The sequence below is a fragment of the Cricetulus griseus genome, chromosome 6, assembly GCF_003668045.3.
Source record: "Cricetulus griseus strain 17A/GY chromosome 6, alternate assembly CriGri-PICRH-1.0, whole genome shotgun sequence".
NCBI classification, from domain to species: Eukaryota; Metazoa; Chordata; class Mammalia; order Rodentia; family Cricetidae; genus Cricetulus; species Cricetulus griseus.
The window spans coordinates 56,908,127-57,027,741 of record NC_048599.1 but is presented as its reverse complement, the minus strand read 5'-3'; the positions used below and the strand labels follow the sequence as shown (position 1 = coordinate 57,027,741).

Below are 119,615 nucleotides of genomic sequence, written 5' to 3'. Positions count from 1 at the left end.
CCTAACTACCCATAGAGCTCACCTCAACCTGGGCTATATAATAAGTTCTAGTCCAGCATGGACTATGGAGTGAAACTCTTTCAAAGAAAAATAAGTTTTCAATTAAAAACACTAAAATGGGAGGTTACCTTACATATCTGGTTATTTTATGGCATACACACATATATTCCAAATATAGAGTACATTGTGTTTCATATATATATATATATATATATATATATATATATATATATATCAAGCACTCAGCAGGTAACAGAATTCTTTTAAATGTTTATTGATTTTGATGAGCATCTAAGTCTGTGCATCACATGCATGCAGTGCCTGGGAAGAGCAGAAGAGGGTGTCAGATCCCTGGACCTGGAGTTACAGGCAGCTGTGAGCCACAATGGAGGTGCTGGGAACTGAACCCACCCGGGTCCTCTGTAAGAGCAGCAAGAACTCTTTATCACTGAGCCATCTCCTCAGCCAAGGCTAATAAAATTTTTAATAATAAGCATTTCCAAAGAAATAAATCACATGCTGAGCATGTAAAGCTATGACCCAGGAGGCTGAAGCAGGAGCTCAAGGACAGCCTGTATTGCACAGTAAGTTTGAGGTCAGCTTAGGGTGGAACCAGAGACCCTATCTCCAAAATCCATCCAACCAAAAAGACTTGAGTCCTTCAATAATGGAATGGGATACTTTCAGATAGTAGTACATCACCAGCCATCAGCTTAACAGCCACTCTTTCAGTGATGTTATAAAGTCTTCCTGCTGGGGTTTACAGAACAATAGTAGGATGCATGAGAATATGGGGTTGATCTCTGATACCATGCACAAACAAACAAAAAAAAAAAGACGTCTCTGCCTTGATGGAAACGAGATCAATTCTGAGGTCCTACAAACTGTGCAACATAAACTGACATGAAAACTTCCCTGATCTATGAAAAGTGAGATGAAGAAATGTACTATCTTTTAGTCTAGAAATGGGTATGAATGATGTGTGATTGAAATTAATAGAGCATGGGCCCATTCTGAACCACTTGGTCTGGATTGCTGTCTGATTCTGGAACTGAAAAAAAGTCAACTATGATCAGAAAAAGGGAGGCAGAGGGGCCAGGCGTTGGTGGTGCACACCTTTAATCCCAGCACTCGGGAGGCAGGGGCAGGTGGATCTCTGTGAGTTCGAGACCAGCCTGGTCTACAAGAGCTGGTTCCAGGACAGCCTCCAAAGCCACAGGGAAACCCTGTCTGGAGGCAGAGATGTAAGTGATTGGTAAATCATAGGCTTAACATGTATGAAACCCTGGGACTATTCCTAGCACTGGAAAAGAAAGCTGGTGATGCACAAGAGGAGCATATTGGCAGAGCAGGCAACGGAAACAGTTGTGCCAGAGTCTCAAAGATCCCCAGAGACCACCAGGGAGACAGACCCACTGAACTGTAAAAGCAAGGTTTTAATTGTTCATCCAACCATGACAGGGACCCCATCTGGCTAGCCAAAGCAGCAGGCTCCAGAGGGGATGAAGTTCCCTGTCTACTGCTAGGTTTTAAAGACAAAAGTTACAGGACTACATCAGTATGTACGGGTTGGTTGACATTTGGGAACAAATAGGAGAATTTCTCAAAGTCATATTTTGGCATAAAATACCTGTGTACCAATTCTTTTCATTGGTCAGTGCTGACAGGGAACATTCTGTGGTTTCTATGGCTTTGTCTTGTTACTTGCAGTAGCCTGTTGTACATAGATACCAATAGTTTTCAGAACTGTATCCTGGAGACTACAGGGAAGGTTTTGGTCTCCCCTGGAGTTTCTTTTGCAGCCAAACAGGTCCCAAGTATCTTGGAGGCTTAGGGAGGTCGGGGGTCTGGAGTTTCTTTGTGTTCAGTTTTGGCCCTAGGCTCTGGGAGGCCAGGGGATCCGGAGTTTCCTTGTATCAGAGGCCTTTATGTCTTTTCTGTAGCCTGTTATGGCTACTAAAGCAGGGGCTGAGTGAGAGTCTGGTCCCTTCAGAAACATTACTTCTCAAGTAGTTACACTAATGTCTCTGAGGATTTAATTATTCCACATAGAAGCCTACACAGACTGTAGCCAAAATAAAGTAAGACTAGGCTCCTACTAGGAAGTAGAAGGTACAAAAAGAATAGGAGGCAGAATGGTGCAGTCACAAAGAGTCACTTTAGAGACTGGGGACAGGCTGGTAAGCCAGGAAGACATACAGGTTCCAACAGCCTCTGAAGTAACTTTTTGCCTATTTGTATTATTTACATCTCATAAAAATATCTAATTAACTTACTTACCAGAAATATTCATTAGCAGTATTTATTAGATATTTATATTTTAAATTCTCTATTTCCAAGTATTTCCTTCATTAGCTTTTGCTGGGTTGAAAGACATGGCCATCCATTGTACCTTTACTTGTCTTCAAAACTCATCAGGGCCTGGACTGTAAAGAGACAGACTGTGAAGCCAGCAGCTAAGGATAAGTGAATACACGTACGTTTGCTAAAGGCCTTGTTACCTGGGTTCTAGATTCCCATACAAATCTCGACTGACATTTGCTCTATGATACTTAAACCTACCTTCTCTTTACCATAAATAAGTTCATCAAGGTATACGCTCTGCAGTCTTAGAAAAACATATACCATTTATTTTCTCCATCTGCAGTTGCTAGATTTCATCTAGATACATAAGATCATGCATGTATATGACATGAAAGGAAGTTGAGGTACAACTGCCTAAGGGAAAAGAGAACTAACAGAGACAGCAGGGTAGCTCAGCAGAGAAAGACGCTTGCTGCCCAGCCTGACTGTCCAAGTTCAGTTCTCAGAACCCATGGAACAGAAGGGTAGAACTGACTCTCAGAAGTTGTCCTCTAACCTCTGCATACACACACTCCTCCATGATAACTAAGTAAATGTTAAAGGGGGCATGGGGTAGCAGGAGGAATGAGAAAGGAAAGGTTAGAAACGCATGGGGGAAGCTGTGTGGTGGTGGTGCACGCCTTTAATTCCAGCACTTGGAGGCAGGGGCAGGTGAACCTCTGTGAGTTCAAGGTTAGCCTGGTCTACAGAGCAAGTTCCAGGACAACCAGGGCTACACAGAGAATCCCTGTCTCAAAAAAAAAAAAAAAAAAAAAAAAGAAGAAAGAAAGAAAGAAAAAGAAAAAAAAATAGAGAGAGAGAGAGAAGGAAAGAAAGGAAGGAAGGAAGGAAGAAAGAAAGAAAGAAAGGTATATGGGATATACTGAACATCTAATGTACACTTGTACAAAAGTTTCAAACATAATTTTTTGAAGACCTGGACTCTGAGCTGAATGTAGTAAAGAACATCTTCAATCACAGTACTAGGAAAGAGGTGGCAGGGAGATCTCTATGAATTCCTGGTCGGCCCAGTCTACAGAGTGAGTTTCAGGCCAGTCACAGCTACATAGTGAGATTCTCCTGTCTCGGAAAAAAAAAAGAAAAGAAAAGAAAAGAAAGAAAGGAGGGAGGGAAGGAAGGAAGAAAGAAAGGGAAGGAAGGAAGGAAGAAAGGGAAGGAAGGAAGGAAGGAAAGAAGGAAGGAAGGAAGGGAGAAGGAAAAAAGAAAGGAAGGAGGAAAGGGAAGGGAAGGAACAAAGGAAGACTGGTTGATTAAGGCTCTGCTTTGGACAGATGTAGCAGTGGAATCCTGGGATTTGAGGCCAACCTGGATTATATAGCAATTATATAGAAGACTAAGAATGAGACCCTGACTCACAAAACAAAATCTAAAAAGTTCCTTTCTATTTCTTCCTTCCTCCATTTTGTTTCTCTCTACCAGGATAGGTTAAGAATGACTGAAAAGAACTAACCTCAGATAACATTCTGATAGACAGAAACCATCTTTGATATCCTGCCCTGAATTCAACGGCACAACATGGAAATCAAATGACAACTTTCAGAAACTGATTCTTTCCATCCAGTTATCAGGCTTGGTAACAAATGCCTGCACCCACTGAGTCATCTTGCTGGCCCCTAAATGTTATACATTCCTATGGCCGTTCTGTGTCACAATGCACACATGTATATTCACACACAAATCTTGCTGCCTAATTAAATTCTTAGTTTCAGTTAGATCCATTTTAAAAGGATATGAGGCAAAAAACAAAACCTCAGACGACTAAACAATATTTAAAATGTTAAAAAAAAAATGAGGGGCTGGAGAGATGGCTCAGAGGTTAAGAGCACTGACTGCTCTTCCAGAGGTGCTGAGTTCAATTTTCAGCAACCACGTGGTGGATCACAACCATCTGTAATGAGATCTGGTGCCCTCTGCTGATGTGCAGGCAATGGAGGCAGAATGTTGTATTCACAATAAATAAATATTTTTTTTAAAAAAAATGAGGATGGAAACCGGGCATTGGTGGCACACACTTTTAATCCCAGAATTCAGGAGGCAGAGGCAGGCAGATCTCTGTGAGTTCAAGGCCAGCCTGGTCTACAGAGCCAGTTCCAGGCTCCAAAACAATACAGAGAAACTGTGTCTCGATAAAACAAAAATAAACAAATTTAAAAAAAAATAAAAAAAAAAGAGGATGGAGAGGCTCAGTGGTTAAGAACACTGTCTGATCTTCCAGAGGACATGGTTTTGATTTTCAGAACCCAAATGGCAACTCACATAGACTGTAACTCCAGATCTTTGGCCTCTGTGGGCACCAAGCACATATGTAGTGTAGAGGCATACATGAAGGCAGAACACTCACACACATAAAGCTAAAAAAGAAAAACTAACTTTTAAATGTTACTTGAAAAGAAGAAGAGCTGCTCTTAACTCACAGTTTAAGTTTTTGTGTCTCTGTGTGTACATCTTCCTTACTTTCATCTCCTCCTTTTTTTTAAAAGAATTTTATTAATTCAAATTAATGACCAAACGATGAAATGAAGGAAAAATGATTTAGAGCAGTTAAGTTTTCAGCTTCTATCCAATTCCACTGTTTAGTTCACATGCTTCTCTCTCGGGAGGCTGATACTAGGAAGAGCAGCCTGTTCCTTGACATCTTCTGAGGATGGAGTAGTGGTTACTTGGGAGTTTTTCTAATTTAGTTCTCCAGTGTGGCCCTGAGCCCTACTGCTCAGGCTGAAATGTGACCTTCCAAGAGAAGGGAATCTGCTGCACAGCTCAGCAAGAACCCACCTTGGCCTGATTCTCAACAATATACCAACTTCGAAATTTCCTCCTGGGAATCAAGCTTTCAGACCTTGTAAGACTTGAGCACCCCCTAGTGGAGATGTCAATTTTCTAGCTCTTTTCTAAGCTTCAGAGTAGCAGGAATAATTGAGACTAAGGAGCTACTTCCATACTTGTAAAACTCCTGGATACCAGGACTGCCTTAAGTCCTCACCTGCAAATTCTTGCAAATTCTTGCGCTCCTCTAAATTATATTGAAGCTTTTCCAGTAACTCAAAATATCGGAAAAGTGAATCTCTGGGCCAAACAACACGGTCATCCTGATCCATATGCATTAACCCAGGCAGGTTCTCATGCACAAGAGTCTCCCAGTCCATCTTACCTGTAAGGAAGAATGGTTCTTAAAAACATGTTTGCCAGGCATTGGTAGCACACACCTTTAATCCCAGCACTTGGGAGGCAGAGGCAGGTGGATCTCTGTGAGTTCGAGGCCAGCCTGGTCTACAGAATGAGTTCCAAGACAGCCTCCAAAGCTACAGAGAAAACCAGTCTCAAAAAAACAAAACAAAACATGTCTAGGCCAGATGTGGTGATATACACCTGCAATCCCAGAGCTTGGAAGACTGAGACACTAGGCTTGCTAGGGCTACAAAGTGAATTCTAAGATAATTTAAGCTACAGTGTAAGTGTAAAAGGAAAGGGGGAAAAATGAGAAAGATGAGGAGCAGTGACAATATGGATGTGTTACGAAAGCCTACCCTCCCATCATTTGGAGCATAAGGCATGAGCATTGAGGGTTTGACGTCATCCTAGGTCACAAAACAATGACTGTGGTTCTCTTAAGCAAGATGAACAAATCTGAATTCAAACGGAAGGACCCATTCTGCTTACCATCATAATCAAAATCAACTAAAAAGGTACTGTAAGAGGATGAAGAAGCGGTGGAAGATGAAGATGAGTAGACTTTTGATTTTGATGATTTTTTTTGTCCTTCTCCATCTTCATCCTGCTCGGCATCACTTCCCTTGGCTTCCCCTTCCTCGGTGTCACTTTCCTCGGAATCACTTCTCTGGGTATCACTTTTCTCCGCATCACCTGTCTCCACATCACTTTTCTCCGTATCACTTGTCTCCGCATCATTTGTCTCCGCATCACTTGTCTCTGCATCACTTTTCTCCGAATCACTGAGTTCAGGCTCTTTAGGTTTTAATACATCTTTGGAGGCCTTTCTGTGACTTGTTGCTCTATATATAAAGAAATAAATTTATTGTTTGCTTCAAATATACTTGCAAGATGTGATAGTCCGCTTATTATGCTAGTCTTGAGCCTAATCATCCCTAAAGCTTTGATTTACAGCTTTAAGAGCCAAACTATTCTCAGACTCTAGGCTTACGTATTTCCCAGCTCAGCCACCCCCAATGTATCTTTCTGTCTTCCTTCCCATACCGGTGCAACAGAAAATCCTGTTTTTAAATGTAAATCCCTTCATGCCATTCCTCTGCTCTGCTTCCATTTGCTATAAGTAAAATTCTAAGAGCCTATAATAACCTCCTATGACCCTACAGAGTCATGTTCCCCTGCTGGGCTGGTTTGAATGAGCAAAGTCTCCTGCTGAGGAATAACCCTTTTGTTCTCTGGTGAAGAGGGGTTGCTCTCATAGCCAGGCAGGAAAAGGTTAGGTGGGAGAGCCAAACTAAGGGAATGATGGGAAGGAGAGTATAGTTGCCAGCCAGACACAGGAAGCAGATGAACATGCTGTGCAAAAAAAAACAAAAAACAAAAAACACTACATGGTAGTATAGGTAAGAAATATGGGTTAATTTAAGTAGAAAGAGCTAGTTAGTAACAAGCCTAAGCTATTGGCTGAGCATTTATAATTAATAATAGGTCTTTGTGTGGTCATTCAGGGAGCTGATGGTACTGTCAAAAACTCCACCTACAGTTTCCCACAGGTTCATGTATTTGAACACCTGGCTCCTGGTTGGTGGTGCTATTTGGGAAGGGTGTGGGTAAGTTTAGAAAGTGGAGCTTTGCTGGAGGAAGTATGTCACTAGGGACAGATTCTAAGAGTTCACAGCCTTGGTTAAAGATGTGATCTCTCAGCTTCCTGCTCTGGCTACCTGCTGCCATGCCTCCTCTGCCATTTTCCCACTTCCTCTGGAAACATAAGCCAAAATAAGTGTCCTTCAGCAAGGGACCTTGGCCAAGGCATTTTATCAGAGCTGCAGAAAAGGAGCTGACCTCTGACCTCCTCTCCTGTCACTCTTCGTCTGCTCCTGTTACAATGGCCATTATTGTTTCTCAATCACATCAGGTATGCTTCCAACTCAGGTCTTTGTAACAGCTTTTGTCTCTGCTACTAACACTCTCACATAGATATACCCATGGGAATCTCATCACCTTCAAGTCTTTGCTCACATTATTTCTTTCAGTGAGGATGTCCTAGTTACCCTGTTTTAAACTACAAACATAGTCAGTCATGATTGGTAAAGGCATGGACTACTATGTTCAACTCAAAATTTAAAAAAAAAAAAAATTTAAGGGCTGGAGAGATGGCTCAGAGGTTAAGAGCCCCGGCTGTTCTTCCAGAGGTCCTGAGTTCAATTCCCAGCAACCATATGGTGGCTCACAACCATCCATTATGAGATCAGGTGCCCTCTTCTGGTGTGTAGATATACATGGAAGCAGAATGTTGTATACATAATAAATAAAATCTTAAAAAAATTTTTTTAAAAATTTAAGAAGAAAAAAAACTCCACAAAAACAAAATAATCAGCCAGCCTGATCTATAGAGTGAGTTCCAGGACAGGCTCCAAAGCTACACAGAGAAACCGTCTTGAAAAACAAAAACAAACAAGCAAACAAACAAAATCAGCCAGGTATGGTGGCACATGTATTTAATTCTAGTACTTGGAGGCAGAAGCAGAAAGATCTCCGTGAGCTTGAGGCCATTTCGTTTAGATTTTCCAATTTTGTGGACTATAGGTTTTAAATGATATTCTGCTATACTCATAGACTAGAGCCTAGCCCAGTCATCATTAGAGATGACACATCTAGCAACTGACAGGAGTGGATGCAGAGACCCACAGCCTAACATTATGCATACAGTCCCAGGACAGCCAGCACTACACAGAGAGACCCTGTCTCAACAAAACAAACGAAAGCCCCACCTTCACCTTTCTCTGCTACCATGTTGGCCCTTGGTCTCCTAGAGGATCTTTGTCAATAATTTAGAACCTACTCAGATAACCCAGGATGACCCATTTCAAGATCTTTAGATTAACCCCACCTGCAAAGACTCCTTTTCAAATACAGTCACACTGACAGGTTTTAGAGAGTTAGGACATGGAGAGACAATTTGGGGGTGCCATGAATTCCCTATCAAAGCAAATCTTCATCTTTGTTGATTTCTACCATCTGCTTCTCTTATCTCCATCCCAATCCACATACTTACTCCTAACCTACCATCCACATTGCTATTACTTTACCTTACTGCTTCAGGGGATAGGTTTTGTCTCCTATAAAACAAAACAAAAAAATTAAAATTAGAAAAAAAGCTACAACTCAGAAGAAATATAATAAAGAAAACAATTCAGATCTAAAAGGGAAAAAAAAGCTAAGCAATGAAGGGGAGTAGAGAAACCCCCATAGCATATAAATGAAAACTAGAATGGGGACTTTTTTTTTCCAGACAGACTTTCTCTGTGTAGCTTTGGAACCTGTCCTGGAAGTTGTTCTGTAGACCAGCTGGTCTCAAACTCACAGAGATCTGCCTGCCTCTGCCTCCAGAGTGCTGCAACTAAAAGCATATGGCACCACCACCACCCAGATGAATGGGGACCTCTTAACTCTAGGCAAAAATGTGTCATAGAGTCAAGGAAAAGAAACAGGAAATGAGTTAAGAAATAATATTGGGTTTGAACACACAGAAGCTGACCTCTGGATAATCTGTCGCTTGAATATGTCAGCTTTATACTGAACCTCCAGGTGGGTCATCTCCTCACTCAGCTCATTTCTGATATTCTGAAAGTTAGTAACTGCCCCAAAGGGCCATTAGGATTTGGAAAGTGGCAGTGACTAGACCAAGAACATGCTTAAGTGGGGAGAAACAATATCAGAATTTCCCTGCTACATGGGGTTCTCTCCAAATAGTCTACCAACCCCAAATGGCCAGTTTCTTCCCACCATCCCTCTTGCCAAGTTGCACCTTCTCTGGGCTTACCCATCATGGCTACTATGATATTTCGAAAGATAATGGAGCCAAGCAACAACCAAAGGATCACATAGATGCTGCTAAATACTCGACTAGCTTCTGGCACCTTCCAGACATCCTGAAGTAATGCATACCAATGATCCAAGGTGAAGAGGATGAACACTGTCACCAGGGAATTTAGTAGGTCCCTAAAAAAGCAGAGCAAATATACAGAAGCATAGATCTAAAGCTTTCAGAAACTGGTTTTTGTTTTGAGTCTCACTATATAGCCCAGGCTAGACTGGAACACTATGTAGACTGGCATTGAATTCACAGAGTTGAACTCCTGCCTATGCTCCTGGCCTCATTCTTAAGCAACATAAGGGCATTTCTTTATAATATGCTCTGATTTTGGCTCCTTTTTCTATCATATTCTATATTTTCTAGCCAACCATTCTCCAGTCTGAAATCGCTTTTATTATGCTCCTCTTACTCATGAATAGCCTATAAATATCTCTCAATATTCCATTAGTCCTAGGGCTGCTACTTTACCAACAAATACTAAATTCTTTTGTGTGAGTCTCTTTTTAATTATCTATTTATTTATTTCATATGCATCAGTATTTTGCCTGCAGGTATGTCTTTGTGAGAGTGTCAGACCCCTTGGAACTGGAGTTACAGACATCTGTGAGCTGCCATGTGGGTGCTGGGAATTGAACCTGGGTCTTCTGGAAGAGCAACCAGTGCTCTTAACCACTGAATCATCTCTCCAGCCCCACCCCTTTTTTTGAGACAGGGTTTTTCAGTGTAACAGTTCAGGCTGTCCTAGAACTTGCTATGTAGACCAGGCTGGCCTCCAATTCACAGATATCTGCCTGACTCTGTCTCCCAAGTGCTGGGATTAAAGGAGTGTGCCACTCTGGCTCCTGACCAAATTCTTTATTTAAATTTTTTGCATTATCTTATGTTATGTGTTCGAGCATGTACATGCCACTGCCCAGATATAAGGGTTAGCTAGTAACAAGCCTGAGCTACCAGCTGAGCATTTATAAATAATATTAAGTCTCTGTGTGGTAATTTGGAAGTAGTTGCTGAGTTGGAGAGCAGCTGGTCAGGACTGGAAAAATATGCTTTACAGGGACAAATAACCCTAATGATATTTGATAAAGCCTCAAGGAAGCATGTTATTTTATACTTACCTAAAATTATATAATATGCCTAAGTGTATATGTATACATAGCTTAAATAAAGTTATGGCTTTGGCTGACAGTGTTCCCCACAAGAGCCATGGACTATATAAAAACAAAAACCCAGTACCAGGCATGAGAAATTTTCATTTGAGTTGTTGGTCAGGGTAGTCCAAGTGACTCCCAAAATAGTATAAACTATTGCTGCTGCCCTTGGTTGCCTCTCAAAAGTGGAGGGTAAGTCCTTATTGCTGAAGACATGATACACTTCAGTCACAGGACTCAGAAGATTTGAGCTGGATCTAATCTGAAAACTGTCTTCCTGCAGTCTAACTTCCATAATACCAGAAGGTGCTATGCAAGCTTTCAAGGAAGGAAGGAAGGCAATTAGTAGTCCTATCCAGCTGTGATGCCCATGATGTCCCTAAAGGTGTAATAATGGCACTCATATCTTGGAAGTAAACAATAGCTGTCTAATTGGACTTAAGGCCTGGTCAATGGGAGGTAAATCATGTCTGGTACTAGAAACCTAGCCAATGACACTGGGCTGGTGAAGTCATGGATCTTAGGAGGAAAACCTATAACCACTACTTTACTAGACCAGCATAATTCCTAACTGCATTTTAAAACCTATCCTTGTGCTCACAGATAAGTGTATCTCTTACCCTGCATCAAAGAAGCTTCTCTTTGCAGCAGACAGACACCATCACAGAAAACCAATAAAGCAGAGATCAACTGATCATGGGGGCCCAGCCCTAATGGATATCTCTACAACACAGCTCCTGCACTTAAGGTTCAGGGAACATTGCACAAGAGGGGGCAGAAAGATTTTAAGAGCCAGAGGACCACAAAGCCTGCTTTGAGAGTGTATCTCCTAGAAATGACAGGGATGCTACAACAGAATACCTCAGCAATATGGCTGCCTAGATAAGCCCTGATCCAATAGACATGCTAATGTATAAGGTGGAAATCTCAGAGGTGCCTCCCCAGACAAGTAACCAAGGGCAACTGATTGACGACTGTTGAGAGAGTGAGAATTAGTCTCCCATGGATGATCACCCAACCAGTTTAATCCAGTACATATACACACAAGCAACACTAAACAGATGCAGCAAGTTGTATTTACATATTTGCACCATATATGTAGCAATAATAATAAAAAAGGGACTGTCAATTTGAGAGTGGAGGGGCAAGAGAGGGATTGGGGAGAGGGGACATAGGAGAGTTTAGAGAGGGGAAGGGAAAAGGGAAAGTGACACATTATACTTCAATTAAAAATTTCAAAAAAACTTAAAAAACAAACAAACCGGAACCAGTTGTCCTAGGCCCAACATCAGAGCTAGCTCTACTTACTATGCCTGTTTCTCCTTTCTTCTCTTTGTATTCTATCCCACTGTCTTACAATAGACTCTAGTTTTCTGTATTTCTGTGCTTTGGCTGAGCATCCGAGTGTGACACAAACCTCTCCCCTCATGAAGGTTGCCCTCAGCCATGCTTACGAGAAGAACATGTTGTACTCCAGGTTCTCAATAGTTGAACGGGAATAGTCTTCAAAGAAGTAGACACCAGTTACAGCAAAAATGTAGAAGAAGATAAGCAGCAACATCAAGAGGAACGTCATGCTCTGGAGACCAGGATCCACGTCAGAGGTAGGCAAGGCAAGGCTGGCCCCACCAGCAGCCCGGCCAAACCCACCCAGTCATCTCCTACCAAATCCAGAACAAGCATACCTCTAAACCACAGCAGTTTACTTTAAGTTCTGTATATCAACTTGTTTAAATATAAGAAAAAATGGGATAAAGTTAGTGCTTACCTCTTGAGTTGTTACAGAACATAAAGAAGATAATCCACATAAAATATTTAAAACAGTGGCTGGCCCTTTGGGATCAGTAACTGGCAGATATTATTTAGAGACTGATGCTCCTAATAACATACAAGTGTTCTCATACAAGAACATTCATAGAATCTCTCATGAACTTCTTTGACCATATTAAATATTAAACCCATGTTTTTCTACCTTGTCCCCCATCCCACTTTAGGTTAATCAATTTAAATCACCTTCAGGGCCCTGGCAAGAGCCAATATAATAACTTTAATTTGACGAAATCGTGCAAACAGTTTGAGAGATCTCAGCACCCGGGAGATCCTCAGCAGCTGAAGCCACACAGAGTTCCCCGAGACACCCATCAACACCACAAACTCAGGAAGCAGAGACTGTGGAAGACACAGGCAATAAGTAAGGACACCTGAAGAACCCAGGCACAGTTGCTCCTTTTCATCCCATCTTCTCCATAGTTTTCTGGGTGTTATCTTTGAAAAGCATTCTCTGGGGACTGTTTGCTGTTTAGTCTTTTCATATTAACCTACATAAGCTCTGCACTTCAACTTGTTAGATATTTAAGAAAATGGGATAAAGTTAGTGCTTATCTCTTGAGTTGTTACAAAACACAAAAAAAGATAATTCACATAAATTATTAAAATAGTGGTTGGCACTTAGTGTTCAGTAATTGGCAGATGTCATTTTAGGGGTTGATGATCACGACAATTTTTGCAAAGCAGCAAATTGGATAAATTTCTATATATTCCTTCCTGTAAGTTTTACATAACCTAATTTGCCAAGGCATACTGCTGGTCCCATTAACTACTCCTAAGGATATTTATCCTTACCGACATGGTAACAACAAAGTCAAAGACATTCCAGGCATTATTCCAGAAGAGAGAAAAGCTGAACATCCACATTAGAATGATTTCTAAAATGAAACTAAGCAAGATAAACCAATCTGCCACCTCCAAAGTCAGCTTCAATGGCCACAGCTTAGTATTTGTGGATTCCATCAATTCTGTAAGGTAGAGCAAGGAAAAAATAAAAATTAAATGAGAAACTGAATAATGAAGGGTGATCACTCATAACCAGAGTTGTGACCACTACTATTCCATTTCTCTTGGATGTCTCTGTCTTTTTTAGATTTTTAAAAATGTATATGAGTATTTTGCCTACATTTACGTATGCATGCATGTATGTATGTATGTATGTATGTATGTATGTATGTGTACCATGTGTGACTACTTCCTGAAGTCAGAAGAAGGTGTCAGATCCCCTAGAACTGGAGGTTAGACTGCTGTAAGTTACTATGTGGATGTAAGAATCGAACCTGGGGCTGGAGAGATGGCTCAGAGGTTAAGAGCACTGGCTGCTCCTCTTCCAGAGGTCCTGAGTTCAATTCCCAGCAACCACATGATGGCTCACAACCATCTGTAATGAGGTCTGGTGCCCTCTTCTAGCCTGCAAGTGTATATGCAAACAGAACACTATATGTAATAAAAATAAATTAATTAATTAAAAAAAAGAATCGAACTTGGAGCTGGGTGGTGGTGGCGGTGGCACACGCCTTTAGTCCCAGCACTGGGAGGCAGAGGCAGGTGGATCTCTGTGAGTTCGAGACCAGCCTGGTCTACAAGAGCTAGTTCCAGGACAGCCTCCAAAGCCACAGAGAAACCCTGTCTGGAAAAAAAAAAAAAAAAGAAGAAGAAGAAGAATCAAACCGTGCTGGGGAGATGGCTCAGTGGCTAAGATTACTGCCTGTGCTTCCAAAGGTCCTGAGTTCAATTCCCAGCAACCACATGGTGGCTCACAACCATCTGTAATGAAATCTGGTGCCCTCTTCTGGCCTGCAGACATACATGCAGGAAGAACACTGTGTACATAATAAATAAATCTTTAGAAAAAGAAAAAGAAAAAAAAAATCAAACCTGGATCCTCTACAAGAGTAACAAATGTTGTTGCTTCAACCTATGTGATTATATGGTAGAATTACCCATAAAACAACAGCTATAATTTACCTCTTGTTAAGGTATAAGTAACAGTTGCAAGTCACTTACAACCCATTCTACAGTTATAAAGCCCCTACAGAATTTCTCTCTTTACTACATACACCCAACCATATGCTACACAATTAAGTTTGTCCCAAAGTTTACAGGAAAGCAATAGAGTGAAAACATAGAAATATGATATAAAATCTTTTAAAAATTAAGCTTCTACCTGGGCAGTGGTGGTGCATACCTTTAATCCCAGCACTCAGAAGGTAGAGGCAGGTGGATCTCTGTGAGTTGGAAGCCAGCCTGGTCTACAGAGTGAGTTCCAGGCCAGGCTCCATAGCTACAGAGAAACCCTGACAACCTGATTCTGATCCCCAGGAAGACAACTGACTTCTGCAAGTTGTCCTCTGACCTCCACACTTGAGCCATGACACATGAACCTACACACACACAAGTAATTAAACAAATAAACACACACTAAATTCTGGCTCCCAGAAGCAGGGGGGGTCACAGTATTAGAAGGCACTAAGGACCACATTTAAGTCTGGAAAATAGAATTCAATAATGTTTATTCAGTTTTGCTTTCACAGACAGAATTTTCATAAAGAACAATGAAATATTTGGGGACTGGAGAGACAGCTTACTGGTTAAAAACACACAACTGTCTAAAACTCCAGCTCCAAGGAATCCTACATCTTCTTCTGGCCTTTTGGCACCTGAGCATGCACGCATGCGCACACACATAGAAACTTTTTAAAAATATTTATTTATTACGTATAAGTGTTCTGCCTGTATATATGCCTGCAGGCCAGAAAAGGGCACCAGATCTCCTTACAGATGGCCATAAGCCACCTTGTGGTTGCTAGGAATTAAACTGAGGACCTCTGAGCCATCTCTCCAGCCAGAGAAAGGCCCTTCCAAAAAAATAAAAATAAAAGGAAGGGGGTTTCAAGATAGCCTTAGCTGTCCTGGAATTCGCTCTGTAGACCAAGCTGGCCTCTGACTCACAGAGATCCACCTGCCTTTGCCTCTTGTGTGCTGGGATTAAAGGTGTGTGCCACCACCAGCCAGCTAAAAACTTTTTTAAAAGAACAATAAAATGGTTTGTGGTTTCAAGAGTCTTGGAAAGAGGAATCTGATGGTTTGGGTAGTCCTGATTAAAGAGCAGCAAATCTTTTACGTGCTGGAAAAAAGGGATGATTTGTAGAAGCTAAAAGAACTGAAGAAACATCAGAAGAACAAACAGCAGAGATTGCTTATGTGAGATAGAGCGTGCAGGGTGACCACTGCCAACGCTGTGTCAGCTAATGAGAAGCTGCACTGTCTGGAGATGCGACCATTCTTTCATTCTACTGCTTAGGAGACTGAGGCAGGAGGATGAAAGGTTCAAAGGCACCTCAGATTACACAGAGAACCAAAGCCAGCCTACACTCTTGAGTGAGACAAATAAGCCAAGTATTTGTGGTGCACTCCTTTAAAGGCTGCCCTCTCGGGGGCAACCTGGTTTACATTAAAAATCAAAAACAAAAGCAACAACCAAACAAAAAACAAAACAACAACAACAAAAAAATTAAGCTGAGTGTTGAACACCTGTAATCCAGCTAGCACTTGGGAGGCTGAAGCAGAAGGACTGAAACTAGCGACAACTGTTGCTACATAGGAAGTTCCAGGCTAGCCTAGGCTACATAGTGAGACCCTGGTTTTTGTTTTGTTTTATTTTTTTGAGACAGGATTTCTCTGTGTAGCTTTGGAGGTTGTCCTGGAACTCATTCTGTAGACCAGGCTGGCCTCAAACTCACAGAGATCCATCCACCTGCCTCTACCTCCCAAGTGCTGGGACTAAAAGCGTGTGCCACCAACGCCTGGCTGTGAGACCCATTTCTAAACACTAACAAGTCTCAGCAGTTAAGAGTGCTTACTGCTCATGCAGAGGATCTGGGTTTGGATTCCAGCACCAACAAACTAACCAATCAAAAATTCTGCCTGCTTTAGCAAGGCAAAAGAACCTAAATGTAGGGCTGGAGAGATGGCACATAGGTTAAGAGCACCAACTGCTCTTCCAGAGGTCCTGAGTTCAATTCCCAGCAACCACATGATGGCTCACAACCATCAGTAATGTGATCTAGGCCCTCTTCTGACCTGCAGGGATACATACAGACAGAACACTGTATACATAATAAATTGATAAATCTTAAAAAAAAAAAAGTGTGTATCACTACACCTGGCTAAGATTTATTAAAAAAAAAAAAAAGAAGAAGAAGAAGAAGAAGAACCTAAATGTAAATGTAACCAGACCTAAGAGCCCCAGCACAGTCAACCCAGCAGACTTAGCCACTGCAGTTAATTCTTGCTGGGACATTCTTCCTCCAGAGTAGAGAGCAGAAGGCAAGAGTTTAATCAGATAGGCAAGGTCAAGTATACAATTCCATTAGACAAGGCGGTTTTGATATAGGCAGTCATCTGTTGCTAATCCCTATTACAGCACAACAGCAACATCAATCAGTCACTTCATAGAATACTAGGTAAGCTCACAGTGATTGTAAGGAAAATCCAACATTATGGAGCAGAATAGCACACTGTCATTTGTATATATGTTTCGCCAAAGTCAATTGCTGGTGTTGGAAAAAAAATCACAACTTGTGATCCATGAATTCAAATAGTGCTTATAATTGAAATAAGCATGTTTTGTTTTTATTTTGTTCTGTTTGAAGTGCTGGGGACTAATCTCAGGGATGTTCAAATACTAGGCAAGCACTCTACCCTTGGGCTAAACTACAAGTCCTAAGCATTTGGTTTTAAACAAGTAAGATTACAAGGGCCTGGAGAGATGGCTCAGTAATAAGAACACCCAGAGGACCCCAGATTCTATTCCCAGCAACCATTCAGGGGGCCATAACTATCTGTAACTTCAGGTCTAGGGACCCATGGGCACTGCATGCACACATATACATGCAGGCAAAATCACCTATACATACAAAATAAAATAAAAATAAATATATAAAGCAGATTGTCACAAAATAATTGATTTGGCCAAGTTATATAATATGAAAATAAGACTGGTGAAATCCTCAAAAATTAAGAAATACCATATGAAATCAGAATAATAAATACTTATCAGGACTCGTTTTTTGTTTTTGTTTTTGTTTTTGTTTGGGGGGGGGACAGGGTCTCTATATGTAGCCCTGGCTATCCTGGAATTCACTCTGTAGACCAGGCTAGCCTTGAGCTCACAGAGATCTGCCTGCCTCTGCCTCCCAAGTGCTGGGAGTAAAAGCAAGTGCCACCACCACCATTGAGAATTTGTATTGTTCTTTCATTCTAAGCAGTTTTTACAAACTTTTTGGTTTTTTGAGATAGTTTTACTGCACACTGCAGGCTGGCCTTAACTTATAACCCTGTCTCAACTTCTAGAGTGCTAGATTAAAGGTATCCATCACCACTCCTGACCTGAGCAATCTGCCTGAGTTAACAATTAAATGAGATGTCCTTCTGTTTTTAATATATTTCATATAACATGTAGATGGGTTTTTGGAGTCCATTTTCTCTTTGCTAGGCATAGTGGTGCACACCTATAATCTTCAGATGGAAAGTACAAGTAGGAGTTCAGGTTCATCCTACTACATTTGGAGTTTGAGGCTAGTGTGGATTGCAGGAGACTCTGTCCCAAAAAATAAGTGGGTAAATAAATCTGTCCCCAAATCACAATGAGATGATACCTGAAAATATGAAATGACCAGGCTGGAAGAAAACCATCTTCCACACACTACCTTTTTCATTCGGCACCAGTTCTCACCTATTTCAACCATCAGTACAATTGTATTCAGAAAGATGAGGAAGATGATGAATTTTGAGAAGATAGGATCTGTTTTCTTTTAAGGAAACACACAGATGAGTATTTTGTCATTTATGCAGCTGAAATAACAAGGACAACAATATCAATATGAGAGTCTGAAGAAAATAGTTTGAAAGAGGAGAAATAAGTCATTAACAGACAAGGGAAAGCCATGAATAGAAACAAATGACACTAAAGGATACTTTCAAGAACCCATCCAGCCCACAGGGAAAGAGGTGGTCTCCGACTGCACCGCACTTGAAGCCTGCTCAGCATTCGCTGGGAATGCGTGATGTGCCCCATATGCCGGGGCTTTATGGAGAAGCGCACTAGCTGGTTCTGGTCTCCTGACATGAGTTTCTTCTGACGAGAGGGATCTACAACAACAATGGAGAGGTAATGGGGCATGCCTCTCGTTCAACTTGAATCTACCAGTACTGGGCAACACATGGGACTTCCTTCTCTCCCCAAAAAACTGAGAGGAGAGCTGATAGATCCACAGATGGGGGCGGGGACTGTGGACAGCAGGTAGAGTTGGGGATAGGGATACTGTTGAAATACTAGATCCTCTATGCAGCAGCAGCTCTGCCTTGTAAGCTGTTCTTTTTCAAAGCAACTAAGAATTCTTTTTTTCTTTGGTTTTTGGAGACGGGGTTTCTCTATTGCTTTGGAGCCTGTCCTGAAACTCACTCTGTAGATCAGGCTGGCCACCATCATACAGAGATCCATCCACCTGCCTCTGCCTTCCTAGTGCTGGGATTAAAGACATGCACTACCACTACCTGGCCAGACAAAAATTTTTAAACAAAACAAAACAGGTATGGGTGATGCTTGCGTACAATTCCAGCACTCTGGAAGAGGCACCAGGAGTTCAAGGTCATTCCTGGTTACATAGTTTGAGGACAAAATGGGTTGTATGAAACTCTATCTCAGATAATGGGGCTCAGGGAGTAAAATGTCTGAAAACAAGTAGACAAAACACAGTACAAATAAAAGGAAAATTTAGGGATGAGAAGCTACACTAAGGTTGATAAATTCAGGGCTTTAGACCTCCAATTCTTCTTCCAAGTCCTAGTGAAGTAACCTACACACACACACACACACACACACACACACACACACACACACACACACGCACACGCACACGCACACGCACACGCACACGCACACAGATGAGCTTTCTCTCAAACATGGGTGTGTATGCCAGAGAGCAACCTTTGGAAACCAGTTCTCTCCTTCCAGGTAGGTCCTGAGAATCAAATTCAGGTTGTCAATATTGGTAGCAGGTATCTTTATTCAATAAGTCATCTTTTGTTTTTTTGGGGGGGAGGGGTTTGAGACAGGGTTTCTCTGTGGCTTTGGAGGCTGTCCTGGAACTAGTCTTGTAGACCAGGCTGTTCTCGAACTCATAGAGATCCACCTGCCTCTGCCTCCCAAGTACTGGAACTCACAGAGCCACCACTGCCCGGCTCACTAAGTCATCTTGCCAGCCCTACTTTTTGTTGTTGTTTATTTGAACCAGGATCTTGCTATGTAGTCCAGGCTAGTATCAAACTTGTTATTCCCGACTCAGTCCTGTACCACCATTCCTGGCTCTACCCTTATAAAGGTCTCTCTGCTTCCTATCTTTGGAGAATATGGGCAGGAATATTACATTTAGTGTGAATGAACAGACTGCTAACCAAGTATCTCCCGGAGAGTATGCCTTGGTACAGCTTGGCTCAAGCCTTGCAAATGTTCTATGAGGGAGAAAGTGTCCACGAGCCGGGAACGAATGGCATCAGCTCTGGGCAGCGGTACATGTCCTTGTTCCTGTGCCATGTCTGTTAAGAAAATAGAACCAAGGGTCATTTCATTCTCAAGAGTTTCATTAGGATTAAGGTTTTTTCTGTTTCCCCACCACTCCTCCCCACCTTCTTTGCCTTTCAGAGACTTAAGGAGCCCATACAAAGAAACCAAGAACAGTTAAGACCAAACAAACGCACTGAAGGGCTCAAATTTTCTCTTTTGATTTTTTTGTTTATGCAAAAGGTAGATATTTCCACAGTCAACTAAATATCCAGGTATTTTCATTTCCTGGCAGCATATTTCCACAGTCAACTAAATATCCAGGTATTTTCATTTCCTGGCAGCATTTGTAATTTATATTTCTTTTTGAAAATTCAGCTTAAGGTGGGGCGTTGGCGGCACACACTTTTAATCTCAGCACTAGGGAGGCAGAGGCAGGTGGATCTCTGAGTTCGAGGCCAGCATGGTCAACAGAGCCAGTGCCAGGATAGGCTCCAAAGCTACACAGAGAAACCCTGTCTCGAAAAACCAAAAAGAAAAAAAAAAAAAATCAGTTTAAAAGGCTGGCAATAGGGACACATACTTGTAATCTCAAGAGGCTGGAGATCTCTGTTGAGTTCGAGGCCAGACTGGTCCGCATAGCTAGTCCCAGGCCAACCAGGGCCACACAGTGATACCTTGTCTTAAAAAATAAAAAATAATAATAATAAAAAGAGCGCTGAGCCTGAGCTTGGTGGTGCAGACCATCAGTATCTGATACTCAGAAGGCTAAGGCCAGAAGATGGGAAAGGTCTAGGCCGGCCAGAATTATAGAACAGTATTATAGGGTGAACTCAAAGCCAATCGGGGAAACGAATCGCTTGCCCAGCACTGTGCAAGGCTCCGGGTTCAATCCTCAATTACCCACCCTCTTGAACAAACGAACAAACAGCAGCAATCCGTGAAAAGGGGGCAGGCAGGAGGGCAGAAGAAGGCCTAAGGCTGGACAAAGAATACAGACCTCACGTGGACCTGACAGAGCAGGATACGAGGTAGGGCAGCGGCAGGATGTAGGGTTACTACGCCCTATAATTGGACAAATCAACAGCTTGGCCTTTGGGAAACGTGTCGTATTGTGTCCAAGTGTGTGAGCGCCCCAACGCCGTGAGGGGGGGAGCGGGGCAGCTCAAGCTCCCCTCCCGGCGGCTTCCGGGCCTCACTTCAGCCCCAGCGCACTTCCGCCCACTCAGCCCCGGCTTCACCCCTCCGCCTCCCGCGCCGGCGCCCTGAGATCCACTCCCCCTCAGCCGGCCCAGCTCAGGGCCGCGCCGGCGACGCACAGCCCCACTTCCCGCCGACCCCCGCCGACCCCCGCCACGGCCTCCGCTACAGCCGGGCCCGCGGGCGTTCGCTACAGCGTCCGCTCCGCCCCGCCCCGCCCCGCGCGCCCGCCAATCGGCAGTTACCAGCTGGTTCATCCCGCCCGACGCAGCGGGATGCAGCCAATCGGCGACTGCCACACTGCGGCCCGAGCCGGCCTAGGGGGTTGGGACCTCGGCAGCAGGTCTGCCCGGGCCAGACGTGCGAGCGCAGGCAGCGGCTGCAGATTGCGGGCGCTCCTTTCTCAATCCCCCGGCCCCGACCCTCCGACCGCCCCCGCCGTGTCTCGCCGCCATGCGCTTCAGCCGCCTAGCGCTGCTCCCGGGCGTGGCGCTGCTGCTCGCCTCGGCCCGCCTCGCCGCCGCCTCTGACGTGCTGGAACTCACGGACGAAAACTTCGAGAGTCGCGTCTCCGACACGGGCTCTGCGGGCCTCATGCTAGTCGAGTTCTTCGCCCCTTGGTGAGGCCACTGTGCGGGATCAGGGCCGGAGGACCGGCTGGGCGCGGGAGCGGTTGGGCCTAGGCAACTCGGGCGCCCTCCACTATCCATCGGGCCTGGCTGCGGCTGGCTGCCTCCTTGTCAGTCGGTGGCTGCCCGGAGGCGCTCCGTCCCGGGATGGGGGTGGCGACAGGGGCAGATCCGGAAAGGAAGAAGCCTAGGTTCCCGCTTAGGGCCACGTCCCCAACCTCCGTGTTGTTGCTGCATTTCCTATGGAGGATTTACCCATCCCCTCCCCCTCCGATCTATATCTTTCAGTATCTAGGTGAGTCAGTGTAGACGTCCTCCGGTCTGCAGACTAGGCAGGCATCTCAGAGCCGTAGGGAGGAGCACAGGTACAGGTCCTGGATCCCAAGGTATTTCCTTTCTCTTGTCCCCTCCCCAGAACCATTGGTTTCTAACCAAGGTCACTCGGTGGCTGCAGAACCATCTTAAGTGCTTCCTTGAGACTGGCCATTATTTTGTCCATGGTATGGCATACAATATCTTACATTAAGCTGCAGAGGCACCCATCAAAAAGAGAGTAAACGAACATGAATGATTTCCCTAGAATCTATCATCATTGTCAGCTTTAGGTAACTGTAGAAAATGATAGGACTCACAAGGAGAAAGTAACCACTGTTGGAGGAGTATACCACTTCAGGGACCGCTTAACCTAACAAAAGGGTAGTTTCTTTAGAGTAAGTGTGACCTCCACATAAGAACTCTTTTGGGAAGGGAGAGCAAATAGGATATCTGGTTTTGTCACTTAAGTGGTGTGTTGGGTAATTTAAAAATTATTACCACAGCGAACTTAATTAATTTAACGCGGAAATAGTTCAATAGATGTGTATTTTTTTTTTGCTCTCCTTGTACAATAGCCCTTGATTCAAAACTATTCAAAAGTACCAGTAAAACAGTGTCTAACAGTTACACTATAACTTGTCTTTGCTTCTGACCCAGTGGCATTGCTACATTTCAAGTTTATCTGACTGACTTAGATGGGACACATTCAAAAGTCCTCGAGTGAACATTGCCTGAATCAGAAGGATATACTAGAGGCAGGAAGCAAATTGTTCTTCAGCTTGGGATATTTTGTGCTCAGGGCATTCTGTGGCTAACAGTCAGTACTGATTGTACTTTATAGATAACATTTATACATCCCCTAAAATTCATGTTCTCTGTTAGAAACAATTTATCATGGTTACATAGTAATGCTGTTAACTTTGAGTGGGTGTCCAGCTTCTTTGACTGAAGGGGTCATATATTTGGAGAATTGTAGGCTGTTTCACAATTAGTATAATGCAATTTTTAGTTAAGGCTTTGGGATATGGCTCAGTGCTTGCCTAGCATGTTCAAATTGCCATTGTTAAAGCTCTTTTTTTTCCCCCTCCGAGACAGGGTTCCTCTGTTTAGTCTTGACTTCTGGAACTCACTCTGTAGAGACTGACCTCTAACTCAAGATCTTCTTGCTTTGGCCTCCTTTTTTTCTTTTGAGACAGGATCTTGTGTAGTCTTGATGGGCCTCAGTCTGATCCTTTTGCCTCTATCCTGAATTCGACACCACACCTGACTTCAGGTTTGTCTTTCTCCTGAAAATTGTTGCACCTGCTTTCCTCAAGACTACATATCCCATCATTCATTGAGTCATCAAGAGTGGGGTGGATTTCTGCTGTGGTGTCTGCTTTTAGTAGGCTTAGAAGATAAAATCATCTCCCCCATTGCTGGCAAGAGAGAGTGGTTTTCTGAACGAGCAGTTTGTAGTGGAAAAGTCTCCTGTTAGTAATTTCTTTACTCCTACATACTCATCAATTTTAACATTTGGATTTTCTTTCTTTCTTTCTTTCTCTATTTATTTTTTGTTTGTTTCCTTGCTTGTTTTTATGATAGAGTCCTAAGTAGCTCAGGCTGGGCTTGAATTCCTTATCCTTGTGCCTCTGTCTCCCAAATGCTGGGATTATAAACTGCCCCACCAAGCTCTGGAGATTTAGTTTTATTTATTTACTTTTTCCTCTTGCACATAATAGGAGTGCTCTCCCCTGTTAGAGTGATCTGTTAATGAATTTTAAGATAGGGTCTCACTGTAGAGCTGTGGCTGTCTTGGACCTGATCCACATGCCTCTGAGTCCTGAGACATCACCTTTAACAGTAAGATGGAGACTGGAAAGATGGCTCAGCAGTTAAGAGCACTGGTTCTTCCAGAGGACCTGTGTTCAAACCTGCCAACCTACATGGTGGCTCACAACTGTAACTTCAGTTCCCTCTTTGGCTTCTGCAGTAATTGTATATACATGGTGCACAGACACATAATGCAGGCAAAACACCTATACACATAAAAATAAAGAAAAAATACACCTTAGGGAGAGATGGCTCAACAGCTACACATGGGTGTGTGTGGCTACTTTAGGGGACTGGAGGATCTGGCATATCTGGTCTCCCTGGATGCTTGCATTCATGTGAACATACCCATAATTTGAAATAAGTGGTGTGGTTTGGGGGGGGGGGACAAAATGGAGTCAGGGGCTGCAGTTCAGTGAGATAAAATTGTTTGCCTGTCTGATGCAAAACCCTAGCTTCCATCCTCTTTTAGGTCTGCCCTTCTCTCTGCTCCTTTAATTTTGTAAGTGAAAGTGAAAGATTTCTTTGCAGGCCACTGTTTCCATTATTAGATATGTTTTATTTGAAACAATATTTCATGTGGTGGAGGCTGTCCTTGGGCTGTCCTCCTATCCCCATCTCCTAGATACTTGGATTACAGGTGGGAGTTACTTGTTTGGCTAACCTGTGTATTTGTAGGAATATGCCTATCTGAATTTCTTTGTGAGAAATCACAGTGTTTCGGTGTTTTAAGTCTTAAACATCTTGTTGTAGATTTCTATGGTATTCTCCGAACATTTACCCACTGGTGCTAAGGATCAAACCCATGACTTTTCACCTGTGCTTGACACTATGTTACCCTCTACAACAAGAGCAATAAATAATATTATACAGTGTTTCTAAGTGTTTAGAGAAATACAAGCAGATATAAAATGGAAATTTGTGTGTTTGCAGATATATTTGTGTTCACATACAAGTATGTGTACATGCTGTTGGGGGTTGAGGCTGATTTCTCAGCCTCAACACTGGTTTCTCCCCAGATTTGTTATGTCTTAGTAATTCCTCCTCCTCTTCCTCCTCCTCCTCCTCCTCCTCCTCCTTCTCCTCCTCCTCTTTTCTTTTTCTTTTTCGTGAGTGGGTTTCTCTGTGTACCTTTGGAGCCTATCCTGGCACTCGCTCTGGAGACCAGGCTGGCCTTGAACTCACAGAGGTCCTCCTGCCTCTGCCTCCCGAGTTCTGGGATTAAAGGTGTGCGCCATCAACGCCCAGCTAGTACACCATGATGAAGGCAATTTGTTAAAGAAAGGTTTTATTTAGGGGTTTACAGTTTCAGAGGATTAGAGTCCATGACCATCATAGCAGGAGCTCTAGCTGAGAGCTTTGCTCACTGGTTGAGACAACAACCTTGAGGCAATGAGCATTAAATGGGAATGGTGTGGGTTTTTGAAACTTCAAAGCTAGACCCCCACCTCGTGTGACACACCTCCCAGTCCTTCCCAAATACTTCTGCCAAAGCAAAGAGGGACCAAGAATTCAGATAATTGCCTGTGAGAGGTTTATGTGTATGAATGGAGGATATCGAGTACACTAGAACTGAGGTTGCACATGGTTGTGAGCCACCATGTGGGTGCTGGGAACTGAACTCAGATCCTCTGCAAGACTAGCAAGTGCTATTAACTGGTGAGCCATCACTCCAGCCTGTTATTATAGGGTCAAGGACAGATTGATGTTTGTTCTCTCCTTGCACCTTTACATGGATTCTGGGGCTCTCTAGTTGTCAGGCATGTGGGGCAGGTTAGTAGATGCTGTTACCCGCTGACCTGTGTCATTGCCTCTGTGCCTCCCCCACCCCAATACTGGAATTTGAGGCCCAGGCCTTCCACGTTAAGGAAGCATTCTTCAGCTGAACTTTGTCCCCAGCATGAATTCATCTTCTTCCTTCACCCTTCTTTCTCTCCCTCTACCTCCATCTGCTCTCGCTCTTTCTCCCTTTCCCTCCTCCAGGTCGGGAGATAGAGTTTATAAGCTTAGTTTGGTTTCGAACTGGCTGTATATCTGATGGCCTTGAGCTCAACTCGAAAAGTGCTGGAATTACAGGCATGTGCCGTTGTGCAGGGCTTCTTGGGGGTTCTTAGCATTGAACCATGCATTTTTTTTTTATTTTATTGCTGTCTCTTTTTGGAGACAGGATCTCATGATGTAGATAAGGCTGGCTTCAAATTCAGATCCACCTGCTATTACGCCTGACCTTCTTTGGATTTTTTTTATATATTTGTAAAGTTGGTTTCTTTTTTGATAGCTGAGGTAAAGATGTTAACTTTTGTTTTAATTTTGACAGTTACTACTATAGAAAGTCAACAGCAAGAGGCAGGCGTGATATTATGTGTCTATTAGCTCAGTTTTTCAGAAGCTAAGGCATGAGCATTGTAAGTTTGGAACTGCCTGGGCTACATTAAAAAGATCTGCCCCCAAAGAGAAGAGGAAATGAACTCTTGTGCTGCTGTTCTGCGAATCTTTAGTAGATGACTGTTGCCTGTTTCCCGTGTTATAGATTTACTGATTGTAGTCACAATGCACAAATTTCTTGTACATTAGCTCTGCTATTCAACTTACTCTTGCCTCTCTGAAGCCTAAATACTTAAAAGGCCCAAACCCAGATTGTATCCTTTCATATTCATTCTTTTAAACCCTTAGAAATTGGAGTAGTACTACATGCATGTAATCCCAACACTTGAGAGAGAGGCAGAAAGATTGCTGTAAGTTCTATGGAAGCCAGGTCTGCATATACAGGCCAGCCAGGGCTACCTAGTGAGATCATGTCTTGAGACAGACAGACACCATGAATCAGCATCAAGTATCTTTCCCCTCTTCTTTCAGTGTAACTCTGAGCAGAACCAGCTGGAGCGCTGCATAGAACAAAGTGCTAAGTTTAGTATTTAGGCACACTAAGCTGAAGGAGGAGTAACATAGCTACATGAAGAAACCTTGTCTTTGAAGACTAAAAGGGGGGGGCTGGAAAACAAAAACAATCCCATTCCAAGCTTCAGCACATTAGAAAACACTTTTAAGATGGTAGCATGAGAGCTGGTCGAAACATAAGCTGGTATACTTTTTCCCAGAGGGCTACCTGCTGAAGCACCTGCTCTTGTATCCAGCAAGTCCTAACAGTCCCACAGGTGTTCAGTGTGCTTCCCGGGCATTTAGGTGTGGTGCATTTCTGTCAGTGTACAGCTAGCACCAGCTGTACATTATCTCTTCAGAAGCCCAATGGGTTGCAGAGGGATCACTTTGAGAAAGTTGAAGAGTTCTGTAACCTCCCTACAGGCAGCAGAAATACAAAACAGAAGGAAAGAAGCCAGGCAAGGTGGTACATGTCTATAATCCCAGAACTTGGGAAATGGTGATGGATCAGAAGTTCAAGATCATTTTTGGCTACAAGATACTTTGCCTCTGAAAAGTGTGTTTGGAGAAAGAATGTTAACAGACTGTCTCAAAAACAGGCTGAAGAGATGGCTCAGTGTTTAAGAGTGAATACTGCTTTTGCAAAGAATCTAGATTCCACATCTAGCATCTGTTTCTGGGGCCTTACAGTTGCCTGTGACTCCAATTCCAAAGGATCTGATGCCCTTTTCTGGCTTCCATGGGCACCTTCACACCTGTGGCATACTCATAAACATGCACACAAAAATAAAAATAAAAAAATCTGGCTGTTTGTTTGTTAAGGCAGCCTGGGCTGTTCTGTTGACCTGGAACTCACTCTGTAGACCAGGCTGGCCTTGAACTCACAGAGATCTGCCTTTGTCTCCCATGTGCTGGGGTTAAAGGTGTGTACCACCGCCACCCAGCTAACACGTTTTTTCTTAGATATAAAGTAATGGTTTGTCACATAATAGTGACATAGATGCATTTAAAATATGCTGTTTTTTTTTTAATATTTTGTTGCAGTTTTCTTTATTTGTGTGCATGGCAGATGTGGATTTGTTTATGCCACAGTGCATGGGTGGAGGCCAGAGGAGTCAATCTTTCCTCTGCCATATAAGTCCCAGAGACAGAACTCAGTTCATGAGGATCAGTGGCCAGTAACTTTAACTGCTAATTAACTCACTGGTCTCACTCTGTGCATTCGTTAAATGTTGCATAGTAAATGAATATATCTGAGTTGTTAGCAAAACACAGGTTCCAATTATTTTAACATAGTAAAATATTGTCATGTGCACATCTTTTTTGTTGTTTTTGGCTTGTTTGTTTGTTTGTTATAATATCCCAGCACTTGGGAGTCAGGCAGACAGATCTCTGAGTCTGAGGCCAGACTGGTCTGTATAGATAGAGAAACCTTGTTTCAAACAAAGCAAAAATGAAAAGAAACATGGAGCTGTACTTTGGCCACAATAAATATCACTCAGCCTGCTGCTGGCATTGTTGTAAACAAGCAAGTTAAGAGCAATTCTTGTGAAGAGAATTAACATGTGATTGAGCATAGTAAGCACTCTCAAGACTAAGGCAAAAGGAAGCCAAAGAGAAAGGTACTTTTGGCCACCTGAAACACCACCCTATTCTACCTGGAGAAACACACTTGTGAGAGAACTCAGGGGAAGAAGCATAATAGTCATTATTCAATATATCAGAGGTCTGGGATATAGCTTGGTGTTTAATATTGGTATAGCATACCTACAATCAGTAGAAGAGGGGCTGAAGGAAGGTCACAGCCTGGGAATTATGTAACAAGACCCTGTCTTCAAAAAAAACACAGTAGTATGATTTCAGATTTTTCCTAGGTAGAAACATCAGTAAGTTTGTGTTAAACTAAGAATCTGACTTTTTTTTTTTTTAAATAGGTGTGGACATTGCAAGAGGCTTGCCCCTGAGTATGAAGCTGCAGCAACTAGATTGAAAGGAATAGTCCCATTAGCAAAGGTGAGCAGAAGTGGATTCACCAAAAAGGAAAATGAAATATTTTATTTTTCATTGCATGTATGTGTGGACATGTGTGCATATTCCTTTGTGAGTCCTTGGGCTTGAGAACAAGCCCCTTTACATTCTGAGCCATTTTTTTCACTGGCCCAAGTGTATAAAGCTAGTATTTTGGGTGGCTGGAGATATGGCTGACTGGTTAAGAGCACTGGCCTCTCTTACAGAGGACATGGGTTCATTTATTTCTCAGTACTCAGACAGTGGCTGACAGTCCCCAGGGATGATGATGCCTTCTTCTGGCCTTCGAACCTGGTACATGAGAGTGCAGACAAAACACTCATACACAAAACAAAACATTTAAGGGGGTGGGGTGGGGAATCTTGTCATGGAAGCTGTAGTGTGGCCCATTGAGTCCACGGTTTACCCTTTAGTTCATTCATCTTCAAAGTATTCATTACCATGCATTATTGGAGTCTGGCTCAAGACTTCTGACTTCTGCAGTACCACTGATAATGGACTCTCACAGGCTTCCTCTTGGCTATCCTGTTTTTCTGTGTTGTGGAGATGTTGCTGTTTTGGATCTGTGGGTTTGTCCCCTTCACATGTTCCAGCAGTTCATAGATATGGTGGGTGTTGGGGTGGGCCAACTCACAGCCTTGGATCTGGACCTGGTCAATAGCTGGGTTTGGTCAGCCCACCAGCTTTCTTTTGTCACTACTTGGGCGAGCTCTGCAGTCTGCCTAAGCTAGATCACGCAATGCAGCAATGCAGCCTGCAGCAAAGGATCTGCTTTTGCGTCCTCAGATCCAACTCGCTAACACTCACACCACCAGATTCTTTTTTGTTTGGTTGGTTTGGTTTTTTGTTTTTCTTCTAAATTTTGTTTTGGGTGGGGTGGGGTAGGGTGGGTGGGGGGGTGGTTGCAAGGGCAGAGGGTGGGTAAGAGGGAACAAGGAGATGAGTGGGATCGGAATACACAATGTGAAATCCACAAAGAATCAATAAAAGTTAAAAGATTTTTAAAAAGAACATGGTAAATAAGAACTAAGGGCAGACAAAGACACTGTAAGGATGAGAGGGAATATTGAGTTCCCTAATCTACCTTGATGATAGTGATGGGATCAGGGAAAAAAAGACATGGGATATTGCTGAGTATGTAGCCAAGTGGTTGGTTAATTTAGGGCTGGTATTTTTATAGAATTTTAAGAGCTAGCTGTGGTGGTAACCCATGATTCCAGCATTTGAGACGTAAAAACAGGATTAGAAATTCAAGACTAGCCTGAGCTACCTGAGACCTTGTCTCAAACAGGCAAAAAATAGTAATGATTAATAAATGTTGTCATTCTGAAATATCTGAAATAATAAGCTAACAGTTGTTCCAGTTTAAAGGTCTATTTACTAACCAGATTAGTAGTTTGTTTTTGTTTTTTGAGGCAGGGTTTCTCTGTGGTGCTCCGGCTGTCCTGGAACTTGCTCTGTAGACCAGGCTGACTTTGAACTCACAAATATCTGTCTGCCTCTGCTTCCTGAGTGCTAGAATTAAAGGTGTGTGCCACTACAGCCTGGCAAAATAATTTAAGTCATTAGTGTTACATTTTTATATGAAGCCAAGTAATCTGAATTCTAAAGCATCTCTTAGGCAGTTCTGATCTAGTTAGATAGCACTAATTCACCTGTAAGGTCTAATGACCTCTGTGGTAAGTATGACAAGAAGTGTTGATCCTCTATGGGTTTAGCCAGTCATTGTATTTTGCAGGTACTTAAATAATAAAGTAACTCTTATTCTATCTACTCTTAGGTTGATTGCACTGCCAACACAAACACCTGTAATAAGTATGGAGTCAGTGGCTACCCAACCCTTAAAATATTTAGAGATGGTGAAGAAGCAGGTGCTTATGATGGGCCTAGGACTGCCGGTAAGGATCTGAATTGCATGGAACCTAGGCGAGGCTTACATTTCTTTCTTTCTTTGTGTATTTTCAAGACAGGATTACACTGTACCTCTGGCTGTCCTGGAACTCACTGTATAGACCAGGATAGCCTTGAATTTGCCTGCCAAATACTGGAATTAAAGATATGTACCACTTACACATGGTTTAGGTTTAAATGTCTAACCCTTCTGCCTCAGCTTTACAAGTAATGGCATTATAGGCTTGTGCCATCTTCCTGCCTTGGATTGTCTTGAGGTAGTAGGTGTTGGTATTCATAAACAAACACTGGTCCTTTCCTGGAGTTTGTGTTCTAGTTGATGGAAGGTGGAAGGCGGTCGTTACATATGTGTGGGCTATCGATAGTGGTCGAGTATTTGACTAATAATGTGCAGAGTGCTGGGTTCAGTCCCCGGCATAGCAAAGAAATCTTGTGCTCATTGCATTACAATGCCTACTACTATCTTTTTAAAAGGTAACCATACAACATGAAAATCCACATATGGGTGAGGTTGGTTTTGTTTAGGCCTTCATGAGCACTGCACCACTGAGCTACTATATGAATGGGAAATTTATTTACAGAATAGATGTTACTGAATTTATGAGATAGACATTATAAAGTCCTTGTCTATTTGAAATTTAAGAAAGTGGTTTAAAAAAAAAAATAGATAAACCAGGTGTTTGTGTCTCATGCCTTTAATCCCAGGGCTTGGGAGTCAGAGGCAGGTGGATCTCGTAGCTCAAGGTCTACAGAGGGAGTTGAGTGCACAGAGAAACCCTGTCTGGAAAAAGCGGGGGGGGGGGGGGGGGGGAGCAAATAAATTGCTGTGCTCTTTGAGGCTTTCTAGATATGTACCCTACAGATTATTGTTTGAATTCACCTGCAGACAAGTTGTTTATCATAGAATCTTTTGAAAAAGCAAAAAATTGGAAATAAATGTTGCCAGTTGCCTGGAAAGATGGCTCAGCGATTAAGAACACCCAGCTGCTCTTCCAAAGATCTCTGAGTTTAAGTCCCAGCAACCATATGGTGGCTCACAACCATCTGTAATGAAATCTCATTCCCTCTTCTGGCATTCAGGCAGACATGTAGACAGAAGAATTTATACATTTTTTAAAAAGTCTGCCAGTTATCATGGGTTAAATAAATCATTGTATATAAATAAAAAAACCACTCTGCGCTTATAACAACGATTGAAGGCTGTTAGGATGGCTCAATGTGCACCTCTTGCCAACCATAACAATCCTCAGAGCCCAGGTGGTAGAAGGAAAGAACCAGATACTGCCTTTAATCCCAGCATTTGGGAGGCAGAGGCAAGTGGATCTCTGTGAGTTCGAAGCCAGCCTGTTCTACAGAGAGAGTTCCAGGACGACCTCCAAAGCAATACAGAGAACCCTGCCTCAAAAAAACAAACAAAAAAAGCCATGTATTGTTTTATTCTTTTGAATTTTGTATCATTCCAATCCTTACCTTCTCAAAAATTATGTGTCAATGTAATTTTTGTCTTCTAAGATGGAATTGTCAGCCACTTGAAGAAACAAGCAGGACCAGCTTCGGTTCCTCTCAGGTCTGAGGAAGAATTTAAGAAGTTCATTAGTGATAAAGATGCTTCGGTGGTGGGTAAGTAGCAGATGTCTGGTTATACCACAAAGTTGATTGGATTTTTTTAAAACTTCCATGTTTGGGGAAACCAAAGTTAAAGCAGCTTAATGTAAGCTTGAAGCAGTTAAAAGATAACTGATAGAACTGGGTCAGAAACTGTAAAGGGCAAAAGAATGGTGTCTTGTGTGGGTTTGTATTCTTAGAGGTGTAAAGTTTAAATTCAGTGAAGAGACCAGAAGAGGAGTGTCACTGGCTTACCTCCACCCCTACCCCACAGTGCTGGGAATTTAACCAACCTCCTCACTCATGCCAGGCAAATGCTCCATGTGCACCTCTTGCCAACCATAACAATCCTGTGACTGACCTATATATCCTAGGTTTGTCCCTCCTTTAACCCTGAGAGTTAAGTCTTTAGCAGGGTAGTTAAACTGCAAACAAGGTTTAAGGCAAGGGAATACAAGTAAATAGTCAATTTCAGTGTCTATTTTCAAATATTATAGGTACTTTTGGTTAAGTTTCTGTTGCTATAAATACTTGAGGCTGAGTCATAGAAAGGAAAGGATTTGCCTTATTGTTGCAGATGTTCAAAAAAGACAATGGCAAACACATTTTTAAATTCTGGTGCAGGTCTCCTTGGTGCATGTCATGGAAGCAATGCATGCAACAAGGAGAGGTGCAAAGCTTACTAGCACACCTAATTGAAAGAAATTTTGTGGGTGTGTATGTGTAACACACTGAGATTAAAACCTTGGCCCCAGCCGGGCATTGGTGGTGCGCGCCTTTAATCCCAGCACTCGGGAGGCAGAGGCAAGCGGACCTCTGTGAGTTCGAGGCCAGCCTGGTCTCAGGAGCGAGTGCAGGCTCCAAAGCTACACAGAGAAACCCTGTCTCAAAACACAAAAACAAAAACAAAAAAAAAAAACAAAAAACCTTGGCCCCAGATGACACTGGGGAGCACTCAGGAGGCAGAGGCAAGTGGCTCTTAAGAAGTGAGGAAGTTTGCCCAGATCTGTTCTGGAGAAGTCAAAGGAAGACTTCAGTTCTTCAAAATCCTCTCTCTTTCTCTATTGGGTAGAGAAAGGAGTCTTTTTTTTTTTTTAATAAATACATTTTACTTATTTATTTATTATGTATACAGTCTTCTGCCTGCATGCCAGCAGAGGGCACCAGATCTCATTCAAGGTGGTTGTGAGCCACCATGTGGTTGCTGGGAATTGAACTCAGGACCTCTGGAAGGGCAGTCAGTGCTCTTAACCTCTGAGCCATCTCTCCAGCCCTGGAGAAAAAAGTCTTTAGTGTAGTGTTATGTCAGATGTCCAAAGCAGCCTGGTCTTAAACTGAAATGTTTATCCATACCAGACAGAGCACTTTGAATATTAGAAGTATAATGTAAGTCTTAACACTTATTTATTCCTTATGTTTGACATTTCCTATGCAGGCTTTTTCAGGGATTTATTCAGTGACGGTCACTCTGAATTCCTAAAAGCAGCCAGCAACTTGAGAGATAACTACAGATTTGCACACACCAACGTTGAGTCTCTGGTGAAGGAGTATGATGATAATGGAGAGTAAGTGATTGCATTCCCTCATCTCTTACTGTGAGCTTTGAGATGTATGACCCTTTTTGTTATTACTTAGTTTGTGTAAGCTCAGTCTAGAAAACTTTCCTGTGAAGGGCATCTATAGAAGGAGAAGGTATATAAGCAAATATACATAGAAATGAAAGTATTATATTGTAATTTGTTATTGAAATATATAAAACGGGGGAGTTTTTTCCCCTTTTTGTGGACTGGGGTGTATTAGAAAAAGCTATAGGACCAGCTGATGACCTCTCATGCCTTTAGTCAGCACTCGACAGACAGAGGCAGGCAGATCTCTGAGTCCGAGGCCAGCCTAGTGTAGAACAAATTCTAATTGATCTTAATAATAAAAAGTCAAAGTCAGCTATTGGGGTAAAAGCTGAAGGATCAGAGAAGCAGTGCAGCCAACCACTAGAGAAACCTTTTAATTCTACTGAATCTTCAGACTGCATCTCTCTCTTGTCCCTTCCTGCTTCTTATTCCTCTCTCTGCCCAGCCATATCACTCCTGTCTCCACCTCCCTAGTGCTGGGATTAAAAGTGTGTGATCCCAAGTGCTGGGATCACCTTTGTGTGAGCTCTGGTTCTCTTTTAGACAGATTCAATTTCGTGTAGCCCTGGGTGGCCTTGAGCTCACAGAGATCTGTCTACCTCTGTCTCCCAAGTGCTGGGATTAAAGGTGTGTGCCACAACTGCATGGCCTCTGTGGCTAACTAGTGTGGATAACTCAGTGCTTTGATCCTCAGGTAAGCTTTATTTGTTAGATCATAAACAAAATATCACCACAGCCTGGTCTACAGATTGAGTTACAGGACAGCCAAGGCTACACATAGAAACCTGTCTTGAAAATCCAAAGAAAGAAAAGACTGTATGGGTTGGAGAGATGGTTCAGTGGTTAAGAGCTAGTACTGTTCTTGCAGAGTACCAGAGTTTAGTTCCAAAGCACCACATCAGGCAGCTTATAACTAGCTGTAATTATTTCAGGGGTTCTAACAGATGTTCTTTTGGCTTCTGTGGGAACCCACATGGACATGTGTAGATCAAGCTGGACTTGCTGCAGGCTGTCTCTGGACCATGCCCAGGGAAGAGGTGATTCTTGGTAGATGAAATTTTCCTGGTAGAGTATGGCAGTTAGGTTGAGAATTATTCTAGATAAGAGTTCGAGGGAGAGCTCATTAGTAAAGTGCACCCACACAAAAAAGCCCAAGCAAATTGGTGTACACCTGTTGTTTTTTTGTTTTGTTTTCTGAGACAGGGTTTCTCTGTAGCTTTGGAGTCTGTCCTGGAACTTGCTCTGTAGATCAGGTTGGCCTCAAACTCAAGAGATCTGCCTGCCTCTGCTGCTTGGGTGCTGGGTTTAAAAGCATGCACCATAAAACAACAGCAAAATAGAAAAGGCTCTAACGACTTTTATTGTCAAGTTCACTGCCAGCTGTCTAAGCACATAGGATGTTCCTGGTATCATAGATTTGGCAATGTAACATTCTCTTCATCACTAAAGCTGGTTTACCACCTCACTTTTGAGAGTAATCATTGGGTATTAAGGACTTAATAAACCTTGTGCTATAATTTATTCTAATAAATGACTAGAATAATTTTAGTTTGATTCTGTTTTAGTTCCGTGATTCTAATTTTAGTTTCGCTATTGATTTTTAAAGATGTTGGACCAAGTATCAGTCTAATCCTTATAAGCTTTGGGTTGTTTTGTTGTTGTTTGTTTTTATCAGTTCAAAGGGGAGTTAAGAGTAAGGAATGAATTTCTTCTATTTTGGTGTATGCATATCTTTGTGTCACGTGTATGACTAATGTCTAAGGTGGTGATGAGCCTCCATGTGGGTTCTGAGAATTGAACCTGGGTCCTTTGCAAGACCAATAAGTGCTTTTAACCATCGAGCCAAATCTCCAGCCCCTATATGTCTAATTTTTATTTTAAGATAGTTATGCTACGTGGCCACCCTGGGATTTAACTCAGAACCACTGCTGATCTTGAACTAATGCTCTTGACCTCCCAGATACTGGGATTGCAGGGGTCCAGAACCATACATGGCTCTAACTTCCAAATCTTAAAACCAGGAACAAACCAGTTCCAGATTAGTTCTAGGTCATAACGTCTGATGATCTCTTTCAGCCTCTGTATGCACTAGGCATGCAAGTAGTGCATAGATAACACTTAAAAATTTTTTTAATTGCCCTGTGGTGGTTGCACAAGCCTTTAGGGAGGCAGAGGCAGGTGATCTGAGTTCGAAGCCAGCCTGGTCTACATAGTGAGTTCCAGGACAGGAAGTGCTACAGAGAGAAACCCTGTCTCAAAAAGACAAAAACAAAAAGATGTAATTATACTCGGGAGGCTGGCATAGGCAACTGGTCTACATAGTGAGTACAGGCCAGCAAATGCTACAGGGAGAGCCTGTCTGCATAAAGAGAAAAATTTTGGTTTGTTTTTCAAGATAGGAAAGTTTCTCTGTGTAGTCCTGGTTGTCCTGGAATTCACTCTGTAGACCAGGCTGGCCTTGAACTCAACAGAAATCCAAATCCTGGGATTAAAGGTGTGTGCAACCACTGTCCTGCATTTTTTAATTTTTATTTATTTGTTTATGTGTAGTGTTTTGTCTGCACATATGTCTGTGCATCATGTGCATGTATGGCCCTCAGAACTCAAGAGTCCCCTGGAACCGGGGTTAGACTGTTGTTAGGTGCTATTTGGGTGGAATCCAGGTCTTCTAGAATTGCAACCAGTGCTCTTAACTGCTGAGCCATCTCTCCTGTAACAATAACTCTTTCTGCCAGCTGCCTGGGTTCCGCCGCCACGTTAAGACCCCCAATTAACACAGAGAGTCTTATATTATTTACAGTGCTGCTGGCCAATGACTAGGATTTTTTATTTGCTAGCTCAGTCAACCATACTACTAATCTATATATTTTATATTTTTGGTTGTGAGCCTAGCCTTTAATGGCTGAGCCATCTCTCCAGCCCTACTAATCTATATATTTTATAAGGACTTATCCTACCGAAGATGCCGGCCTTATCTTCCTATCTTCCTGGGATCACATGGCGACTCTCCTCTCTCCTACATTTCCCAGAATCCTCCTTCTTTCCTAGCCCCACTTATCTTGCTTCCTTATTGTCCAGCAGTGCTTTATTTATCAACCAATAAGACAAACATATACACGGAAGGACCCCCAACCACCCCACCCCCGTTACTCTCCAGCCCATACATTTGTTTACTTATTAAAAAGGTAGTTGTTTTATTTCTGTTATGGTACCGAGAATTGAACCCAAGGTGGTAGGCAAGCACTCTACCAATGAACTTTGTCAGAATGCTTTAAACAGGATCTCTTTATAGTGACCCTGCTGCCTCTACCTTCCAAGTGCAAAGGTTACAGGTATGTCACACAGTGTCCATCTTGTCTCAGTTTTTTCTTTTTTGATACACAGTCTCTGTGTAATCCTGGCTGATTTGTAGACCAGGCTGGCCCCAAACTCATGGAGATCCAACTGCCTCTGCTTTCTGATAGCTGGAATTAAATCATCTTGAGTTTTAAATGAAATCTGATGCTTAAAACATTTTTTTTTTTAAAAGGGGGATCACTTTATTTCGTCCTTCACATCTTGCTAACAAGTTTGAAGACAAAACTGTGGTATATACTGAACAGAAAATGACCAGTGGCAAGATAAAAAGGTTTATCCAGGAAAGCATGTAAGTACCTCTTTCCTTGTTCCTATCACTTTGATACTTCCATAGTACAGCTAGAAAATGACAAAACTAATGTATTGTTTCATTTCAGTTTTGGTATCTGTCCTCATATGACAGAAGACAATAAAGATTTGATACAGAGCAAGGACTTACTTACAGCCTACTATGATGTTGACTATGAAAAGAATGCTAAAGGTTCCAACTATTGGAGAAACAGGTAATAAAAACCATGCTTTTCCTTTGTGTAGACATGCTTACCTATTATGTGAACAGTTCTAACTGTCTTGTTGTTCTGGGATATAAGATTGGAGGAAAATGGGAATGTGGCGTGCCTTAGTTGGTGCGGTGGTTGCGTAGCGTGCACAAAGCCCTTGGTTTGGTTCTCAGCACATGTGCATGCATGTGTACATGCCCATCTAAAACTGGTGGGTGACACAGGGTTGTAGTCTAAGCATTTAGGACAATCAAAATTTAAAGTTACCAGGCTGGAGAGATGGCTCAGCGGTTAAGAGCATTGACTGTTCTGACTGTTCTTCCAGAGGTCCTGAGTTCAATTCCCAGCAACCACCTTGAATGGGATCTGGTGCCCTCTGCTGGCATGCAGGCAGAAGATTGTATAGACTGTATACATAATAAATAAATAAAATCTTTAAAAAAAAAAAAAAACCTTATTTAAAAAAAATTTAAAGTTACCATGCTACGTACTGAATTTTGGCTAGTCTGGACAGCCTACAACTCTGTCTTAAAAGCTGCATTTAAAGCCATAAGGACCACTAACACTATTTACAGAATCTTTTGGACATGAATTCTATGTTCTTTGCTGTACTACATTGACTCCAGGCTGTATGGTGAAAGGTGTAAGTCTGATGTACAGTACACTTACAACATTGTACCCACTTCTTTATGAATTCTCTGGTTGTGTTTTAACCCTATAAATGTTCTTTTCAGGTCACTTTTATGCATGCAATAAATTTTATAGTTAATAGTATAGGAAAATTTCTATCAAATGCAATAGGTACCACCACCGCTTAAGAGCTAAGGTCACTAAGCCACAAAATTTTAACATAATCAGTGCCTGGTTTTATAAATTCATGCTAATTCCAGAAGGCTGAATGGATCATAGAATTTTTTGCCTTTTAGCTTCCTGCTTCTTGGTTTCAAAGACTTAGCCTGACAAGGTGATGCATGCCTTTAATACTAACACTGTGTGAGTTTTAGGCCAACCTGCTCTACATGCTCCAGGACACACAGGACTACATAGAGACCCTGTCTGTTAGTTCTTAAAAAAAAAAGAAAAGAGATGGAGCCAGGCGTTAGTGACACACACCTTTAATCCCAGTACTTGAGAGGCCGTGGCAGGCGGATCTCTGTGAATTTGAGGCCAGCCTGGTCTACAGAGCAAGTTCCAGGACAACCTCCAAAGCAATACAGAGAAACCCTGTCTCAAAAAAAAACAAACAAACAAACAAAAAAATGGTTTGTTTGACTATTACATTTCTTTTATTTATTCCTCACAGAGTGATGATGGTGGCAAAAAAATTCCTGGATGCTGGACACAAACTCAACTTTGCTGTAGCTAGCCGTAAAACCTTTAGCCATGAGCTGTCCGACTTTGGCTTAGAAAGCACTACTGGAGAGGTTCCTGTTGTAGCAATCAGAACTGCTAAAGGAGAGAAGTTTGTCATGCAGGAAGAGTTCTCGTAAGTTATTACTTGGCATTGATTCAGGATTTGGCTCAAAAATCATTAAAGCCTAAACACTACAAAGCTAGAGTGACATTGGGGTAGGGAGACATCTCCAAGCAAGACCTGTGATTATCATTTTTTCTCAGCTTAGAATCTTAAAGAATGTGATTTCTGTAGACTAACAAGGGTAGCAGCTTGCAATTCTTGCATAATTCCATTCATTAGCAGTCCTAGATGGAGGCTGGGCATGGAGGTATGCTCTTGTAATTCCAACATGCACTTGGAAGGTGGAAGCGGGAGAAAAAAGGATCATGAGTTCCAGTGAGAGTCTCTCTTTGCATTTGCAGGAGGGACGGGAAGGCTCTGGAGCGGTTCCTGCAGGATTACTTTGATGGCAACCTGAAGAGATACCTCAAGTCTGAACCTATCCCAGAGACCAACGATGGGCCTGTCAAGGTTTGTGTTGCCTGAGGTCTCACCTATCTGCAGTGGTCTCTTCCTGAATCTTAAACGTTGATAGGCCTGAACAAAAAACCTATTGACGTTTCTTTGTTTTTAATGCTGGGGCTCAAACCCACATTAAACAAGTATCCTACCACAGAGCCATATCCCCAGCCAAGAAAACCACTATGGGTCCAAGAGGTGGTTTCGTGGGGAAAGCAGTTGATGCAAAAGCCTAAAGACCTGTTTGATCTCTTTATCCCACATAACAGTGGAAGGAGAGAAGAAAGTCCATATTTATGTATATATACACACAGTGAGTAAAATTGTTTGTGGGTTTTGGTTTTTTTTTTATGTGCATTGGTCTTTTGCCTGCGTGTAGATCTGTGTGAGGGTATCAGATCTTACACAGATCTCACAACTTGTAAACAGTTGTGAGCTGCCATGTGGGTGCTGGGAATTGTTGGAAGAGCAGTCAATGCTCTCTCAACCACTGAGCCATCTCTCTAGCCCCATGAGTAAAAGATTTTTAAAAGAAAGAAAACCACTACTAGGTAGTATTTATAATTCTTTTTTTAATTTGCTATGGCTTCCTAAACATAGTTTGATAGGGATAGATGTGAGGGTAAGTTGATTAATGGGGAATAACACCATGTTTACAGGTGTGTAAATGTTGTAATAAAAATTAGGGAGAGTTAGCTTGTGGGTTTATTTTCGGCTTTCTTATGACAAGAGAATCTTATGTGTTTTCTAGGTTGTGGTAGCAGAAAATTTTGATGACATAGTGAATAATGAAGATAAGGATGTGCTGATTGAATTTTATGCCCCTTGGTGTGGTCACTGTAAGAATCTGGAGCCCAAATATAAAGAACTGGGAGAGAAAGTAAGTCTGAACCTCTTCTGAATATAAAATGGAACTGGAAGTTTATATATGTTTTAACCATGGATTTAATTAGTTCCTATTTTTTCCCAACTATTGTTTACATGTTTGCTTTTGACTGCCCCTAGCCTATAGAGAACTTAAAGATATCCACTAAACATAAATCAGGCTCATTCTACATCATGGTTAGAAATGTCTGGAATCTTCTGAATTATGGTGATGGCGTCTGAATTCGTATAGTCCTTCATTTTAAAAAAAACTTCGTGTTTTTCCTTTGTAATGTAATATGAGCCAGGTAAATTTAAAGGTGGCCATGTGTAATCTTGGTGTTTTGTTTTGAAACAGGGTCTTATAGTCCAAGAGCAGCCTAAGCATGTGCTCAGCCTCCCACATGGAAAGACTAGGCCTGGCCTTATATAAGTCTTGTATAGGAACCAATAAAGCCGGGCCATGTTGGTGCACACATGTTTCTCACTTAAGCAAAACCTTTAATAAAACACAGGTAATAGGCTAGAATTGTCTTTAAGTCGTAAACCAGTAAGTACCTGTTACTGAAAGCTTTACCAGGCTTGCATCCCAAGTGCTAGGATTAAAGGCATGGGCCAGTAGGCCTGGACTGATAGCAGGTATTTTGAATGATGTTCAGACTGTGTGACTTCGACTGGCCTGGAACTGGCAACAGTTCTGTTTCTGTCTCCAAGGGAGTGTGTAGGAGTGTGCATGTGCATTTGAGGTGTGCTTCACACTTTGGCTCAGGCCAGTCTGGAATTTGTGGCATTGCCCCTACCTCAGCTTTTTCAGGGCTGGGATGAAGTTCTTCATTGTTGGCTTTTTTTAATGTGTGACTTTTTTATTAACAGCTCAGCAAAGACCCAAATATTGTTATAGCCAAGATGGATGCCACAGCTAATGATGTGCCTTCTCCATATGAAGTCAAAGGGTAAGTTGATGGAAGGTGCTTTTGTTTAGAAATGGAATTTACTTTGTTGCCTAGGCTGGCCTCACCTGAATTCAAACTAACCTAGCTTTCACCCACCTGAATAGCAACCATAAACCATTTCCTTGCTGATAGTTTGAGGGAGATGCATTTCTGCAATGGGTGACCCCAGTATGATTCCCAAAAAAAACTGTGATTTCTTGTAAGTTAGAGAAAAACTGAGGGTATAATTTAGGCACTCGTGGAGAGTAACCTCTAATCAGATTAGAAACCACAAAGAAAAGGGGTCCTTGGAACACTCAGACAGGTATATGTTAAGGTTGCTCTGAGACCTGAAATTGGTAAACTTTTTCCTTCTTTTTTCTAGTTTTCCTACCATCTACTTTTCACCAGCCAACAAGAAGCTAAATCCAAAGAAGTATGAAGTAAGTGCATTGTCCCATTTCCCCCAGAACAATATATATATATATATATATATATATATATATATATATATATCATTCCTATATATTTCTTTTTTATGTGCATTGGTGTTTTGCCTCTGAGGGTGTCAAATATCCTGGAACTGGCATTACAGACAGTTGTGAGCTGCCATGTCTCCAGCTCCATACCTAGTTCTTTCATTGGTCCATTTATTTACGTTTTATTTGTGACGGTAGGAATATGTGTGATAGAGGACAGCTTTGGGGAGTTAGTTCTTTCCTCCTGTCATTTGGTATCTTGGGATCAAATTCCCATAAGCCTTTCGACTGGCCCTTAACTAGAATTCTTTTTAAAAGTTAAAATAACCTTTTTTTTTTTTTCAGGGTGGCCGTGAATTAAATGATTTTATTAACTATCTACAACGAGAAGCTACAACCCCCCCTATAATTCAAGAAGAAAAACCCAAGAAGAAGAAGAAGGCACAAGAGGACCTCTAAAGCAACAGCCAAATGCGCCACTTTGTAAAAGGACTCTTACACCAGAGATGGCAAAACCATCAGAGGACAGAATGGATATACTCTGAATCCTGTTAAATTTTCTCTAAACTGTTTCTTAGCTGCACTGTTTATGAAAATACCAGGACCAGTTTATGTTTGTGGTTTGGGGAAAAAATTATTTGTGTTGGGAAGAATGTTGTGGGGGTGGGGGGAATTGAGTTGGGGGTTATTTTCTAATTTTTTTTGTACATTTGGAACAGTGACAATAAATGTGCCCCCTTTATACTGTCGTGTTTTTTCCCCTCGTGGAATGGAGAGTCAGGGTCTTTAAACTTTACTATAGAGCTTTCTTCAGTGAGAGAAGTGTTTGATATGTTGATCCGTGCTGTTCAATACTTATAGCTGAGACAGGCCTATTGACACACACACCTGTAGTCCCAACAATTGTTAGGTAGAAGCAAGAAAACAAAAAGTTCAAGGTCATCCTTGGCTATGTAACAAGTTTGAGGCTAGCTTCTTGAGCCATGTGAAATTAAAAACAATTTTAAGGCTTCATAGTACCTGCTACGCTGATCCCTGTAGCCTCAGACTGACTTGGTCCAGTTACCATCTCTTTTAATTTCTCAGACTCCTGAATCCCAGGTTGTCCTTGAACTTGTGACAGTCCTTCCTAGTCAGCCCCCAGGTACTGTGATTACAGTTGTTTTGGCCTTGTTTATGTCCTAAAAATGGATACTGCTTATCTTTGCCATGAAGCCAAGCTTTCTGCATGTTCATACCTCCTGAGGATTGTCCTGCCCAGAAATGTCTTGTACAAATGTGACATCAGTTTGGGGTTCCATATTGATAATGCTAGGTGCAGGTCTCCCCAGATCTTTGGGTGTAGCCATTAACTTCCTTCCAGTGAAACAGAAACATCATCCCTGGCAAGAGGAACAATAGCCTATAGAAATCTGTTATTTTGTTTTTGTTTTTTGAATGAATTAAAATATGGCCCTCTTTTTATAGCTAAATCAGACTCTTGTCCATAATTGTAACTTTCAGCCCTGGATCATTCTAGGTATATAGCCTTAATTCTATGATACTCTAAACACACAAAATGAAACATCTTAATATAATCCCTGCTGTTTTCTTAATTTTTTTTATTTTTTTTAGATTTATTTATTTATTATACATACTGTGTTCTGTCTGCATGTATTCCTGTTCATCAGAAGAGGGCACCAGATCTCATTATAGATGGTTATGAGCAACAATGTGGTTGCTGGGAATTAACTCAGAACCTCTGGAAGAGCAGTAAATGTTCTTAACCTCTGAGCCATCTCTCCAGCTCCCATCCATAATGTTTTAAAAACATGTGAGTAGGGGAAGGTAGTATTGCTTAGTGGTAGAGCATGTGTCTAGCCAATAAGAGCACAGTAAGATCACCATAATAATGGAGGCTTCAGTTCACAACTCTTGGGCTGGAACATGGGGATTCAGTCTTTTAGAGAGCCTCAAGGAAAGTCAGATATAAAGCACTGCCTTGGATGATTAAGATTAATGATCACACAAGACACAGAAGCAATTGGTTTTCATTTTTCAGCCATGTTAACTACAGTAGCAGTAACTCCAAGCAAGCCCTTTCCCTTACATCTAGGTATGCTGTAACACAAGTTCTCATTTCACTCCTTCAAGGTCACTCAGCTAAACTCATTTAATATTCTCAAAGTGTGTGTTGACCTGGAAATGTCATTTTTCAGGGTCTGAAAATGACTTTGCTGAGGTAAAGTTGAAGAAGCCAAGCATCTGCTACTTTCCTAGTCTCCTGGGCACAATTGAGGAGACTTGACTCCATGCCCACACCCTCAAACATTTACGGCAACAACAAAAATCAAACTTCAAGAACCTAGCATGACTCTACTTGCCACCATGGACGGAAGGGCCAAACTCAGAAAATCAAATGTGTTCCATCTGGTAGCTGTTTTGTTCATCACTGGGGACAGGCTCAAGAGTCCTCTGGAGTTTCAGCTGCCCCTGTTCTTTTCCTCAAATTCCAGGATGAGACCTTTAATGTGGGACAGTTTCTGATGCAGGTACTCACAGCGCTGCTTCTCTTCCCTGTAACTCGGATACCGCTGCAGAGAAAAAACACTCATGTCAAAAAGTAAAACGACTTATACCTTACTGCTTCTGACTCACAGCCTGTCTTACCTTTCTGAACTTTCTATACTCCTGGACTATTTTATCTTCTAGCACCTGAAACACAAAGAACTATGATTCAAAATTGCTGGGAAGGGACAAGAGGAAAAAGTTAAGAAATGGAAGTAATTTCTGATTTCATTCTACACAACAAACAGGTTTGCTTGTTGTCTCTATGCTTACTCACTAAACAAACATGTTTGTGGGTAATGAGCAGGAAGATAATGGCCAGTAAACTGGAATCCTGCCTTTACCTTGTGTTCTGGAGTTCCTCGCTGAAGTCTCTTGATCTCCGCCCCCAGCTCTGTGAACCTCTGGCTGGCAGCCCCAACACGGGCATGCAGGATTCGGTATTCAGCATAGTCTGTCTCAAAGTCCTGTTCATAGGCCTGCTGCTGCTCTGCGCTGTGGATGGCTCTGTATTGCCTAAAGGAGAGGTGACACCTTCAATTTCATTGCCCCTAAAAAGTCCTTGGCTGCTTACCTATACAAACTTTATGAAACTAGAAGTGTGGGGAACTTACAGGAGATAATCTGGCACCTCCTCAGGGCTTGGGGATTCAGAGGCTAGGAAGGAAGCAAGAAAACAAGCAATTATGGGTCTTTTTTCCCACCGGTATTCACTCTTCTTTCGTTAACTCACCTGTTTGAACTGAGAGACTCTGCTCCAGCCTGGAATCTCCATCTTCATCTTCATCAGGCACCCAGTTTTCTCCCTCTTGTGATTCCTGATTTGATAGCCCTTGGAGCGGACTTGGCACTAGAGGCAGAGCTCTGAGCCTCTTTTCTTCTGGTTCTTCAGTGGTTATATGTGCTGAACGCTTCTGTTGAAAAAAAAATCTGTGTGACATAAACAGCAGGCTAGGAGGTTTTTGGGGTTTGTTTTTTGTTTTTTTGAGACAGGGTTTCTCTGTGGCTTATGGAGGCTGTCCTGGAACTAACTCTTGTAGACCAGCCTGGTCTCGAACTCACAGAGATCCACCTGCCTCTGCCTCGAAAGTGCTGGGGTTAAAGGCATGTGCCACCACCACCCAGCAGCTAGGAGGTTCTTACTCGTTTGTTAAAAAGTTCTATTTCAGACTGGAGAGATGGCTCAGAGGTTAAGAGCACCAGCTGCTCTTCCAGAGGTCCTGAGTTCAATTCCCAGCAACCACATGGTGGCTCACACCCATCCATTATGAGATCTGGTGCCCTCTTCTGGTGTGCAGATATACATGGAAGCAGAATGCTGTATACATAATAAATAAAATCTTAAAAAAAAAAAAGTGCTATTTCATAAGGTCCTAAGTTTAAGTTTTACCTAATTAAAAAAATATTCTTGTGTTCTTGTGTATGTGCTGGCATGCACCCCATGGAGGACATGAGGTGTCCTCTGTCACTGTCTGCCTTATTGTCTCACTAAGCCTAAGCTCTATTTTTTCTAGTTCCTAAGATCTGCCTGTCTCCATCCCCCCAGTGCTGGAGGTACAGGCACAGGACATATTGTCCAGCTTTTACATAGGTGCTGGGGATTCAGACTCAGTCCTGTCCTTATGCTTCTTGCACAGTAAAACAGTAAAGGCACTTGATAAATCGTCTCCCAAGCCTTTTTTTTTTATTTTTTTGAGACCAGACCTTAGGTTGGTAGTCCAAGCTGTCCTCAAACTCACTATGCTGTGTAGCAGAGCATGGCTTTGAAATGCTCCCTCCTTCCTCTGGAGACCTCTCTTATACCCATGTGCCAGAGTTATGCTGCACCAGTACTGCATCAACCAAGCTACAACCCCAGCCCTTTAGACTACTCTTTGAAAAGCTCTTGCTTCTCTGGACATGTTGGTTCGTGCCTTTAATCTCAGCACTCAGGAAGCAGGGACAGGTGGATTTCTGAATTTGAGGCCATCCTGTTCTTCATAAGGAGTTCCAGGCCTGCCAGGGCTACACAGTGAGATCCCGTCTCCAAAAAGGGAATAAAGTCCTTGTTTACCTTGTCCAGGCGTTTCTGGCTGGCAGGGGAAGGCAGTGGCTGGTCCGGCTCTCTGTTTGGTTGGTAGGTGTGGTTCCTAGGATTTTTGGAAGGAATGGGAGAGACCAGGGTAAGACATGGGCCTCTGTTTTACTTACAGCATGCAAGGGTGGAGAGCAGACCCAGCCTGTCCCAGTACCTCACTTCCCATTGTGCCATGGGCTCACTGGAGGATCCTGGGAGTGATTGTTCATGGTTGCTTGCCAGTGGATCAGACACCTGTCAGTGGAAGTTAGGAAGAACACTTGGCTCCCTGGACCTGGGTACTCCACCTTATGCTGAGTTCCTGCTGTTTCTGGCCTCACCTCTTCTAGTGCCATCTGGGGATGGCCTTCAGGATCATCTCCTGCATCCTGCCAACTCTTGGACTCTCTAGTATCTTCAGTCAGGTGTTCCTGAGCTAACAGTGGAGCTGGGATAGTATCCATGGCTGCCCAAATAGTGAGTCGCTCTCTGAGTGAGCCCAGGCAGTGGAGACAGTTAGGCCCAGATCTGGCAAGAAGTGGTGGGGAAAAAAAAAAAAAAAAAACAGAAAAAATGGGTTGAAGATCTTTTTTCTTTTTGTTTTTTTTGAGACAGGAACTCACAGGGATCCGCCTCTCTGCCATGCACATGTACCACCACCGCCCGCCCGTTCTTCCCACTTTCTGCAAACTTCTACCTGTTGTCTGTTTTCTCTTACCTGCCTAAGCGTTGGTACACAAGGTCCAAGCCACCACTAGTGCCCTCTTGGCCACACTGTGATACTATGAAGGAGAAGAGGCAGGACCATCCAGGGCCTGGGAGCCTTAGATACTGGGGTAGAAGGAGATGGTAAGCCCCGCTAAATTGGCCCCTCCTCCTCCTGCCCATGCCATTCCTCTCCAAACAAGTCTAAGACTGAAGACAGATCCCAAGGGGCTCGTTAGCACACCAGGTGCAGCTGGGTCAGAGTTCCCCAAGAGACTGAGAATGCTCAGCCTCCTGGGGCCATAGCCCCGTCAACCCCTCACCCTCTTTGGGTTCAGTTCTCAACTTTCTCAGACCGTGACCACTGGCAAGCTCCGGCCCAGAGCGCACCTTCCCGGAGCCCACGTCTATGCTCCCTCACCCTCAACCTCCCTCACACATCCGGTCCGCGCTTACCCCTCGGTGGCCTTGGAAAGCAATCACTGGCCGTACCTGCGGGGAGAGCCCAAGCACTAGCTGAGGACAAAGGAAGCAAAGTTCCCAGGAAGAGGGGGTTGGGGTGGGGACACCTGCCTGGCGGGCTTCACTTGGAGAGGTCGGGGAGGCTGAAACCTGCATAAGCCGCTCCTCCCCTTTCCCTTCTCCAATAGAGCCGGCTGAGGCCGAATCTGGTTGCTCCGGATGGGAAGAAGAGGTTGGGGGCCAGCCGCACCTGTTGCTGCTGACACTCTTGCAGTGCCCGTAGTGCCGCCTCGTTGAGCCTGAGCATCAGGAGGCTGGTCCGAGCAGCAGGGGTGAAAAGGAGCCGCATTTTCCCACTCAGAGCTTCTTGGGTCCCCTCCATGGTGCCAAAGTCGCGCACAAGCAGAACTGAGACCACAGGCGAGGGCCACCTCTGCCACCTCTGCTGTGCAAGCCTAGGCTGGCACTCCCGCGGTCCTGGTCTGCCCCGCCCTCCACTAGGACCCCGCCCCCGGCACGGCCCCAAAGTTTCCCCAGTCGCGTGGGCGGTGCCTTGCTCTCTCCGTCTTCCTGCCAGGACCCAAGGGGTTTCTTCTTGGTTTGGCTTGAGCAGTCTGGGGCTTTTCGAAAGGTACCTCCAGGGTCTGACCCGTCACGCAGAACCCCTTTTTCTGTCTCAGTTTTCCCACTCTGGATTCAGAATCGCGGTCTCTAAGTAAAAAATTAACCTGAAACTACTTGGGGGTTTAAGTCCCACAGGGGAGGGAGATCGAGGCTGGTCGGTAGATGGATTGAGTCATTTATGCCCCCAAGGCCCTGAGCCCGAGGGACCCAGGAGTCCCGAGGATGGCAGACCCCAAGAGGGACCAGGTGCAGCGCTTTTTCTTTCTCCGCTGCGATGCTGCGTCTGTCGAGGCGGATCCTAATCCAGTTTCGAAGTGGGGTTTAGAGAGGTTGTAGCCAGGTGGGATGGGTGCCTCAGCAGTCCTGGAAGCCCGGCTGTCTGGGGGCTGCCTCCCCTGTCCGTGGGTGGGGATGTGGGGCGTAGTTGGTGAAAAAGAATTGCAGGGCAGAAAGCCACAAGTCAATCCCAGTTGTCGCTTCGTGACCTAATAAACGTAAGTGAAAGTGGCTAAACCGGCAGCTGGCTCTTTCAAAAGGTACTTTCCCCTCCCCTTTGTTTTGTGTTTGTTTTAGGGAGGGTTTCAGTCACAAAGTAGATCACTATTGCTGAGCTCACTAGTGAGTCTCCTGCCTATTCTTGCGAATGCTGGGACTAAAAGATGCGCCTGACTAGAAGATGCCTTGAAGTTACCAGGCATCTCAGAGCTACAGATGCTATTATTGCTTTGAGACCCCAGGACAAATCTCAGACCTGTCTCCACCTGTACACATTTGGTTATTTCTCAGAATTCCTTATTTCCATTTTCATAACCGGGATCTCTGTTAAATGTTTCGACCTATATAATTCCAAGTGATCTTAATACTGTTCATCAAAGCAAATATTTTTTCAAAACTCATCAAACATTTCACTCAAAACATGTGCTATATATGGAGAAAAAATCTCAGTTATGCTGATTTTTAAAATCTTTGCAACAAGTTGCTAACAGCAACAACAGATACATTTACATATCCATTGGGCCATTCTGTTTCTATGGAAGACAATTTACTAATTTGATAAGCAATTGTAACTCGTTTTCTTTTTTTTTAAGTTTTTTTTTTGTTTTGTTTTGTTTTGTTTTTGTTTTTGTTTTTGTTTTTCGAGACAGTTTCTCTGTGGCTTTGGAGGCTGTCCTGGGACTAGCTCTTGTAGACCAGGCTGATCTCGAACTCGCAGAGATCCTCCTGCCTCTGCCTCCCGAGTGCTGGGATTAGAGGTGAGCGCCACCACCACCAACCCCCCCTCCAACACCCCACCCCCGCCTCCACCCCCCCCTACCCCCGCCCCACCCCGGCTGTAAGATTTGTATAAGTAAAAAATAAAGTTCTGTCTGCATGTATCCCTGCAGGTCAGAAGAGGGCACCAGATCTCATTACAGATGGTTGTGAGCCATCCTGTGGTTGCTGGGAATTGAATTCAGGACCTCTGGAAGACCAGTTAGTGTTCTTTTTTTTTTTTTAAGATTTATTTATTTGTTATGTACACAGTTTTCTGTCTGCATGTATCACTGCAAGCCAGAAGAGGGCACCAGATCTCATTACAGATGGTTGTGAGCCACCATGTGGTTGCTGGGAATTGAACTCAGGACCTCTGGAAAAGCAACCAGTGCTCTTAACCTCTGAGCCATCTCTCCGGCCCCCCATTTAGTGTTCTTTTTTTGTTTGTTTGTTTGTTTGTTTTTTTGTTGTTTTTTGTTTTTTGAGACAGGGTTTCTCTGTGTAGCTTTGGAGCCTATCCTGGCACTTGCTCTGGAGACCAGGCTGGCCTCGAACTCACAGAGATCTGCCTGCCTCTGCCTCCCGAGTGCTGGGATTAAAGGCGTATGCCACCAATGCCCGGCCCCATTTAGTGTTCTTAACCATCTCTCCAGCCCCTCGTTTCCTTCCTTCCTTCCTTCCTTCCTTCCTTCCTTCCTTCCTTCCTTCCTTCTCTCTCTTCCCTCCCTTCCCTTCCCTTCCCTCTTCTTCCTCCTTCACCTCCTTCTGCTTCATCTTCTTTTTAGAGACAGGGTTTCTCTGTAGCGCACTGGCTGCCCTGGAACTCACTTTGAAGATCAGGCTGACCTCAAATTAAGGGATCAGCCTGTTTCTGCCTGAAAATGCTGGGATTAAAGGCCCAGGCCACCACATCTGGTTTAGAGTTATGATAGGTAAAGCTGATCACCTGGGCTTTCTTTTCTTAGATAGCTTGGACCTTTTGTAGGATTTTCCTAAGGAGAAACTAAGCCCTGGGACTCCAACTCAGGGGTAGAGTGCTTGCCTAGAATGCCTGAAGCCCTTGGTTTGGTTTCCCAGAACACACACACACACATACACACATACACACACACACACACACACACACACACACACACACACACCTAGAATGCAGGAAAAGCCATATGGTAATGCATATTAGTAGGATAACTTGTACCCAGGAGTTCAAGATCAATCTGGGCAACAGAGATATCATTTCAAAAACAACTAAACCAATAAATAATTCAAGAGAGACTAGAACATCAGGTAGGTAAGGAAGATATTCGAAGAATGGAGATAGAGACCTGACATTTGTAAGGTGATCATTGTGAACTTTGCCTGTTATTAGGCTTCCACAATAGGTATTATCTATATTTTTATTCATTCATTCATTCATTCAACAATTATTTCCTGAGTACCAAGCACTTACTGAATCCCAGGGATAGATCAAGTAACAGATTCTTGCTTTTGAAAAAGCTTACATTCTAGAAGGGAAGGAAACAGTAAAAATTAATATGAGAAATAAAGAAAATAAAAAACAATATCTATTAGAAAGGTGATAAATGCTACAGAAAATTAGGAAAAGAGAGCTTGGGAGTGAGGAAGAGATAGCTGTGTATTAAGTAAAGTGCTCTGTAGAATAGGTATTTAGAGTGCACAGACTATGTATTCAATTGCAATCATACCCCTCAAAAAAAAGAAAAAGAGCCGGGTGGTGGTGCCACACGCCTTTAATCCCAGAATTCAGGAGGCAAAGGCAGGCAGATCTCTGTGAGTTCAAGACCATCCTGGTCTATAAGAGCGTGTTCCAGGACAGCCTCCAAAGCCACAGAGAAACCCTGTCTCGAAAAACCAAAAAAAAAAAAAAAGAAAGAAAGAAAGAAAGAAGGAAATGGGAAGGTCAAAAGTTCAAGATCATTCTTTACTCCATAATAGTTCCAGGTCACTCTGTACTGTATTTGACCTTGTTGCAAATGTAAAGAAATAAAATTACTTAAGATTTGTGAAGATTCCATGATTAAACCCATTGATCGAGCTGGCATGGTGGTACACGCCTTTGATCCCAGGACTACCCTCTGAAGGCTGAGGTAGGTAGATCTCTGAATTCAAGGCCAGCCCTGTCTAAAAATTGATTTCTAATACAGCCAGGGCTACACAGAGGGTGGGGGAAGAAAAGGAAAAGAAAACCATTAATGTATACAGTATCCTAAATTAATTTAAAGTTTTAAAATAAATTTTTTAGACTTAATTTTGCATGTGGGGTGTGTGCTTGTGGATGCCTCCGGAGACTAGAAGAGGGAGCCGGAGTTGTGAGCTGCCTGTCTGATGTGGGTGCTGGCATTGAACTCTGCTCCTCTGAAAGAGCAGCAAATGCTCTTACCAGCTAAGTCATCTCCCTAGCCCCAATAAAATTAGTTAAACACTGTTCAACTTTTTGACTAAGAGCAAGTGCAAAAGTAATATCAATTTTAAATTTTTAGTGAGAAGTTGTGTTAATATCAACCTGTAATTTCAACACTCCAGAAGTAGAGGCAGAAGGATCAGAAGTTCAAGGCTAGCCTGGGCCACATGCGACTGCCACAGGAAACCTAAAAAATCCTGACTTACTTTTTTTTTTTCCAAAATAGGGTCTCTCTGTGTAGCCCTGGCTGTCCTGGAACCCTCTCTGTAGACCAAGACCTACTGGCCTTGAACTCACAGAGATCTGCCTGCCTCTGCCTCCCCAGTGCTAGGATTAAAGGCATGTGCCACCACCCGACTTATTTTATTTCTTGTGTGTATGAATGTTTTGCCTGCACATCTGTATGTGTGTACCATGTGTGTACCTGGTACCTTTGGAGGTCAGAAGAGGACACTGGGTCCCCTGGAACTGAAGTTACAGATGGCTGTGAGTCACCATGTAGGTTCTGGGAACTGACTCTGGGTCCTTTGCAAAAGCAACAAGTGCTCTGAACAGCTAAACCACTCCGCCAGCCTCCATAGTTCACTCATATTTGAAAAATAAAATAATAGCTAGATGGTGGTGGTGCACAACTTGAATCCCAGCACTCAAAGTCAGAGACAGGCAGATCTCTATGAGTTCAAGGCCAGTCTGGTCTACGGAGTGAGCTCCAGGACAGGCTCCAAAGTTACAGAGAAACCCCGTCTCAAAAAAACAAAAACAAAAACAAAAACAAAAACAAACAACAAAAAACCTGTTAGGAAAGACCACGACACCCAACACCTGTTCACAACTCATAAAAACTGGGCCTATGAAGCTTTCCCAAATCTGGCTTCCATGGGAAAAGCCACTTTGGGTACCCTTTGTTAAAGAGAAAGAGAGATGACAGAATCTGCCCTATGTACAGAACTGATCGGTGAGTAAAATACAATGGGACAAGGCAACAAATTCTTTTTTGGCACATGATTGCTTATTACTTCCAGCAATTCAGATGAGTAAAGGAACAGAAACACGAAGCAAACAGTCCCCTCCTACCAACCACACAATCTATGTACTTTGCCCAAGACTATTATCAATCCTGGTAAAACCTCGCCCCAAAACCTTATCTTCAGTCCAGCTTCATCAGAGAATGCCATACTAGATTCACTTATTTTGTTCAATAAATATTCATTGTCCACTAGCTATGTATTAACTACTTTATGAGGTGTTACATATACAGTGATGAGCAAAATATATCACTTGGGGCTGATGAGACAGCTAAGCAGGTTAAGGCACTTGCTGCCAAACATGATGGCCTGAGTTCAATTCCCAGGACCCACATGACAGAAGGAGAGAACCAACGCCTGAAAATTGACCTTGGACCTTTACACAAACGCCATGGTACACACAACAAATAAATGTAATTTTAAATATGCTATAGAGAGAAAAAGGAAAAGTCCCTCTCTTCTTCACACTATGTGTGTTCCTGTAGATCTATGCAAATTGATTGTGACAATTGCTATAAAGAAAAACCAGATTCTATGCAAGGGTGATATTCAAAATATTTCTCAGGGTGCACATCGTAAGCACTGACCCATCAAAATAGATGTCAGTATAATTTGAATGAAGACTGTGGATAATTTTACTTGTCTCAGTATAAAGTAACTGAATAGAACGGCTGCTTTTATGCAGGGAGCAAACTTGTAGGCTCCATAGGCAATTGATCTGGGCCAATGAGGTCTCTCATGTTACACTTGAGGCAAGAAGATGGAGAATTCACACAGCCAAGGAGAGAGCAAGAGAACACACTTCAGGAGAGGGAACAGCACGTGAGGGCCATAAGGCCCTGCTCCCTCGGGCTGTCCCATCTCGAGTCATGGTTAGTGAGTAGGTAATAAGTTGCCTATGAAGCTAGGTCAAGGAGATAGTAAGGGCAGTGACACAATGACAGCAAGGCATACCAGGGCAAGAAGTGAGCAGAGTCACAAGAGAAACAGGGTTTTATTGATAAAAGCAAAGCAAGGGAGTTTGTTCCCATAAAAGGATGCCATTTAAAATCAAAATGACATTACAGCAGGGAAGACAAGATAGCAACCTAACAGGTATGGTAGGAGCACAGGGGAAAAATAGCAGCTTCACGGTGTATTCAAGGAGCCAGGTACGATGATAGTTCACACTTGTATCCTTAGCACTCTGGAGGCTGAGCCAGGAAAATCGAGTTCAAGGGCAGCCTGGTCTATATGGCTGTTCCTGGTCAGACAGGGCTATACAGTGAAACCCTGTCTCGAAAACAACAAAACAGAAAGAAAAAAATGAAAGGAAGGAAGGAAGACTATAAGGAAAGAAACAAAAAGGAAGAAAAGGAATGAAATGAATCAAAGAGAGAGAGAAAAAAGACAGGAAGGAAGGAAAAGGAAGGAAGGAAGGAAAAGGAAGGAAGGAAGGAATGAAGGAAGGAAGGAAGGAATTGGTGGGGTGGGAAATGTGCCTGAAGCTATTGGCAGAAAGAATTCCCATAACAGAAAGGAAAGGAAGAAATTAAAAAAGAGTGAAACAAAGCAGGGCGTTGGTGGTGCACGCCTTTAATCCCAGCACTTAGGAGGCAGAGGCAGGCGGATCTCTGTGAGTTTGAGACCAGCCTGGTCTACAAGAGCTAGTTCCAGGACAGCCTCCAAAGCCACAGAGAAACCCTGCCTTGAAAAAAACAAAACAAAACAAAACAAAACAAAAAGAGTGAAACCAAAGAAAAAATACTGATTGGGTGAAAGGACAATAGAGACCTCGAACTCACACAGATCCGCCTGCCTTTGCCTCCCGAGTGCTGGGATTAAAGGCGTGCGCCACCAATGCCGGGCGAGATACTTTTGTTTTTTTTTTAAACTGGTACTAATGCAAACATTCAAGTTTAACAAAAAATAACATTAGAAAGTTAGAGAGGGGGGCTGGAGAGATGGCTCAGCGGTTAAGAGCACCGACTGCTCTTAACAGGGTCTCTCCAGGGATCCTGAGTTCAATTCCCAGCAACCACACGGTGGCTCACAACCATCGGTTATAAGATCTGGTGCCCTCTTTTGGTGTGCAGATATACATGGAAGTAGAATGCTGTATACATAATAAGTAAATAAATCTTTAAAACAAACAAAAAAGAAAGTTAGAGAGGAACTATATGCATATTTGTGAGGCAGAAGAGAGTCAGGTTTGGGAGGAGTGGATTCTTTTATTTTCTTCGCCGCTTTCCTGCAGTGAGGATGGATCCTAAGCCTCACAGCACTGGACCACTTAGCTATAGCGCCAGAATTTTTACTTTCTGTTTTGAGTAAGGGTGTCACTAAGATGTTAAGAGAGAACTTGTCTCAGCCTTCAGACTACTGAGATAACAGGGGTGAGCCACTAAGGCTGGCTTGACATCTCCATTCTCTTTTTATTTTATATATTTTAAATTTTATTTTATGTGTATGAGTACTTTCCTGGCATGTATGTGTACCATGTGAGCATCTGATGCCTGAAACTACAATTACTGGCAGTTGAAACTCAATATGTTTATGCTGGAAATCACAGTTGGGTCCTCTGTCAAGGTATGCCTATAATCACAACACTGAGTTCCAATCTCAGAATTCAGGAGGCAGAAGCAGGCAGACTTTGTGAGTTCAAGGACAATTTGATCACAGCCAGAGCTATATATAAAGATCCTGTCTCAAAAACCAAAATGACCTGCTTGCACTAACATATCAGTTTACAAAGCATTGAGTATCAAGCCTTAACCTTCCTGCATGCTTGACAGGCTCTGTACCCACAGAGTTATATCCTTAGTCTCAAGTCAGGTTTTCATCCCCACCATTTCACTAAAAGTATTCTTGTTTGTTTTGTTGCTGTTGTTTTTTGAGACTGGGTTTTTCTGTGTTGCCCTGGCTGTCCTGGAACTCACTCTGTAGACCAGGCTGGCCTCGAATTCACAGAGATCTGCCTCCTGAGTGTTAGGATTAAAGGTGAGTACCATCACCGCCTAGCTCCACAAGTATTCTTTTTTGTCTTTTTTTTTCTGGAGACAGGGTTTCTCTGTAGCTTTGGAGCCTGTCCTGCAACTCTCTCAGTAGACCAGACTGGCCTTGAACTCAGATCCACCTGCCTCTGCCACCCGAGTGCTGGGATTAAAGAAATTCACCACCCCCACCTGGCTCCAAAAGTATTCCTTTTGTTAAGATTTATTTATTATGTATATAGTGTTCTGTCTGCATGTATGCCTGCACACCAGAGGAGGGAACCAAATCCCATTATAGATGGTTATGAGCCACCATGTGGTTGCTGGAAGAGCAGCCAGTGCTCTTAAACCTCTGAGCCACCTCTCCAGCCCCCACCCAAAGTATTATTAGAGTTACTAATGATCCCACTTTTTCCGTTCTCTTTGGTTTTAGAGATACGTTGCCCAGTTGTTACAGGTTTCCCAGGCCACCCTCACTTTCCTCTGTAACTGGGATAGTTGGTGTAACCCACCATAGCTGAATACAACCTGCCTTTCTACTTTCAGTGGTCTTTCTCTTTATTTATTTATTTATTTGTTTATTTATTTATTTATTTTGGTTTTTTGAGACAGGGTTTCTCTGTGGCTTTGGAGGCTGTCCTGGAACTAGCTCTTGTAGACCAGGCTGGTCTCAAACTCACAGAGATCCGCCTGCCTCTGCCTCCTGAGTGCTGAGATTAAAGGCGTGCACCACCAACGCCCGGCTTGACCTTCCCATTTCTATGACCAGCTTTATACTAACAGAGCTATATCCCTACCCCTAACATTTATTTTTAAGTGATAAGTAAAAACACACAAATCGAAAACTAAAGACAAAACAACAACCACCATAGAAATCAGCCAAGCATGTGTTCCAAGGAACTTAGGCAGAGGTAGGAATAATGAAAGCTCAAAGTCTACATGTGGTCAAGTCAGCCAAGACAACTTACTGAGACCTGTCTTAAAATAAAAGAGTGGAAAGAGGGCTTGATGTGTAGCTCTGTGCTAGAGTATTCGTCTAGCATACACGAGGCTGTAGTTCAGTTCCCACTGGGTGGGTGGGTGGCTGTGAGGGAGCAAAGCTGGGTGGTGGTGCTCGCCTTTAATCTCAGCACTCAGGAGACAGAGGCAGGAAGATCTCTGAGTTTGCGGCCAGCCTGGTCTGGTCTGCAGAGTGAGTGCCAGGACAGGCTGCAAAGCTACACAGAGAAACCCTGTCCTGAAGCTTGAACTCACAGAGATCCTCCTGCCTCTGCCTCCCAAGTGCTGGGATTAAGGGCGTGTGCCCGGGTTTACCAGAAGATTCTTTTTAGAATGGTTTGAGGATTATGGGAAAGCTATCCTTTAGAAATGCTGGCCACTGTATTGGAGAAGCTGGGATAATAGATCCAACAGCAATTCACAGAACAAAGGAAATACTTGACTTTTATAGACTTTAGAGCCCTTGTTCTCAATCTTCCTAATGCTTTGACCCTTTGACACAGTTTCTCATGTTGTGGTGACCTGCGACCATAAAATTTTTTCCGTTGCTACTTCAACAGTTATTTTGCTAGTTATGAATCATAATGTAAATATCTGTGTTTTCTGGTGGTCGTAGGTGACCCCTTTGAAAGGGTCGCTACCCAAAAGTTGAGAACCGCTGCTTTAGAGAGAGGGCTTCCTGAATTCAGTTGCTTAGCCCAGATGCTAGACAGGATAAGGGACCTTAACTAAGGTTGTCTTGGGCTTGGGTGGCAGAAAGCTAATGCTACTATTCTGACCGATGTTGAGCAACTGTTTCATGATAGCCGAACTCAGGTTATTTTAGACCCATGAGAGAGAAGGTTTAACTAATCCCACTTACAGGGGCCACATTTGTGAGATAACTGAAAATGAGAACGATTTTTAGTTACCAGTCTGATTTATCTTACAAACCAGAAGTACTGTTGGGGGAGATGATACAATGTCTAAGGGTGATGCAGACAATAGGAGCACTCCCTAATCTGTTCCTGAAGTAACTCCACGGGTTTGGGTGTGCTCCATCACTCCCAAGGCACAAAGTTTCTGTGGGCAGTCTGGAGGGCAGCTGGGTAGTGGAGAAAGATGGGCATGCAGGAGCCTTGGGCTCAAGTGCTTGGGGGAACGATTGCAGGGTCACTTCACGACACCCTGCAAGTGGCTACAATGAGGGACGGTGAAAGTGGAAAGCGGTTTCCTAATTATTCGTGTATGTTTCCAGACGAACTGTGGCAAGTGTTCCGACAGGAGGCTGGGGGGGGGGCAGAGGGGGATGGGTGTCCTAAGTTAACAGCTCAAAGTTTAGCTCCAGAGAGACTGATGGCACACAACCGGATGAACCACCTAGGAAATCCCGCCCTCACACCCTCCCCACCCCGCCAGCCACCGCATTCCTTCAGGGCGACTTTGTCAGCACCCTAAAGTGTCCCACATGAGGTCACTCTGCCCGGTCACGTGCTCGGCACCGCCGGAGCGCCACATCGCCAGCCGCACCCCCGCCACCCCATCGCCCACGTGACCCGGCCTAGTTTTTCCCTGTGCGGGACCCAGGGGCTCCCGGGAAGCCCCGCCCCTCGCCAGAGGCTCCGCCCGCGAAGCGCCGCTCTTCGCCCTCGGGGACTGGCGCGTGGCACCGCGCTCCACGTGTTTTCCTCCGCCCAATCAGAGTCGGCGTCCGGGCGTGAAGGGGCGGGAGGAAGGAGACGACTTGGTGGCGTCGCGCGGAGGGGGCGGGGCCTGCAACGTCGGCCCGAACGAGGGGACGCAACGGAGGCAGGTCGGAGCCGCTGCCGTCGCCATGACCCGTGAGTGCTGGGAACCTTCCCTCTCTCGCCCTTTTCTTTCCGCTCTCGCTCACGGCACGGCCGGGCGCCGGCGTGTTCGTTCCTTCAGCTTCTCCGGCGGAAGGTTCTGGAGGGAGCGCTCTCCGGCTGCCTCCCGGCCAGCCGGAAACACAACCTTCTGCACGCCGCCACTTGTCGAGACCCCTGTGTTGGGCGCGGGCCGCCGCCGGCTTTCCGCGCTGGAGAAGCCGGGTGCCCAGGGCGGTGGGCCCCAGCGCGTGTCCCGGAGGCCCCGGGGCTCCCCACACGCTCTACCAGCTGTCTGGGCCCCCGCGGCACCCCAAACTTGACTCGCGCCGCCGGCAGCTTCGGCCGCACGGTCCTCTTCGCACCTCAAGTTAACCTGCCCCGTGGCGGCTGCCACACCCGGGGCAGCCGAAGCTCGGCGGTGGGGCCGGGGCCGGGGCCGGGGCCGGCGCCGTGGCGGGGCATAGTCGGTCCCAGTTGCGGGAGGAGGGGCGCTGGTGTGTTCGTGGACCGGCCCCGGCATCTCTTGACTTTCTGCCTTCCTCTCTCCTTAGGCGGTAACCAGCGAGAGCTCGCCCGCCAGAAGAACATGAAGAAGCAGAGCGACTCCGTTAAGGGAAAGCGCCGAGATGATGGGCTTTCTGCTGCCGCCCGCAAGCAGAGGTAGCCCCAGGGAGGGGAAAGGACGGGACGGGACGGGTTAGGACGGGACGGGAAGACCTGGGTTAGACCGAGGGGGTGTACCAGGAAAGAGAACTATTTCAGGGCTCGAGACTGGACTAGGTGTGAGGGGAAGAGTGCATTGCTTCCTCTAGGGTTTTATTTCCTCCCCATTCCAAATTGTTAGGTCACAGCTGTACAGGAAGGGACTGGGGCGGGTCCCTGTCCACAGACTGATTTCTGAGTGCCCGGGGTTGTGACCTTAAGGGCAAGGGCAGCGAGCTTCACGTATCAAGTACAGTTGTTTTGACAGCCTAGTACTTTTAGCCTTCCTTGCTGCTTGTATCTCCTCCCTTCTCCCGACTTTCTCACTAGTGTTGTTGGGTGTGGTGCTCAGTACAGAATAGAGAGCCTTGGGCCTGAGTGGCCAGACTTCTGACCCCTTGGGCAACATCCAGATGGAGACTGATTGCCTTTTGAGCCTTAGCTCTATTCCTCTTGTTCTCCTAGGGTGGGAATATAGCAGCCATATGCTGAACTTTGTCCCATCCACGTCCATCTTATCCTCTGTACCCTTCATCCCCCTGCATCTTGTCCTTTTTGCCCTCTGGTACCTCCCAGTGCCCCATCATCTCTACCCCCAGGGACTCGGAGATCATGCAGCAGAAGCAGAAAAAGGCAAACGAGAAGAAGGAGGAACCCAAGTAGCTTTGTGGCTTCGTGTCCAACCCTCTTGCCCTACGCCTGTGTGCCTGGAGCCAGTCCCACCATGCTCGAGTTTCTTCCTGTAGCGCTCACAGGTCCCAGCACCGATGGCATTCCCTTTGCCCTGAGTCTGCAGCGGGTTCCTTTTGTGCTTCCTTCCCCTCAGGTAGCCTCTCTCCCCCTGGGCCACACCTGGGGGTGAGGGGGTTACCCCTTCCCAGTGTTTTTTATTCCTGTGGGGCACACCCCAAAGTATTAAAAGTAGCTTTGTAATTCCTTGAGCGCCTGGTTTGACTGGGGATTGGGGGGATGGGGATGGAGGAGTGACTGCCCTTTCCCATTAAAAGGGGAGAGTTCTTTTAGCACCTAAGAGATTTGTAGACTTCATAAGGGAACATCACAGAAGAAGCCTATTTTACTATGGCAACCAGAAAAGCACTCCAGTTCTGTGGTAGAGGAATCCTATAAGAACTATAGAGACTTCTTTTCTGTGATTTTTATGCCCCACTCAGACCTTGAACACTGTCTCCATGATGGTATTGAGGGCTATAAGAGGGGAAGGATCTAAGTTTATGTCTCTTCCTCATTCTTTGCTTGAAAGTTGGCCAAAGGGGGGGAAAAATCTGCTCACCAACTTCCGGTGGTCAGCTGCTCTCAAGTGCTCACATTCTCTTCTGTCTTTCCTCATGGAACGAAGGTATTTTTTTGTCTTCCAGTTTCTTTGACCTCAAGATCGGGATTAAAACCCGTGGTAGCCTCTGCTCCATTCTTCTATGCCCTGGTTTGTTTTGTGGTTCTGGGCTTCTTACATCCCTGTGCCCAGGGCTGGACCACTTGTTTTCTTTTGATTGCCAAGGGCAAACCCAAATCTTCAGTCTCTGTTGGTCTTTCCCTGCCCCTTATCTCCAGCTCTGGAGCTAGGAAGGGGCTGGTGCCACACTGCTAGGATCAGCTAAAGCTTCTGAGTTTACTGATTTGGGAGTTAGACTCTTGAGCTTAAATGAAGACACTAGTTTTACTGAATCAAGAAACTAGGGTGTGTTTGGCCACTTCCAATTTAGATACTTAGATGGAGTATTGAGCCTAGGTGTAACTACTCATTTGTCTTTGAGGTACTGAGCTCAGCTAGATGATTCATGGAGCTAAGATTAGGAGTATAATGTAAAGGGTACCTCAGTTTGTTCACATAGATGGGGAGCAGTACTGATGAGACGGCAGTGTTGTCACCTTGGGGTCGTGGTGATTCTGAGTGGGAAGTCTACAGAGTGGTGCCAGGAGCAACCCCAGATAGTGGAGGACACATGCCCAGCATGAGGCAACTTTGACCCAGAAGGTAGCCCGGCTACCTTTAGGGAAGGTCTTCTCCAGTTCTGCTTCCTCATAGCTGTGAAACCAAAGGCTGATTAGAGATTCTGCAGGGCCTTAGCTTTTGGGCTGCCCTGCTTCCCCCATAACCATAAGTTTTCCTTAAAATAGCTAGGTTTTCAGGAGAGTGTCTTATGTCTGCTTTCATCCTACCTGAACCCATTGGTAAGGGTGACCATGACATAGAGCGAAACAAGGATGGAGGTGAAGTGGAAGGCAGAGTAGCTGTAGGGAAGATGCTGCCTTTGCGCCTGAGCCGCTGGTGGGGTCTCTGGGCCAGCTGGCCTGGCTGTGCTGCTTTGCCCTGGGGAGAGAGAGAGGGGTGCTACTGGGAGGCAGGGTTGCAGAAGCTCCTCCTCTCAGCAGCTTGTGGGGCTCTGTGGCACTTCACAGGCAGCAACCGTTCCCTAGATTGCTCACTTGACTCACCCTCCCCTGTTTCCACTGTTTGGAGGTAGCAGAAACAAAGCAACCTGTTTTGAAATGGCTTCAAGACAATGTGAGGGTACTAATTTAGAAAATTTTCCCTTTGAAAAGATTGGGTGTAAGAAGTGGAGGCACACCTGGCTTCAAATTCTTGCTCCAGCATATAAGTGGCTATGCAAAGTTTGGTAAGATGTTTAATCTTTTGTGCCTCAATTCCTCCATTTGTGAAATGGAGCAAATACCTACCTCACAGGGTTGTTGTGAGGATTAAATTAAATGAGATTATGTATCTAGCACAGTGCCAAGCACATTGTGGGTACTTAATAAAAGGAAATAGCTAGAACCTGAGCATTCTGGGTAGAGGTTAGTAGGATGTGTGTCTCTGTGTTTGGGGGAGGGATGTTGGGGTTATTGAGCTCTTGATGCTCACCTGGAACTCATAATTGTAAACCTTGATGATCCACATAACTCAACCAGGTAGGAAGTCTCATTGCTGGGAAAGGAAGTTTTTAACTTTGGACCAAGTAAGAAGGATTAGGGGCATTTACTGCCAACTAGTCCGTGGTGGTATCCTTCTGGGGGGTATTGAGTTCTCAGAGGCCCATAAAGTCTGCAAATTTTAAACTCAAGATACTCTCCCCTGCCCCCATCATCTCATACAGATCATCTGACAAAGTGCTATTCTTAGAAATTGTCCCTGTTCGTGGGGAGCTTTTCTGGTTCTGGTCTTGCTCTACAGTTTAAATAACCACAGCCCTGGACATTCTCCTTCACTGAGACCTGGGCATCGTCTCACACTTCCCTTTGACACCTTTACATACCAAGCAAAAAGCACACAAGCATACATGGTGCCAGCACTCAACACTGCTACTGAGGTATCCGGTATTTGTGGTTCCATTTTATTCTTGCCAGGCAGGCACAAGGTCTGATTCTGTCCTTGAAAGGTTACTGCTGAGGGGCCAGGAGAAAGGGGTTAAGAACAAAGCTGGGTATTTATCGGTAACAGAAAAAGTCTTCAGCACTTGGGTCCTCACTTGTCTCTGGGGGACTGCTGGACAGTGCAGAGAAGGTCAGAAACATGATATAGCAGCTGATGATAGAGGCTTGCAGTAGGCCAGAACTTGGGTGCTCTAGGGAGAACAGGTGTTGACAGTCAATTTCCTCTATTTTCTACTTCTACCTTCCCTTGTATCTTCCCCCATCCTTGAGTGTGTGTGTGTTTAACAGCAGAGGTTCTTCAGGTAATTGAGAAGGCTAATAAAGTTTGCTATAATACTAAAAAACGGGACATATCCCACCCCAAAATCTGGAACATAAATCACAAATACCACTGAAGCAGATGCTAGGTGTGATGGAGAGGAAAGAGAGGAGGCCACAGAACCAAGGTGCAGGCTGAGTAATGACTTATTGAACAGACAACCGTCAGTGTGTAGTGGTGGAACAGTGGCACAGCTCCCACACCTACCATACTGTAGAACCCTAGGGTGGCCAGTAACATGGCTAGGAACCAGTTACAGTCTTGGGCTGCACAAGTCTGCCTAAAGAGAAGTGGGTAATGGTTTCTAACTCCAGCCCATTATGGACTGACTATTCCCCATCTCTCAGCAGACAATGACTAACTAGCAGCCTGCTGGTCCATACAATACATTGTTTTATTTATTTATTTTTTATTTTTTTATTTTTTTGAGACAGGATCTCTATATACTCCAGACAGTCCTTGAACTCATTGTGTATTTCAGATTGGTCTTGAACTCCTGGCAATCCTCCTGCCTCAGTATCCTTAGTGTGAGATATGGGTATTTTGTCACTTTTTTTTTGAGACATGGTTTCTGTCTGTAGCCCCAGCTGTCCTGGAACTCACTTTTTAGACCAGGTTGCCTCAAACTCAGAGATTTACCTGCCTCTGCCTCCCAAGTGATGAGATTAAAGGTGTGCACCACCACCACTTGGCTACACCACCATTGCCTGGCATCACCCTTTTTTGGGGGGGGGGCGGTTTTTGAGATAGGGTTTCTCTGTGTAGCTTTGTAGACCAGGCTGGCCTTGAAACTCTGACATCTGGCTGCCTCTGCTCTGCCTCCCCAGTGCTGGCATTAGCACTGGCATCACCATTCTTGACTACCTGCATTTTTCTTTTCTTTTTTTTTTTTTTTTTGAGACAGGGTTTCTCTTTTTTTTTCTTTTCTTTTTGTTTTTCGAGACAGGGTTTCTCTGTGGCTTTTGGAGGCTGTCCTGGAACTAGCTCTTGTAGACCAGGCTGGTCTCAAACTCAAAGAGATCCGCCCGCCTCTGCCTCCCGAGTGCTGGGACTAAAGGCTCCCCACCACCCGGCTCTTGTTTTGTTTTAAAAGAGGCTGGCTTGGAACTCTCCACCCAGCTTGTGGGCTTTGTTTTGTTTTGATATTGTGGATCCTGTTCTGGCCTTCAACTTCTGACCCTCCCATTAACTTGGGAGGCCAAAGGAGCAATAGCTGATATGGCTTTTGCCCAGCCTTTCTGTATCTATCTAGTAATGCCTGTCAACCTCCTTGGGAGGAGCCTTTAGGGTTAGATGCTCCTTACCAATTCTTGTTCCGTGAGTGGGCAAAGGCTGTGATTAGCACCAGCTGTGATAGGATGAGTGTGAAGCCTCCACAGATGCTGATGTAATGCCAGGCTGCAAGATAGGCACCATTGGGAACTGTTAGCTCTAGCTGGTCACATTGTATCAGTATATCCCTCCACCCCCTTTTTGATTAGAAGCTTGAGTAGCAGCCTAGGCAGGTCTCAAACTCTCAATCCTGCTCCAGTCTCCTGAGTGCTGGGATCACAGATGTGTGGCATTATGTCCAGCTTCCTGTCATTAAGTAGGAAGCTGTATCCTTGGTGATGAGGGTGTAAAATGAGTATCTGGGAAGAGGTGCTCATCAGGGATGCAGAAGGCAACAGTATAGAGACCTAACAGGAACACCAGCTTGAAGCTCCAGAAGCTAGTGGAGTAGAGAGAAAACCAGACTGAGAAAAGGCAATGGGGAAAGAAGAAAAAAAATATGGTAGGTGGTCAGAGGAGGCGGAACCAGCCCCAAGTCCCATTGTAGTCCAATTTCTAACTCAGATGCCAAAAGTCACATCTGAGCAACATGCTACACTTTAAGGAAAGTTTGCATATAATCATTGTTATTTTCAATTTAGAGCCCAGGGATTTATAAACCTGTTTTCTGTCCTACAGTGCTCTTTCTTCATCCTGGAGTTTCCTTTAGCCAGCTTGTGTCTACTTCCCTCTGTCCCATCCCCATCCAAAAATTACATACAAAGCTGTTATGCAGCTGTGCAGGAGGGCAGGTGGGAGAGAGGAGGCGGACTGCCAGCACAACCTGCAGCAGGTGGAAAGTGGCAGTTCCTGCACATACTCAATACACAGCCCCTGAGCCACTGAGCACTGGGCATTCTGAGTTGCCAAATAGGTGGGCACACAGCACCGAGGGCATCTGGATCTGCAAAGTTTGGTTATGAGAAAAGGTAGGACAAGTCACAATGCATGGATAGGTCTCACTTGTAGATTGACACTTCTTTCCTGTTCTCAATCCAAATGTTACAGGTTTCTTTTCCTCACTTTGCAGCCCCTGCCAACTTACCCCTTATGCTTTGCCCCAGACCCCTTCTACCACTGTCCTAGATAGCAGGAGGCAGATTGCTGAGGTCCCCAAATGGAGAAGGATATAGAGCAGTAGGCTACTAGAAGACTCTGAGAGAGGGCCTCCTAGAGTGGTTGGGAGCTGGTCAAAGAAACAGGCCCACACACAGCAAGACACTGAGGATAGAGCAGACATAGGATGCAAAGGTGAAGCTTTGCAAGGGTGATGTATACTGTGTGGGGTTAATCGAAGGTAAAATCCCAAAATCCTCAATCCTACCATCTTGTGGTGAGCTACGTAGGATTGCCTTTTCTAAACACTAGCAAGATTTTCATTGTAAGACCTTAGTATAGGCTTGAACCACCTATTTTTCCCTAAGGCTATATGGATGGGAATGTGGGATGAGAGGTTTACTGACTACTGAGGCAAAGAACCGGGTTTGCCTCCCCAACTCTTTTCCAGCCAAGGGCATCTTCAAGTCTGCCCCCTCCAATGCCCTCTCACCTGATAAAAGGGGGTTTTCACTATGACATCGCCGATTCCACCGTGCTGCTGTGCAAGGCCCTGGCTGGTGGTCTGGGCTGTCACCGCTTTTGCTCCTATCATTTTTGGCCCAGAGGTTAGGCATAGATCCGTTACTGGAAGAGCTGATGAGGAACAGCAGCTTCTCAAGAATTTTGCCCATTGGGCAGTCGCTGTGCTGGGCTAGTCACTCAGTCTTAAAGTAGTAGAATGGGCATGTTAGAAAATGAATACAGATCATTAGGAAGTGGTAAATGCAAATACTTTTGTGAAGATTCCTTCACTGGGCTTCGTATTCCGGATCATTTGGACTGTCTTCTGAGATTAGGAGTAGTTGGCCTATCTGATCTGGGGATTAGTTTTTAAAATTGGTTTAGGATTTAGCCATCGGCCGCCTTGGTTGGTCAGAATTCCTTGGGGGGGGGTGTTGTGGGAGGGCGGGAAGGGGAAGGAGTGAAGGGATATGAAAGGATTGTTCTTCGGTGAAGAAGTGAGGCTGTGCATTTAGGTGGTGTGGGTAGTGAACAGATTAGTCGAAGGAGACTGCAGAAAACACAAGCCTGAGAGGAGGTCAAAAGCGAACCAACCGCCTTCCTAGCAGAAGCTTCTCAAGACAGGCACAAAGATGCGGTTCACAGCCTGCCCCGCCCCTATCTGGGCGGAAGCTGTTTGCCGGAAGTCGTGAAGCGGCAGCGTATGCGGCGGCGCGGTGAGATCGAAATGGCGACCGAGGGAGATGTGGAACTAGAGTTAGAGACCGAAACCAGCGGCCCAGAGCGGCCTCCCGAAAAGCCACGGAAGCATGACAGTGGTGCTGCTGACCTGGAGCGGGTCACTGACTATGCGGAGGAGAAGGAGATCCAGAGTTCGAATCTGGAGACGGTGAGGTTGACCGGGAGCTTGTATGAGAGGGCTTGAGAACGGGGTAGGGGTGATTTGAGACTGACCCGTTTGCTCCGGCAGATCGCGATAGTGGGAGTAGGCAGTAGGATGGGCATCAGCGACAACACTCACCCAGTCCGCGAGTTGCTTAAGAATGTGATGGAGATTGGGCTTAAATGGATCTCAGGTGCAGGGAATTAAGTGTGGTCTTTTGGTCCCGAGAACACTGGTCATTGTGAATACTTGAAGAATCACGTGGTTTTTATTTTATTTGGTTTTTCGAGACAGGGTTTCTCTGTGTAGCTTTGGAGCCTATCCTGGCCCTCGCTCTGGAGACCAGGTTGGTCTCGAACTTACAGATCCACCTGCCTCTGCCTCCCGAGTGCTGGGATTAAAGGCGTGCGCCACCAACGCCCGGCGTGGTTTTTATTTTTGGTTTTGTGTTTTAGATAGGAAAATTTGGGTCTCATGGTGGTAGGTAACTAGACTCGTGTTTCCTACAGGCTATGTCCGTCATTGGAGACAGACGGTCCAGGGAGCAAAAGGCAAAACAGGAGCGGTAAGTTTAAAGCACACTGTCAGCGTAAGGGGTCCTCATTCTCCAGAAAAAAAACAAGTTTTTAACCAATTCCTGTAGATCTAGGGTTTACAACTTTGTTGTAGTGACACTGTTTTTAGGGGAAGGAAAGCCTCCAGTGGGAGGGGTGGGCACATTTATTTAATATTTTCAGTCAACCTTATTCCACCTGTTTGCAGTGTGAAATTGGGATGTTACTTTTGGGAGTTTATGGCAGAGGTTGAGGATGAAGACAGATGCATATATACACATATATTCACAGGGAAAAGGAGCTGGCGAAGGTCACGATCAAGAAGGAAGATCTGGAGTTGATAGTGAGTAGTAATGCTTGGATGGATGCACAAGAGAAATTCTACTTAATTTGGGTTCCTAACAAGTGGAGTCAGGGATTAGTTGACACTTTTATGCCTGAGAGGAGGCATCGGTGACATGATTTACTCTTTCCTTGCAGATGACAGAGATGGAGATCTCTCGAGCAGCAGCAGAAAGGAGCTTGCGGGAACACATGGGCAACGTTGTGGAGGCTCTTATTGCCCTAACCAACTGATGATGTGCTTTTTCAGACATTCTGGACTGATTTACTGAAATAAAGTGTTTTATTATGCTGTTCTTTTTTTTTTTTTCAGTTTTATCTCAGATTAGATGCATTATATATTTTTGTTGTCATTTTCTATGTTGGACCTTCATGAAATTATGAACAGTCAATATAAAGAAGTACCTAACGTTTAAATACAGGCTCTATTATTATTATGCTTATTTTGTGTATGCGTCTGGGCATTTTCCTGACATTGTGCTTGATGTCAGATGACAACTGTACTTCCACCATGTGGGAATCGAACTCAAGTGCCCTTTTCCAAAAAGCTTTTCACCAGCCTTAAATAACATTCTAGGTGGTATGCTAGTCTCATTCATCTGACTAGCTCTTGGTAATATAGAGTACATTGGTATCCTCTGTAAAAGATCCAACTACATGTGCTTCTAGGATAGTTTGTGCATTTTATTTTTTTCAGATAGGTTCTTCCTGTGTAGCCCAGGGCGTTCTCAAACTCAGATGCCTTCACTTAATACTTGAGAGCTGCAATTTCAGTCACCTTTCCCAACTCTCTAGGCTAGCTCATGAATACCAAAGGACTAGCTCCTACTAGGGTTTTTTAAGTTACCAACCTCATTCATAGGCTACTGGAGTAAAAATTCAGGTTCTGGATGTGGGAATATAGAACATAGAAATGTGTCAGAGCTGGAGAGATGGCTTAGTATGTACTTGCCTCAGAAGCACAAGGAATCTGAATCCCCAGTACTCCCTTAAAAATCCAGGAGCTGCTGGGTGCTAGTGCTTTAGTCCCAGCACTTGGAAGGCAGGAGGATCTCTTGTTAGTTTGGGGCCAGCCTGGTCTACAGGGCTAGTTACAGAGAGAAACTCTGTTTTGAAAAATCAAAAAAAAAAAAAAACAAGTCAAAAATGGTGGCATGATCCTGTAACCCCAGCACTAGGATTTGTGCATGCAACAGGCAGATCCTCACAACTCATTGGCCAGTCAGCCTAGTCTAATCACGAACTTCAGGCTCCCCCAACCCCCTCCGGCTTCAGGATGGTTTCTTGGCTGTCCTGAAACTCACTCTGTAGACCAGGCTGACCTCGAATTCAGATCTTCCTGCCTTCCAACTGCTGGGATTTAAGGCATTCGGTACCACCGCCTGGCTAGGAACTTCAGGCTTTGGGAGGCCATGTCCCAAAACACCAAGGTGACTGTGGGAATGACAGTTCTGTCCTCTGAGTTACACATGCCAAAATGTTTTCACATACCCACATTAAGTATACGCAGCAACTAGATACCTATAAACATATACATGTGCAGTGTAGATAAAGCTGTACTGGAACTTGTGACTTTTCTGTCTCTGCCTCTTTGTGCCACCATCTGGCTCAGTGCTCACCTTTATTATTTCTTAGTAATTAATTACACTTTTAATTTTATGTAGGATATAAGCAGTTCATCAACAGCTTATGAATGGGTCTTGTAGGGGTTATTTTAAGAACATGAATGCATACACACACACACACACACACACACACACACAGTGCTGAGAATAAAACCTGGGGCCCTTAACCATTCTACAGCAAGCATTCTAATGAATTACACCTCTAACCTGGGGGTTATTTATGTTTTTTGAGATCAAGTTTCATTGTATTGTCCAGGCTTGTCCTGAACAGGGTCAGCTGACCCTCTTTCAGCCTCTCTACTATAGTAATTGGGGCTACAGTTGAGTATTATCTGGCCCAGTCTTAAAAAAAACAAACAAACAAAAAAAACTTTTAAATCATGTGTATGTGTTTCTCTGTAAATGAGTGCAGGTGTCCTCAAAGGCCAGAGGTTTCTGGAGCTAGGATTACAGGCAGTTTGTGAGTTGTCTGATATAGGTGTTGGGAACAGAACTTCCTATTCTTCTGGAATAGGAAGTGCCCTTAATCACTGAGCCACCTCTTCATCCCCCTCTTTTCATTTCTCTTTCTCTTTTTTTTTTTTTCTCATTTTTTTTGTAACCAAGGAAAGTTATTCAGTTGATGAAATTCATTCTGTGCATGGTGGTTGGTTACACAGTAAATATTACATGGGCAAGTGGGCTTAAGTCTAGCAGTTACAGCTGTAGGTTGCTACTCAGAACATTGGTTTTCTCTTCACCCAACACATGAGCTGCATAAGAAAGATTAGTAGGAACTGGACTCAATGAGTCATGTCCTATTTTATATCATTGATCTATACAATGCTACAATGTAGAGAACAAGGGCAACCAAATACATCTGATTTTTTTTGGGGGGGGGCGTTTTTTTTGTTTTGTTGAGACAGGGTTTCTCTGTGGCATTGGAGGCTGTCCTGGACTTAGCTCTGGTAGACCAGGCTGGTCTCGAACTCACAGAGATCCTCTGCCTCTGCCTCCCGAGTCCTGGGATTAAAGGCGTGCAGCACCAACGCCTGGCCGAATACATCCGAATTTGCTCATAAAACAGATTGGGTACTACTTAATGGTCATCTAACATCTATTTGAGTTTGTTTCTGAGATCAAAGGATGACCAAAATATGAATTGGCTAGGGCTGGGCATATAATCTGGTTGAGTACTTGCCTATCACATGCAAATTCCTGGACTTAATTCCCAGCAAGGTGACAGGGTACAAATGTTTTAAGCTTGGTGATTCATGTCTGTAATCTCAGTCACTTGAGAGGGTGAGGTAAAAGAATCCCAAATTCATTACATTCTTTCTCTTTTGAGACAAACTAACTCTGTTATGTAGACTGAGCTTCAACTCAGATTTGGATTACTTGCTCAGCATTTTTCTTTTTAAAACTACATCTCCTGTGCACACAAATACATACATTCCATAGTACACGAACAGAAGTCAGTTGGCAGCTTGCTGGTTGCCATACTTCCACTATGTGGGGCTATGAGATTAAATTCAGGTTGTTAAGACTTGTTGGCAGGGGTCTAACCAAGTGAAACATCTTGCAGGCCCAGTATCTCAAGTTCAAAGTCTGCCTGGATAGCCTAGTGAGACCCTTGTGACACACCTACACCCACACACACCCACACCTACACCCACACCCACACCCATACCCACACACGAGATGTAGCAAAAGGATAGAACAGTTGACTAGCATATAACAGGCCCTTGATTCAAATTCTACTGTGAGGGAGAAAAAAGACCTTTGGCCACTTCATTGCTATATTTTATTTATTTTTGAGACAAAAAGTCTCATATAGTTCAGGTAAGCCCTGAATTATGTAGTTTAGGATGACTGAATTTTTTTTTTTTTTAAATCAGGGTTTCTCTGTGTAGCCTAGGGTTTCCTGAAACTCACTCTATAGAACAGGCTGGCCTCAATCTCAAGAGATCCACCTGCCCCTGCCTTCAGGGTGCTGGGATTAAAAATGCATGAACCACCATGCCTTGCTTGGATGACCAAATTCTTGATTTTCCTGTTTCTACTTTCCAAGTACTGGGCTTACAGGTATGTGTCACCATGCCTAGCAATACTTTATTTTAGGTATTAGATTTTTTTTTTTCTTTTTGAGATGGGGTTTTACTATGTAGCTCTGGCTGGCCTTGAACAAGAGATCTTTATGGGTCCCTACCTTCCAGTGCTGAGATTAAAGGCATGAGCCACCATACTCAGCCTCTTTTGAGTGGGTTAAGAGTGTCAGATTACACTTCTGGTGTGTGGTAATTCTCTCTCTCCTTAAACACACACACACACACACACACACACACACACACACACACGGATTAAAAAGTATGTTTACTTAGAAAAGTAGATTCAACATTCCAAATGCAAAAACATGTTGGATTGAGTTTAGATTTCCTGCTCTTGACCCTAAGGAAGAAGTACTGCGTCATCCACTGACATGCCCACATAGCCGATCCAGGCTAAGATGCTGGAAAAATAAACTCAGAATAGTCCCAAGTCAATATGGGAAGCCATGGTAGAGAAACCTAAGATTTCTCAGAAACTGTTTTAAAGTGGAAAGCCTCTAACCCTACCTGGCTAGTGCTTTTCTGTGGGTTTCTCAGGATGATTCCAAACTTCTCACAAAGCACCTTCAAACACACATTATGGCAGGAAGTCCAGAAGGCTCTATACAAGAACTATGTAAATAATGGGTAAAGAAAACTGAGGACCAGATGTCCTTGTGTCCCAGAGTTGGAATAAGTAGTTGAAACCTAGGTGGTTTTCCTCTTCTTGGCAGATGGTCGCTCAAATACATCACGTACCCCAGCTGCCTTTTGTTTAAAGAACTTTGTGTTCTGGGCACTCTCTTGGCCCCATGCAGAGTCAAAGGAAGTTGTATCTTGATCTACAAGGTGGGTGTACTTGGTACGACCAGACCGTCCAAAATTCTTGACCTGAAAGAAGGAGGGATGATTATAGCACCAGACAAGCATGCCCTGCTCAGCAGCCCCCTGTCTGTTTTCTGTTACTGAGAATCCTCATACCTGCATGACTTTTGGAAGAATGGTTTTGTTGAAATGGTCCTCAAGAGTAGGTGCACTAAAATCTCTCTTGTAGACCTCTTCATCCTCATCCTGTGGAAGAGAATCTTATTAGTCTGTGGTTCTTACTTTCCACATATTCGACACAAATTGATTAAACACAACAACTGACCAATCAGAGGTTAGTGAGCCTTTCTTTAGGAGTTTGTATCTGAGTGGGGAGACGGTGTTTTCTCGTTCTGTTATGCTTCCTAGAAGACTGTTCTGTTCCCTGCATTTGATGTGCATATCATGCAGATTCAGCTCTATAAGCTCCTAAATCTCCAATCCTTTTGTATGTATACCTTTCTTTGGACACTGTACCAGAACCTGAAATACAGTGAGTGAAAATCACTCCTCACGTCCCCAAGTCAGACTCCATTCCTGACTTTACATTTTATAAGTAGGAACATCATTCTCTCAATTATCTAGAGTTAAAATTTGAGTATCTTCTACATATTCATTTATTATATCCGGTGAACTATTCACCTGGGCAGGAGGATCTTTTTAATATTATTATTATTAGTTTTAATATTTATTTTTATTTCATGTGAATTGTGTTTTGCCTGCATGTATGTCTGTAAGGCTGTTAGATTCCCTGGAACTGGAGTTAAGAAAGTTTTAAACTGCCATATGGGTGCTGGGAATTGAACCTGGGTCTTCTGCAAGAATAGTCAGTGCTCTTAACTGCTAAGCCATCTCTCCATACCCTCTTTTATTTCTTAAAAGATTATTTTAGCCGGGCGTTGGTGGCGCAAGCCTTTAATTCCAGCACTTGGGAGGCAGAGGCAGGCGGATCTCTGTGAGTTCGAGGCCAGAACTCCAGAGCGAGTGCCAGGGATAGGCTCCAAAGCTACACAGAGAAACCCTGTCTTGAAAAACCAAAAAAAAAAAAAAAAACCAAAAAAAAAAAAAAAAAAAGATTATTTTATAGCTTTTTCTCTTTCTTTCTCTCCCTCCCTCTGTCTGTCTGTTTCCCCCACTCCCATTTCTCTCGATGCTCCTGTCCCCACAGCCCAGTTTCCCCCTCCCCTTTCCCTAATAAAACACCCCTTCACTTGAACTCTGTCGAACGGCGTCTATCTATCTCATGCCACCTTTTTAAAATTATAACAACTGCCCTTAGTCATCAAGAGAAGCTTGGAAAAGCCCAACAAAGAGGAAGATGAGCAGTTGTTTTAGGACAGGTTAAATGACACAAAAAAATTAAAAGAAATTAAAAACAATGATTCTATGTGTATGGGTGTCTGTAAATATGTCTATGTACCATGTATGTGCCTGGTACCTGTTAAGGCCAGAAGAGGGTGTAGGATTCCCTGGAACTGGAGTTACTGTTGAGTTGAGAAGGGCAATGTGGGTGCTAGGAATCAAACATGGGTCCTCAGGAAGAGAAGCCAGTGTTCTAACCACCGAGCCATCTCTCACTATAGTAAGCCACCACATTCATGTTTCTAAAATGTAACTATTGTATTTCTGCCTTTCTAAAAAAAATGTCATTAGTTGTCTTCTTTTTCCTGCTTTTTTCAAGATAGGCCACTGTTTATTCTGTGTAGTCCAGCCTCATTTGGAACTTGTGTTATTTCTTTTTCTTTTTTCTTTTCTTTTTGGTTTTTCGAGATAGGGTTTCTCTGTGGCTTTGGAGGCTGTCCTGGAACTAGCTCTTGTAGACCAGGCTGGTCTCGAACTCACAGAGATCCGCCTACCTCTGCCTCCCAAGTGCTGGGATTAAAGGTGTGCGCCACCAACGCCCGGCTGGAACTTGTGTTATTTCTAACTGCATCCTGAGTGCCGATTACAAGTGTATGCCATCAAAGAGTCTTCTGTGTCCTTTCCTGTCTAAAGGGGCAGAGGCAGGTGGATCTCCAGAGTAGCCTGGTCCACATAGCAAGTTCAAGATTAGCCAGTTACACAATGAGATCTTATCTAAACAAACAAACAAACAAACAAAAAGAAAGAAAAAGGCAGGACTAGCCAGGCGTTGGTATTGCACACCTTTAATCCCAGTACTCGGGAAGCAGAGGCAGGCGGATCTCTGCGAGTTCAAAGCCAGCCTGGTTTAGAGAGCAAGTTCCAGGATAGGCGCCAAAGCTACACAGAGAAACCCTGTCTCGAAAAACCAAACAACAACAATAAAACAAAACAAAAAGGAAAAAGGAAAAAGGAAAAAGAAAGGCATGACCTCTTGTAGCCTAGGTTTTGGTGGAACCTGATAAATGACGTTGCACTCCTGATTCTCTTTTTCTGCCTTCTACGTTCTGGGATTACAGGTATACCCCACTTTGTCTGGCAAAATCTTTTCTTTGTGGTACTAGGATTGAATATTTGTACATTCTACACAGTACTCTACCAATGAGCTATAATCCTGGCTACATACTACCTTTTCAATCTTCTATGACGTGTGACACCTGTCTTTTCAAGTGCTTACAGCACTTTCTCACTTCTCTGTTTGCTGTACATTCATTCTCTAGCTGTACCCTAAGCAGACCTGGACCCTGCTATCTTTCTGCCTTCGTCCACTGAGCAGCTGAGATCATAAACAGGCACCTCTAGACTTGTGTAGCCTCTAAAAACTCTTGATCCTCCAAGACCTGGAACTGTAACACAGCTCTGGACATTGTTTTCCCTTCAATGTAAACATTTAACAGAGCTTTTGTTTGTTTGTTTTGAGACAGGGTGTCACTATGTAGCTCTGGCTGTCCTGCAACTCACCATGTAGACCAGGTAGGCCTCAAACTCAGAGATCCACTGTTTCTGCCTCTGGTGGGATTATAAGTATACACCACCATGTCTGGCCTAGCTCTGCAGTTTTTGAATTATTACCTTTCTCTTTCCTAAAACTCATTTAATCTTACAAGTTATTTAACTCTTTATCCAGATGAAGAGAGCTTGGTTTTCATATAAATTAAATTCATTTGGCCATGAAATAATTTCTAAGGCGTTTGAGAACCTAATTAGTGGAGTACATGGCTCATAGCCTCATTTTCTTAATGTTATCCATAATCTCTTTCTGAGAGCTAACTTGAAAACAAAGCAGTTGTTGGTTCTTGTGCTTCCTTTTGTTAAGGCATGTATTTACTTTCTTGGGGGAAAGGACTGAAAGTGTTTGTGGTGTCTCCAAGCTCACGGACTGACTCTGCCCCAAGATAGCTGCAAATGTGGCCCAACACAAAACTGTAAATCTACTATTTTAAGTATTATCCCCTACCTCTGATACAGGGTTTCTGTGTAGCCATGGCTGTCCTGGAACTCTCTCTGTAGACCAGGCTGGCCTCAAACTCACAGAGATCTGCCTGTCTCTGCCTCCTGAGTGTTGGGATTAAAGGTGTGCACCACTATGAAACAGCCTATTTTAAGTATCTTCATCGCTTCTTTTTAGTGTACAGATGGCAAGGTCATGTTACAATGTCAAAAGGTTCAACATGCCTGTAAATTATTCCCATTGCCCAGTTTTCTGACTCCCTTTTCACTTACCATGAAGAAGGCACCCCGGTGATAATACTTTTGTAAAAACTTGTATTTCCCCTTAACGGCTTTGTTGGTAATGACTTTGCCATTCGCCCGAAGTTCAGCTCGCCTTTCCTCCTCAGTCAGGTTTCGCATGCGTTCAATCTCTGCTTTCTCCTTTTCAAGCCTATTCAGAGAGCAAAAGTATTAGTATTTTCCAAATTCAAAAAGCCCAAATTTCTGAAGATAATGGTCTCATCTTCTTCAGCCATTATTCACCTTTTCACATTTCATTCATTCACTCATCCACAGCAGGTCTGCTTTATAGCTTGCCCGGAACTCTCAACTTCCGACCTCCTCTCCCAACTGCTAGTATTATATAGATAGGCTCATGCTGCTACACCTGACTACATCTTTAGTTCTGTTAACTGCTTGTCAGAAGTCAAGCTCGGGAGTCCAGTGAACAAAAACATGAGTTGGTCTTCATTATTGTGTTTACCAGAACAGGGCTATAAACATTCCAAAGTTGAATCTAGCCTTTCTGAGATTCAGACATATAATGTTTGATTTTACAACACTAATTCTGTCTTCCCTCAAATACTTTAGCTTTCAAAACAAAATTAAAATGAATAAAAAAATGGATAAGAGAGCTTATAATCTTTCATAAGCATAATGTAATCCATATATTACCTGCCACAAATTAAGGATTACCAATATTAAGTACAGTGGATTTAAACCTTATTTGGGGAGAAAGGGAGGTTATATTCTCTGTCTCAGACAAATATATGTATATATATATATATAATTTTAACATTAAAGTCTAATGCAAAGATTGGGGATGTGACTCAGTGGTATGGTGCTCACACAGTGTGCATGAAGCCTAATTCCTATCTCTAGCACTATAGAAACTGGGCATGAGGCCACATGCTTGTAACTAGCACTCAGAAGGCAAAGTCAGAGGAGCAGAAGCTGAAGGTCACCATTGGCTACATAGAACACTGTCTTAAAAACAAGAAAAATGTCCAAGAATAACTCAACTCCAGCTATAGGGAAGTGATGCCCACCCCCTGCTCTGGATTCCACAGGCACCTACACTCACACAGATACATATCCACACACATATACACATAATTTAAAAAATTTCAGGCTGGAGAGAAGGCTCAGCAGTTAAGAGCACCGACTGCTTTTCCAGAGGTCCTGAGTTCAATCCCCAGCAACCATGGTAGATCACAACCATCTGTGATGGGATCTGATACCTTCTTCTGGCGTGCATTAAGAGCATTCATGACTGGGCGTTGGTGGCGCACGCCTTTAATCCCAGCACTCAGGAGGCAGAAGCAGGCGGATCTTTGTGAGTTCGAGGCCAGCCTGGTCTCCAGAGAGAGAGTGCCAGGATAGGCCCCAAAGCTACACAGAGAAACCCTGTCTTGAAAAACCAAAAAAAAAAAAAAAAAAATCTCAGCTGGGCAGTGGTGGCGCATGCCTTTAATCCCAGCACTTGGGAGGCAGAGGCAGGTGGATCTCTGTGAGTTCCAGGCTGGCCTGGTCTACATAGTGAGTTCCAGGACAGCCAAGGGCCCTGTCTCAAAGGAAAAAAAAAAAAGCTCAGTATAAGAACATTAGGGGGTGGCTGGAGAGATGGCTCAGGGGTTAAGAGCACTGACTGTTCTTCCAGAGGTTCTGAGTTCAATTCCCAGCAACTACATGGTGGCTCACAACCATTTGTAATGTGATCTAGTGCCCTCTTATGGCATGTACTGTATACATGATAAATAAATACTCAAAAAAAAAAAAAAAAAAAAAAAGAACATTAGAGGGGCTGGAGACATGACTCAGTGGTTAAAAGCACTGATTGCTCTTCCAGAGGACCCAGGTTCAATTCTCAGCACCCACATGGCAGCTTACAAATGTCTGTAACTATAGGTCTATGGGACCCAACACCCTTATACAGACAAAACGCCAATGCACATAAAAATAAATAAATAAATATTAAAAAAAAAGAACATCAGAAACTAAAAAATAAAGACAGTTATGTAGTGGTGGCTTTACTTTGTGAGTTAGCAGTTCAGAAATGAACTTGCTTTTCAAGGTACTTGCTGCTCTACACTCTTAGATGTAGAATCTGCTCCTCTATCCCTTTCTCCCAGGCTGCCCTTGGCTCCATCTGAATAATAAAAAAATAGCACAGAAGTGACATTTGACTCCTGGAACTTAAAACTCAGGAGATCTTGCTAGTTTTCCATTATGCCTGGAGCTGCAGTGTGAGCATCTAGCCTGAAAGGCAGCATCAGTTGTCAGACATGCCAGAGAAGGGCTTCTGATGTTCTGGCCCAGTCAGTCCTCCAGCTGGAGGCATTGTACAGGTGAGCCCACTGAGACTATGAGAGGAACTGCTTGGTCAATCTCCACAGATAAACCAGTGCCATTCAATCCATCAATGGCTTCCCACTACTCACGCTTCTCGGTCTTCTCTGTCCCTCTTGATTCTTTTGAGCTCTCTGACTTTCCAGGCCTCGTATTCCTCCTCATCATTTTCATCATCTGTATTGAGCGCATCCAGTGCAGCAAGAGACCGCTTGTTCTCCTCCAGCTCTTTCTTGGTCTCTTCTTCTACAATCTGGAAAAGGACAATTCAGCTACTGGACTCCATCTCTCTATAACCTCATCACACAGACCCTTGCACTCAATCCATGGCCACTCCCAGCACCTTTAGTGTGTACTTGCGCCGCTCCTCAGCCATACGTTTTGCTTCCTGCTCCAGTTCCTTTTGTTTCAATGCTTCAGCTTCTCGTTCTTGAACTGTCACTCGGTCCTTCCTGCATCACAGAGGTCCTGTTAATTGCCCAAAGTCCTTAGAGTGGAACTGTGTCCCTCTAGATCTAGTCCTGTTCGAATCAGACAAAGCCCAAACCAGGAAGCATCTCAGCTCTATTTCTTCCCCCACTATCACCTTTGTGTGTGTGACATATGTTATATTCCTGGTCTTTAAAGACTTCCCTTAAATTTAAAAAAATTTCATTTTTATTCACTTTTTGAGACAGTGTCTTCCTATATAGCCCTGACCAGCCTGGAATTCCCCATGTAAACCAGAGAGGCCTAGAACTCACAGATCTGCGTGCAGGCATTAAAGGCATGGCACGGATGCCCAGGAACTGGAGTTACAGATGGCTATTAGTTGCCATGTGGGTGTTGGAAATTGAACCTGGGTGCTCTGGGAGACAGCTAGTGATCTTAACTGCCGAGCCATCTTTCTAAGCACCTTGTCTGTTGACAAGACTTTTATGGAGTGCTGCTTAGCCTCAAACTCATGGCAAGCCTCCCAGAATGTTAGGATTAGAAACAATTTACCACAATGCCTAGCTAGGTAAGTAATCTACCAACTGAGCTGTTATTTCTTTTTCTTTTTAATTTATTTATTATGTATACAGTGTTCTGCCCAGGCCAGAAGAGGACACCAGGTAGAATTACAAATGGTTGTGTGTCACCATGTGGTTGCTGGGAATAGAACTCAGGATCTCTGGAAGAGCAGCCAGTGCTCTTAACCTCTGAGCCATCTCTCCAGCCCCCTGAGCTTTATTTCTATCCCTAAATACAGCATGACTTTTTTTCCCTCTTCTGGTAATAGGATTTGAACCCTGGATTTGATACAAGAGGCAAATGCTTTACTACTTAGTCGTATCTTCTGCTGTTTTATTTTATTATCATTATTACAAAAAAAAAAATAGCAGGGCAGTGGTGGCACACGCCTTTAATCCCAGCACTTGGGAGGCAGAGGCAGGCGGATCTCTGTGAGTTCCAGGCCAGCCCGGTCTCCAGAGTAGACTCCAAAGCTACACAGAGAAACCCTGTCTCGAAAAACCAAAAAAAAAAAAAAAACCACAAAAAACTATGAGGCTATCCTGGTCTATGATACATGTTCCAGGACAGCTAGGACTACATAGAGAAAACCCTGTCTCAATTACCCTCTCCCATACAAAAAAAAAAAAAAAAAACTTTAAAAAATTTCATGTACACCTTTAATCTGCACTTAGGAGGCAGAGACAGGTGGATCTCAGTGAGTTTGAGGCCAGCCTGGTCTACAAAGCAAATTACAGGACAGTAAGGACTGTTACACACAGAAGCTGTCTTGAAACCACGTCCCCCCCCAAAAAAAAACCAAAAAACCAAAAAAACAAAAAAAAAAAAACCCAAAACACAAAAAACATGTGTTTGGATGCCTTGTCTACATGCATGTCTGTATACTGAGTTATCTGCCTGATATCCATAGAGGCCAGAACCTCTTCTGGTTCTGAAACCCATGAAATTGGAGTCACATACAGTTATGAGTCACTGTATGGCTCTTGGATATTGAACCCAGGTCTTTTAGAAGAGCAGCAAGAACTATTAATCTCTCTTTTTTCGAGACAAAGTTTCTATGGCTATCCTGGAACTCACTCTGTAGACCAGGCTGGCCTTAAACTCATAGAGATCCACCTGCCTCTGCCTCCCAAGTGCTGGGATTACAGGCGTGCGCCACCACTGCCTAACAGAACTATTAATCTCTGAGCCATCTCTCCATATTAATATTTTGAGTGTACTATGTATAGGAATGTATGGTATGTGTACATGATGGTGAAGCTCAGAGGACTTTTGGGAATTGCTTTTCTCCTTCACCATATGGGAACTGGAGATTAAGCTAGCTTCATCTCAGGTCTTTACAGCATCAAACTTCCCTTAATCATTTATCACTGACTCCAATAGGATTTAACAAGAATCCTATTGGGCTGACTGTAAAATAGGATTCCTAAGCATTAGGAAATAAAGAAATTTGTTTTATAAGCTTAATTTTGTGTTTAAAACATGATTTTCCCTGGCAATGTGTTAAAGCACTTTCCTAGCATATGCATGGGCTTCATCTCTAGTATCACTAAATCAAAAACAAAACCTCAACAAAAATTGATTTTGTAAGCCCAGCACTTAAGATTCTGAGGCAAGAGGATCACAAGTCTGAGACAGTCTAGGCCTCACAGTGAATCAGGCAGCATAGCCAGAGCATCTCAAAACACAAACATAGACACACCCGGATTACCTTTATGTTTCAGGATTATGTGATCACACCATGAACCATGAGATTGTGTTATTTAAATAAAATCAACCATAGGTCAAGAACAAGCAACTAGTTGACTGGAAGTAACCATAGAGAGTGAGGGAAAGTTGGGAGGTTGGAGAGAAAGGCACAAGAAGTAGAAGGGAGGGACATCCAGTTGGAGGAATTTTTGTTTCAGACAGGATAGGGGAAAAACAGAGAAGGAAGCAGCTGGGTGCTTTCTCTGCCTCTCTGAGCAAGTGGGTTTTCACTCCAGCATCTGGCTCCCAAGTCTTTACTGATAAAATAGAACGATAGAGACTTGGTTAAAAACAACACCTTTTGTTGCAGATCTGCAAACATCTGGCTTCTTCTCAGCACTTTTGCTATAGGGATAGGGCACTGGAAAGAAGACTTCCTTTACAGGAAAAAGTGGGATTCAGAACCTTTTATTGTCAGACTGGAACTTAATCATGTGGATTCTGTCCTTTTTTAAAAAATTTATTATTTATTATGTATACAGTGTTCTGCCTGCATGTATCCCTGCAGGCCAGAGGAGGGCATCGGATCTCATTACAGATGGTTGTAAACCACCTTGTGGTTGCTGGGAATTGAACTCAGGACCTCTGGAAGAGCAGCCAGTGCACTTAACCTCTGAGCCATATCTCCAGCCTGATTCTGTCCTGGTTTGACTAATTGTTCCCTTTTCCTCTGCTGGGGATTGAACCTAGGCCCTTGTGCATACTAAGCAAGCATTTATCACTGACCAATATCCCTAGTCTCCTTTGTGAGAATTAGCTAATTTTGTAGCTCAGAGTGGCCTTGAACTAGCAATCCTCTTACCTCAGTCTACTGAGTGGCTGGGAACACAGCCTGGCTTAGCAGGTGTGGCAGACACTTACTTTCTAATGAAGACAGGCTTAAGTCGAGGCTCCATTTCATCTTCACTGTCTGTGTACTCCTCATATTCAGACTCTGACTCCGACTCCTCCCCAGAGCGCCCTTCATCTTCTAATTCCATGACTTCCATCTCTTCATTTTTCCTCTCCTGTGCTCGCTGACGCATCATGCCACGGCGCCGCTCTATTTCCTATATCAAGGCATACAGCTTAGCCAGTTATTCAAATGGCCTGTGCGTCAAGCTTGTTTTCTTGGTGATAATGACCAAATTCAGGGCTTTGTGCATAGCAAGTCTAGTCCTACTACTGAGCCCTCAGCATAGCTTTGATTTTGTCTTCAACAGGTTCAAGAAATTTTGACACGGTTAAGCATAATTCAGCATGATTTCATCTTCAGTCTTTATTTTTACTTACTTACTTAATTAATTAATTTATTTATTTGCTTTTTCGAGACAAGGTTTCTCTGTGGCTTTGGAGGCTGTCCTGGAACTAGCTCTTATAGACCAGGCTGGTCTCGAATTCACAGAAAAGTGTCTCTGAATGGACATTTGTTTGAAAGGCTTATTCATCATGGTCAAAGAGATCTGCCTGCCTCTGCCTCATTAGTACTGGGGGTTAAAGGTGTGTGCCACCACTGCCTGGCCTCATTTTCAGTTTCAACCCCAACAAACAGGAATCACAATCAGAGTTCAGACAGAAGTAGCAAATTTTGTACATTTATAGCCTCAACAAATCAGCACTGTTCTCAATTTTTTTCTTGTATCCTGGGGGAAAGAATTCCATATTATTCCTTTTACCTCATCATCAATTTCTTCCTCTTCTTCTTCGCTGCTATCTTCTCGTTCCATGCGCCAGGCATCTCCTTCTACTTCTGAATCACTTTCTCCTACCACTTCAGGTTCTACTATTTTTCGGTGTCGAGCCAATCTGAGAATCAGAATTTCCAAGTGTACTATTAATATCAAAAAAATAAGGAAGGGAACACTAACCACATTTGTTTGGTTGCAGAGTGCCCTGTTTTCTTTCTCCTCTTTCTCCCCCTTTTCTTCCCTCCCGCCACTCTCCAAAATTTTTACTCTTAAGGCCAGGCAACTTGCTATGTAGTTCAAACACAGTAGTCCTCCCACTTTGGCCTCTTTAGTCCTGGGATAACAGGCACGAGTCACAATATTGCACGAGAGCAATATTGAATTGTTTTTTTTTTTCTTCTCTTTCTCAGTGCAGCTCTGGCTGACCTGAAACTCGCTCTGTAGACCAGGCTGGCCTCAAACTCAGAGAGATCTGCCAGATATTGAAGTCTTAAGATGGTAAAACTAAAGTTCAGATTCAAGAAACTAAAACAGTAAGTTAAAAGTAAGAATGTCTGAAAACGTCCTAAGGAGTCATATTGCTGTCTGTCTATCTAAAATTACATATAACACATTTAAGTCTATGTGTATACACATACATATATAATTTAAATAAAAATTTTCTACCTGGGTTGACAACATTTCCTTCCCCAACAGCCACAGACCATGTAATAAAATACCCTAAACCAGGCATGAGGAGCCCCCTTTCAAATTGCTGGTCGGGAAAAAATTCCTAAAACAGTACAGGCTATCACTGTTGCTCTTGGTAGCTTCCCAGAGGTTAAAGGCAAGTGACTATTTTCTAACACAACATGCACTTTGGACACAGGATCTTGAGAATCCAAGTTGTGTCTGATTTGAGGCCCCCCCCCCCCCAATGAGGACTAGTTTTCACAGTACTAGAAGACACCATGGTAGTTTCCAAGAGAGGGAGGCAACTAAAAGCCCTCCCCAGCTACAATACCTCTGAACTACAATAACTACCAGTATGGCATGATAATCTTATGGGTGCAGGAATGATATACCTATCTTGGTGGTAACCAAGAGCTCTCTAATTGGACTTAAGGCTTGTTCAGCAAGAGTGAAATCATGCCAGGTATTGGAAACCTGGCCAACTACCCATAGCTACTGAGATCAGGGATTTTGGAGGAGTACTTGTAACTGCTACTTTACTAAACCCTCTTACTTTATTTTATGTGTTGGTGTGAAGGTATCAGATCCCCTGGAACTAGAGTTACAGACAGTTGTGAGCTGCCATGTGGGTGCTGGGAATTGAACTTGGGTTCTCTGGTAGAACTGCCTGTGGTGTTAACTGCTGAGCCATTTCTCCAGCCCCTTAATAAGCCCTCTTAATTCCCAAATATATTCTAAATATTTATACTTATACCTACAGATAAATGTAGTGCTTACTCCTCATCAAAGAAATCTTTCTTTGCAACAGGAGACTATTACCGAAAACCACAACCAATCAAAATTCAAAGAACAAGTGATGATGTGGTATCCAATCCTAACTAAATTTCTACAACGTAACTCCTACACTTGAGCCCTGGGGAATATCACAGAAGAGGAGGCAGAACGATTTTAAGAGCCAGAAGAACAGAAAGTCTGCTGTGAAAGTACATACACTAGAAATGTAAGGGAAGCTACAGACCCATGAATTCTGAGCAACATGTCTGTCTAAATAGGACATGAACAAGGATTATACCAATAGACATACTAACTTAGAAGGGTGAAATCTCATAGGGCCCTAGCCTCATTCAAAGAACTTGAGGCTACTAAGGAATGCTGAGAGTAGAAGAAATAGATTTTTCCAGGGAAATGTCCCTGCCTCCAATTAGTTATCCTATACCAAATGGCCAGCCCTGAAATTATACACACAAGTAACATCATACAGACTGAACCTACTGAATTTACATATTTAGGTAGGTGTGTGTATATGAATTAACAGCTTAAGAAAAAGAGGCCAGCTAGCAGGTGGTGGTGCATGCCTCTAATCCCAGCACTCTGGAGGTAGAAGCAGGAGTTATCTCTGTGAGTTCAAGGTCAGCCTGGCTTACAAAGGGAGCTCCAGGACAGCTAGGGCTACACATAGAGAAAAACGCAGCAGCAGCAGCAACAACAACAAAAGAAAGAAAAAGAAGTCATGAATTTGAGACAGTAAGGGGAGAGTTGGAAAGAGGAAATGATGTAATTATATTTTAACTTCAAAACAAATAAAAATTATATATACAACTCAACAAGCTAAAACAGATGATCAGAGCACATAGTTAAGATGAGCCTAAAACATTAATTTAGGCATGATTTTGGGGAACATTAGGGATTAAGTAGCTCACAGTTTCATTAGGTCATATTATATTCCCCTCAACAGCACAGTACTTTTGTGAAACTGGGATTTGATGGCTGCTGTGACAAAAGGCAATTAAACATAAAAGTTGACAGAACAGGCTGATTCAAAGGTCTGAGAAGTTGGCAGTATCCAACAATTTCTCATGAGTTACTAGTAAGTAACTGGTTTTGTAAAAATGAAATAAGACAATTTTTTTTTCTTGTATAGGCATACAATTTTCAAGTGGTTTAGTTGTTAAGAAATAAATAGTTAAGTTACTTGGATCTATCTATTCAATAAAATAAATGGCTAGCATGGTATTATATGCTCGGCACTTTGGAAGTGAAGGCTGGGGGTTTCAGGAGCTGATCACATATTGAGTTCAAGGCTAGCCTGGGTCACATAAGATTCTCAAAAACCCAAAGGCAGCTGGCAGGTGGTGGCACACACCTTTAAACCCATCACTTGGGAGGCAGAGACAGGTGGAGCTCTGTGAGTTCGAGGCTAGCCTGGTCTAGAGAGTGAGTGCCAGGACATGCTCCAAAGCTACACAGAGAAACCCTGTCTCTTGAAAAATCAAAACCAACTCAAAGGTAAATACAAAAACAAGTAAGCAAATAAATAACTGAAACTGTTGTGATTCATGATGTCTGTGAAAAATTATTTAACGGGGGGTGGTGGTGGTGGTAGGGGAGGACGGGAGGGAGAAGGGAACTGGGATTGTCATGTATAACAAACCTGTGTCTAATTCAAATAAAAAAAAATCTGAAAAAAAAAGAAAAAAATTATTAAAAATTTTAAATTTTGGGCTGGAGAGATGGCTCAGCAGTAAGAGCACTGTCTGCTCTTCCAAAGGTCAGGCTTTCAATTCACAGCAACCACATGGTGGCTCACAACCTTCTGTAATGAGATTTGGTGCCCTCTTCTGGCTTGCAGGCATACATGCAGGCAGAACACTGTACACATAATAAATAAATCTTTAAAAAAAGTTTTAAATTTCATTTTTATTATTGTATTCATGATGTGTTATGTATATATACACATATACACATAAATATAGAGAAAGAAAGAGAGAGAGAGACAGACAGACAAAGAATGCATGCAGAAATGCATATACCACTGTAGGGGAAGCTGTAGCCACGCCTTCTTAGTGGCTGGCTACAGGAGTACCTGAGCAGGCTTGTGAGGGCGTGGTCAGAGTGAGTAGGGGGACTGCGTTTCGTTTTTGGTTTCTCTTTTGCTTCTTGCTGTACAGACTACCACCGGCTGGCTGGTTCGCTCTGTAAGTAAGGCTTTTCCCTATTAAATACCCTTATATTTCTACCTGACTCCATATTGGTAATTTCCCACTATATACCACAGCATGTTTGTTGAAATCAGAGGACAAATTTTGGGAGTTTGTTTCAGGGATGATGGACATCAGGTTGTCAGGCCTACATGACAAACAATTTTACATACTGAGACCCCCTGCCTGTCTCCCCAAATTGAAACACTATGAACTGGGAAAGTTCAGGATAGCTTGCCTGCTCTGATGTCTAACTGGGAGTTTTTCCAACATGAGTTTACATAACATAACTTGTCTTTTTTTTTTTTTTTTTGAGACAGGGTTTCTCTGTGTAGCTTTGGAACCTGTCCTGGAACCCACTCTGTACACCAGGCTGGCCTTGAACTCAAAAAGATCCACTTGCTTCTGCCTCCCGGGTGCATGGGATTAAAGGTGAGCCATTACTGCCAGGCCCTACTTGGCATTTTTACTTACTAGTCTTTAGAACAAGTACAAGAGCACGGTGTGGTGGCTCACACCTGTACTGTCAGTGCTGAGAGGACTGAGACAGGAGGATCATTGCCAAGTTTCAGGTCATTCGGGGCTACAATACCACAAGAAACAACTATATGTCCAGGTGGTGGCACACCTTTAATTCCAGCATTTGGGAGGCAGAAGCAGGCAAATCTCTTGAGTTTGATGCCAGCCTGGTCTACATAGTTAGTTCTAGGATGGTCAGGAATATATAGGAAAAACCCTGTTTTGAAAACAAACAAACAAAAAAACCCAACCCCCACAACCAAAAAACCAAAACAAAAACCCAAACCCTATATGAATAAAATCAGTTTTTCAAATATTTACTATAAAAATATTTTTATAGTGAAAAGACTCCCTGCAACAGACCAATCAATGCTGTTTTCTCTTTATCAGCTAATTAGAGTCATTAGGCCTATGGAGGTATTTTCTTTTCCCCCAAGACAGGGTTTCTCTGTGGCTTTGGATGCTGTCCTGGTACTAGCTCTTGTAGACCAGACTGGTTTCAAACTCAGAGACCCACCTGCCTCTGCCTCCCGAGTGCTGGGACCAAAGGTGTGCACCACCATCGACTAGTGGAGATGTTTTCTGAAGCTGCTACTCCTTGGCTATATAACTTTGGTCATGCCACTTCCCTAACCCTCTGCTGCCTTAGTTCCCCACCTGTGATATAGGTATAGTAGTACCAATTTTGTAAGATGTTCTACAGATTGTAAGAATTAGCAAATGTAACTTATTTGGGATAGTATATATATGGCACACAGTAAGCACAAATATTATCAACTATCATCTCCATGACAGGTCTCAGTTCAGACAAATGTAACTCTTGTCATACCTCTCTTCCACATCTTCACTAATGCGATTCTGTAAACGCCGAAGTCGGGGGTCACTGGATGAATCTTCCTCCTGTTCCTCAGGCTCTGCTTCTTGTTCCTTAGCTTTCTTAATGAATTGAAATTCTTCATCCTCTTCATCTGAGGACTCCATAGGGGCATAATCTGGCCTTTTCCCAGATACATAACGTTTTACTTTCACTTTTTCCATTGAAATCTCACCTGGACAAGAAAGATAATTTGTTTCAGTAACCTCTTTCCTAATTCCCTGCAATTCTTGGCCTTTGCAGATAGAACCCTAAGTTCTTGATGGAGCAGAGTCTAGAGAGGATATGGCAGTTATTATCCAAGTACATATTCATCTATCAGTGGGTTCCTATAAAGACTATGGCATGGGAAGGCATTTTATAAATACCAAAACTAAGACATCAAGAGGTACCTCGGGGACAACAAAGTAGAAGACTGTGAACAATGAAACTGCAGACCCTCTCTCCCTGCCCCCCACCTACAAATTGAGGCTTTGTCATCTCAACCCTTAGTGGTGATTTGAATGAGAACATGACCCATGATCAAATGTTTGAACACTTGGTTCCCAGCTCCTCTCTCTGAGATGCTATGATAGCCTTTATAACATAATTTAATATTCTAATTTTATCAATTTTTCTAACCCTTATGCTGAACCAGATGTTCTCTAAAACACAAACAAGTTGGAGCTGAAGAGATGGCTCAGCAGCTAAGAGTACCTGCTGCTCATGCAGAGGACTGGATTCATATTCCAGCACCTACACGGCGCAGTCTGTAACAGTCTGATACTCCAGTTCCAGAGGATCTCATACTCTCTTCTGGCCTCTCTGGGTACTGAACCCACATGGTGGCTGGCATACACACACAAAAGCAGAACATCCATACACATGTAATAAGAATACAGAGAAACCTTGTCTCGACCCCCCCCCCCAAAAAAAAAGTGGAAATCCTTATAACCACCTGGGAAAAATCAAAGATAGCTTGGATATAACATACACACAAAGATCTCCAGCTCACTTATATTTTTACTTTTGTTACTGTTTCGGTTGTGAGTCTAGCCTTTAACGGCTGAGCCATCTCTGTGGCTCTATTTTTTATTATTTTTAACGATGCTGTGTGTGGATACGTGCAGGTACCAGCAGAGGCCAGAGGTTTTGGGGTTACAAGTGGTTGTTGAGTCGCCTGATGTGGGTGCTGGAAACTGAACTCGGGTCCTCTGGGAAAGCAGTACGTGCCCTTAACCGCCGAGCCACCACCTCTCCAGCCTCCTTTACTTTTTACTTTGAGAGGTGATCTCAGCAGGTCGATCAGATAGAGAGACGCAAGTGTATTCCGCATCCCTCAATCTCTAGGGTACATGACAGGGTGCGGATTCAGGTGGGACGGAGTCGGTGGGGCTGAAACGGCCAATCTAAGGCAGGTTTGAGGGATACTGAATCAGTAAGAGGTAAGATCAGACAGGAGGAGGGAGGGGAGGGGAGGGGAGGGGAGGCAGTACCTTTCTCATTGCGAACTGGGACGGCCCCAGCCGTAGACTGAATGGGCGGCTGCTTCATGAGTGCGCTTGGGACCGACATGGTGACGGCCGCGGTGGAGACTCCCAAAATTTGATTAAATCCCAACAACGAAGTCCAAGGAACACAACACCTCCTCCCACCTAGCGCCGCCGCCAGACGCTGCTGCGCGACTGACAGAAACGACTTCCGGCAGAGCTAGAGGAACCGGAAATATGCCGGCAGAGGATTGTGGGATTGCGGAGGGACGCTGAGCGCGGGCTGCTTAAAGGGCCAGGCTGAAATTTTACGCGTCTTCGTAGGTAAGTTTCCCGCCTTTAATCTCTGAAGATTTGGAAGCTCCTTTTGGCGGGCAGTTGCTTCTTTGAGGTTTTGGTGAGGTTCAGGAGGGTTCGCCTCGCCCTTAAAGGTTTCCTTTGTTATGTTTTGGAGAAACGGAGCAGATAGTGAGGGGCTGCTTGTGCATCTTGTTGAAACCCCAGAAGTGTGGAGTCTGAGCCGGATATGCGGGTCACGTTTGTAATCCTAGCATCTGGTAGGCTGAAACAGGATAGCGGCGTTTGGAGGCCAGTCTGGGCATCAGAATGAGACCCTGCTTTTAAAAAAAAAAAAAATCCCTAAGGGCCATCTGTTGGTTGGAGCACACTCCGGAGGCTGAAGCAGGCGGATCTCCGAGAGATTGAAGCTAGTCTGGTCTACAAAGACAACATTCTGGGAGTTCAATATTATAGATGATCTTGAAGGTGCTGTTAATATAATTGTCAAATTATTTCACTTGTTTTCTGCAATTGGGCTCTTGCTGGTTGAAGACTGAAAACTGGCAAACTTTAAATTAGTGAGTGCTTACAATCAACGAAACAAGGACGAAGCCTAAGCACTAGAAAAGCCTTAAAAAAGGCAAATGTAGATGGAAATCTTTATTCTTCTTTATTTAATCTTGAGACTGTGTTTTGCTGTGTTGCCCAGGCAGGTGTTTTGTTTTTTTGTATGTTTTTTCACCCTCGATTTCTGAGTTGCTAGGATTAAACACACAGGTGTGTCACTTACAGAAATTTTATATTATGAAACCGGGTGGTGGTGGCTCACGCGTTTTTGTTTTTTTTTTGTTTTTGGTCACCCCTGGCCATCTATAGGTTTTCTTTAGTTCAAAACAGGTGCATTTTTAAAAAATTTTATTTATTTATTATGTATACAACATTCTGCTTCCATGTGTATCTGCACACCAGAAGAGGGCACCAGATCTCATAAAGGATGGTTGTGAGCCACCATGTGGTTGTTGGGAATTGAACTCAGGACCTCTGGAAGAGCAGTCAGTGCTTTTAACCTCTGAGCCATCCATCTCTCCAGCCCCGCCAAGTGCAATTTAAACCAGCATTATCAGTTATTAGAAACAAGCAACACATAATGCATCTTTTTTTTTTCTTTATTCTCCTTATTTTGAGACAGGGGTTCACGTAGCTCCGGCCTCCCTTGAACTGCCTGTATAGCTGATGACAACTTTGAATTCCTGAACTACCTGCCTCTACATTCCAAATTAGGGATGACAGGCGTGGGCTATCATGCTTAGCTGCTCTCCTATTACAGTTTAAAAAATACAGTAGCAGTCAGGTAATTTCCTAGTAGTGGTATTGCAGGGAGGTGGGCAGAAGTAAAGGTTGAATGTTGACATTGTGTGTATGGTGTGTGAACATCTCAGTGGGTAGGGGAAATGTGTGCACTTGTGTTACATACATGCACATGGATGTCCTTCCTCAGGAGCTGTCCGTCTTTAAAAAATTCTTATTTCTATGATTATTGGTGTGCAATAATTGTGCAATTGTGGTCCTATGAAGATGAGAGAACAGCAATGAGACATGTCTTTATGTGGGTTCTGGGAATCAAAGTAAAACCGCTAGCTTGCATAGCAGGTATCCTTTCCTGTTGAGTCATCTATCTCTCTGGCCCCAGTTGTTTTTGAGACAGTGCCTCTTGGACCTGGGGCTCTGTGCTTAGGTTAGTCTGGTTAGCCACGAAGCCTCAAAACTCCACTTGTCTTGCCTCACCTATGCTGGGATTATAACTCCAGCTTTTTAGTTTGGATGCTGGAGATTAAAGTCAGGTCCTAATGCAAGCACTTTACCAACTGTTTATTGATTTTTGTGTTCATTTGTTTTCCAGTCTTTTTGGCATTTATGAGGGTATGGATCTTTTTCAGGGTCATGAGGCAAACCAGAGGTCTGGTGTTTTTCTAAACTAAAGAGTCAATATTTTTCAAAGGAGGATCTCGGGACCTGCTAGTCACAGAACCCAATTGGGACCCCACATTCAGGGAGCTGGAGCAGTAGGATTAGGGGGCTAGCTAGTGCTAGAGCGTTTTCCTTGCCTGTAGCACCCTGGAAAAGCTCTGGCATTGTGGGGGTGGAGACAGCTGTATCCTTGGAGTTTGCTGTCAGCCAGTCAAACCCGAAAGGAGAGCTGCAGCATTAGTGATAGACTCTATCTGAATGGGCAGAGCGGTGAGCGATCAAGGTTACAAAACAAAAAACCGCCTAAAGGGCTTTTGGCCGGGTAGTCCAGACTGCTCTTCCTCCCTGCCGTGGAGGCTCCTCCCTCGGGGCCGCCCACGTCACGCGAGGCCCCGCCCAATCACGCCTAAGTTCTAGCGGGAAGAGCCCAGCTGCTCAGGGGCAGAAAGATGTCTGGGTGCAACGCAGAAGCTGAGGAAAAGGCAGGCTCCAAACAGTGTCCCCAGGTGCAGGTGAGACCTGATTCGGGCCCGGGAGGGATCTGCTAGACACTGGCACCTGATGCCAAGGAAAAGCTGTGATTCCTGCCTTTTTTTTTTTTTTTTTTTTCTTCTTAAAAGAGAAAATTAGGTCGTTAAGAGTTGAGGAAAGTTTCCTACCAACTCCAGAAATAATGGTAGGTTTGCCTTTAATCCTATCACTCTGGAGGCAGAGGCAGGTGGAACTCTGAGTCTGAGGCCAGCCTGATGTACACAGTGAGTTCTAGGCCAGCCAGAGCTAGGTGGTCAGACTTCCCCCCACTTTCCCCACCACCACCACCACCACCAAAAACCAATTCCAAAACCTTAGGATGGGTCTTGGGGCCCTTTCCTCTGGTTCCCTGCCTTTACTTTGTAGCAGTTACTGTCAGCTTTAAGCAATTACCGTTAACTTATATGTGACCTTTGGCGTAATTACCTCAGTTACAGACTTGTGATTAAGAAATGCACCTTCAGTGATTCCATTCAGGTTAGAGAATTAAATACACAGATTTTGGAGGAGGGAAAAATTTCCTAACAGGTTATCATTTTGAATCATGTTGTCACTATGAAGTAGGAATTATATTTGCTTCTGCAGATTTGCTTAGTGTCTTGTAAGGAAGAGCATAGGATCTGGGATTTCCAATACTGTTTTCTTTTATTGCCGCACTAGGTGAATGAATATAAAGAAAATGGAAATTGTGCTTATACTTCTTTGAGACCAATACAGACTACAACTTCAGGGAAAACAGCTAAGGCTTATTGTCTTTCTCCATTTTCGCTCAGCAATTCCAAGCGAGCACGATTTAAGTTGTCCACATCCCCATTTGAAAGCCATCCTAACAATGCGGTGGCTTGTAAGAAGACTGGCCGGAAGAAAACTTGTAGAAAGGGTGTAACTTCAAAGATGAAGGCCGTATCTTCCAAGGCAGAGTCCCTTCTGCTGAAACCACCTGTGGATGCTTACACTGACAGTGAGCTGCGACACAGCAGCACAGCAGAGTCGGTGACTCTCAGTGTGGACATGGGAAGCAGTGATGAAGACAGTGCACCAGGCCTGGTAAGAGTTTACTTATTTATAATTGTCTTCTCACTTTGAAACAAGAAGTTCTGAAAGCTAAGGTGGTGAAGGATCTCCAGCAAAATCTGTTTTATTATCTAATGTAAATTTAAAAAAGTGTTTTGTGTAGTATGCACGTGCTTGTGTGTGTGTGCACAGGAGTGTGCGTGTAGTATGTGTCCTGAGTGTGGAGGTTATAGGAATCAAAAGAAGGTTCTCAGGCATGAACATGAGAACCTTTGCCTGATGAGCCATCTTGTAAGCCTTTTAATTTAATGTATATTCCCTTGAGTTTTAATTTTAATTAATTTTTTTTTTTTTTTTTTTTGCTTTCATTATTTTGTTTTTCAAGACAGGGTTTCTCTGTAGCCTTGCCTATCTTAGAACTAACTCTGTAGACCAGGCTGGCCTTAAACTTACAGAGATCCACCTGCCTCTGTCTCTGCCTCTGCCTCTGCTTCTGCCTCCTGAGTGCTGGGATTAAAGACAAGCGACCAGTGCTCAGCTTAATTTTTAGTTTTTGAGACTGAATCTTGTTGCATAACCCAGGTTTACCTCCAACTTGCAATCTCCTTGCCTTTGCCTTTTAAGTGCTGGGATTACAGGTGTGTGCCACTATGTCTGACTGAAATGTAATTAATTAATAAATTTTGTGTGTGTGTGTGTGTGTGAGAGAGAGAGAGAGAGAGAGAGAGAGAGAGAGAGAGAGAGAGAGAGAGAGAGAGAGCGCAAAGGCTGGCCTGGAACTTGCTAGTAGATCACATTGACCTCTTCCTCTCAAGTGCTAGGATTAAAGATGAATGCTGAAATTAAAGTGTGTACCACCTTGCTTGGTTGTTTTTATAGTTTCCTTTTCATTTTCTGAGAAAGGGTTTCTCTGTGTCATGGCTGTTCTGGAACTTACTCTGTAGACCTGGATGGCCTTGAACTCAACAAAGATCCTCCTAAGTGAGGATTAAAGGCGTGCACCACCACAACCCAGCTGCCATAGTTTCTTACAGGCACTGCTAGATACTGTTGGTCTGGGACTGTACTTTGAGAATTGCTGGGTTAGATTATGTTTTAAACTAAGACTACTGGATATGAGGTTAACATAATGCTTATTTTTGCTTGGCTATAAGAAATAGAAACTAGCAGCAGAGATGTTTAAGCAGTGCTAATGACTAAGATACATTTTTCTTCTTTGTTTAAAGACAAAGTAAGATAATAGCATTTATTTACCTTTTTGCAGTGCTGGGAGTTGAATTTAGGGCCTCACAAATGCTAGGGAAGCAATGTACTCGTGAGATACTATTTTGAAACAGGGTCTTACTAAGTTGCCCAGGTTGGCCATGGAACTTTAGGTCCTTTTGTGTGTCAGCCTATGCATTATCTGGGATTGCTGCACCACCATACCATGCCTGGCTAAGATAACATGATAATTACATGCATGGTTCACTAGTTTGTTCTCTTTTCATTATCACCATTTTTTATTAAGGTGCTGGGGGATTGAACACAGGGTTTATGCATGCTATACAAGTACTGCCATTGAGCAACCTCTCTTTGGAGTAGGGTGACTAAAGGCTTTGCCATGCTTTTGGAGTAGTGTTTAGTCTTACAGTCTCCCTTCCCCACTATTATCTGTAAGAGCCTTGGACCGAAAGTGTAGAATTTTGTTTTACTTTCTGAGAACATTTGTGAATTTTTATCTTTATTTTCTACTAGTTTATTTATTTATTTATTTATTTATTTTTTAAATAAAGAATTGTTCGCCTCCTCTTTCTTCTTGCCATTCTTCCAGCATTTTCATTTAGTGTCTCAAGCTGGCCTGGAACTCACAATGTAGCCCAGGTTATTCTCAAACTCTTGATTCTCTTACCTCAGTCTCTCAGTGCTACTGGTCTGAGCCTCCATGCATTGCTTCATAAAGAATTTCTTAGGCCTGGGGATGAATAGCTCAGCGGTAGAATGCTTGCCCAGCAAATGAGAGGCCTCAGGTTCAACGTATATTACAACCAACAAACAAAATGATAGCTAAGTTTGTATGATGGTACATGTCTTCATCCCAGCACTTTTAAGACAGATGCAGGAGGATTCATGCAAATTCAGTGCCATCCTGGTCTACATAGTGAGTCCTAGACCAATCAGTGCTACAATCGAGATTGTCTGAAAAACAAAAAAAAATCAACCTCAAAAACAGTTTCTCATGTGGCTAGTGAGATTGTTCAGGGAGTGAGGGTGTTTGCTGCCAAGGCTGGTGACTGAGTTTGATTCCCAGGGCTTTCATGGTGGAAAAATAAAACAGACTCCTGAAAACTATACTCTGAGACCTCCGCATGTATGCCCACACATATACATACAAATAAATAAACAAATAAACAAATAGATGAATGTAATAAAAAGAATTTTTTGGTTGCTGGAGAGGTGTCTTAGAGGTTAGGCACATTAGCTACTCTTCCAGAAGTCCTGAGTTAATTTCCAGCAACCATATGGTAGCTCACAACCATCTATTATGGGGTCTGATGCCCTCTTCTGACCTGCAGACATACATGCAGGCAGAACACTGTATACATAATAAATCTTTAAAAAAAAAAAAAAAAAGGATTTCTTAGTATCTGAATACTTGATTATTTTAGAGATGGAGCCATGGATTCCAGTTCAGACCCTTTCTGACGCCACATGATCTTTAATTAATAAGACAGCCTGCTCTCGAGGTGGTGGCACATGCCTTCAGTCCCAGCTCCCGGGAGGCAGAGGCAGGCGGATCTCCATGAGTTCCAGACCAGCCTGGTCTACAGAGCTACACAGAGAAACCCTGTATTGAACCCTCCCACCTCCCCCCCAGAAAAAAAAAAAAAAATAGACGGCCTGCTCTCGTCCTCTGGCTTCAGCTCTCGGGCTGAGAGTACAGGTAGGTATATGCTGTGAATGTCATCACATTTGCTGTAAATTGTTCTGGGGATAGAACCCAGGGCTCATGCTAGGTGAGCACGCTACCAATAGAACTACATTCCTAGTTTCTGTTTTTTTTTTTTTTTGTTTTTGTTTTTTCATTTTTGAGACAGGTTTTCTCTGTATTGCCCTTGCTGTCCTGGAACTCAACTTTGTAGACTAGGCTGGCCTTGAACTCAGAGACCCACCTGTCTCTGCCTCTTCAGTGCTGGGATTAAAGGCCTGCCCATCACACCTGGCATTTTTGTTTTTTAATCAAAAATTTTTTTTTAGCTGGGTACTGAGGAGGCAGAGGCAGGCGACTCTCTCAGTTTGAAGCCAGCCTGGTCTACAGACTGAGTTCTAGGACAGGCATTGTTATGGAGAGAACTCTTGCTTCAAAAACAAACAAACAAAAAATTGGAGATAGGGTCTTAGATAGCCCAAGATGGAAACGTGTTGGGTTGGGCTTGGTGGTACATGTTATCCCACTGTTCAGGAGCCAGATGGATCTCTGAGTTTGAGGCCAGCCTGGTCTATATATCATGTTCCAGGATAGCCAGAGCTTCGTGGTGAGAGCGTCTCGAAACTAAAAACCTGTACTCCTTGTTTAGCTGTGGATGACTTTGAACCTCTAATCTTCCTGCCTCCTGTGTTAGTATTACACTTAGTGTAGCCATCACACCCTTGCTGCAGTTGATATTTTAAAAATAATAACCTCAAGCTATAGAAAAGCTGCAATAATATAGTTACATGCGTGGTATATGTCTGAGGCAGGAGGATCACAAATTTTAGGCTGGCCTGGCTGTAGTGCTCCATACTCAGACCCTATTTCCAAGACAGAAACCTAAGGAATTTGTACTTCTCACTTAGCTTATTTTCTTTCTTTTTTTTTTTATGATTTATTTATTATGTATACAGTGTTCTGTCTGCATATATGCCTAAAGGCCAGAAGAGGGCACCAGATCTCATTACAGATGGTTTGTGGTTGCTGGGAATTGAACTCAGGACCTCTGGAAGAGCAGCCAGTGTTGTTAACCACTGAGCCACCTCTCCAGCCCCAGCTTATCCTTGTGTTAATGTGTCATAGTCATAGAACATCTATCAAACAAAGAAATTGATCTTTACCCAGTGCTGTTAATTAACACATAGCACTATTAGAATTCCAACAGTTTTCATAGGCATTCCTTTTACGGTTCCATTACCTTGGCCAGAATTAGGTCTGTGACAGTCCCTCAGTCTTTCATGTCCACTTTTAAGAGTGGATAGTTATTTTGGATGATATTTCTCAATTTGGGTTATCTGGTGTTTCTTTTTTTTTTGTGGTTAGATTATAGTTTTGTTTCTTTTTTTTTCTTTGTTGCTACAGTGTCTTGGGACTGTAGGCTGCATGATTACTACAGGTTCTGTTTTTTGGTTAGACTATGTAATAATGGGTTTATCATGTCATCTTTTTTTTTTTTTTTTGGTTTTTCAAGACAGGGTTTCCCTGTGGCTTTGGAGGCTGTCCTGGAACTAGATCTTGTAGACCAGGCTGGTCTCGAACTCACAGAGATCCGCCTGCCTCTGCTTCCCAAGTGCTGGGATTAAAGGCGTGCACCACCAACACCCGGCTTTGTTCCCCTCTTTTACTGTTCTCCCTCAAGTCCTCCCACCAGCTTTTTTGTAGTTAGTTCCCCTCTCTGCTTTCTTTTTAAATCAATTCCATTATTGTTGCTTGTCTCTTTTTTAAAGATAGGATTTCCCTGTAGCTCAGGCTGGACTAGAACTCAGTATGTAGCCAGTGTGCCTCAGAATCTTGGCAATTATCTTGCTTTAGTTTTCCTAATACTGGAATTACAGACATGGGCTATCATGCCTCATATATTAAGGCTTTTCATTATTTGGAAGGATCCCATGAAAGTGAATGCATTCTCAGTATATTATGAAGTAACCCCCTCTTGTTTCAAGATTCCCAGTGTCCTCATGACATCGTGTCAGGCTTCAGATGTACTAGAGGCTGTCTTACATCTGATTCACTTCCTGTTTATCTGGGATTTTAGTTACCGCATGGTCAGTGAGAAGGTGTCTTATATGGAGAATAATATATTTTGTGAGAATCTGGGCATAGTAGCATACAACTGTAATCCCAGCATTCCAGGACACTGACACAGGAGGATTGGGAGGCTAGCCTAGGCAAAAGAGTAAACGCCTCTTTTTAAACTGCCCCCTCCAGGGGATGGGGATTGTATTTTGTGAGAGCCAGGCACAGAAACTACTTCATGTTAGTTTATTTTAAAATAAACTCAGGCCACACAGTGCTGACACACACCTTTAATCCCAGCACTCAGGAGGCAGAGGCCAGAGGATCTCTGAGTTGGAGGACAGCCAGGGCTACACAGAGAAACTCTTGTCTTAAAAAACATACAAACAAAAAACAAAAAGAAGGAAAGAAAAAAAGAAAAACCAACAAAACTAAACAACAACAAAACAGATATTGTGTATCTGTGAGTGGTATTTCCCAGAGCTGGAGTTATAAGCAGTTATGAGCTGTCCTGTGTGGATGCTGGAAACTAAACTCCTCATGGAGGGGCAGAGGATCCAGCTAAGGTGTGTATAGACTAGGGAGAAATTGTTTAGGAAGCCTCATCTGTGCAGCCATGGGAAAGTAATCGTATGCTGGGTAAAGCAGAGGAGCACCCACACTCCTGTAAATAACTCCAGTGAGCTCATTGGATCCCCAGAGTGCATTGTGGTGGGAAAGCCTCGGCTTGTCCTTGGGACCTTACGAGAATGGGTAGCTGTTGCTTATATTTTCCCTAGGGAAGGAATTTTAGCAACAGTGGTATATTTTATTATTGTATTTTAAAGATTTACTTTTTGTTTTTTTTTTTTTGTGATTGGGTTTCTCTGTGTAGCCTTGGCTGTCCTGGGACTCACTCTGTAGACCAGGCTGGCCTCAAACTCAGAGATCGGCCTGCCTCTGCCTCTGCCTCCTGAGTGCTGGGATTAAAGGCGTGCGCCACCAACACCCGGCTGTATTTGTTTTTTTGTTTTTTTAAATATTTATTTATTATATATGTATCATTATTTATATGTATATAAATACATGCCTGTGTACCAGAAGAGGGCACCAGATCTCATAGGTGGTTGTCAGCCACCATGTGGTTGCTGAGAATTGAACTCAGGTCCTCTGGAAGAGCAGCCAGTGCTCTTAACTGCTGAGCCATCTCTCCAGCCCCTGTTTGTTTTTCAAGACAGGGTTTCTCAGTGTATCTTTGAAGCCTCTGCTCCATCCCTGACTGGCCACTTCTTTTTCTTTTAAGATGGGAGTATTTCTAGCCCTGGCTGCCCTGGAGTTCCATATGTAGAGTAGGCTATTCTGAAATTCAGAGAGATCTGCCTGCCTCTACCTCCTGTGTGCTGGCATAAAGGCTTGTGCTACCATGCTCAAGCTAGTTCTTTTGAAGACTTATTTTTTATTGTTTTAGATATTGTATGTGCGCACTCATGTGCAGTTGTCAGAGGAATTCAGAAGTTTTGGGTTCTTACCACACTCAGGCTATTTTGTTTCTTTTGAAGATTTATTTTTCATTATGAGAGAGGGAGAGAGAGAGCGGGAGAGAGAGAGAGAGAGAGAGAGAGAGAGTGAGTGTGTTTGATCTGGAAATTATAGGTATTTATGAGCTTCCCAATATGGCTGCCAAGAACTGAACTCAGGTGCTCTGCAAGAGTAGTTAACTCTTGAGCCATCTCTTCCAACCTCTGTATTTTATTCTAGACTTCAAAAAACATTGATTGATTGATTGATTGATTGATTGATTAAATGTCAGTGCACATAAGAATAAATTTTAAAAAAGTTATTAGCTCTATACAAATTGACTATTGTGAAGTGAAAATAGTTTAGTGCTTCCTTGTAATTCCTCCTCCAATGTTTTTTTAAAAATTTGGCCCAAGGAAATGGCTCAGTGGGTAAAGGTGCCAGCTGTTAAGGGTGATGACTTGAGGTCAATCCCTAGGACCCACCCAGTATGAGAGAACCAACTATTGAAAGCTGTCCCCTGACCTTCAAATGTGCGCACACACAACAAAAACGTTTACCCCTTAATACTCAGATTCAACCCCAGGCCAGTTAAACCAGACCTGAAGGATAGCTTAGACATTGGTGCTTTAATTTTTCACATGAACTAATTAATTTGTGTGCAGTAAGGGAGGTTGCCGGAGTGATTGTACATACATGCTGTGGCATGTGTGTGGAGGTCAGAGGACTACTTGCTATTGGCTTGGTGGCAGGTGCTTTTGACTGCTGAGCTATATAGTCTTCCTGGCATTTGGTTTTTTGAGAGCAAGTTTGGCTTTGAACTCCTGATTCTCTTACTAGGATCATAGGCATGTGCCACTATGCCTGGCTTTCCTGTGATACTTGGATTGGACCCAGGGCTTGAATATGCTAAATACATGCTTTCCCACTGGGCCCTAAAGTTTCTTTAGAAATTTGTCCTTTTGTTGTTGCTGGAGGCAGGGTCTCTCTGTCCTAGTTTGGGCTTGAACCGGGCATGTGACTGAGGGTAACTTTGAACTTTTGGTCTTCTTATCTCTACCTCCCAAATGCTGAGTATGCATAGTGTCTTGCAGTGCTTAGGACTGAACCCAAGGCTTTGTGTGTTTTAGGCAAAGTTGTAGACAAACAGCTCTATCTTCAGCCTGTTGGCCTCTAGCTCACAATCCCATCATCGCCTTGACTTCTTGAGGAGTTGAGATCATAGGTATATATTATTACAGCTAGCTCAGAATGTTTTGTGTGTGGCTCATATGTGCGTGTGTACAGATTCTGTATGTGTGTGTATGGAGGTCAGAAGTTGACATTCAGTGGCTTTCTCTATAGATCTTCACCTTACTTTTTGAGACAAGATCTCTTACTAAGCATGGAGTTCATTGATGTCTACACTGGCTGCCATGAGCCCCAGGGATCCTCCTGTCTTTGCCATCCAGTGTGAACCACCCATATATGCATTTCTTAACTTTTTTTTTTTTTTAAGATTTTATTTATTATGTATACAACATTCTGCTTCCATATGTATCTGCACACCAGAAGAGGGTACCAGATCTCATAACAGATGGTTGTGAGCCACCATGTGGTTGCTGGGAATTGAACTCAGGACCTCTGGAAGAGCAGTCGGTGCTCTTAACCTCTGAGCCATCTCTCCAGCCCCTAACTTTTTTTTTTGAAATGGAGTTGTTGTTGTTGTTGTTATTATAGATTGGGTTTCTCTGTGTAATGGCTTTTACTATCCTGGAACTTGCTCTGTAAAGCAGGCTGGCCTCAAACCCAGAGATCCACTTGCCTTTGCCTCCTGAGTGCTGGGATTAAAGGCATGCACTGCCACCGCCTGGCTGTTATTATTTTTTAATAAAGATAACTTTTGGCTGCTAGGAAATAGTTTGCTATAAGGGCATGGCATTTGACTGCTAATACTAGATGACTTCTTTTTTTTTTTTTTTTTTTTTTTTTTGAGGCAGTCTTTCTATATAGCCCTTGGCTGTCTTGGAATTCATTATAGAGGCCAAGCTGGCTTCAAACTCATAGAGATCTGTCTGCTTCTGCCTCCAGAGTAGGGGTCAAAGATGTGCACTACCACAATCTCATATAACTGTAGGTTCAGATTCTCTTATTATCCTGTCCAGCAAAGATTATGGGCTGTTTGTTAGATAACATGAAATAATTAGAGGTTCTGTGCAGTTTGAACGGAATGGGTAGAGATCGAAGAATCTGGTTTTGTGTGTTATTTTTGCTATTAATGTGTGAGATAACAGATTTTTTGGGTGTATTTTCTAGGGTGATTTTTCAGAATTGTCACCTTATGAAAGGAAGAGATTGAAGAACATCAAAGAGAATGCAAACTTTTTTGCTTCCCTTGAGTTATCTGAGGTATGTATGGAGTTTGTAATGAAAACCAAGATAAGATAATTAGGTAATGATTTTCCATGGTGGTGGGTGTGTCCGTCTGTCTGTCCGTCGGTAGGTCTGCTTGCCAGTTACACTATGCTGGCTGTGAGTCTAGGCTGGCTGTGAGTGAACCTGGGGATTAGCCTGCCTCCACCTCTCCAATGCCTCCATACGTGGCCTCGGGTTTTTTGTTTTGTTTTTAAGGCAGTCTCTCGTTCTGTAGATCAGAGTTAACTTTGATTACATAGTAGGTTCAGAGCTAGCCTGAACCACAGGAAAAAAGAAGACCTAGTCTGCTGATGATTTTAATTAATTAAAACTACAATTTGGGTGTCTGGAGAGATGACTGTTAAGAGCAATAGCTGCTCTTCCACCATCCAGCTCCCACGTGGCGGCTCACAATGTTGGTAATTCTACTTTTAGGGAATCTGATGCCTTCTTCTGGCCTCTGCAGGTCCCTGGCACATGGGGCACATACATACCTGCAGGCAAAACCCTCATAAAATAAAAATAACTCTTAAACCTGGGTGGCGGTATACACGTCTTTAATCCCTGTACTTGGGAGGCAGAGGCAGATGAATCTCTGAGTTTGAGGTCAATCTAGTCTACAAAGCAAATTCTAGGACGTCCAGGGCTACACAGAGAAATCCTATCTTGAAAAAATAACAAAAATCTCTTTTAAAAAGTAATAATTTTAGCTATGAAAAATATAACCTACAACTTTTCTGGAAAATGTCCAAATAGGTTTCTAATATTATAGGCTGAATTCTATAATTTGTGTATCTATGGGTAGGAGTATATCTTTTGTGTGTGTTTATATATGGACGTATTTTATTTATTTATTTTTGTTTTTGAAAAGGTCTCACCATGTTACTCTGCTGGCCTGGAATTTACTGTGTAGATCAGGCTGGCTGCAAACTCAGTTCCACCTGCCTCTGCCTCCCAAGTGCTGTGGTTAGAGAGAGGTATGTGCCACCACACTCAGCCCATGTTTTATTATTTTATTAAAATTGTCTTAACATTTAATTTTGAGAAAGAGAGAGGTAGAGAAAAGCAGAGTGCATGGATATGCCTGCATGCTATAGCACATATGTGGAGGTCAGAGAACAACTTTTGGGAGTCAGTTCTGCCCCCATGTGGGTCCTGGTGACTGAACTCAGGTCATCAGGCTTGACAGCAAGTGTTTTTACAGATTGAGCCATCTCACTACCTCTGATTGATTTTGAGACATTCTTGCTATGTAGCCAGGTTGGCCTTGAACTTACTACATTTGTCCTACTTCAGCCTCCTGAATGTTGGGCTTATAGGTAGGTGTGAGCCACCTATCAATTTTTGCTTATTAGTTTTTTTAAATTTGTTTTTACTTTTACAGTGCTGTGATTCTGTGATTAAAACCAAGCCTGTGCATTCTAGGCAAGTGCTACTGAGCCATCCTGCCAGCCATATAATAGTATGTTTGACTAAATCATGTGAACTCACAAGGGCTTGGCTCAAGGTATATTAGGTAGTATTATATACTTGATTTTATTATTATTATTATTATTATTATTATTATTATTATTAAAGTATTTTTTTTTATCTATTACCTATATAGTATTCTGTCTGCATGTATCCCTGCAGGTCAGAAGAGGGCACTAGATCTCATTATGTATGGTTGTGAGCCATCATGTGGTTGCTGGGAATTGAACTCAAGATCTCTGGAAGAACAGCCAGTATTCTTAGCCTCGGAGCCATTTCTCCAGCCTTATTATTATTATTTTAAGACTTATTTATTATGTATTCAGTTTTTTTCCTCCATGCCAGAAGAGGGCACCAGATGGTTGCCGGGACCTCAGAAAGAGTAGTCAGTGCTCTTAACCTCTGAGCCATCTCTCCAGTACCTTGCTTTTATTATTGATAGTGTATTTATCTCATGTCTATTACCTAGAAAAAGTATCAAATCTTAAAAGTCTATATTTCCTAAATAAACCTGGATATAGTAGCAAATACATAATATTTTAATGGGTAAACAGTGTATTTATATGGTAGTGTTTTTATTTGAAAGTATATTTTGTGTGCTTTTCAGTCAGCTGCAAGGCTCCGTGGAATGATAAAGAAGAGACAGCCTCCTGAATCAAAGAGGTAAAAGATGTGCCTAATGTTGGCTAGACCATGATATTTTGATGAGGATTTTAAATTTGAGACTTTGACTTGTAGCCTAGGCTGGCCTCAAGTTCGTTATCTTCCTGCCTCCACCTCTCTAGTTCTGGGATTATGGCATATGCTGCCATGCCTAGTTTGTGTATTTTATTGTTAGCAAAGATTGGTGGTTTATTCTGAAGTCACTGGAGTCTGAAGTTTCTGGCACTTAGTGTTTGTAGAGGCCGTTGAATCAAGTTGGTAGTAAGTCGGTTATACAAAAAAGAGAATACAGCCTTTGAAATTTGACAAATTTTGGGCTCCAGCAATGGCTCAGTGGTTATCAGTAGTTGTGGGGGACCTGGATTTGGTTCCCAACACCCATATGGCAGCTTCTAACTGCTTGTAATTTAGTAAGTTGACGTGAAATGCACCGAGTAATACAGGCTGCCTTGAACTAATGGACCAGAAATACTTCCACCTCAGCCCCTCACCCAGTGTTTCGTTACTTACACTATTTTCATATTTATCTGATAGTTTCCTTTTTGAAATTTCATTACATTGTATTTTGTGTGTATGGGTGTGGGTGTGTGCATCTACAGCACTCGTGTGGCAGTCGGAAGACAATTTGTGGGAATTGACTTTCCTTCCCTTATGTAGGTCTCAGCCTTGGCTGCAGGCCTCTTTGTCCACTGAACCATCTTGCTGGCCCACATACATACATACATAGACATACAAATGAATGAATGAATGAATGAATGAATGAATGAATAAATAAATTCTATCTTCAACAAGTTACTGAATACATTTTACTATCAATGAGAAAAACATGAGTATTTCCTTTACTCCTTTAGAAAGAGGCCTAAGAAGAAAGAAAATGAGATCGGATGTCGAAGGTCCATGCGATTGTTAAAAGTAGACCCTCTGGGAGTTTCATTGCCAGCAGCTCCAACACAACCAATGTTAGAAGAAGAAGAAGAAAATGTAAGAAAAAGTGCAAATACAGTACATTTAGCTTAATCAAATATTGAAAAATTTAAAGTATTTGAAATTAAACTGATTGTTTTGTTTCAATTTTATTAATTTCATACTTAGATATTGTATGATTTAATAAGACTTCAGAGTTGACTTGTTAGCATTAGGTAATACTCTGCATTTCTGCAGGCAGTTGTGTGTGGCTAAATTATTTGCTCCTTGTGAGTTTCAGTTTCAACATTTAAAAAAATGGTGTGGCTGGTCACATGTGTAATCCCAGTGTTTGGGAGGCTAAGGCAGGAGGATTGCCACAGTTTGAGGAGAGCTGGGTTACATGGTTTGAGGCTACCTGAGCTAGTGAGTAAGAGTGTGCCTAGAATAAAAAGAAAAGGAAATATCAAAAGAACGTTGTAAGAATGAAATTACATAGAATCCATAAAGTTCTTTATATTATACTAAGGGTTTAGAAAGTAATTAAAAAGTGGTAGCAATTAATACTGTGTAATATATGATCAAACTGGTGAGGATTAGGCGTGGGAGCCGGCCCAGTGGGTGAAATGCTTGCTGTACAAATAGTACCTGAGTTTGAATTCCCAGAACCCATGTAAAACTGGGGATGGTACCATGTATTTAATTCCATAGTGAGATGGACAGTTGAGACTAGAGAACTCCAGAAACTTGTGGGCAGCTGGCCTGGTATATACCAGCAAACAGTAGGGACTTTGTTTTAAAACAAGATAGAAGGTGAGGACCACCAACACCAGAGGCTGTTCTGACTTGTACATGTGTGATGTGTATGTGTGTTCACGTGAACACAGATGTTATGTACATACACACATCATACATACACAAAATGAAAATGAAAGCTGGGCAGTGGTGGTGTGGGTGGCGCACGCCTTTAATCCCAGCACTCGGGAGGCAGGGACAGGCTGATCTCTGCGAGTCCCAAGCCAGCCTGGTCTACAGAGCAAGTTTCCCGGACAGGCTTCAAAGCTACAGGTAAACCCTGTTTTGAAAAAAAGCAAAAGAAAAAAAAAACAGGTACTCATGTGGCCTTGGCTGACCTTGAACTTACTATGTAGTTCAGGGTGACCTTGAATTTCTCATCCTGCTTCCACCCTCCCAGTGTTGGGATTAGGTATAATCCACAGCAACTGCTTTGTGTCATGCTTGCTAGGTAGGCAAGCATTCTGCCAAGTGAGATACATCTCGGGCTCTGGCATAATTTTGAAAGACTTATTTTCTAGGATATCACTGTGCAACTGAAGCTAGCCTGAAACTCATGGTCCCCCTGCTTCAGCCTTGTGAGAGCTGGAATTACAGGTGGGTACCACTATGCACTGTTTGAGCAGCCAACCATTTTTAAATGCCTACAATGTTGAAAGGACAGAAGTGAAAATGGAAACAAAAACCCTGGCCTTCCTCAGTTTATATTCCAGGACAAACAACCTTTGCCTTTTCTTTTTGATAGCCTTTGCTACCCCCTGGACCCTTAGAAATGATTCCTGAAAACCAGGATGACAGCAATGAACTGTTCAGAGCTTCTTTGAAGACATGGGCAGACATGAGCAAGGTATCACTTGGAAGTCTTTCAGCTTTTAGAGTCATCTAAGGAAATTTCCATGTGCATATATGAACTTAGTCCTTGGTCTTTTCCAATGTTGCAGACAAGTAATGAGAGAACCAAGGAAGGGCTATCTAGCATCAAAAGGTATGTTAAAATTCCTTGCCTTTGTTTTACTTTTGACCTCTGTTTTATACTTTTTAAGATGCTTGCAATATAACAGCTATAATATAGGGATTAGAGAGATGGGTCAGCAGTTAATAGCACTGACTGCTCTTCCAGAAGTCTTGAGTTCAATTCCCAGCAATCACATGGTTGCTCACAACTATCTGTAATGGGATCTGATGCCCTCTTCTGGTGTCTGTGAAGACAGAGCACTCATATACAGAAAATACATGAATAAATGTTGTATAGAAATTTTTTTGGTTTTTTGAGACAGGGTTTCTCTGTGTAGCTTTGGAGCCTATCCTGGCACTCTCTCTGGAGACCAGGCTGGCCTCAAACTCACAGAGATCCACCTGCCTCTGCTTCCTAAGTGCTGGGATTAAAGGCATGGGCCACCAATGCCCGGCTTGTATAGGGCTTTTTAAAAAGCTATAATGTATACTATTATAGGAAACCTTAAAAGTATTTGAAAAAAAGGATCCGTCCATACTATCTCTATGCTAACAGTTGTTTGCTTCCTTTCTTCTTTCATAGTGTTAGGGATTAAACTAAAGCTTTGAGTGTGTTAGCCAAGTGCTGTATCACTGAGCAATTAGCCCTATTTTTTCATACATATATATTATTTATTTGTTTGTTTATTTGTTTATTTATTTATTCATTAATTACTATTCTGGCTGGCCTTGAACTCAGAGATCCACCTGCCTGTGCTTCCTGAGTACTTTGATTAAAGACATGCACCACCACACCTGGCTCTATGTATTTTAATATACTTGATTTTATGTATATGAATGTTTGGCCTACATGTACATGAGTGCACTGCATGAAACATGAGGGTGCCTATAGAGGCGAGAAGAGGGCAACAAATCCCGTGGAACTGATTGTATGCCGCCATGTGGGTGTTTGGAACTGAACCCGAGTCCTTTGGAATAGTCGTGGAGTGTTCTTAACTGTTGTCATTTCTTCAGCCCACTGGTTTTTATTTTTAAGATAAAGTATCACCAAGTTGTCCATGCCATTTTGAACTCATTCTTCAGCCTAGTGTTTTAGTTTGGTTTCCCATTGCTGTGACAAAATACTTGACAAAGGTAATTCAAGGAAGACAAGGTTTATTTGGCTCAGAAATCCAGGTGACAATCTTTCATTGCGTCAATGCCTAGGTGGCAGGAGCATGAAATGGCTAGTCACATATTCACAGCCAAGAGCAGAAAGCACTTCATGCATGCATGCTTGTGTGCAGCTCTATTTTTCCATTCTCTTTAGGTTATTAGGGTTTATTAGACAGGGTTCCTTGGTGTTTTCCCTGACTGTCCGGGAACTCAGAGATCCTACTGCCTCTGCCTCCTGAGTGCTGGATTAAAGGTGTGTGCCACCAACGCCCAGCTTTCTTTTAGGAGTATGTTGGCTCTTCATTCTTTGATGGGGAATGTCCTTCTGTATATGTTTCTCTTATTGGTTGATGAATAAAATACTGTTTGGCCAATAGAGGCAGAAGATAGGCGGGATTAGGAGATTAGGAGAATTCTGGGAAAGGTAGGCAGAGAGACATCATGTAGAGATCGGGAAGACAGGATGCAGTCTCTGGTAAGGTGATGCCACATAGAAATACATAGATTGGTAGTTATGGGTTAATAATTAAGACAGAGCTAGCCAATAAGAAGCCCTAGCCATTGGCCAACAGTTTAATAAGTAATATAGTGTCTCTGTGTTCATTTGAGGCTGAGAAGGGCAGTGGGGCTGGTGGGACAAGAAACTCCAGCTACAATTCTTTTTTAATTAAAAAACTTATTCATTTATTCACTCATTCATTCATTTTTGGAGGCAGGGTCTCCCTATGTATAGACCACTCTGGTCTTAGACTCACAGAGATCTGCCTTGAGAGTGTTGGGATTAAAGGGGTGCCTCACTGTACCCTGGCTTTTCTTCACTCCTACACAATTCAGGCTTCTCTGCCTAGGAAATAGTGTCAACCACATTGGATGGATCTTTTTTTTTTTTTTAAAGATTTTATTAATTAATTAATTAATTAATTTATTATTTATTTATTTATTATGTATACAGTCTTGTGCCTGCAGGCCAGCAGAGGACACCAGATTTCATTCAAGGTGGTTGTGAGCCACCATGTGGTTGCTGGGAATTGAACTCAGGACCTCTGGAAGAACAGCCAGTGCTCTTGACCGCTGAGCCATCTCTCTAGCCCCCTGGATGGATCTTCTTAAATAATCAATACAATTTTTCATAGACATACCCCCAGGCCAACTGGATTTTAGACAGTCTTTCTTCACAACTGATTCTAAATTGTGTCACATTGAAAATTAAAATTCAAGCCTGCATGCAGTCAGGCCTTGATTTTACAACCCTCATTTTTTAGTTGCTAAGATTATAGGCCTTCATAGGTGGAAACCTTATAAAGACAGAGACTTTATCTCAACCCTAACATTGCTTGGCATATAGTGTATATTCAGCATTGAATAAATGAATTCACATTTTACTTATGTTCTGATGTATATATGGTTTCACAGTGTGCCTTTTTTCTTTGGCATTTGAACATTTACTAGAGCATACTTCTCTCCGTTTGGTATTTGGAGTTAGTTTCTGTTTAGGTGTATGTGTATAAGTGCATACATAATAGTAGATTCTTTTCTTAGGTTTCCAGACATGGGGTTAATAATTCAAACACTAGAGACATCCTTTTTGTTTTTATTATACACTATTGTGTAACGATAACTCTTTACGCCAACCGCCTGAGTTCCACCACAACGTTAGGGCCCCAAAATAACACACAGAGACTTATATTAGGTACAGTGCTGCTGGCCAATGATTAAATTTCTCATCATGCTAGCTCAGTCTTAATTATTAACCATAACCATCAATCTATATATTTTATAAAGACTTACCTTATTGAGGACGCCAGCCTTATGCATCCTGTCTTCCCAGGGATCACATGGAGACGCCTGTCTCTACTACATTTCCCAGAACCCTCCTCGACTACTAGCCCCACCTATCTTACTTTCCTATTGACCAACAGTGCTTTATTTATCAACCAATAAGACAAACATACACAGAAGGACTTCCCCCATCACTATTGAATTTTTTTTTTAAGGTTTTATTTATTCATTATGTATACAACATTCTGCTTCCATGTATATCTGCACACCAGAAGAAGGCACCAGATCTCATAACTGATGGTTGTGAGCCACCATGTGGATGCTGGGAATTGAACTCAGGACTTCTGGAAAAGCAGTCAGTGCTCTTAACCGCTGAGCCATCTCTCCAGCCCCCTGAATCGTTTTTTTTTTAAACCTTGACTTCTAAAAATCTGTGACCTCGCAGTACATGTGTGCTCAGAGAGCATACTCCTCTGGCTGCCTCTGCTAAGCCATACGCCCAGCCCCACCATGTTGTTTTAACTGTAGCCTCCTCAGTTTTGATGTCGTCACTAAAATTACCAAAAGTAATTTTATAATCAGAAAATAATAAACCTTGATTTATTTGGTTTCTTTTGATATAAGGAAGTTGGATATTTGCCAGAACTTACTAGTTGTGCTTTATATTTTGAGTTACTTTTTACATATTTGGACTTTTGAGATTGTTTTTAATTTTAACTTAATGATTTTTGTAGCTACAAAGCCAATTTAAGTGGTATGGTCATCAGTGAAGCTACTGTTCGTAAGGTGACAAGAGGCGCGATCTCCTCTGTAGCCCTCCATCCATCAGAAGTGAGAACCTTGGTAGCAGCTGGAGCCAAGTCTGGGCAAATCGGACTTTGGGATTTGGTAAGTTGATACTGCCTTTTGGGAGATTATCTGCCTGAAGGAAGTGTCTTAAAGAGAATAGCCTGGAACATTTATTTATAAATGTTGCTTGAGATTTGTAGTTTTGTGATTTATGATTCCAACTTTTAGAAATCTGGCAGAATTTAAATTTGTTTTATAGAACTTTAACATTTTTAGCTTGAATATCTTTAGCCATCTGGACATAAATTTCTGGCAGGAGACATTAAATGTATATGTGAAAAAATGCATATGAAAAAGTCTTAGTTTTTAAATTATGTTCAAAACTTGAGTCTGTCATGATTTGAATGTTATGTCTTTCTCTCTATTCATGTTGTATTTTTTTTTTTAAGATGTTGTTGTTTTCTGAGATAGTTAGGTAGACCAGGCAGGCCTTGAAATCATAGAGCTCTGCCTGCCTAAGCTTTCCAAGTTTCAGGAATTAAAGGTGTGACACCAAGCCCAGCTAAAAAGTTTTTTTTTCTATTTATGTTATTTTTAATTTAAGAATTTATATTTTTTGCTTTGTTTTGGTATGTATTTCTGTGTACTACATTACATGCCTGATGCCCAGAGAAGCCAGAAGAGTGTGTTGGATCCCCTGGGACCGGAGTTACAGACTGTTGTGAGCTGACGTGTGGGTGCTGGGAATTGACGTGAATCCTCTGAAAGAGCTGTTAACCACCGAGTCATCTCTCTAGCCTGTTTAACTTTTTAAGTTTTGTGTGTGTATGTGTGAGAGAGAGAGAGTGTGTGTGTGTGTCACAGTGCATAAATCCCTGGGTTTTTGATCCTAAGGACTGCATAAGCTTGACAAAAGAATTGATGGTCCTGGGGCTTTATCATGGCTCAGCTGTTTAGAGCTCTTATTCTTTCAGAGGACCTAGGTTCTATTTCTAGTGCCACATGGTAGCTTACAACTATATGGAACTCCAGTTCCAGGGGAACCCAGTGCCTTCTTCTGGCCTCTTCATGTACCATACATTCAGGTACGTGAAATAAAATAGCCGGTTATTTTATTTTTATTATTTTTTTAAGACAGGGTCTCTATATAGTCCTTGGGTGTTTGGAATTTGGCTATGGTGATCAGGCTGTCCTTGAACTCCCAGAGATCCACCTGCTTCTGCTTTCCAAGTGCTAGGATTAAAGGCGTGCACCACTATGCCTGGTTCTAAAAGAAATCTTAAAAGAAAAAAAAGTGGTGATCATGACCAGGAATGGTGGCTCACACCTTTAATTCCAACACTTGGGAGGTAGGGATAGGTGGATCTGTTAGTTTACGTCCAGCCTTGTCTACTTACTGAGTTCCAGTCCAGCCAGGGTTGCAAAGCAAGATCCTGTCTGAAATAAAAAACCCAAAAAGCAACAACAGAAGAATTGCTGATCAAAACTGAAGTATCAATTTATAATCTTATGTATATGGATATGTTGCCTGCATGTATGTCTTAGTGACAGTCTTTACCTGCTGAGCCATCTCACTGTCCCATACTTTGTATTTTTACATTCTTTTTTGAAAATAATTTTCTCCCTTCTCTTTTCTCCCTCCATCCTTTCTTGCCCCCCCTCCCCAGTTCATGACCACTAAAAATTTATTTTTGTTTATGTGTTTTGTCTGCATGTATGTATTGCATCAGGTGCATTCCTGGTGTCCTCAGAGGTTGAAAGAGGGCCACAGATTCCCTGGCATTAGAGTTACAGTTGGTTGTGTGGCATCTTGTAGGTGCTGGGACTCAAACTCAGGTTCTCTGCAAGAGCAGCAAATGATTTTAGTTGCTGAGCCAACTCTCCAGCTGTGTTTTGTTTTGTTTGTTTTTAAGGTGAGGTCTTGCTGTGTTGCCTGGACAAGCCTTAAATCTCACCCTCATCATCCCTGGCCCAAGTGATCCTCCTATCTCAACCTCCTGAGTAGCTGTGGTCATGAGTGCATGCAGTCTCAACTAGCACAAGCAGGGTTTTTGTTGCCTCTGTTAAGAAGAAACTAGTTTGATGGTTGCCCAAAACTGGGCGTGTGAAATTGATGTAACTGAGTATCATTAGACTGAATATCAGGAAACAGGATTCCAGTATAAAGTTGTTGATTTCTGGGCCTGTGAGATGCTCAGAGGGTAAAGATGTTTGATGCTTGCCTGACGACCTGAGTTCAACCTCAGAATTCATAGTGAAAGGAGAGAAATGACTCTGGCAAGGGGTCCTCTGACTTACACATGTGTGTCATGGCCTCTATATGTACACACACATACACATGTTTTTAAAGGTTACTGGTTCTGTTTGTCTGGGAGAGTGAACAGAGTTAGACTAAGCAAAGACACAATATAAATCCTGTGTAAATACTTTAATGATATAAAGACATAGTAACTATTACTACTTTTCACTTGTTTTGTCTTTTCCCTCATCCCCAACTTTCTTTTAGACCAGGCAATGTGAAGATGGGGTATATGTTTTTTATCCCCACAGCCAGCCTGTTAGCTGTCTTTACTTCTCACCCACCAATCCAGCCCACCTACTGTCACTGAGCTATGATGGCACATTGCGATGTGGGGATTTCTCCAGTGCTGTTTTTGAAGAGGTACATGTTCATGTATTTACAAGCTGACTTCAGGTGATGTTCTGGATCATTTATTAGTTGGTACACCTGATTCCTATATCAGTCAGGTTGAGAAGTCTCTGGTACAGCTTAGGGACTAAGTTCAATCTTCAGACTGTCTATTATCAGTTGTGGGACCTCCACAAGTTACTTGACATCTGTGCCTACATTTCCTTAGCTAAGAAATGGGATAGTCATACAGAGTTGTCATGAAAATTAAATTGAATTAGTGAATTAGTGTGAGTAAATTATATTTTGTTTCTTGTGATAGGGTCTCGTTAAGAAGCCCAGGCAGCCTTTAATCCCAGCACTTGGGAGGCAGAGGCAGATGGAGCTCTGTGAGTTCGAAACCAGCCTGGTCTGAAAGAGCTAGTTCCAGGACAGCCTCCAAAGCCACAGAGAAACCCTGTCTCAAAAAACAAAACAAACAAACAAATAAATAAAATAATAATAATAATAAAAAGGGGCTTTAAAACATTTATTCTAATAGCTACCATAGTATGGAATGACTGCTGCTTCCAATTAATTTTTCATTGAATTCCTAAATTATCTTTTTTACAAGCTGGGGAGGCTTTTCTTTTTGTTGTTGTTTTTTTTTTTTTTCTCTTAATTAAAGAATGAAGATAATTTCGGATTTGTTTTTTGAGGTAGAGTCTTGTCATGTAACATAGGTTGACCTGGACTTGTGATTTTCCTGTTTCAGTCTTCAAGTGCTAGGCCCAGCTTGCCATCACAAACATGATTGTAGCAAACAACTTACCCTTTAGTGAAATCAGAATTAAAACAAAAAAATTTTTTTTCTTTTTCTTTTGTAACTCTGGCTGTCCTGGAATTCACTGTAGACCAAGCTGGCCAAACTCACAGATCCACTTGCTTCTGCCTCACAAGAGGTATGAGCTACCACGTCCAGCTTTGGAAATTAAACATTTTGATCTGTGCTAGAGAAGTAGCTCAGTTGTTAGAGTGCCTGCCTTAGCAGGCACAAGGCCTTGGGTTTAGTCCTAAGCACCACACAAATTGGTGTGCTGGCACAGGCTTGGAATTTTAGCACCTAGGAAGAGGAGGCAGGAGGATCAGAAATTCAAAGTCCTCCTTAGCTGTATATCTCGAGTTTGAGTCCAGCCTGGGCTACTGAGCTACCATGTTTCAAAAAATAGACAAAACATGAGAAATTTAATCTGGTTATTCTTCTATCAGTGATAGTTATAATTGAACATCCAGTCAGATGCCTTAGACTTCACTTGGATGCAAAACTACTTCTGTTAAGATATAATTTTAGGCTGGGCAGTGGTGACGCACATCTTTAATCCTAGCACTCAGGTGGCAGAGGCAGGAGGATCTCTGAGTTCAAGGCCAGCCTGGTCTACAGAGCAAATTCCAGGACAGCCAGGGGATATACAGAGAAACCCTATTTAAAATAAATAAATAAATAAATAATTTTAGTTGGCTAGAATTCAGAGCCAGTTCTTTTTCTGGCAAGTTTCCCAGAGTAGATTTGGAACTGTGGGTTTTCAGGTTTGGGATGTAGCTCTGATGTGGATTCATGGGCCATTTGATTTAGGCAAGCCTCCTCAGTATTTTCATTTTGCTTTGTATTTCCTGTGTGGATGATAGAAGGGTAAATGACATCACTTGATAAAGCATTCTGTAACTCTTTTATTGGGGATGTAAGCATTGGTTTTCTCTAAAAGAATGTTTTTGTATAATCTCAGCAAGAGAATGCAGGAGGATCCTTAGTTCAAGGCCAGCCTTGGCTGCATGTAGAGGTGTGAGGACAACTTTGAAGAGCCAGTCATTGCCGTCCCACTTTTGAGTATTCTCTGCTTGTGCTCCTGTGCTGACACTTCAGTGTTATCGGAGTTTCTTTCCCACTGGGTCCCACCTATCTTTGCCCCCGAAGCACACAGAGACACTCTACTAGTTATAAAACTGTTGGCCTGCCAGGCAGTGGTGGCACACGACTTTAATCCCAGCACTGAGGAGGCAGGTGGATCTCTGTGAGTTCGAGGCCAGCCTGGTCTATAGAGCTAGTTCCAGGACAGCCTGGAAAACTACAGAGAAAACAACAACCAAAAAACCCGTTGGCCGATGGCTAGGGCTTCTTACTGGCTAGCTATGTCTTAAATTATTAACCCATTTCTATAAATCTATGTATTTCCATGTGGTTTTATCTTACCGGAGAAGGGTCTGGACTTCTTCCTTGGCTACATGGAGCCTCCTCCCAGCGCCTCTCTGCCTCTCTCCCCAGCATCCTCCTCGTCTCCTAGTCCCACCTATCTTCCTGCCTCTATTGGCCAAACAGTATTTTATTCATCAACCAATAAAAGAAACATATACAGAAGGACATTCCCCCATCACTCCAAGATGACTGCTGAGCCTCTTCACCTCCTGCCATGGTAGAGTGCAGGAAGTCCAGATGTGTCTCACCTCATCCATCTTACTCTGGGGGTTCCAGGGATTGAACTCAGATTGCCAGCTTTTGTGGATAGCATTTTGATCCACTGAGCTACCTCCCCAACCTAGGGGTTTTAACCGAATTGTTGGTTCTCCCCTAGGTGTACAGAAACGAAGGAAATAGCCCCTCCTCCTTTGACTTCTTGGCAAAAGATGCTTCCACTCTGCTAGTGGGACACTGGGATGGACATTTGTCACTGGTAGATAGACGGACACCTGGAACTTCACATGAGAAATTTTTTAATTCATCTATGGGAAAAATAAGAACTGTTCATGTCCATCCAGTATCCAGGCAGTATTTTATCACTGCAGGATTAAGGTATGCCTATTTTCTTTTTTTGTGAGGTGTGTTCCCACTTGCTCTCCCAGGCTGCTTTGAAATTGTGTTGGTCCTCCTGTTTTACCTTTCCAAGGACTGGGATTATAGATGCTTGTTACCGAGCCAGGCTTGAGTTACGCTCTCAGATGATGTTAGGATTTAATCCTTTAATGTCAGAAGTACGGGATTTAGTTTAGTTTTCTCTGACATTTGACCTTTTCTTCCTTCCTTCCTTGCTTCCTCTTCTTCCTTCCCCTTCCTCCCCCCTCTCTTCCGCCCTCCCACCAACTACCTACAGGGTCTCACTCTGTAGTCCTGGCTGGCCTGGAATTGGGAGATCCACCTGTCTCTGCCTTCTAGATGCTGGGATTAAAAGTATTTGCCACCATCCTTAAAACACATTTTGACTTGTGTGATATACAAAGTCAAGTAATTTTCTTCTTCACACTGCAAGAAATATTACAAGTGTAATTACTTTTTTAATACGCATTCTTTTGGTTAATAAATAGAGAAACTGTTCAAAGAAGCACACATGTGTACCTTTGGCACTGTAGGTATTTGTTTCTACTTTTATGAAACTTAAAATTGTAATAAACAGAAAACTTGTGTGTGACTTATAACTTGACTCATGTTATTTTGTTTCTTGGAGATAATTGATTCTTTTCCTTCCTTCCTTCCTTCCTTCCCTCCTTCCTTCCTTCCTTCCTTTCTTTTTTGGAGACAGGGTCTTACTATGGTAGCTCTGACTGTCCTAAAACTCACTCTATAGGCCAGGCTGGTCTTGAACTCAAAGAGTTCCTTCTGCCTCTGCCTCCCCAGTGCAAGGATAAAGGCATGTGTCACCACTGCCCAGCACTTAGAGATATTGAAAACCTTGTAGAAACTAGTCTCTGTGCCTTCGGTAACATGGATCTTCTGTATCTTGGAATTTTTTTAGTATTTTATTTATTTTCCTATGCTAGTCACTGTCTGTAAATTGTAGATGAGAGGGTGTTGTCTTAAATGTTCTTAATGTTAGTAGGTGTCTGAGTGTGTTTAACCCTACTCTGGGCTTCACTGTGTGGGCTGTACTGATATTTCTCTTTCTGTCCCAGGGATGTTCACGTTTATGATGTGAGGTGCCTGAATTCCAGGGGAAGCCAGCCTATGATCTCTTTGGCTGAACACTCCAAGAGCATTGCCTCTGCATATTTTTCACCTGTTACGGGTAACAGAGTGGTGACCACATGTGCTGACTGTAAGCTGAGGTAAACTAAGAAGACACAGTCATGTTTTTAGGGAATCTGTTCAGAGACTGCAGCTATGGTGTTCATAAACTAGAAGTTGTGTTTACTGCTGTTGCTATGGAATCACTCATGCTACTGTATTATAGTCCCTCCCTCCTTCTCCTCCTTTTCCTCCTCTTTACTTTTTTTTTATCTCCTTTCTCTCTCCCACCCCATCTCTCTCTGTCCCACCACTTACTCCTCCCTCTCTCAGGTCTTGATGTATATTTCAAGCTGACCTTGACTTTGCCATCCTCCTGTTTTGGCTTCTCGAGTACTGGGATTACAGGTGTGTTCCACAATGCTAGTTAGGAGAAGCCCACTCTCTGGGGAAAGTGGGATCTGCCTTGAAAGTATGTTAAATGGTTAGCTTCTGCACAGTCTAATAGGTGTGGTTTTAGGGTTTTAGCTTTGGTACTTTTCTATAGCTACTTCCCCAAAATTGATTTAAATCAGTTGAACTTAACAGAAAAAAATGTCAAGTTAAAGAAAATGAAAAGGCTTTTGTAGTCCTAGTTTCTGGGCAGTCAGATCAAGTACACAGATGGGCAGCATAGTGAGACCCCATCTCTAGAGAAAAGTTGTGAAGACAGTTAATGCAACTACAGGGAAAATGATTCTGTTCTCATTGAAAATACTTGGTTTTGTTTCAAATTTGCAGTCTCTTTAAGAGTTGAATTCACCCTTCAGCAAGTCTCTATTGAACGTATTTCATGGGTCAGGCTCATGAAGGCAAACACATGATCTGCAGGTGCCCAGTTGGTGTCTAACACAGTTTGTGAGCATTACCAGGAGACGATGTGAGGTTTATCATGGCAGCCCATGCCCCTTTTCTACCCACGTAGTTTCCTTTGTCTTGACACCTTTTTATCTATTTTTATTCGTTTACCCTCTAAGAGTTTATGCTTACTGCATTAACCTCTAGTAATTAAGCTTTCAGTAATCAAACTAGGCAGTAGCTCTAGTGCCAAGAGTTTGCTCTGGATCAGATGGGCACAGAAGGCAGGGTGTGATAATGAGACTGGCTTCCTTCTGTCATGATCCCCAGCAGAGGATTCTGTGTCCCTCCACTTTCCTGCTGGCCATTCGGTCTCTTCAGCAGTTTGGAAATGACACATCAAGCTATCAACTAAAGAGTCAGAAGAAGATTGCTTTTTAAAAATTTTATTTTTTTATATGCATTGGTATTTTGCCTGCATGTATGTTTGTATGAGGGAGTTGGGTCCCCTAGAACTGAAGTTACAGCCAATTGTGAGCTGCCATGTGGGTGCTGGGAATTCAACCCAGAGCAGTCAGTGCTCTTAACACTGAGCCATCTCTCCAGCACCAAAAGATTGCTTTTTTTATGCATGTGTGTACTCCTAGAGTGTTTGTGAGTTTTCATTCCACAATTCTTATGTGTGTGTGAATCTGAATATAGTTTTAGCTGCCAGATTGTCACTTTAGAATGCACTTGCTAAGCTGGTGTGGTGCCTACCTGTAATTTCAGTACTCAGGAGGCCAAATAGAAAGATTGACAGTTCTCGGCATATATAGATAACTGTCATAAAGAAAATTTGTTTTGGAGTAATAGTGTTTAAGTGTGTCCAGATTAAGCTTATAGTATGGACTGAATTTTACAACAGTCTATGTATTTACTGTTAAAGATAGCATCTGGGGTTAGAATCTGATACCACATAAAGCAACAGTTATATTTCCTATGTGAACCAACAGGTATCTTAAATACACTGTTACTATTTCAGAAAAACAGGAAAATCTAAGTAACAAGACTGTGTAACTGTTTTTATCCTTTATTTGCAGAGTCTTTGACAGCAGCTCTTTATCTTCCCAGATTCCTCTCCTTACTACCATCAGGTAGGCTCCATGCACCAAATACCTAGATCCTGGACTGCTGTTTTGTTTTGTTTTGTTTTGTTTGGTTTTTGGAGACAGGGTTTCTCTGTGGCTTTGGAGGCTATCCTGGAACTAGCTCTTGTAGACCAGGCTGGTCTCGAACTCACAGAGATCCACCTGCCTCTGCCTCCCTAGCGCTGGGATTAAAGGCGTGCGCCACAAACGCCCGACCATCCTGGACTGCTGTGAGCAGCAGCAGCAGCATGTAGAAGGCCATGTTAGATTGTTGACAGTCAAGGAGAGCCTATATTCTGGTTTTGTATTGTGTTGTATAAGCTTCCTCGCTTTCCAGCCCTGTCTAGAGGAGTCTTGCTTGCGGACCTCAGTGGTTCAGCTCTCAGTTGACATGTCCTCTCTGCAGGTTCCTTTTGGCCAAAGCTGAGGTCTTTACTGTGACTTGAGTTACACTCAGTTCCTTATTCAAGGAGACTGCGAATACTTGATGGGGCTGCCTGTT

General features: G+C 43.0%; 8 protein-coding genes across 23 annotated transcripts in view; 4 read left to right on the top strand and 4 right to left on the bottom strand.

The window, feature by feature from the left end:
• Positions 1-1,416: 1,416 nt before the first annotated feature.
• On the bottom strand, positions 1,417-21,276 carry Catsper2 (cation channel sperm associated 2). Of its 7 annotated transcripts, XM_027422030.2 has the most exons (14): positions 20,946-21,276; positions 20,529-20,627; positions 19,840-19,980; positions 18,361-18,534; positions 18,119-18,187; positions 13,177-13,349; positions 12,568-12,723; positions 12,009-12,133; positions 9,353-9,531; positions 9,068-9,167; positions 8,619-8,648; positions 6,022-6,374; positions 5,345-5,512; positions 1,417-2,426 (listed from the first exon to the last, which is right to left on the bottom strand). In XM_027422030.2, the coding sequence occupies exons 3-14, from the start codon at positions 19,976-19,978 to the stop codon at positions 2,395-2,397; spliced, it is 1,698 nt and encodes a 565-aa protein (XP_027277831.1). In that variant the 5' UTR covers positions 19,979-19,980; positions 20,529-20,627; positions 20,946-21,276; the 3' UTR covers positions 1,417-2,394. The 7 variants fall into 7 exon arrangements, with proteins under 7 accessions (XP_027277831.1, XP_027277830.1, XP_027277829.1 ...); XM_027422029.2 differs by lacking the exon at positions 20,529-20,627 and having other exon boundaries at positions 20,853-21,276; XM_027422028.2 differs by lacking the exon at positions 20,529-20,627 and having other exon boundaries at positions 20,946-21,257.
• Positions 21,277-21,598: 322 nt separating this feature from the next.
• Pdia3 (protein disulfide isomerase family A member 3) lies at positions 21,599-42,459 on the top strand. The gene is given in 13 exon segments (NM_001246774.1): positions 21,599-21,765; positions 28,716-28,794; positions 30,590-30,707; positions 32,233-32,340; positions 33,761-33,890; positions 37,483-37,599; positions 37,688-37,813; positions 39,114-39,296; positions 39,629-39,737; positions 40,477-40,605; positions 41,463-41,542; positions 41,907-41,964; positions 42,346-42,459. Coding segments are annotated over 13 exon segments (1,518 nt in total).
• Positions 42,460-44,014: 1,555 nt separating this feature from the next.
• Ell3 (elongation factor for RNA polymerase II 3) lies at positions 44,015-48,891 on the bottom strand. The gene is made up of 11 exons (XM_027422026.2): positions 48,021-48,891; positions 47,765-47,800; positions 47,322-47,434; positions 46,945-47,131; positions 46,779-46,858; positions 46,601-46,676; positions 45,281-45,461; positions 45,162-45,204; positions 44,892-45,063; positions 44,650-44,694; positions 44,015-44,573 (listed from the first exon to the last, which is right to left on the bottom strand). The coding sequence occupies exons 1-11, from the start codon at positions 48,150-48,152 to the stop codon at positions 44,463-44,465; spliced, it is 1,176 nt and encodes a 391-aa protein (XP_027277827.1). The 5' UTR covers positions 48,153-48,891; the 3' UTR covers positions 44,015-44,462.
• Positions 48,892-58,726: 9,835 nt separating this feature from the next.
• Positions 58,727-60,535, top strand: Serf2 (small EDRK-rich factor 2). Of its 2 annotated transcripts, none has more exons than XM_027422021.2 (3): positions 58,727-58,883; positions 59,444-59,552; positions 60,171-60,535. In XM_027422021.2, exons 1-3 carry the CDS (start codon positions 58,877-58,879, stop codon positions 60,454-60,456), a joined length of 402 nt encoding a protein of 133 aa, XP_027277822.1. In that variant the 5' UTR covers positions 58,727-58,876; the 3' UTR covers positions 60,457-60,535. The 2 variants fall into 2 exon arrangements, with proteins under 2 accessions (XP_027277822.1, XP_027277823.1); XM_027422022.2 differs by having other exon boundaries at positions 58,729-58,883; positions 60,194-60,396.
• Positions 60,536-60,658: 123 nt separating this feature from the next.
• On the bottom strand, positions 60,659-66,653 carry Serinc4 (serine incorporator 4). The gene is given in 15 exon segments (XM_035447048.1): positions 60,659-61,638; positions 61,773-61,975; positions 62,476-62,510; positions 62,513-62,538; positions 62,867-62,993; positions 63,080-63,175; positions 63,377-63,427; positions 63,430-63,471; positions 63,474-63,583; positions 64,608-64,704; positions 64,938-65,017; positions 65,343-65,518; positions 65,660-65,794; positions 65,797-65,835; positions 66,164-66,653. Coding segments are annotated over 15 exon segments (1,521 nt in total). The 5' UTR covers positions 66,266-66,653; the 3' UTR covers positions 60,659-61,436.
• An 86-nt stretch (positions 66,654-66,739) lies between these two features.
• Positions 66,740-68,253, top strand: Hypk (huntingtin interacting protein K). 2 transcript variants are annotated; one of them, XM_027422023.2, is made up of 4 exons: positions 66,856-67,063; positions 67,567-67,622; positions 67,903-67,954; positions 68,092-68,253. In XM_027422023.2, the coding sequence occupies exons 1-4, from the start codon at positions 66,878-66,880 to the stop codon at positions 68,185-68,187; spliced, it is 390 nt and encodes a 129-aa protein (XP_027277824.1). In that variant the 5' UTR covers positions 66,856-66,877; the 3' UTR covers positions 68,188-68,253. The 2 variants fall into 2 exon arrangements, with proteins under 2 accessions (XP_027277825.1, XP_027277824.1); XM_027422024.2 differs by lacking the exons at positions 67,567-67,622; positions 68,092-68,253 and having other exon boundaries at positions 66,740-67,063; positions 67,903-67,962.
• A 3,097-nt stretch (positions 68,254-71,350) lies between these two features.
• On the bottom strand, positions 71,351-89,475 carry Mfap1 (microfibril associated protein 1). Its single transcript, XM_027422020.2, has 9 exons — positions 89,397-89,475; positions 87,877-88,096; positions 82,867-82,996; positions 82,073-82,260; positions 78,813-78,921; positions 78,562-78,722; positions 76,133-76,292; positions 72,626-72,715; positions 71,351-72,535 (listed from the first exon to the last, which is right to left on the bottom strand). Exons 1-9 carry the CDS (start codon positions 89,473-89,475, stop codon positions 72,353-72,355), a joined length of 1,320 nt encoding a protein of 439 aa, XP_027277821.1. The 3' UTR covers positions 71,351-72,352.
• Positions 89,476-89,606: 131 nt separating this feature from the next.
• Wdr76 (WD repeat domain 76) overlaps positions 89,607-119,615 on the top strand; it is a 38,169-nt gene continuing 8,160 nt past the window's right edge. The window contains exons 1-12 of one of the 8 annotated variants that reach the window (XM_027422014.2): positions 89,607-89,714; positions 92,829-93,215; positions 101,941-102,033; positions 104,117-104,172; positions 105,024-105,153; positions 106,616-106,717; positions 106,812-106,855; positions 110,493-110,646; positions 113,054-113,209; positions 115,783-116,000; positions 117,095-117,247; positions 119,066-119,119. In XM_027422014.2, the coding sequence (XP_027277815.1) occupies positions 93,063-93,215; positions 101,941-102,033; positions 104,117-104,172; positions 105,024-105,153; positions 106,616-106,717; positions 106,812-106,855; positions 110,493-110,646; positions 113,054-113,209; positions 115,783-116,000; positions 117,095-117,247; positions 119,066-119,119 (1,313 nt within the window). In that variant the 5' untranslated portion in view covers positions 89,607-89,714; positions 92,829-93,062. Of the gene's footprint in view, positions 89,715-90,001; positions 90,156-90,879; positions 91,021-92,018; positions 92,150-92,828; positions 93,216-96,085; positions 96,106-101,940; positions 102,034-104,116; positions 104,173-105,023; positions 105,154-106,615; positions 106,718-106,811; positions 106,856-110,492; positions 110,647-113,053; positions 113,210-115,782; positions 116,001-117,094; positions 117,248-119,065; positions 119,120-119,615 lie in introns of those variants that run through there. The other 7 variants (XM_027422015.2, XM_027422018.2, XM_027422017.2 and 4 more) reach the window with 7 other exon arrangements.

Excerpts from the sequence above, each read along its gene's own strand:
- Catsper2 (XM_027422027.2), bottom strand. The coding sequence starts at position 20,008 with ATGACCCTTGGTTCTATTTTCTTAACAGACATGGCACAGGAACAAGGA. Across the intron at positions 18,535-19,839 it reads TACTCTCCGGGAGATACTTG|ATCCCTCTCGTCAGAAGAAA; the intron begins GTTAGCAGTCTG and ends TTGTTGTTGTAG. Across the intron at positions 5,513-6,021 it reads AGTTGATTTTGATTATGATG|GTAAGATGGACTGGGAGACT; the intron begins GTAAGCAGAATG and ends TCTTCCTTACAG.
- Ell3 (XM_027422026.2), bottom strand. The coding sequence starts at position 48,152 with ATGGAGGGGACCCAAGAAGCTCTGAGTGGGAAAATGCGGCTCCTTTTC. Across the intron at positions 45,462-46,600 it reads GCCAGAAACGCCTGGACAAG|AAGCGTTCAGCACATATAAC; the intron begins GTAAACAAGGAC and ends TTTTTTCAACAG. Across the intron at positions 44,695-44,891 it reads GAGGAACTCCAGAACACAAG|GTGCTAGAAGATAAAATAGT; the intron begins GTAAAGGCAGGA and ends TTTGTGTTTCAG.
- Serf2 (XM_027422021.2), top strand. Across the intron at positions 59,553-60,170 it reads GCTGCCGCCCGCAAGCAGAG|TGCCCCATCATCTCTACCCC; the intron begins GTAGCCCCAGGG and ends GGTACCTCCCAG.
- Hypk (XM_027422023.2), top strand. The coding sequence starts at position 66,878 with ATGCGGCGGCGCGGTGAGATCGAAATGGCGACCGAGGGAGATGTGGAA. Across the intron at positions 67,623-67,902 it reads CAAAAGGCAAAACAGGAGCG|GGAAAAGGAGCTGGCGAAGG; the intron begins GTAAGTTTAAAG and ends ATATATTCACAG. Across the intron at positions 67,955-68,091 it reads AGGAAGATCTGGAGTTGATA|ATGACAGAGATGGAGATCTC; the intron begins GTGAGTAGTAAT and ends CTTTCCTTGCAG.
- Mfap1 (XM_027422020.2), bottom strand. The coding sequence starts at position 89,475 with ATGTCGGTCCCAAGCGCACTCATGAAGCAGCCGCCCATTCAGTCTACG. Across the intron at positions 76,293-78,561 it reads GACAGAGAAGACCGAGAAGC|GCTTGAAAAGGAGAAAGCAG; the intron begins GTGAGTAGTGGG and ends CTCTCTGAATAG. Across the intron at positions 72,536-72,625 it reads TTCTTCCAAAAGTCATGCAG|GTCAAGAATTTTGGACGGTC; the intron begins GTATGAGGATTC and ends TCCTTCTTTCAG.